At 38.5% G+C, this 144,179-nt stretch overlaps 2 protein-coding genes and 1 long non-coding RNA gene across 14 annotated transcripts; 2 read left to right on the top strand and 1 right to left on the bottom strand.

The window, feature by feature from the left end:
• Window positions 1-37,035: 37,035 nt before the first annotated feature.
• SLC15A5 (solute carrier family 15 member 5) lies at window positions 37,036-70,319 on the bottom strand. 4 transcript variants are annotated; one of them, XM_071551375.1, is made up of 9 exons: window positions 69,770-70,319; window positions 67,920-68,142; window positions 63,160-63,329; window positions 59,006-59,226; window positions 56,289-56,478; window positions 51,704-51,892; window positions 47,378-47,509; window positions 39,269-39,377; window positions 37,036-37,523 (listed from the first exon to the last, which is right to left on the bottom strand). In XM_071551375.1, exons 1-9 carry the CDS (start codon window positions 70,137-70,139, stop codon window positions 37,379-37,381), a joined length of 1,749 nt encoding a protein of 582 aa, XP_071407476.1. In that variant the 5' UTR covers window positions 70,140-70,319; the 3' UTR covers window positions 37,036-37,378. The 4 variants fall into 4 exon arrangements, with proteins under 4 accessions (XP_071407476.1, XP_071407477.1, XP_071407478.1 ...); XM_071551376.1 differs by lacking the exon at window positions 47,378-47,509; XM_071551377.1 differs by lacking the exon at window positions 51,704-51,892.
• On the top strand, window positions 69,846-89,676 carry LOC139670121 (uncharacterized). 8 transcript variants are annotated; one of them, XR_011697402.1, is made up of 5 exons: window positions 69,846-70,060; window positions 73,597-73,709; window positions 81,773-81,837; window positions 84,545-85,765; window positions 85,876-89,676. It is a non-coding gene; the product is annotated as an uncharacterized lncRNA (long non-coding RNA). The 8 variants fall into 8 exon arrangements; XR_011697397.1 differs by having other exon boundaries at window positions 82,253-85,765; XR_011697401.1 differs by having other exon boundaries at window positions 81,773-84,677; window positions 85,178-85,765.
• A 14,970-nt stretch (window positions 89,677-104,646) lies between these two features.
• On the top strand, window positions 104,647-111,806 carry MGST1 (microsomal glutathione S-transferase 1). 2 transcript variants are annotated; one of them, XM_071551372.1, is made up of 4 exons: window positions 104,647-104,755; window positions 106,558-106,705; window positions 108,686-108,780; window positions 111,186-111,806. In XM_071551372.1, exons 2-4 carry the CDS (start codon window positions 106,580-106,582, stop codon window positions 111,430-111,432), a joined length of 468 nt encoding a protein of 155 aa, XP_071407473.1. In that variant the 5' UTR covers window positions 104,647-104,755; window positions 106,558-106,579; the 3' UTR covers window positions 111,433-111,806. The 2 variants fall into 2 exon arrangements, with proteins under 2 accessions (XP_071407473.1, XP_071407475.1); XM_071551374.1 differs by lacking the exon at window positions 104,647-104,755 and adding an exon at window positions 105,396-105,479.
• Window positions 111,807-144,179: the final 32,373 nt, after the last annotated feature.

Below are 144,179 nucleotides of genomic sequence, written 5' to 3'. Positions count from 1 at the left end.
CTGAAAATTGCCTTTCCCAGGTAATGATAATTCTTAGAAAAGTCTTTGCTTATACACCCACCCATAGCACTCATTAAGTCAAGCTCCTTCCTTTTGTCTGAAAAGCTGTCAATTTTATGTGACATCACCAATCATCTGCCATCTAAAAAAATCTCTAGGCTGTCTCGCTCAAGGCAGGTTTGTTCCCTCTCACCTGTAGTTCTCTGCATGGCAGCCCAGCCCACTGTTAAAAGCAATGTTGCACCAAATGAGTGTCATGAGTTTCCCAGACTTGGCACTGCTAAACAGTGAGCCATTCAAATTTGGTTGTTGGCATCTTGGGTGAAAATGGGGTCAATAAAAATAGGAGTTTGTGTTTTACATGTGAAGGGAAATTCCACAATATTCAGCACTGGAAGAGAAGGTTGACATCCCCTCCATCACATCTGGAAAGGAAAGGGAGAGGGAAGTTGCTGGATTTTCTGCATCAGAGGGCTCCTCCTGAGACAGGCATACAGGATAGGAAGGGTGGAATGAACCAGTGGTGCATGAACACAACCTAGTCTATTCCACATACTGTATTTCTTCTATTTCTTTTGCAGCAATCTGCTATTTCCAGCTCAGAATTATCACATTGCAACTGACCATGACCAGAATGTGTGTATCAATGATCCATTGTTATTGTAACCCATGATAGTAATTTTATTTATTTCCCACAGAAGGCCAAAAACACCCTGCGGTTGTGGGTGCAGAACAACAGTGCTTCGTTTCCCTCTTCCAGCCACACTGGAGCAGTCTTTGCCTTCTGCCTTCATATGAGTAATATGGAATTCCAGGGAAATCAAGAGAAAGGAAAAGCAGCATGATCATTCCCACTGAAAACATCTGTCACAGACAGAGGGAATTCAAGTGCCTGAGCATCTGAATTCAGACAAGTTTGTATCCTGGTAGTGTGTTGTGTGCCCAAAGGCACTGTTATACTTCTCTGGACACCATGGCCAATTTGTGGCATTGTTTTATGTATGGAAAGGGCCTCCATTACTGGTTTGAAAAGGAAAGAGAGTTTCTTCCATGCTGCTTTCTTGACTACAACTCCTTCCCTCACTGCCCTACAAACTGAACGTGCCATTCTGCCACATCTGTAACAGATGCATAAGGGTTGCAATCAAATTCTTGCAGTCAGAGCTCTTTCTTACTAATCTGGATGCAACTTGCTCACTCTCTCACCCTGCTGCTCATTCTTGGCTTGCACACAATGAAATAGGAGGGGCCTTAGGCACTATTTGAAAAAAAACCCAAACCAAACCCCCAAAACCCAGCCCTCAATAAATCCCCTTAAGGGCCCATTTTAATTCTGCTTATGCTCTTGATGTGCAAGTTCTTACCCTGCTATCCCCCTAGAAGCAGTTTTTATTTCTGTCTGTCAGCAGTGCCAAACTGACAAAATCCCCTTTCCCACCCACCATGTAATTGCTCTGTTGGTGCCCTTCCCACACATGCCTGTAGAAAGAAAGCTCTCGCTTTATTTGCACCGCCGAAGTGAATAGCATCTCTTTCCTCCCTCCCTCCAGGTGGCTTTCAAGTAGTCACACTATCATTAGTTATTTCTATTCTGGACGAGCTCCCCATCTGAGAAGGGAACATATTCCATGGGAAGTAAAGCAAAGGCCTGATCAGAACAGCTCTCGTGTGCCCTTAGTTCCTGGAGCTGAGGAGTTTGGGAGTTGTAAAAAATGCAGAAGCAAGGATTACAAATAAGGGACATTCAGAGAAAGGAAATAAAATAAGAAAATCCAAGGCTGCTTTTTGCTTATTGGTAGGGCTATGGGATAAAGTAGTTCCCTTTGTTCTGTGCTTGCGCAGTGCCATGTTGTTAATTTTAGATTATGACAGCAAAACTATCCTTCCAATTGGGTTATTTTTACTTGTCTGGTGCCTCTAACTCTTACTCATCTTCATATTAACTTCCATTGTTCATAGAAAGCAACAGCAGTTCTAGAATCAGTCTACAGTTATGTTTTTTCTTTGAATTTCATTTGGACTTATTTATTCATCTATTTTAAATGTGCAGCACAGATTAATTGCCCCACTTCATGCTAGGTGCTCACTGTATTATTACAAAAGACCACACCACTGCTACTAACTAAATCATCAGAAATAATTTCTTCAACTTGCCTAAGGAAACTAACCCCAAACTCTTGTTAAAAATTCAAAATTCAATGAAGCATTGTTACATGAAAATAAGAAATAAGGTTTCGGAACTACTCACCTCTAAGGCAAACAATGCTCAATAAATTTATTTCTTAATAAAATTTAAAAATATAATAACAGTCTCAGATAGAACAAATTTTTGTTTTAGACATGCTAAGTTTTTCACATAGTTTTTTTCCTATGTGGTTTGGCAATCTAAGATTGGTAAATAGCCATAGTTATATTATTAAATAATAAGAGAGCATGGCTGTAACATGTTTTGCAGTCAGCATCCTATTATATGCAGCTTCACAATTTTGCAATGTGACAACTCTCCTTGTGAAAAAATTCCCTAACAATGGTCTAAATCACACATTTGCTCTTCCCTTGAGCACCAGTGGTTGTCAAAACCTGTTGCACTCTGGTAGGGGAGCCTTTTAGACATATTCCAGGGCTGGCTTCATGCAGACAAAATGCATTAAAGGCCACTCAAATACCACATCTGAACAAGCACACAAACCTGCTTGTGCCCACTCCATCAGCAAGCAGCCCTGCACACCACATGCAGGGTCAGCTATCCTCCTCCTCTGCCGTGTGAAGCACTGCCAGGCACAGAAAACATCAGGGCCTGCTAGCAATTAATCTTTATTACTTCCCAAGCATGCGTTTAGGATATCAGAGGGGGTGGCAGCAAAAACAATGCAAATGCCAAACTTAGGGAAAAATCAGAAGAATCTCCTTTTAGTAAGGGCATAATGGACTAATATTACACCTGTCCCCCTGTGGGTGCCCAGACTTCTCTCTGTGCTACTGTTCCACTCTGCTACTCCCCTCCACTCTAATTAGTTCCTCTTCAAACAGTCTATTTTTATTAAAATTTCTGTTTATTCAGAATTAATCAGTTAATTTTAGAAGCAGCCAAAACCTATCTGTGAAGGAGCTGTATTAATTACCATTCATTTTCTGGGCTAACTCATGGAAACCTGTTCTAGAGGAGCCTTACTACACTACTGGTGATGCCCTTCTGACAGTGCTGCCATGCTGGACACTGGCTGTGCACTTTTAGACTTGTTTTTATTCCTGACAGTTCTTTCTGTCTCCAGTTCAGGTATTAGCAAGTCTTCATAGCTGCACCTGATTTCAACATATTATAAACAGCTCTAAAATCTTTCATTTAAACCACAGCAGCATGGATTTGTTAATGGCAACCTGGAAATAACAGTCTTCATCATAAAGCCCTACATTAAAATTTTATCTTTATGGAAATATTAACATTTGGGTTTGGATAAACAGAAACCAATTATGCTGTGAGTACAAATCAGTGCTCATGCTGTGAAAATTGAGGGGATGATAAAACATGAGTGAAGATGGGACGCTGCAGCATGCTCCCAAATGATCTGCAGAACCCCCCACCCCCCCCACCCCAAACCCTCTTATTTATTCCTCGATAGTGATTCCAAAGTTGAGATAAAAATGTATTCCTCAAAGTACTATTTGATTCGCTCAGAGGTGGTATTTCATCAGGGATGATTTACAGTTCTCAGCAGTCACAGTGATCCAGCCCTCCCGGGAAATCATGCCCCTCCTCTGAGTCCCCCAAAAAAGTGGAGTTTGAGAAAAGAGACACAGATGGCCTTGTGAAACTGCACAGCCTTGCCCTCTGAGCAGCCTCTGATCTCTGCTGATATTACCGAAGGAAGTGCCAGATAACATGGACAGTTTCTGCAATGCCAGCCAGAGCCAACAAAATCCCCCATGATGATAACAGCTTCTCACCTGGCTTGGACCAACAGCTGAGCTTTGCCATCCCAGTCCTGGGTGAACCCTGGCGGCCATCCCAGTACCTGGCAATGGCTACACCACCCTATCATCTAAACAGCACACTTGGAGCATCCCAAAAGGCTTCTGTGGGTGATACACAAGGGGAACTGAATGACATTCCCTCTCTGTGAATTGTGCTGGCACTGCAATACTAAGTGTTGTACAAACACGGATGGTTACTTTTCTACACTCGTTTCAGCGGGGGAGACCTCGACAATAAATATAGACTAAATAAGCTATGTGTTAAGAGTTTAAGGACCATATTCAAAGAATGGATTTAAGCAAAAAATCCCCCTGGCTTGTGTGGCTACAGCAGGATCAAGAATCTTCATGCAGCAACTCACTGGCTACATAACTCAGATTGACAGCTGCCTGGCCCTCATGTGCCTGGCAGGATGACCAGAGTGTGACAGATAGAAAATTTCCACAAAAACTTAAAGAGGAAAACTGGGTTAGCTTTTCTTTCCATCACCATCCATAGGGTTTTGCAGGCTTACAGCACTTACTGAGGTCCAGTACCTCCAGGCATGTGTCTTTTCTCACTAAAAGAGGAATTAGATCTCTGTGACCTACCCTCACCACCAAGCGAGAGCCCAGTGGTGACACTGAGCCTATATAGGTGTGTGTGGGCCCTCCTGTGTGCCCTAACACAGCCATGAGTGATGATGGGAGCTCTTTGGAAAAGCCAAGAAGCTTCTTATGGATTGGTATGGGGAGATAGGAGGAAGAAGGTGCATAAGCAAGAGGGACTACAGCCCTTCAGATCACTATTGAGAGCTTTCCTCTGATAGCAAGAGTATTTAGTCACAGTGCACACTCCTGGAAAGTGAGCTATTTTATATTATATGGATTTTACATAGATAAAACACAGAAGAAGCTGGGGCTGGGACTCAGGACTCCCTCTTTTAAACTAAATGCCAAAACTACACAGCTGGTTATGGTTTCCCACCCTCCCTCTGGACCACATCACTGCTAAATCTCTCCTGTGCCATGGCACAGCTCCCAAAGATAGGCTGGAAAATGTGGCCCCCATCCTGGTGCACACCTGAAGAGTAGAGGGAGAGGTTCAGGCAGAGGAGGAAACAGGCTCAGGGCTGCTTCTTTCTGACCAAATGCCCTAACAACAAGCCACTGACAGGATCAGAAAATCTCATCTAAAACAGAACTTAAATGCAACCAGAGACTTCCAACACATTTCATCCAATCTGGTCAGTATTCCCAAAATTTTCTTCCCAAAATTTTTCTTCTCCTCTGGGAGAAGATGATGTATGAATATATTGTTTGGAGATCTTGATCAGGTTTAGGTGTAAAGATAGCCAAAGAGCTGTTCAGCCATTTCAAGACTAGGAAGCTGCTCTCTGTGCATTGGAGTCCATTGTGAGGTTTTTGGGAAACATAGGAGAAAACCACCCATGAAAGATTATGAGCCACAAGCTGGGGGTCCAAATAAATGGTGCTTTGTAGGACTGCAGTTTAGAATATACTTAATATTTAAAGGAAATACCACTTAGGCATCCCCAGTTCATTCCCTATCTTCAGTGTTGGAGGTTGATACTGCTCCCTTTGCAGTCCTGAAACCTTGTTCCCCTGACAAGGTCACAGTTTCAGCACTGTATTTCCTCTGCCTTTGATTCCCTCCTGTTTTAAGCAGCCATACAAGGAATGAAAGACAAGCACACATTCTTAGGCAATCAGAGGCATTTAACTTTTGGCTGTGTGACACAGGATGAGAGACGTACCCAACCTCCCAATTTCTCCCCTGAACTCACGCTTCCTTCATGGCTGACATTTCTCCTTCTGCCAAGTCAAATCAAAACCATATCTCACAGCTATTCTGAAAACTGCATTTACAGCCAGTCCAAGGCTCCTCAGTCTGTGCCAGCTCTTCACACACGTCAGTGTTTGGTAGGAAGAAGAACGGCCTTATGAAACACACCTGCTTTGGTTTGCTGGGCAAGAGCCCATTCTCATTTACGAGTCAGGCATAAAGCTTGTGAAGGCAGAGGAATTACACTGTCTACAAGAGCAAAATGCATCCCCCTCTACTCATGGAAAATATAACCCCTTTCTTTTGCCTTTAGGAAAATCTACCACTGGCTCCAAACTTGCACTGCTGTGATTTAAATCACAGTTCTGTAGGGTAAAATTTGGCTCATGATGCCCTGTACTAATTTAGGAGTAAAAGAGGAGCCTTGCTCATGAAATATTTCAGGTATAATCAAGAAATTGTGGTTACAGATGCAATCCAGGAGCATTTTGGGTTGGTAACCAAGGCAACACTTCTTGCTTCAAGACACACTTTTCTGTTGATAATCTATTGTAATGCCAGTAATTGCAGCTGACAAGGCTCTGTTTGTTGTGAGAGATAATTAGCACTTGAAATAAAGTAACAGATTTAAATAAATTGGGGGGAACTGAATGGTGTGACCTGATTGCTTTAGAAACAAACAAGAGCTTTGGGGGCCTACACACTGTGTGATGTTAGTGGTGGCCTCCACAGTGACTGAACAATACTAACGTTTATTGGGAGTTGTTTAATTGGGAATTACAGTTACTTTCATGATGAAAACAATTTTTCTCTTTCTCATCCAAGTTGTATTTACATATAAAACATGTTTTAAAAAGCACACACAAACCTCTCCACCTACCTTACCAAATGAAACTGCTCATATTTTCATATGCTTGCTATTTTGCCTAGAATTTGATTTAAAAGCCAATGTTTTAAAATAAGTAAGTGTTTGAGACAATTGCACAATTTAAAGAACCCAGGGTGACTCTGCCCAAGGGTATGGAGAGAGTGTTATTCATTCAGCATGTACCAGGTATGTCCCTAAGGTCAGCTACATTTTTCTGCCAGTTTATTCAAGCCCTGTGTTCTCGGCTTGTATTGTTAACATGGTCCCTTTGTGGATGTCTGTCTTCTTGCTAGGTGGTGTTATACCTAGGGCAAACTTGGGCTGCTGCCTGATGTCACATGAAATCCTGTGGCCTGCAGAGGAAGAATGAGGTGGGAGTCAGAAGCCACAGCAATTCCCTTGGACTTCACTACAAAAGCCAGACTAGATAATATATTTTTCTTCCTGTAATTATGAGACACAATGGCTTGGCTCAACAGATAGCAGATAGAAGAGGAATACAGTCCTAATAAATTTTTCTGCTGTGAGGATTGGAAGTATTTTACATAAACTTGTAGCTGTGGAAATGAGGATGCTTCTGGGATGGAGTGACACAACCATGTGGCTGCATACAGCCAACACTAACCTAGTTATGTGATCCCCTTTTCCACAGTGCCTGAGTATCATTTCCAGTTAAAGAGAAAATGAGATTTCCTAACAATATGAAATGAGCTTGTTTACAAGACAGGAATGAAGGCTCAGGCTACAAAGCCTTGTCCAGGCTCACAGACAGACATTTGGCGGGTTTACTGTCAGAGTGGTGAGGCCCTGGCACATGTTTGTCCAGAGAAGTTGTGGATGACCCATCCCTGGAAGTGTTCAAGTCCTGGCTGGATGGGGTTTTGAGTAGCCTGGACAAGGGAAATGTGTCCATGCCCAGGGCAGAGGGGTTGAAACTAGACAATCTTTAAGGTCTATCCCAAACCAAGCCAATTCATGATTCTGTGATCAGTGAACTGAGCCCAAGTCACATAAGGTCAACAGCAGCAGCTAAACCTGGTCGTTGCATTTCTCTCCTGAAAGTCAGGCTGGTTTTGGGCTGGAATGGTTCAGCTCCTTCACAGGATGTCACCAAACCTGTGAAAGGTTCTGGCCAGGGCGCAATATCATATCCAGTGTCAAAACAGTCATTTAATCATTTAATATTGTAAGGTATTAAATGCCTAACTCTGGCTAGTAATGTCATTTCTTTCTGTAATACTTGAAAAAGACAACATCTCTTTTATCCTCAAGACAACAGACACGTTATTTCTTCAACAAACATTAATCAGAGTTCACATCAGAATCACACATCTTTTGTACATTACTATTCACAGGCCATGTAAGACAGGATAGTGATATCCTCAGGAGTCCAAAATTGCATTATTTCTTTCTACAAGTGAGTTCAGTGGCTAAGGATACCTGAACTGAGCTTCTCGCTGTTTGCTAACCTCTACTGAAGTCACAAAAGTGCCTAGCAGAGGAGACCAAACTTCATACTTCTGTAGTCAGTGGTCAGGCTCTCCCACAGCTGCTCCCCCATGCACTGCTTTCCATATAAGTTTTCCAGAAGTAATCAAAGAAAGGTGCTGCATTAAAACTACAAGCTCAGCCCATGGATTGTAATTGTCTTCTTTCTTTAGTAATTAGGAATTTAGTTCTACCAGGCAAAGTTTCTGCTCTCTAAATGCTTTGAAACATGCAAAAATGTTGCATTTATAACTTATTTAAATCCCCACAATAAATAATGATCTGCAGTAGTTCCCCAGGAATTCAAAATTGTTGCTAATTTGCAGTGCATGCAGGACCTTAACCCAAATCCCATCTCAGCCCCAGTTCTAAGTAGCTCATAAAAATGGCCTGTTTATTTTCTAAAATGATCTGCATAAAAAGATTAAGCTTATTTATTGTAAAAATTAACGTCTTGCTGAAACAGTAATGACTATATCATCGAGGAATGTTCTTCCCCTGAATGCCTCCCTCGGCAGTGCTGTGCAAGGAGACCTGCATTTATAGTCTCCTAGAATAAAGGTAATGCTCATAAGACTCTGCTCTTGTACGCCTACAGCTAAATCATGGTATCTAGCAGATGGTGTATGCGTGTTTCCTAATGCAATGCCTTGTATGTGTGTAGTTGTCATAATTAAATAATAACTCCCTACCCCATCTCATGTAACAGGAGAGCCACAGCCCTGTTTCCCACCAGAGTGGAGCTGCCAAACCCAGCTCCTGCGTAGATGAAGTAGGGCTATATGTAAACTGATACACATAGCACCCCATCACCTCCTCTCAGGGATAAAGCAAGTTCTGCTGCATGTGGCCAGCCCTTTTATAAAGCTAAATAAAAGCCTCTCTGTCCCAAAATTGTCACATAAAAGGGTCCCAACATATCTGAGGTTAAGTAATCTATTATTTTGGGAGAGGAATCTGACCTTATATATTTGGGATTTTTCCTGCTTTTCATGGTCATGATCTCAATGGAGAAATTATGGACATCTGCAGAAGTGCCTGTGAGACAAGGCAATTTACAGCTATCGTCTTCTTAATATAAATGCAACAGCTGCTTGTTATATTCCTTTATCTTTGTAAGACAGAATGATAGATATCTGCAGATATTCATTCTTTTCTTGGCTTAGGGAGAGAATTAAGTTGTTGATTGCACCCAGCAAGAAACATCACTGTTCAAAATGAGGACAAATGTAACTTATTTTAAGGGACATGAGTTTAACAATTCCAGTATTAGCCTTCACTTTTCTGTAAAAAAACCCTTTTGCCAAGGATACTATAAATGACTTGAACAGATGAAAGGCATTTAGCCTTTATTTCATACTAAAAATTAGAATGTGAAATCCAGAAAAGCATCTTTCAAATTCGAGTGTGCAAGTGAAACAGGAGCTAGTAGGAGCCATTTAACTCTTTTGTGTGGAAAAAATACAAGGAAGCTTTGGCTCCTGTTTCCTGTGGCCAGGCAGAGCTCTGTCCCTATATCAGCCTCTTCTTCCTGCCCCAGCAGGTCACAGCTCCCACTAAACAAGCTGTTTCTTGGGAGTGGAGGTTCTGTATGCAACTCCTTTATGCATCTTCCTCTTCTGTAAGAAAGCACAGCAATAATTGATCTTCCTTTCATCTCTCTCTCCTTCAGCTTCAGAGAACTGAAAATTAAAACCAGGAGTCAATTCTAAATTTTGCAAAGGGCCTCCATCTCTCAGCAACCAAATCACTCCTCCTCTACTTTCAGAATGCTTTTTTTTGGGCTTTGAAAGGGACGACATAATTGTCTAGAACATATGACTGACTAACCCAGTATTTTATTTCATACTATAATAATTTTGTTACACATGTGTGAGCAAAAAGAAAAATTTCACATCATATCCTCTAATTAAAAGTCAAGGCGAGCTCTTGCCACAGGAAGCGCACAGACAACAAACTCACTTTTTAATTTTTTTTCCAAAGTTTACATTATCATAAATATTCATGCCATATTCCCTTCATAGTGTAACTACTAGAGCACACACTGTAATCTGTTTAAGAAGAACATGAATCAGACTGATAAAAATAATTGGTTGGATTTTTCTTTTAATTTTTTTTAATGTTTTAAATAAAGCTGTCAAAGGTTCCTGTGGTAATGAAGAGCTTTGTTGTTATGACAACTGCTTATTCCTTTTCCTTTGAAGAAGTCTGCAATTTGATAGGCAAAAACATAAAAAATAATTAAAAAAAGGTAAGTGAAGAAAAACATCTGCTAGGAAAAATCCCCACCCAGAATCTTAACAATCATCTCATTAGTGAAGTGCCAAACTTCAGGTGGAGTGTCTTCACATCAGCAAGCACAGGGGTGTTCAGCAGCTGCCAGGGGTTTGTGTAACCTCATGTCATAAAACTCACCTCTTTGTAAGGTGAACACATGTTATTAATGTGATGCTTTCTCTTCCTCTCCAAAGTCTATTGCTGTCAAAAAGGGTCCTTTCAGAAATTAATTCTGCTTCTTCCAATAATTTATTCTGCTTATCCATTTCAAAAGTGGCCATCATTTGAAACACAGCCCCCAAGCAACAGGGTCCCCTCTCCCTGAAGGACAGGGAATGGTGATCTGTGGGCAAACTGGTGTGAATTAACAAGTCTGGGCAGGAATCAGGTCTTCTCTTTGGAACTGATGGTGGATGTGTAGTGAAGAAGGAGCAATGCTCCTAGCAATGGCTGGGACAGGACTGAGGGTCTTCATGGCTTTGATGACCCTTTGTATGAGCAGCTGGGTGTGCCCACGTGACAATACAAGCACGCAGCTGTGGACCTTGAGACACATCCATCCAAAGTGCACTGTCTGGAATTTCTGTTAGACACTAGGGGAAAACACACCATTGGGAACCACTGAAAGTTTGGGAAAACTTTCTCCAAAGTGATTTTCTTTCCCACATTGATATCTCATGGGCTGCCATTTGGAGGAGACATGTGACTGTCAGATTTTAGTAATTTCTTATGTATGACAATTAGTCTGCTCCTATTTAGAAACTGCGAGACTTAACCCCATAGATGTAATATGAGAGAAGGGAGACAAATCCATGCTTCTGCCTCTATAATGCTAATAAACCCAGTGTCTGGCAATAACTTATGATGATACATGCCACTCCAAGACTGGAATTGGGAGTGCCAACATTCCTGCTGTGCATCTGACTTCATGAGAAATAGGACATTGCAATAATTTCAGTTGCTTTACACGCCAGCTTGTATTGCCAGGCACACCATGGTCTCATTTTGCTGTTCTTTGTGGCACACTCTGCTTTCCATTTCTCCCATCCTCCTGGAAATAATCCAGTGCTCTCAAGCAGAAAAATTTTAACCACTGTTTTGCCTTGATGAACTGTTTGCCTGGAAGAACCTGCATTTTTCATGAAGTCCCTTCTTAATACCTCTGTTTTCCTCTTTCATTCATCCAAGATACCCCTACTGAAAGTGAAAATTTCAACCTCCCTATCAAGAGGGACTCTTGCTTACTGTCCTTTTCTATGCAGAGAGACTTCAGACACCCAAGAGAAAACAATCTTGCAAAGAAATAGCAGGATTTGGAAATAAAAATGTTATTTCAGATGCTACAGCTGTGGACTTTTATGAAAATGCTGTTGTAGTCCATGTTAGCTTAAAAAGCAACAACAAAAAATTCCCCAAGCCTGACCTTTATTTTCTTCTTTTCCATGATAATGGCTGTAATTCCAGTATCAACATCTGAATTGCCAGGCTGGACACTAGGTGGTGCTAGGACAGTGGTTTGTCAGGAAATTTAGTAGGAAAATTCTGGATGGAAGAGCACAGTAGGTTATAAATGGGTAGTTGCCAATAAAACATTTACTCTAATACAGCTAATCCATTACTATCTGTCTTTGTTAGACTAACGCACATGACTGGACACCATTCACTGGCAGTGGGAACACCTAATGCTGCCTTTTGCCAACCTTTTTTCCCACACATCTGTAAGCTGTCAGAGGTATAGTGCTCCTTTCAACAATCTGTCACTCTTCCCCTCCCTCTCCCATCCCCTCAGGGAAGAACAACAGCCTGGCTCCCTCTGGAATGCAGAGAGAAAGATGCTCAAGAAGTTTTCCTGAGCTAGCCCTGAGCTTAGCTGGGAGAGAGGCAACCAAGTGGGACTGTTACGTGGTCAACTCTGCACCTCCTGGCTCACCCCATGTCCATAAGAGTTGTTTGGGTGGTTGTGCAGCTGGCCAGGTCAGGATGCTGATTTGATTTTAAAACAACCATTTCCTACCATGTCCCAAAATTATTTTTCAGCTGGACTGGGTACCCCCAATCCAGCATGGGCTCAGCCCTACTTGCTGCAACTGTAGCACTGCTGCCACTGGCCAGGAAACCTGCAGCCAAAGTCACCCTGGCCATCATTCCTGGTAGCAAAAGTACCAGAGACCATAGAACCATAGAATAATTTGTGTTGGAAGGGATCTTTAAAAGTCATCTAGTCCAATCTGCCTGCCATGGGCAGGCACATCTTCAACTACCTCAGGTTTCTCAGAGGCACACCCAAACTGACCTTGAATGTTTCCAGGGACGGGGCAAACTTCAACAGAGAGCTGTCTGCTGGGAATGGACAGGAGGGCTCAGCTCTGCTCCCTGCTCTCCTGAGCAATCCCTCACAACAGAGAAACAAAGGTCAGAGGCTCCCAAGCTGCCCACTGCCCTGGGAGCCTTGGTTCCATCATAAGCATGGCACGCATCCTCCTGCATCTGTATTAGGGAGGTTTGGTGCTCCAAAGGTTATGGCAGCTGCCACACACTCAAATCATGACAATGTGACAAAGCCAGATTCAGGACTGCTGTGCTCCCGGAGGTGTGAGTGAGTCTGGTGACAAGAGGAATAAATAGCACTCAGAAACCAATTAGGGGGAAAGGCTTGCTTCCTCTGATCTTGTTTTGACACCCAACTAAACTGTTTCTCCTGGTGCTACCATGGGTGAGAGACCCCTCATGACACCACTCACTCATCACTCTCTCTGAGCCTCCAGGCAAACTGCACCTCCATATTTATAGACAGCAAATTAGATTAATTCCCTGGGGTCAGGTCAGTCAGATGCAAACTGGACATAACTTGGCATTTTAATAAATATATTCTGAGAAAAAGAAGAGGTTGAAAGAATAAATCATGTAGTCTTATTATGTGGCATACTCAATGAATTGGCAGAAGCTGAAAAAGTTCAAGAGCCAAACTGTTTATCACGTGTAAAGTTACTTCTGAACTACAACAATTAGGTTGACTGCTTCAGCCTAAATCCTTTTACCCAAAACGTTAGGAATAACAAAGCGAAGGGGCCCTAGAGATCCTGTACTTGATGCTTTATATTGTCAGAGAGCACTGTTTGGAAAATCAAGACCAGTTTGAGGCAAATTTAAAAAAACCAAAACCTAAACATCACCAAAAAAGCAAACCTTAAAGAATAAGATGCAATTTCAGAATAACTAACAGCACACAGCAAATACACTTTCCTGTGAGAGGTGCATTACACCTAGAGCATTACACCTGCCTGAACAGTGCACAAAGCCTATTCCCAGAAACAAGAAATGCATTGCAGTATATCGTACATAATATGAGGAGTTGGCTATTGTTGTCTTCTTTTTCTTTCTTTTACATGAAATTGCTCTGCTTCATGGCAACCAGAAAGGTTTGTGTAAGAATTCTTTGGTTTCAATATTTTTCTGGAATGAAATAACTAGTCTGGAGCAAGCAAGCAAATATTTGCAACTGCATTTCTAGGTAAGTGTCCAAGAGGTGTAAACAAAATGCTGTTCTGAACACAATTTTGAGTCAAAGCTTTTCCTCAGAATATTTTCTAAGTAGCCTACAGATGTCTTGGTTGGGTGGAAAGAGATCTGAAACTTCAGAATTGCAGAATAATGCTCTCACCCGGAAAGGACAAACACTAAATTTAGCATTTTGACATTTTGATGCCTGTGTTATGCACACCACAACATCAGTCACATCCTCATCCATCAGATACCTGCAGCAAGACAAACACCTTTCAGCAGATAGGAGAGGCATTGGGACTTGGGAGTGGGCCATGTTCATCCTGTTGCAGTTAAACAATAACTGAGTGTGTGGTGGATATTTGTAATGGCTCCCTTAGATGCAGATACTACTGAGATCCAGGTTGCTGCCTCCCAGCCAGCAATCTGTATGCAGAAAGACCTGGATTGTTTTGAAGTGAAGCTTGGGAAGTTGCGAGGAACACATACAGTTCAAATAGCAAAAAAAAATTGACTCCTTGCAACATCATAGTGTCCTCTGCACAGGTGCTTGTTTTGGGAAAGAGGTTCTTCCAATTCCTCATTTCCTAAATTAAACTAGGTAGAAAAGTATTCTTAATAGCCACGAAGCCCATTTGTACATAGGAAAATTCAAACTAGCTATTGTGATTTATATCTCTGTCTTCATTGGTCAAATTGGCTTTCATGAATAGGCAAGACTGTGATGGAACCAGGGATAGTATCACATCAAATAGCTTTACAAAGTCATTAATTACTAAAGGTCACAACAATATTACATAAATCTTAAAGCATTCTTTAATGGAATTACAGCCTATTACAGACAGCCTGTGAGCAGCTTCCTATGGATTTCTTGCCTTTCCCTACTCCCCTCTTGCTCTGTATTCAGGGATCTTTCAAGACAATAGTTAATACACATTAAAAGTGAATTAAAAAAAAAGTGCAACTGTGACTTGGTGGCTATTTTATTATCTAAATGAGCAGTTCCTGGTGACCACCCTGTTAATGCACAGTGTGAAATATATTTTCCCTACTTGGTGGATGTAAAATTAACACAGAGATTTGTGGGTTCTGGCAGTTGCTTCCTGCTCAGCAATTCTCATGCATCTTGTCAAAAATATAAAATGTAGATTTTTTTTAATAAATATATAAATATTTACAGCTTGGCAAAGTGATTAAAGACAGAGTATATCCATCTTCAACTATCCAAAGGTATAAAAATGAAAAAGGGAAAATATTAGCAATAATTCACAAGGGTCAGAAGACCTAGATATGATTATGGTTTTTAGTCTTTGGAAAAAAAAATGTGTCTAGCCTGACAAGAACTGGTCACCTGGGACTTCAGGAACATGTATTAAGGACTGTGTTCTCTCCTGGTAGTGAACCCCCTTGCTCTAAATGCACTCACAGCTGAAGGACATGAGGATGGCCGTGACCCATGGAGCAGCTGCCACCTCCCTGCTGCCCAGCCCCGTTCCACCAGCTGAGGAACAATGTGCTATGGTCCAGCAAACCAGTACTCATGAGGCTACTGCTTCTGCACAGACACCCAGATTCCAAGGGTTTGTACAAAGCCCAAAATGTTGCAGAAGTACTGATGGCTCCCCAGTGCCCTCCAGGACACTGTGCTGCAGGACTTCCCATGCCAGCAGTGCCTGGTGGAGGAAGATGAGCAACCCTTGCATACTAGTGGGGAAGCAGAACACACATTTGCTCAGCAACTGGCTGTTGATTCAGGCTGGGTGAAAGTGCTGTGAGGAGTTTTCTGCTGTATAATCCCTCAAATTAGTCCAAGAGAGAGAACAAAGATAATTACACAAAGCATTAATAAGATTCCTTTTGGTAACAAGCAGTGAAATCAATGCAACCACAGCTGATGAGCATCAATGCAGAGCTTCTAAGCAAAACTTCAAGGCATGAGACATGGATCCTGAGGCCCAAAACGAGTAACTGAAAATGGACTCACTGATGATACCAAGCCTGCTGTGTGCATTTATTGTAATTTGTGTGCTTGCAGCAGGTGACTCTGGCCTTATGGGGAGGGAAAATAGTGTCCCTGAACAACTCCTTGTACAGCCTCTCCTAAATGCGTGCAATTCCTGCTTGTTCTATGGCTTCCCTTTCAGTGAAAGAGCATAATTGTGCTGTCATTCCATGCTCCTCAGGGATATTTATTAGAAAACAGACAGGAAATCACCTTCATTATAGCAACCAAATGCAAAGACTGAAATGATGCAAAGATCTTTCAAATTTACCAGCAGCACTTTCAAAAAAGAGAAAGTGAGTATGAATTTAGTTTTGTTCTTTGCATCCTGTCATCCCTCAACATCCAAGGGCTTTAAGCTTGCTGCAGTTGGACTGTTGAGGACCCCCACAGATTAACATGGAGCCAGAAGATGGTAAGAGATGATCAGACGGCAATTGCAGAAGTAGATGCTTAAAGGATCTTTTCATTTCACCAGGTGACAGACCCAATATGCTAATTGAAATAATGTCTGTATTTGCTCATACCATTCCAAAACACTAAAGCTCCATTTTCAACACAGACATGACAAAAATAAAGTCCTCTTCAAAAGACTATCAGTGACCTCATTCAGACACACACGTTTTCATGAAAGGTAAATATGGCAGGCAAAGTAGTGATGTTAGCAGTTTGGTCCTGGGAAGTGAGGAAGGAGGGGAGGGAGGAGGAAGAAAAATAATCACATAGTTTGTCTTTCCACCAGGCTGATTTCTTTTAGCAGCCTGAATAAGCAATTGGCCACTAGCCAGCTGTGGTGAATTTGTCCCATGTTTGCAAGATCAGTCAGTGAGCAAAGCTGTTTTCAGTTAATAAATATTTGATTTACAAGGAACAGTAAGTAATAAAAAGGGAAAGGAGTTTAGCTGTTGGGAGATTTGTTTAGCACTTTAGTGGGGATAACTAACAACCAGCTTTTGGTTGTTTTTCCTCCTTCGCATGGCCAGTGGGCAACCAGCTTTATCAGTCCTGCTGCATTACACCTGGTAGTGCAGAACTAACACACGGAGCAAAACAGAGGTGGACTGGGACATACACCATGCCTTGACAGAAACACAGCTGAAGGGAACACTCTTAGATTCTCCTTTCTTCTTCTCTGCAAGTAACCTGTGATAAATATTGCATTTCTCAGTATCATTGGGAAAAATCAAAACTGTTTGATCCTTTTCATATGATATAGGTAGCTATATATGAGAGGGGGAAGGATATAAAGTAGCAGGTACAGAACAGCCAGCAGCATTGTATCAAAGGAGAAAAGACCCCAGAAGACACCAATCAGCCGACTATGCAGTCTTGGGTATTTTGGATAGAGCTGGAAAACAAAGTGGGCACAAACACACAGAGAAAGAAATGAAAAAATAAATAAAAATAGGGCTGTGTTTAAAATAACCCAAACCAACTATGATAGAAAAGATAGCATTTTTTACATTTTAATTTCTTCCTAGAGTGCTGAGCCTCCAGGTGGGGATGTGGTAATGTGGGCAAGGCAGGGAACAGAGCATCAGGAGACCTATAGTGCAGTGCTAAGCACAGGTGAGTGCGTTCTGCATGCTGAAGGAGCTGACACTTCTGTTCTCAGTCTCCGCTGCACAACAGACCTCCCGTGTGACAGTGGGCACATCACCTAGTCTTTCAGATCTCCAGTTCCCCCAACTTGTTAAAACACTGACTATCCTACCCACTGCTCAGACATATCAGGTGTTTCATGCAGGCTCTTGTAAAGGAGTTTTGAGCTGCATAGCATTAACTAAAAAAGCGCAGAATATTATTGTTATAACTGTGTCTGTTCTTTGCAGATCAAGGACTCCACCAGAAGAGTAATAGCCCTTTTCTAGAGGCTCAGAACAGCAGTAAGGATGTCCATAGAGCCTTATTAGAAATACCATGCATAGCCAAAGCTACAGATTTCTAGGATGCTGGCAGTAGTTTCTTCCCAGCAACTACCAGTAGGACAGAACAGTGTTTTCTCTGCCAAGTACAAAATTCTTCTGAGTTCTAACTCCTCAGTCTATACAACTTTCCAGTGTGCTATACTGCTTTGTATTTGACTCCAGTTATTCCAGATATTTGCCTAGTGAGATCACAAAGTCAGCCCTGGTCAGGCTGCAGGAGAGGGACACATCACAGGTCTTCCAAAACAGACTGTGGAAAATTGGCCCCTTCCCCACTCCTGCCACACTGAGCGGTTTGAGAACCGAAGAGGACAGCACAAAGCATCCCTGGATAACACCACACTGTGGTGGAGGACATAGGAGCTCCGGCAGGAGCTGAACAGCCCAGCTGGGTGACCCAGGCCCCTTCACAGACAGAGGAAGGTCCATGTTCACTTTTCTGCCAGCATAGAAAATCTGTGTTTAAATTCTGTTCCACGCTTCAGGAGAACTTCATGCCAGGAGTTTCATCAAAGCATATGCTTCTGCAAAAGAGCTTTAATGAATCAATGTTTCCTGACAAAAAATAGCTTTTGCCAGAAATCCTGTCCAGCTCCCCTATTCAGTTATCTATCTCTAAAGACCACAGTCCTCCATCTGCAAAACTAGGATAAGAATTTTACCTTCTTTTTATGAAGCACATTAGGATCTATGGGTGAGCAGCTCATAAAATAAAGAGCTATTAAAAACTGGTGCTTTCACAAACAGATCTGACAGCTGCCACACTAATATTGGACAATAGAGTTCAAAGGGGCCAGACAAAGCAGTAATTTTAGTGTGAACAAACCTCCATTACATTAATTTAAGATATGCAGTCATTCCCCTGCAGTTGGGGTCCAAGGGTAATGCCAAGTGCTTTGGGGAAAGCAGGGAGCAGGAGGAGGCTGTATTTCTTTCATATACACTTTACTTTTTAACAGCTGTTGGGATACCTGTTAAACTAAACCACAATAGCTGTTTATTGTAATAACAGCAACATTATAAAAATGAGCAGCCCCATCCTTCAGAAACAGGCTCTGCCTCTGTTTGTTTTTCTGTTGGGGAGGGACATGTTCCAGAGGATCTCCCTTTGGGGACCCTTGTCTCAGCATGAAATGAGTAACACTATTTATGTATACACTGCCAGCTTCTTTCCCTTCTTAGACAGAAAATGGCTTTATCTAGTCAGGTAATGTCACAATAAAGTAGTACAGTAGAAATTTCATCACTGAATGGCCTAAAAGAGACAGATCACCCAATCTATATTTCCACAGGCTTTCTATACAATATGCTGCACTCAAACGGCAGCAAGCAGCACAAAGAGAGGAGGGAGAAAGAAACCAAACAATCACAATACCAAACTACTGATGTTAAACCACAGATTTTAAGCCAAATATTTTCATGAGGGACTTATGTTAACATTGTCAAAGTGGGATAAACAGGGACAAGGACAATGCAATGCACTGATCAGATTTAGGGAACCTATTGGACTTGCTTTTGGTGAGCTTTTCAAAACAATTAATGATTTATCATCTATTTAACTGTGCAGGATTTGAGTGCAGAGGATGGGCTCTGACAGGGCTGACAACCCCCTGCTAACAGCATTCAGTACAATGATAATGCCTCCCCAGCACATCTGCACACATCCTATCTTTCCTCTCCAGGTCAGACTGGGGCTTGTCCCGCTGTATTTGCACATGCAGAGATGGGGATAATTAATAGCTAATTTTCTAACAAAGAGGGAAATGCATAAAATTATTTTTTCTACAATATTTCAGCTTTGTATTTTAATCACATTTTTCATAAATCAGAACCTAGTGGTGGGTACAAAGCTCTCTGCCTGGGTAACGTACAGCACTGTCACTATATTCATTGTTTGCATCTAAATTGACACATCACTCTCAGCTGCATAATTAACTAAAATACTATCCCTAATGTTTTCTTTGTTTTGAATATCCAAATCAAAAGCCTTAAAACAAACAAACAATAGCCACATTACGTACATAAAACTACTGTAACTCAGTGTCCAGAAGCACCACTCATGGTTTCAGCGTAACAGCGTTCCTCAGTTTGTGAACCACCCCAGCGGGTGCAGTTTTAAGGAAAAAAACACCACGTATGATGCAGTTGGCTTGAGCCACTTTTGGTCTGTCAAGAAAAGACCAATTAGTGTTTGGAAAATAAGTTCCTTTCAAAAAATCCAGACTTGCAGCTCATATTGGTAACTGTACCCCACCATCAGAGCCAAAGAGAGATTGGAATGCAGGAATAGGTGATGGGCTTTAGTAAACGAAGGCAAAGGAGGTGTGTCACCACCTAGTGAGATTTTTACTTATTTTCAAAGGTGCAAGTGTTTACAAGCTCCCTTCCCTCAAAAGTGAAAGCAGATCTAAAACAGAACTATGTAAGTCACTACTGTCTCAACTGACTTAGACAGCTGTTGTTGCTGATGGTATTTTTGCTTCTCGGCATTCATGAATAAATTCCTTCATCTTAAACCTTATAAACATATAAGTTCATGAAAGAATCCACATTGCTCCTTTTATTTTTAGGAGTTGGAATAAAATATTTATATCCCTCTGTGTCCCAAATATCAATTACTTCTTTCACTGAAAAAGTACATATGCAATGTGATCAAAAATTTACCCTTCTACAAAACAATATATAATTAACTCATACATTTCCAACTTTCCTTGACAGACATGGGCTGTATACATCCACATCCACCCTGTTTAAACCACACACACCATTAACTCATCCTTTCAAATTTGACAGGTAGGTAAAAAATACAGCTATTATCAGAATGCAGCCACATGATCTCCTGACAGCTCCAAGCACACACAGCAGTTACCACTGGAAGAAGTCAGCATCTACTAATATGTGTTGGATACCAGTCTGATTTTTCTAGATTATAAGATTCCAAAAGTACTTTAGCTTCAGAATTAATTTTTAGAGAAGTTTAAACAAACACAGATTGTGAAATTTTTAATTTTTTTTCAAGTTTTAAATTCCAGGCAATTATATTTGCATCTATTTTCTTCTTCCTTATGACTTCTTCCCTCTTCCAAAAAAGAATCTCCAGCAAAACCCCTTAAAACTTTATCCCAGTAAAGACTTTGTTTTTAAAAATTTTCTTCTGGAACAGAGAATAAGAAATTCAATAGCAATGCTTGCTTTGGTCACTCCAGTATACATAGAAGATATGAGGAAATTAAAATTTTACTCAGAATTAATAAATAGTAAATCCCTAGAGTAACGCACCCTCTTCAAAAAATCTTACAACAACATAGCCATGAAAATTAGTGGTATTAAAAAAATGTACAATAAAATACCTGGTGAAAAAAACCCAATCCAATCAACAAATCCAATATGAAATCAATGATCACAAAACAGAAAGAGCACTCCAAAGCTGTGTTAGTTTTTTTAACACTACATCATCTTAAAATGTTTCTTTTCAGAAACTTTTCTGAATCTCTATAAAAATTAACTTTAGTGATATGACCTCAGGATTCAAGAAAGATTGAGTAAGCAATACATGAAATGTGTACCGAAATACTGTTTATGAAGGTCAGATCCTATAGCAAAATACAACAGCTAACCAAAATTTGATTTCTGGCATAGAAAGCTAAGGGGTTATTTCAGTTTTAAATATTGAAGAGCTATGATAAAATTGAACATCAACTGGTCACAGTTAAATCAACATAAACTAATGTAGATTTTCTTCCAATATGAAAAACCCATTGAAGCAACATAAATTATTTTTGTACTATGAGGAAAGGGATCCTACCACTCTCATGTAAGATATATGGAAAGAGCTACACATTTTGTTTTAAATAAACCCTCCAAGTTCATGAAAGTAAACTTTTTCCTGTTTTTTTTTCTCTTCATCTACTTAGTGACTTCACTTTGCTAAGCAGAGCCTACATGAGAGTCCCCACACTGCTTTTGTTGCTTTTCCTCCCCTCTCAGATATAATTTTTACAGTCAGTATGGGCTCAGACCAACCTTAGAGGAACCACAGGCTTCTCAAGCACAGGGCAGAAGAAAGAACAAGAGGAGAAAAGGAAAGAACTTTTGAAAAAGAAACTCCCCAAATCTATCTGTTTACCTGCATCCCTCCAACCACATTCACCAACAGAGTGTTATGGACTTGGTTGTGGGTCTGCTGTGGCCATCATTTCCAAAATAAGGGGAAGGCCTGACCTGTTGTACACGCCCCCCTACAGTGGAGAAAATGCGCATTAAAAACTGTTGTGGCTCGGGGATGAGGCTCTAGTAGCACAACTCTACAGATATACCCAAGATCCTACTGAAGTCAGGAATAAGGAAAACTTTTCAGTTGCTCATGGAAGGTTGGTTACATTCCTCTTGTATTCAATTTTGGAAGATCACAAGGCTGTCTCCACTCCCCTATTTTTGGCTTTCTACAGCCTCTACTAATATAGAATAGAACTTCCCATCTGGATGGGTTTTCTGACAAGCAATAACAATGTACAACTCGATGATTTCCAGCAGGATCGATCACAGAAAAATGCACAGTGGAAAAATGTATCTTTCAATTCAACATTTTGGAACTTATTTTAATCCTCATTCTATGAAAAATTCATTTGTACTATTAAAAACTATTATGGCGGAAACCCAAAAATCCAAGCCAATTTCATAATGGAAGGCAATTAAGCTGATTGCTGAATGATAAACATCACATCTTTCTTCAATGGGGATACTGTTTTTGAGTAAGCAAACTGCTTTTCTGTTCATGATTTTAGAATAATGCATCATAAATCTCTCTCTTAAAAGTTCAGTGGAAAGCAAGCATTCATTAGAGTGCTCTTTAAAGTCTCAGCCAATTTAAAAGCTTATATACCAACAATGGAGGCAGAAAAAATCAAAGTTACTCTCACACAAAAATATTAGCATCAGAAAATGTACCTCTATGAATCCTGACCTATATTTTTGCTTTTCAGGTATCTATTAATTTTTAGAATGTCTTCCTCTGAAATCCGCAGATTGATTTAAGACTGGAACAAGACAGTTACTATGAATGAGGCAGTTATTGCCTTGTTTGCAGTTAAATGGCAAAGTTTATTTCTTAAGCAGGACCACAAAAATGAAACAGAAGCTTATTGATTTATTCCCCTGGTCCAGGCTAGGGGAACTGTATAGGTTAAGTTCCTTTATTGTGAAAACCAAACCAACCTGGCCAAGAACTGATCATACCAACCTAGGAGTTCATACAGAACATGAATAAAGAAATTCAGTGCTGTTCAAGCCCTGAAAAGAGAAACATAAAGTTATATCTGCAGAAGAGATCAGTTTTGACAGTAAAGTTAGGTAAGAATCAGGGGCAATAATTTGCAAATCCCTACACTTGAGCATTTTGCTTCAGCAGCAAAATTATCAGTGACACATTGCCACACTTTACTGTGGTTTGATCACAAAAATCCAAATTTAGTTCTTATCTTCTGTAAGCTATCTTCACTACTGATAAAATGTAGGAAATGTAAAAAACCCCAAATCCAACAACAACACAAAACCCTTATAGGAATTTTAGGCCTTCATAGTTGAAAACTCCCATAGGTTGTACCAGACATTCAGATTCTCACAAAAGTCAAGCCAGGCAGCAGAATGAAACCAGGTATTAAACTCTGAACATGAGTTCATTGCAGACATGATTCCTCCGATCTAGAACTGACAGTATTCAGCAACAGCTGAAATGAAACTCCAAAAACATGGAAAGATGTTATGAAATGGCATTAGCTAAAGAAAAAAAAATTGCTCAGAATACATGATATTTCTCTCTTGTTTCTCAGAATTCTGTCTTTATTGTTTCATAAGGCACCAAAAAGTTCCTGAGGTTAGAGACACTCCATCTGTTGTACTTGAACAACACACAGAGAAGGGAATGCTGATTGTAATCTGAATCCTTGGGCACACTAAAGAAATTAACAATGACACTAAAAAAGAGTGTAAATGCTTAGCCAGATGCTCCTCCCTTCAACTCTCTTCTGTACAGGTGAGGCTAAGATTTGACTGCAAATAATACATTTAAAAAAAGGCATTTTATATTTTCATTGGGAAAACACAGTGGTTTTGGTGCTTTGTTTTGTCAAGAGCATGGGAAGCTCTTTGAATTATGTCTTTAAAAGGAGATTAAATAAGAAATATTTTGTAAAGCCATAAATGTGGATGCAATGTGGAAAACAGTGAATAGGGCAAGCTACAGTCACCACTGCCAGAAAGGCTGTAGTGTACAGAAATACCGGATGATAAGGCACAGCAGATTGCAAGGAAGGTATTCCAACTCAGGAGCCCCAAAGCCAACATAAGGATATGATCATTTTTAATGCCAAACTATCTCAAAATGCTTTGTGGGAAATGCTGGCTTATAGTATGCTGACAAATTGGATCTGGGTGCTCAAGATGATATTTCATCAAAGCTCAGTTTTCACAAGGTAATTGTGACTCTTGTAGATCACACCTCTTAAAGGGCAGCCAAAATGGCCATTTTAAACTGGAAGGCACTGCTGGAGCCATAGAAGTGACCCCACACATTTCCCTGTCTTTGCAGGAGTCAACTGGCTGCAGTGCATTTGAGAACCTTCAGCAGTTCTGCACACAACACAGCCTTTGAGGTCTCTATTTCAAGAGACATACTTCAGTTGCATTTATTTTAACCAACTGCAATCCCCTCCAAGCTGCAGCTCCCTTATCAGGTTTCTATTTGAGAAAAGACTATCTTCAGCAATTTGTGAAGCTCTTAAAAGACATACACTGTCAGATAATTAAAAAAAAATTAACATGTCAGCCTGGCATGACTCAGCAGTGAAATATTTTCATTCAAAGCTACTCAGCATTAAAATTCAAACAGACTCAGGTGCCATTAGTTATGTATGGGGGAAAGAATCTCAAATAAGTGTTTCTGATTTTTTCAGAACTTCAGTTACAATGAAGCTTTTATTTCCTTTTAATTGCAAGTAAAGAACATTATTAGTACTCGAGGCAGACAAAACAGCAGTATTATCATTATTCATTTAACATTATTACTGAAAAGTACAAGAAGAAGCAACAGAAGCCCCCAACCTCAATCTCTTCCTCCACCCCTCAAGATATCCTTTCTAATCCTATAAAAGCATCTGTCTTTGATTTCAAGTGGAGTACCTGCTGTGCAGGATGCAATGCCAATCCAATTTGTGTGCAACAATACCAAATGGGTTGAAATGAACTCTGCATTTTAAAGATGTTTTTGTTTAATCATTACCATTGCTCCTCTTTAATGAATACATTAATCAAGAAAAACTTCATGCAAAAACGGAAAGGCTCATCTCAAGAAATGAAAAAACAAACAAAAAACCCACCCTATCTTCATGATATCCGCTACTACTGTCAAACACTGTTACACTTTCCTTTGGCAGAGCTTCAAATGCATATTACTGTAGGTTGTTTGGAGACATTAAGTAGAACCAGCAGTTTCCTCCAGAAAGAAGTGGAGGAGGAAACAGGTGAGCTGCCATGGAGCCTCAGCTCTGCTGCCAAGCTGACTAATGGCCTGCTACACAGGATGTACAGCCCTGAGCTTCCCTCAAATGTCCAAAATTCCATTTTAAGGAAATAATAACAGTCACTACTGCATTGTCAGCAACATGAAAAGCCATGTGCATAACATTTATTTAAATGTTTGAAATGCATTTGTTTCAAAACTCAGTATCAGTAGAAACGATTCACTATTTGGAAGATTTCCACCAGACAACAAAGGGCACAGGGCTGGCTTAAAGAGAAAACTGTTTTTTAAAACAAGTCTATGTAAATACCCATTCCTGACATAAATTCAGTTACATCCATTATTTAGCTTATGATATTTATCTATATTTTTAAAAGCAGGGATTGAAGAATAAAATACCAGCAGAGAAGAACAGAAAATGAGAGAACAGCACAGCATTTCCTGTTTTGCATTCCCACCACCTCTATGATCCAGGCAAAATTAGGTGTTGAAGTTTAACCATCATGGTGCACTGGAATAAGCCAGTTATCATTTCACAAATACAGTGGAGATAATTTAATATAACTTTCTCAGATGATAAATGCATTTTACTCAAGTGTTTTTCCTTTATAAGAGTTTTCCTTGTTGAAATTTTCATACTCTTACATCAGGGTAATATTTGAAATCCATTACTTTTCTCTTGCTTCATTTGTGCATTGTATTTTTTCCAAATGTTTAAAGCATTTTGACTGGTCACTGACACCACAGCACCACATGCAAACCCAGGGAAAAGAGTTGCTGTTCCAAAGTTGCAATGTTCCTTTGAAAGGCTTTATTACAGAGCTAGATCTGTTCCAGGAGGAATTATCCAATAGCACTCCATCAAAGGATCATAAAACTTTTAAAGACATTTTATGATTAGGCCAGTGACCTTTACTAGAATTTCTCCCATGGCTTCCACAAATTGTATCTCAATGGGGAAACAGAAAATAGCAGAGGAACAATCCTTTTTTAAAAATTAAGTTGGTATTTGTCAATAACAACAAAAAGGCAGCATTTCCAGCATCAGATGAACTAAGATAAATATAATAATACTATATAAAATGATAATAAATCAACTTTAAAAAAGAAAGAATTTAGACTTTCTCTCAACTCTCAGAGTGTTCATATTATTTTTCAATATTTCTAAACAAAACTAAGGAGCAAAGTTGGCTATGCACAGCAGATATATATTTCACTGCTCTGATACTACTAATCAGAAGATCAGGTCGTGCCATTTCTGGAGTTACTAAGTGGGCAAAGGATAACTGGCTCCTCTGCATGGTGATACCACCAGCAGCCATTAAAGAGGAGAGGGGAAGAAGCATATTCCATCCACTGTTGTAAAGGACTGGAATTCACTGTCATGCTATATTACAACAACCACAGAGCAAGTCTATTTTCATTTGTATATTTTAAAATCTGTCCTGCTCAGAATCATTCCAGAAAAAACAGTCAGTGTGGAAAACGGGAGGCTCTGCTTCCATGACGAGCAGGGACTGCCAGATTCAGAATAGGAAAGGAGATGGCTCCTCAGCCTCATTACAGACTCCACAAGAACCAAGGCACATGTGTATTATGCATGAGGCAATGTGAAAAAGTTGTATAAAAAACCTTAAAATTGTGATTATTTGCAATCACTCAAAAAACCCAAATTCTGTCACCACTAGCAGCAACATATATTTACCAGTTATTCCAGTGTTCTGCATTCAAAAGAATAGCTCATATTTTCTTTAATTTCTTCCAAATCCTCAATTTGAAAAGCAATTAAAAAATATCCCCGGATATTCACCAGAGAAAGACTCGAGTTCCTGATTTCTGTTGTTGATAGATATGAAGCAACATCACATGGGGGAAGAAAAAGAAAAAGACGAGAGAAAACAAGACATCCCAACCTTCTGTCAGGCACTTTACAGCATAATGAGTTATGATGAAAAACAAGTCAAACACGAAGAAAACAAGAAAGCTTGGAAATTTGATCTTCCTGACGGGATCGGGAGTAATTAATTATAACCCATGTGACCACTGGATGTCCCCAGTGTTCCTCGAATGCAGCGCAGACACCGAATCCATGGCAGTTACAAAACCAGAGGATCTGACAAAGAGCAAGGAGTGTGCAAGGACAAGGGTAGTGATGATTCCCACAGAAATCAAATTCCCAATGCACGCAGATGCACCTGTGGGAGCAGAATAGAGACCAGGGGAACAGCAGATCACACGCTGAGGCAGAAACACTCTTTGAATACAGTTTCCACCAAGTTCACTTGGTGTCTGCTCGATGCTTAATAATGCAACACCAAGTGAGTCTGGGTGACAGTCCTCAGAGGGAGCCAGGAAAGCAGAATTACTTCTGAGGAGATGTGAGGAAAGCTTGGATGAGAGCATGGTGTGTCACAGGGCAGATAAAAAACCCCTTGTGCCATAACAGGTGAGAGGAAAGGTGAGCAGGAGCAGGGATGCCAGCATAAGGCCACCGAGAAGCTGCCAGTCAAAAGGAAGCAAAAGAGCTGAAATAACAAGAGAACATCTGTAACACCATGGGGTGCTCTTTATATCAAAGCTTTGAGGGCACTGGTGGGATGAAAGCTGGAGAAGGCAAAAGAAAACAAAATCAAGCCCCAAAATACACCAGAAAGACTACTTCTATACATCCTTCTTTGGGGTCAGGGCATATGAGAGGTTAAAGTTCACATGAAGGTCTAGGAAGCTGAGGTGTTAGCATCAACTCATTTTTATTTATTTTCCCATGTGACAAAAAGCCAGGTCTGATTCTGCCATCAAGGAAGCCCCAAGTGCCTTGCTTACTATGATAAAAAGGAAAGAGAAGATCCTATATTAAATGGAAGGAATTTCCTACAAAGAGATTATAAAGCAAGCTTCAAATCAACCATGCACCTACTTTGTGGACTTAGAAAGCTGAAGCTCTGATAGCTTATGACTTATTTTATTCTTGTAATGAGAGGTTATGCCACAAAAAGCACCAGATTCGTCCCCACCTCCTTTCATTAGCACAGCTCCCTGATGTTAGATGCTGAACTACAAAGCTATGGAAGGGCAGCAGTGGCTCATACAAAATAATTGAAGAGTGTGCACTCTGTAAAGGTGATATGTGAGTTTATTCTCTTTCCTCCATTTGAAATCCCCCTCCTACTACCTGTAGAAGCCTGATCAGTGAAGTGCCTGGCCCACAGCTAACTTCACCTTGGACTTCAAAAAGCAAGCCATAAAAACCCCAAGAGTAAAAGCACTAGAAAGATACTAAAAACAAATATAAACTGAAAACAAGTAGCTGAATTGCACATTAAACTACAACATGCCAAACAGGCATCTAGCATTATGTTTAGTTATTATTGGTATCTGATTAGTTACAGAAGCTACTGGGACAAGCAAAAACACAGGACTAAAGGTAACTCCTTCAGCCTGGATATCTGGAAGGATTTACTGGAAGGGTTGTGTGTTTTGTCCTTCATTTTTCCCCCTCACACACCCTTAGAAGGATGAGTGGTCTGACACATTGTGGATATTCTTTGTTCAGATTTCAGATGTTCACAAAACAGAGCTGCACTGAAAAGGCAGTGTTTTATAGGGAGAGAGCCCTTGGGGAGGGAAGTGCATGAATATATTTGAATAATAAACTAATTTGAGAATTTCATGGTTTGCAATTAAATTAATTAGGCACTCTAAATTACTGGACAGTGACTCTTCAAGCTTGTTCTACTCATTTTGAAGTGACATATATACACAAATGTGCCAGAAAACCTAGATAGCTTTTGTTCCCTCCCTTAATCTCATCTGTACTTTCAGATCAGCAACTGACCATAGTACATACATTTTGTATGAAGAATAAAATGGATAAAGCAATTTGCTGAGATTTCACAATAAACAAAAAATAAAATTGCTACCTGTTAGGTTGACTTCTGGTAGTCACCACTCTCTTTTGCAGCATGTCATCTGACAGACAGAATTCATTGTGTACATCTCAGCCTTCCAAAAAGTAGAGCTACTATCATGACTCTTCATCCAAAGATGTGAGATTGCTAAAAATGTCAGGGATGCTTTATGACAGCTGTTCAAATTCTGAGCAGTTTCTTTATAGCTTTTGGCTCTAAAAGAGGATAAGTAACATATCTAATCCTGAGACCCGATTACTTTCCCAGGTTTGAAATTGAGACTGTGCACTCTCATTTTCAGACTTCTTGTTGGAGAACATGTTCTCTGGCACCTCCTCCCTCTCAAAACATTACATCTCTACTTGATTCCAAGTTGAAGTCAAGTAAGAGAGCTCTGTACTCTCCAGTGCTCAGCTTTTGTATCTAAATCAGGTGCTACAATTACACAGGCCTTAATTATGACTAACTTGTAAGATTAGGAGAAAGTAATAGAAAGCAAAGTATCAAGAAATAGTTAAAATCCCTTAAGTCAAACATTTTGGGACCCAAATTTTCAATATCCCATTCAGTCTCTTGGATTTACAGCCTGGAGAAGGAAAAATTTAACACACAATGTTAGGCTGTGATAGATAGTAAGATAGACCCTTCAGAGTCATATTACTCCAGCTTTAATATTATAGTGGTTTGAAAATTATAAGGCCTACTGTGGAGTCATTTAAATTAAATCCTTACTATTAGAGAGATGCAACTAAGCTCATTAGTGTTTACCAAGAATTATCAGACTTTAGGAATTATGTAAACAAAACAAGAACTATTGAGCCATTGCTAAGGGTCCTCCCCAGCACCTCCACAGAAAAGGTTTTGCCTATGCAAGCCAAAGACAATTGAATACACAAGTACTAAAACGTGTTCATAGAAGAAAATAAAGACTTTGGCCACATTTGCTCATACCTTTATTCTGTGTCATTTTTTCCTTATGAGTCACAAGAAAGAAAAATTTTTCCCAGAGTTGCCACATTTATTTCTGATTAAGTTTTAGCTAATTATGTGTGATACAAAATTCATGCCTGAAATGACTGCGTAGTCCAGCCTGAAACACTCACACTGCCTTGACAGAGCCCTTTAAAGATGATAAACCAGAACAAGACTACACAGTAAATCCTGTCTTGCACTAAGGGGTCTCACAAATTCAGTTTTAATTTTTATAAACAGATTGCTTCTTGAGTTGTTATTATTAGTGTGAGCTGGACAGCTTGAATTAGAGAATAATTTATTCCCTGTGCATTTCTAATTACAGGAAAGAGGTTCACTCACTGACACACTTGTCCGTCTTGTTCTTTCCTGTCTTTCAGGCATGGCTGATTGCAGTTAAATAGACAGACCAGCACAAACTGCATGAGAAACACAACTCTGTCAAAAAAGGACTGAAGTGTTACCATTAATTATTCTGGACCATGTGCTCATTTACAACAGATCTAACATGAGAAATATTCTCAGAGGTGTCAAACAGCCTCAGTTTCATAGGTGATGGTGGTAGCACTGACTAAATGTTTGAGTGACTGGTAGGATGTGACCTGCCAGAGACCCCTGAAGCTTGGGGATTTCATGTGCAATTTGTGTTTCAGCATTCAATAGATAATTTAAATTGGGCCACTCTCTCTCAGAATTTCTGAAGGACCTACATGCCTAAGCCTGTGTCAGAACTGCACAAGCATCTAGAAAAAAAACCCCACCAAACCCAATCAAACCACAAAACCAACCAAACAAAAAAAACCCAGCCAAAAATATTTATGAACATCTGTGCAAGTGATTATATGGAACTCACTGCATCTTAAAAAGGCTTGAAGAAAGTGAAATTGCCATTTACTAAAGAATATCGAAAGGTAGGTGTAACACTGGGTGCATAGGAAGAGAGCTTGAAATTGTTAATTGAGGAAAGGAACAAAACCTAGATCACCATGATTTAGTTAACCCTTGCTACAACAGGGGCTGCTGTTTTAAATAATTGAGCAGAGAATAGTTCATTTTAGCCATTAATCAGATGAACAAACTTAGCTAGAGCAAGAATCAATTGACTGGTAATTCACATTGGAACTGAAAAGAGAAGCAGCACTGGATTTACTAAGTTATACCCATCAGTTATTTAAGTCAGAACTACAAGAGTACACTTTTAAGGTCAATTGTTTTCAAATACAAGAAATAGGCACTTTAGGCGTGCCTTCACTGCTACTGTATTTAGTCTTTTTAACGTTCATGCAATCTAACAGAGAAGACCTTCATCCACCCTCACCTATTCTAATAATTTCCCACCCCAAGCAAGGAGCAGCAACCAAAAGCTGAAACAAACAAAGCATACCATAATGAAGCTACACCATTTTCAAATAGCTAATAATCACCTCCCTCCCCTCCTCGTGCAGCTTGCTGCTCTCTGTTGTTGAAACTCTTTTCGCAAGACCTGCATAATTTCTGTACTTGGATCTCTGTAATGAAGTTTCTTCCTTAACGTCACAGACGTTCCCTAACTCTTTTTCACTGAATATGTAAGGCTGCATATTATTTTTGCTTCTTAAGGTTTTACACAAGAGTCTCACTATTAAAGTTTAGTTTACAAACAGCTTAAGTTTAAAGAGTGTTTCCACTAAATGACAGCTCTTTATAAACAGTGACAAAGCTTATTGAGGGGGTTATCATCTGTCAGAATGATATTAAAATCTCTCAGGTTATTCAACTGAATATTTTAAAAAGGAACATTTTCAAGACAACAGCAAAACTCTTTTGGCTAAAAAAAGTCAAAGTAAAGAAATGCAGAATTGCATGTAATGCTGGATTCAGTTTCAAACAGCATCCTCTTGCCACCATTGCTTTTCAAGTCAACATTAGTTTTGAATTTATGTTTTTACTTAATATCAAAGATTGCTCCTCTCTGCCATCTAAATAGACAGTATCTTCATATCATATTCATTGACCATGCAAAGAAACCCCTGTGGTATCTTGCTGTGCCTTTTACTGAGTGCTACCATAACTACTACCCCCAACCTCATCAGCAATCTTGCTTCTGAAGTTTGCACGACATGACAATGAAAGCATTCGGGATGTGGTTTCAAAAGATGCCTTTTAACAGGCTACAAAGCAGGTAGGACAAACGTCAACTGCTTTAAGGTTTGTTTTTGTTTGTGTCCTCCCTCCTCCTCAGTGATTGGGGTTTTTATGTTGTTAAGTGCTTCAGCTTTCAAAACAGTTCTTCTGATCTGAAAGGAAAAAGAATATATATATTTAAATAATAAAAGGAGAATCCAGAAAATATGCACACTTGCATTCAGTTCCATCCAGTCAGCACACTCTGCTGGGAATACAGGACTTGGTTTCAAAACCTCTGTTCAAAACTAAGCTATTTCAGATGTGATAGTGCAACCACTTCAATAGGAGTTTCTCATATTAACAGGAAAGAAGCCTAACACTCAAAAATGTAAAGTTGATATCTGCAGTATTTTCTAGACTTACGTGACTTCTCAGAAGTCAGTTAGAGAATAGGAGCAAGAATATTTTGGCTCTGCATAAAATCCTGATATTTGGAAAGGTGACTACTCCCCAGTCAAATGTAGATATATATACTCCAGTTTCATTACTTAATCTGGAGGGAAAGAATCAAACAAAAAACCCCAAACAAACTAACCCACAAACAAAACAAACAACTCCCCACCACCAAACAAACAAAACCCCTCAAAGCTGGAAAAGATGCTGGTCATACAACATTTTAGAAAAAGTTTCTGCCAATTTTATTTTTGAGAGCATGTAACCCCTAACAAAACATGCAGATTGTATTTAAAATTTGGCAGTCTTAGGGTGCAAGATCCAGTATTGTGTAGAGATTAAATATCTTCAAAACACTGAAAAATCATTGTCAAAGCAGTTCCTTACACTGTTATTACCACTGAGTATTATAACTGATTAATTAACTTTAAAGAGTCAGAACCAGTACTTGTAGACTGCACGAGGTTCAGATGTCAACCTTCTCTTAATCCAAGAAATCTATATTTAAAATTACAGAGACAGTACCAGACCAACAGAATATGACTTCTATGATGAGACTTCCTGGAGACCAGGTAGAATGGAAAAGGTAATTTTCATTCTATTCACAACAGAGAACACATGAGGAGACTTCTGAAGTTTTTAATTTTTTTTCTTAAAATTACAATGAAATAAAAGCAAACCTTCAAAACACCCTCCAGAAGGTGGTTACATTTGCCCTTGCCAAGACAAATCTAGTACATGTCAGAGCAAACAGACACCAAGATTAAGTCTAAAGCTTTAGCTCTCTGCTGCTTTGCTCTGGAGCCACAAGAAGGGCATCTTCCTACCCCATCTTTCCAACTCAGAGTTCCCACAGGAACTAAGTAAGACTGATTTTGATAACTAGTTGGTCATGCACCTCTTCCTTCCATCAATGGCAGAAAGCAAACGTTTCTAGAAAATTTACAAGAACTTTCAACTAAAAGAAGGGGAAAGATATCTAGCACAGACCTAGACAGCTCAGTTTAAAATTACTTCCAGGGTGCTTTAACCAGACACTCTCAGGGTTCTTTACCAAAAAACCTAATTCTGAATGTTATTCTTCCTTTCATATCTAGGGAATCTGAGTGAAACCAATTAAATAGCTTGCACGAGGACACTCAAATGTAATGTCTGATCTGGGTTCTACCTTCTGATTACCACAGCCGAGTCTTAATAACTCCCTCTTTCCTCCACAAAGCTGCAGGCTTCAGCAAACAAAGCATTCCTTATAGCTAATTGGTATTACATGGAAACTCAACTGCTCTTATTTACAAAACTACGGATTTATGTCAAGCAAAGCCAATTATGCTTAATGTTTAAACTATTGCAGGTGCTCAATGACATTGTTGCTAGGCAGTAGAAGTGAAATTGCTCTTTTAATGCATCTTGTTCCAACTGGGAGCACGTGTTTTATCATCAGTGCAAACTTAACAGATGGAGATCTTAATCCTCTCTGGTGAGTTTTCTTCACTCTCCTCTCCTGTACTCAAAATGGTGTCCCATGCTTTTAGACTTAATTGAGGTGCTCAATAAACTGTCTGGGACAGAACTTGCATTTTTTGTATATGTGTACAAGAATACAGTATAAAAGACACATTTAACCACATTAAAAAGAAACCCCAAAACTGTACCAGTAGAAACTAGCAGTGCATTTGGCTATTCAAGGTTAGTAATGACCTCTGCTGAGCACAGCACCTACTGGAACAGTCACAACCAGAGCTGCACAAAAGCAACTTCTTCCAAAGTCAAGACTGACTTTAGAGTCCTTTATACTAATTTCACTCTGTGCTGAGAGATTTAGAAAATTTAAGCAGTATTCAAATAGAAAACTCAACTCAGATATTTCTTGTCACTCCTAACCTCACTTAGGAGGCCACTTTTTCCACAATACATCCCTTTATAGTGGGATTTTGCCAGCTCAACCCAAGACAGCTGCCCAACCGGTTCCTTCATTGCTGAAAGCCTTTCTTGCATGACTACATGCCAGAGAAGTCCTATGCAGGGAGTTAACTAATCCTCTTTTTCTTGCAGGATGATCTTCATCAAACAACTCAGTTGCAATAGCTGCATTCTATTATCTGCTGTCATCTCTTCTCAAATTTCAAACTCTGTGGGGAAAAAAAAGAAACAACCCTGTCTTAGGAAGTTTGAGGGCATTCAGCCTGAGAATGCAGCAGTGGAAAACACTTTATCTTAAAATCAGGTTAGATTTCTTGTTCTCCTGTTCCTAATATAAACGGCTCCAAACTATTGTTATTGTTGCACTTAAAAATTTATAAAATTATCATCAGGTGTTAAAAGCATTTTGTAGACCAATTAAACTCACTGGCCCAAATCTTAGATTTTATTCTTTTATTACATAATTGTTCTCCTTTTGTGTATAACTCTCAAATGCATTGACAGCAACCACATACCTCCTGTCAGCAGACTCCAGCCAGCGTTTTTGTAGCTTTTCTGTGCCAAAACAAAGGCCAAGTCAAGTATTCAAGAAACTGGGATTTTTGGGTTTATTGCAATACAAATACATTTTAGAAAATAGTACCTTATGAGCAAAGAACTGTCAGGTGCGATGGATAAATTTACTCAAATATGTGGAAATTAGTCTGTCTCCCACTTTGCTGTGGCCTCAGATAAAGATCCTTCAGCCTCTTGGTGTCTCTCCTCTCACAGCCCCAGCTCCAGCCCAGCTTTTGGAAAGTCTGTACCTTGCTGGCAAGAGCCAGGGTAAGGCAAGCAGGCAACCTTTATTCCCCTACACCACTTCTTACAGGACAAACAGAGTTGTACACTCAGCTCTGCCATCAAGGCATGACATCCCCCACTAGTCAGAAAGCAGATCTTTGACATGATGAACATTTCAGATAAAACTTGTAGAAAGATATACTTACTTCTTCCATCTCCACTGGGGCTTCCCAGAATTCTTTTATACCATGAAGATATTAAACAAGTTCCACAAAAACCTCACTTCCAGATGGGTACCTTCTCCTTTCTACAATATCTGTTGCCATCTGGTTTTTAATGGGCCCCTCAGCCACCTTGTAGCTCTCCCACTGACCCTGATCTCCATCTTCACAAGTTATTTCCCATGAGACATATATCAAATGTTTACTGAGATCAATGTAGATCATCTCTACTGTGTTTTGTTTAGAAAATGAATTCTCATTATGCAGACATTAAGGTAGTCTTGCAACTCTACCTCTGATATATTTATATTGCATTTGATTCAATTTTCTGTTCTTTTTTAATCTCATTACTTTAAATATTTTTTTAAATTATTAAATAGTAGTGAGATCAAACTAACAGCTTCTTCCTGCTTTCCTTCCGGATTCTTAGGTGTATTTACTACATTTTCATCCCTATTCCACAACACCTAACCCAAAGTTACAGCATTAAATATGGTTAAACAGTGATTTCCTTTACCAGCTCTTTCACAGTTTCAGCTCACAAACTACCCTGTGTCATTTCAGTGCATTGTCCTTTTAATGTAGTTTCTCCTGTGGGAGAGCACTCCTCATATCTAGCAAGCATTTTAACTTAACTACCACTTCCATTATAAACATCTTGATATCCAAGTGCTCCTTTAGTTTTTGGGTTTGATATGTTTCCTTATCCAATTCTATCCTCATTCTTTTTAGTAATATGACTTTTAAAAAGAAATGTTAAGTGCTAGATTAACATCTCTCACACTAACAAAATCTACCAATTTTGGGAAAGCTTAAAATTGTGTAGATCTTTAAACTGGAATGTATTTCACTAAAAATATTTTCACCCCATTTCCAACTGTACCTACCCTTTCCCAAGCTTTTTCTCCCAATCCCTTTCACTCCTTGCAACTGGACAACAATAAATAATTTTAATATAAATAAATTCTCATCTTCAGTTCTCCTACCAACAATTTTCTTTATATCATCCTTTATGAATGTCAAATCTCATAGTACTTCTCTCAGATAAGACTGGATACCTCAGCATCAATTTTTCATGGCACAGTTTATGGACCAATGACTGGTATACGTTTTCTAGTATATTTTTGTTAGATTTCCAAGTAATTTGCAAGGAAAGTTCCAAAGTACAGCTCTGTCCATTTTAGTGACAATGAAACTAAGTCAAAAACTGGCAGAACCGTGAGTAGCAGATCAAGCAGCAGGTTCAAGAACAGCATGTGAGTCTCCCACCTTTGCAAGAATCAACCAGCCAATACCAGACTCCAATATTACTTGTAAATTATACTGCTGCAAAGTAATTTGCTAAACAAATGCATACATGTTTATTAATTTTGAACCATTCCTAAGTACAAATATATGTGGATATCTATCTATTTCCATACAGAGATTAAAAGCTTCTCTCCATTAACCATGCCTAGCAATGACCCCTCCTCCTCATCATGAATTACGACAGTGCAGCCTTCTACAAGGCCAAATCCCTTGACAAATGCTATTTTGTAAACTTATAAATAACATTATTATTCATCAGATAATTCACAAAATACATTGGCAGTTCCACTTAAGCACGCTAGGTAATTTATCATCAGAAAGTTGGTGGAGAACACAATCAAAATTTAGTCAAACAAGAGTGAAATTTTATCAGGTTTTCTCTATAGTAGACAAAATGGGAGAACTTTCCAGGACAGTATCATAATGCTTGATGGTTTTTTCATGCTTCAAAAGCTTTTCTCCAGGAAGGCTTCCTCTGAATTCACTGGTGTAATCCTGATGCAGATTGTTGTATCTGGGGGAGATGACAGAGAAAGAAAATACCAAAACAATCATCTTTTCAGACATTGGCTTCACCCATTGTTTGTTAGGCAACACTTTGCAAGGTACAGTGCCTTCTTAGTTCTATGCAGCCAAAAAACTTAGGCCAGTAATATGCATTTTTCTAGAACCTTTCAGAACTTCAGGATAAGTGCCAAATCGGATGCAGATGTTAATAATACCTTTACTTTATCTTTTAAACAAATTTAAAAAAACCCACACTTTTTTCCTCAGGGAAATTTTAGTGCATTTTTTCTAATTTACAGTTTTAAAACCTTGTTTCTGACCACACCTAAATCAGTGTTTATCTGAATAGTACCCACCCTGTTTTTTCTCCCCTCTGGGAGAATCTTTATTCAGCACAAAATGAAACAGTAACATTTGACCTCAAAAATCATATTTCTTGTATGGTTTTCTTACTGAAAAACGAGGTACCTTGATTCTGAAGTGAAATACTGATTTAAATGAAATTTTTAAAACTTTTTTCTTACTTTTAGGAAGATTGAAGGTTAAAAAAACCCCATACAAATACGCAAAGTTGTGGAAAAATTTTTTGTTGAGTTCAACATAATTTTATGGCAAGTTTTTGACAACTAAATCCTTTTATTTTTTGCAGTAAATGTCACAAATGAAAATTTCATTTTACAGAAGAATAAAATCTCACTTCATAAGGGGACTATAAAATACATGCAGGAGAAACATTTTTAGTTGTGACTCAGGTCACATTTAGAAGAAGAGAATCAAGCTGAAATAATGGACAAGATGCTACGGTAAACTTTGGTGCTGCAAAGTTGATGCTAAATGTAATAGAAAAAGCAATACTTTTGTCAAGAGCTCTAGAAGTGCACTGCCCTTGGAAGTTTTCTATTACTATCATCAAATTTCTGCTTCATGAAGGTTTCTGAAGGATTTCTATAGAACTGCCTCTGCAAGTCTAAGAGGGAATGCCACTTACACGTGACCCTTCCCACTCCTGGTGACACAGGTTGCTTCCCTCCCTCTTCTTGACTTCAAGTATTACTTATAATGCTAACAATAGAAAGTTAACTGCCATAAATGTTCTGGAATACAGGAGGCAGGCTGACTCTCAAGCCATGCTGGATGGAAGAGGGAATCACAGTTCTGAGTTCCCTGCATTTTACAGGCAAAATACAGAGATTAAACCTACGCTCTACAGGTGGCATAAAATTCCTTCCTTTGTGGGGGATGAGAAATTATGTTGTCTCCAGCAGAAAGTTGCTTTCATCCCATGCCCAGTAGAGTATCAGGAAACACATTGGTTTATGCTGTCAAAACCACTGCATACAACATTAATCTGTAGTGGACTGCTGCTTCCATAGCACCTTGCTGCCTGCTGCCCTATACTAAAGATGCAAGCTTGTTGAGATGACAGCATTGTTTTCTACATACTGATACAAGGCCAAGCACAGTGGAGGTCAGTTCCATGGCCAGTATATCATAGTGCTCGCATCTGAACTCCATGCCAACATATTTACACCTTTCTATATAGAATATGATGCTCTTTTTTCTTTAAGGCATTTTTATGTTAGTAAGACCCCTTAACTAAGGCTAATGACATCAGTCTTTTTTTTTCAACTTTACCACACTTATCCACATATGATCTATCACTACCAATTCTTCATTACACACTTCTTTACAGATTCTACAAGAACTTTTGTCTACAAATGAAACATCAAGCTTTCATTTTCACACACATACCTGTGTGCAATGGTCCAGAACCCCAGGGTGTTCACCATCATTAAAGAAGCCAAGAAGAAGAAGAATCTCTCCAATTTACCTTCATGCAGCAAGTGTGGAAACCAATTGCCTTGGTAAAGCAGACATTTGAAGCAAAATTAGTTTGCCTTGCAGCAAGAGATGTGGCTCATATGGAAGACATGAAGATAACTTTCTGTAAGACAACCCCAGCATGTGTTCTGAACCCCCCTATAGCTGTTTATACAGACTTCATTCTCACAGCATCCATGGTTTGTTTGAGTCTACAGTGTACATTTGCTCTTGCTTTGCAGATGCACAGTACAGACCTAAATAAACTAAAGAACCTTTCTAATAAATCTGAAGTGTACTGGAAAACCTAATTCTGCACAGCAACTCACGTAATGATTGGGCCACCTTTCCTCTGTATTATCCTGTGCACACAGCTAAATGAATGTTAAATGTGAAGGTTTTACAAAGAGCTGGAATTAAGGTGTCCGGTAGAAATCCTTGTTCATACCTCTCATACTTTTGATAGATTCTTCTTAATGAAAAACATTAAAAAAATTTAAAAACCCAAAAACATTAGAAGCCTCAGTGCCATGGATAGTGCTCCATTACCAAGATGTCACCTGATATTTTACTTTACCTTTCTTTATAGTTACCTTTAGCAACACGTCTTTCTTGTACCAAGTGTTTATTTGGAAGAATCAGACATTTTTCTACCAAGGCTTTTGGCAATAGTGTCTGGGACATTTTGGCAGCCTAAACTCCATTCAGCAGAGCACAGAACCACTTGTGTGCACACAGAGGCTTCCCTGCCTGTATTCCTGTGTGCTTCAGTTTGCAAGTGTATTGCTTTCAATGTTCATTGCAACAGGTCTGCAAACAAGCTCAGGTGGTAAATAACTATGGAAATCAAGACGCTTAAAAAGAAAGCCAGCCCCAGTCAGTGTGCAACTGAATACAGTAAATACCTGACGTACTATAATCAACTACAGCAAAACCATAAAACCAAGGTGAAAAACAAGTCACAGTAGAAACTGAAGTTACAGAATATCAGAGACCTATACAGTGCTGTAATGACCATGTAGATAACTTGGAAATACAGGATATTTATTGCCTTTAAAGAAGGCAGATAGACTGTCTTCATTAGCAATTAATGAAGAAATATAGAATGTGAAGCAGCTGGTGCTGAAAATGTGATGTCCACACTTTCAGGGGTGTTCACATCAAACCACTTCCCACAGATAGCTGGAACATATCAGACATGAGCACCCTTTTTTTTCATTAGCTCCATCCAAATGGAGTGCAGTTGTTTTTATGCCTCAAGATCATTCCGCAATGCAAATCAGAGATGATCAGGAGATTCAGATTAAAAACACATTCCAGAACTGCACTAAAATACCAGCATCAATGTGCCCAAAGTCACCTTTCTTTGCTACCTCAATGTCTGGTATCAAATCCTGCCCATAGAAATACTGTGGCTATTCCCCGTGAATGACGTAAAGGGGAAAGAAGGAAAACCAGACTTCTTGCCACAGCTGTGCTGTACAAACCTGACAGTCTTCACCAATCTTTTTGGCCACTAATGCCATCTTTAGCCATCTAAAGCCATCCTTAAGTTGTCAATATTTTTCTAATTAGAGAAAAGAGCAGTTCCACAGCATAGAGCAGAGACAGCAGTCAAAGAATTACAAGCCTCCCCAAACACACAGTCATGTATTCACATTTTTCTTTTCCCTCCACATCTTAGAGTTGTAAACACATTTCTTTTCAAAGCTGTTGCCTTTAGCTCTCCTGGGATTAACAGAGAAGAACTGCCATCAGTGCAGCAGTTTTTCAAACCCCTCTGCAGTTCTCTCCATGCCACATTACCTTCCTGCCTGTCTCAGAGCAGCACCAGTTCACCACAGCCTGCACCCCTCCTTTTGTAGCGTTAGCTCAGAGCAAGTTTCAAAAGTTATCAATTAACATTGTAAGTTGACTGAGCTCCTAGGTGCTATAACTTCATTTTAGCAGCTTATAAACTTTTACTGTCATAATTCACAATCAGGTAGTTTTTCATTTTGCATCCCCTGGTGGCCAGTAGAAGTCAGGGAGAGAGCGCATCGAGCTGATGAAAGAGAAAGCACACTTGGGGTTCGGTGCTACAGCTTGTCAAAGCAGAGTTCACAGTGTCTGGTAGGTTACTCACATTGGCTAGGCTAACTGTATGAGCAGCAGGAGCTTCATAATGGAATGATATTTACAATGGAACCTGAACAGAAAGCATGTACTTAAAAATAGCACTGAGTGATAAAAACAAATAAGTAAATAAAAATAATTTAGCAGCTTCAAAGAGAATGGAGTAAAATGGATCTTAGAAACTGTCTTACCCCTAGTGAAGGCACCAGATGGAAGGACTGAAAGTTGGAATTGTTTGTTCTGTGAGGGTAGGAGGGCAGCCTGGCAAGCAGATCTGGGTTCTACTCTGACTTGACCACCAGCCTCCTCCATGTCCCAAGTCAAAGATCATTGCTCTAGCTTCTCCCTGCTTCTTTTACTAATTGCCAGTGTTTAAACAGTGAGGCCAGGATAACGACACAGAGGTTTTGAAAAACCCTGTATTGTAAATGGGCAACAGCATAGGCAGGCACAAAATTGTATTGGGCGTGGTAAGGCTTCAGCTGCCATAGCACACGGGTTTTCTCTCTCTAGTTTTCTGCTCTGTCCAAAACAAGAGGTAGGAGCAAGGCATTCTATTCCTTTCAGAGAGGGGCAACAAGGTTTGTCAGGGGTGTCTTTCTCTACAGAGGAACAAGGATGGCAGCAGTCCTAGGATATCCAGACTGTAATCCTACTGCCAATACACATTTTCCTTGGTGGATGCAGGAAAGATTATTGTAACCATTGCCTATTTTCAGCTAAACATATTTATTTCTCAATCTTTTTTCTTCCATTTTCCTTTTTAAATACAAATTTTTCCACAAAAGAGGGGATAAACCTGGACTACATTTACTTCTACTTACACTCACTTTACAGAAAATACTCTTCTCTGCTGTCAGGAAGCCTTGGGAGAACAGCTGTCAGTGCTAAAACATCACCTGTGTGTTTCAGGCACTAAAACTGTCTTTAGACGCTTTCACCCCTTACCACTAACCTTCCACAAGCTGTCTGCAGACTCCAGCACCCTCACTGACTGGGTTTGGGGTTCACACTTTCGGTATCTTACTCTTAGCCATGCACATCGGGAACTTGGTGGGCCAGCTTGTTTGTTTCTGCCAGAGTAAAGCACTCTGGGCATTGCTGTGTTTGAGGAGTCCAGCACTTTCTCATCCTTGAATCAGCATGCAATATGCTAATGATTCACTTTCCCCCAAAAGAACTGCCTTTGGGTTCTATCAATCCTTTACTTTTCTATGGAGATTGCCAACAGAAGTGTCAATTACAAGGTTGGTTTGTCATATGGATAATTGCTCGCTGGGAATTAACTTTCTGCAACAAGCTTCTGATTTCCATTTTTACTCCAACAAAGGAAATGCTTTGTATCATGAATCACCACAAATAATCAGAAGTTTCCTTTAGTTGCATATATTTTAAAGAGACTTTTCTTATTGGTTGTAGGTGAATTGGTTTTGTATTTTAGAACCAATTAAAGGATTAAGCCTTGGCAGAGTCAGTTCCTCAAGTCTGCTGTACCATCATGGAAATAAAGTACATGGTAAGCTTTCACTGACATGTTTCAGTCCTATCAATTTTGCATCAAAATAAGTCAGTACAAGAAAAACGAATATTATACAACAACAAAACACCTGATCCTACCAAAACAGGCAGAGGTGTAGGTGAAGCAGTGATTAAACATGGACAAAAGCTTTTCTGGGCTGCTTCTGGTGGATGACTTACAGTGATGAGCTGCTGACAGTATTAGCCATCAAAGAAAAGGTTGTAAACCAGTCTTCAACACATACTAGCACACACAACATACCTGTTACTAAGATGGCACCCTTGGAGAGCTCAAGGAAAAGCCCAAAGTTGCACAGGAAGGCATTCAGGTTTTTCTTTTTCTTTTTTTTTTTTTTTTCACTGAATAACACTATCATATTTTATTACAGAGAAAACACAAGACTAAGCAAAATAGTCACATGTCAGAAGTTAGTCTATTCAGTACCACTCTTGCATTTTTGCATCTATCTTGCATCCTAGATATGATCACAGAAAAATATTAATTCATATTTTTGAAAAGGTTTGTACTGCCTTCTATCATTTCATCAACTTAGTGGGCATGTATTTAGTGTTTAATCATACCCAAATTAAAGTCTCAGTCTGCCTCTAATCCTTATTAGCTAAGTAGGTACCAGTGGACACCACCATCTGGACTGCAATAAATATCCTTTAGCTTTATCATCTTTGGTATTTAGAATCACACAAGGCTCCAAATGAAAAAAAAACCAACAAAACACAAACAACCAACAAACCAAACTGAAACCAAAAAGCCTCAAAAGAAAACAACCAAAAAATGAACAAACTCAAACCACAGCAACCCCCTCCATGGTTCTCCAAATACTGCATCTGGGGCAGTTTCCTTCCTCTGACCTTTTTCATTTTTATTTCTTTTCTACATATTTATGTTAATATTTTTAGAGAAATGTATTCTGAAATGATTGGCATAGGAGGACAGGTTTTGTCTTGCATCTTCTTCCGTTAAAATGTTAGGAGAGGTAAGAGATCCAAAAGAAAGCAGTTTCCCAGCTTGTACTGAAAATATCACTGTCACCCATCATCTGTTTGCACTCGTCAGATTTTAAAAAAAGTCTTATTTTATCATATTCACACCATCCTCCATAGATGCGTTAAAAGTGATTAATGCAGCTTTGACTGACTGATATCTGATCAACTTTGCCAATAAAAACCCAAATAAAATTCTAAACTAGTGACATGAAATAGGATATAAAAAAGTTTAAATTTTTTCAACACCCTCTGTGCTTCAACACTTCAAAATACACACTGGAGGATCTACTTCGCTGTGGAAATATGGCAAGCATGGTCTCATTGCTTAGAGATGGGAGAACCAGAAATAGTCTTGGCTCAGGTTTTAGTGAACCAAGAATCATGAGACAAGACAAAAGCATTCATAGCTCAAGAGTCACACACTAAACCTTGCTAAAATCTTACAAAACTATTGCACGAACACTATTTTCTCTTTCAGAAAATTAGAAAGAACATCCAGTATAAATAAATTAATTGAGCATTTTTAGGAAGAAAAAAATAAGGTTCTGGTTGTTTTGCTTTAATCCCAGTTTCATAAATTGTCCAGATACTGAATATTTTACACTCTCTTTAAACAGAGCTGAAAAACTCCCCCGCATATCAGTAATGAGAGCTTAATTTGTGTAATTTTACTGTAATTTGACCTAAGAGAGGTCACAATTTTATTCCCTAAATCACTGCCATCTTTAGAAAGTTCAATAGGTAACAATTAAACTGTATAAATTTTACAATTATTATTTTTCTGATCTTTAGTTTTTCATCACAATGGAAGAGTTTGGAAAAAATACAGATGTAATGAAAGAATTTTGTTTATAACATTTCCTACCAAACTGGGAGAAAAACAAAACCAGGCCCAAAATGCTCCTTTGGTTTCGTTATAGTCTATATCCAGCTACAGAAGTCTGATCCCAAATCTACTTTGATTTAGGATTCAGCAGGAAAAAAGTCTATCTGGGATGAGTAGAGGAACACTCTAAGTCTTCAGTCTGAAGCATTATAACACAAATGAGGATACAGGAATATCTCCATCTTTTACAGACTTGAATTGCATGAATTGTGGCAGTTTGGAATAATTTATCTTATTCAAGCAAGGAACATTGGAAAAGAGATAACCAGTGAGATTCCACTTATTTTTAAAAGTAAAAAGTGAGAGCCCAATATGTTGTTTACATACTAATAAGGAAAGTAATCTCTAACACTCCTGTAACTGGAGCAACAGAGCAAACATTAAATAATTTTCACTTTATTTTTTCTAAAGCCTTTCAAGTTTTCAGAGAACATTTTCTATTTAGGGGTTTATTCAGTCCCATTACAGCACCTTAATCTGAATACAGACTCTTACTGCATTGCTTGGACATTACAGAGTGCCTTTAGCTCAGGATAATGATGGGGTCAATTCCACCTCCCCTCCCTCCCCAAATCTACAAAGAGAAGTTTGCTATCCAAATGCATAAGAGTGAGCACTATTTTAGCCAGGACACTTCTCAGTTTGCTCAAAAATCTTGAGCCAGAGGGGTGAGAACATGGCAACTGCAGCCTATGAAGAATTTGGACAGTTCAGCCTCCAGCCAGGATAAGAATTTGAATTCTCAGTTAAAACAGTATTTCTGGCAAGGAACGAACATTTTCTTTTTTTGAATCAATTTAATGATTTTACAGAGACTTACAGAAAAAGAAAAAATCACCTTGATAGAAAAGTAGACAAAAAAATCTACTCAATTGCAAACCAAATGCAAAAATTCCTCTATCACTTTGTATAAAAATATTCTATAACTAATTAATTACATAACAGTGAAACAACATAGGCAAAATATTTTGGTGGTGACATGATGCTTAATTATTTTATAATTATTTAATTATGCCCAAAGAAAAACTGCAGTAAAATATGTCAGTTTTACAAAATATTTCAAACTTATAAAAATTAATAATTTCCATGCTTCGGGTGAGGGGAATAAAGAAGTCAGCAACACAGTCCTCCTTAAAATGTTTGTGCCATTGGACCCCTATTACAGTGAAACCACATTGCACAATGAAAATAATCTGTTCCACTGGGGGAACAAGGAGTTTGCCTCTCCACACTGGATACCTTGGTACTTAGCAGTTCTTTGCCTGACTCATTTGTATAAACATTCCTGTTTTTTATCTATCTCTAGGTGATGTTTTTATACCTCGTTATAAAATTTTAATTGAATTTTTAACTTAAAACAAGTACTGCATGTCAAAGCATGATTTGTTTGTTCAGATCTTGCAAGTAGGAATAAAATCTTCTTGTCATTCTTTCAAAACACCCATTTTTCCTTGTTTTTAAGATACATGATTCTTTACATAGGAGAGAGTAGAACCCAAAACTTAACCCTGAACAGTTACAAAATTCTGCAGCAGCAGTAATTGCAATGGTTTAATGCATTAGGCCAGGACTTGTGCTCTCTATGAGAACAGTTCTCTGCAACACTGGACCAAAAGAGCTCATCAGTGGAAAGCATCTTTAGAAGTACTGGTTCAGGAAGTGGAACTATTTCAGATATGTGAATGAAGGAATCCTTGTCCCTCAGTTCAAGAGCTCAAATGCTTTACTTTTTAAATTTACTTATGAAACAAATCTTTTCTGTATTAAACAAAGATTCCTCAGCAAAGGAAAAATGAGTAAGAAAATTGCGGCTTATCTTAAAAGTCAGCAACCCATAAAAAACTCCAGTTAAGGGCTTATACTAAATACACCTCAACAGTTTGAATCTGAAATAACTCCTTTTGAAACACAAAGTTCTCTGGGAATTGCAGTATTCATCTGCAAAAGGGTAAAACCACATTGAGATCGTATAGTCACTGTCACTGAATCTGGTTCTTCCATTAGCTAGGCAAACAGAAAGGTGTGAAGAAAGCAAAAGAGAAGTAGTGGGTCCAGGGGAAAAAGTTCCCTAGGCAGTCTTCAAACACTCAAGCCAAACTTCTTTCCCTGACAACACTGTGGAACAGACAGGAATGCATGTTCTCCATTCTTTAAAGCACAGATCTTGCTCTCATGGTCAGAGGCTTCCACATAAGTGTGAATAACATGAACATAGGAACATAAAAAGGTGCTTCCTAGCCAATTTATTTTCTTGTCTCCCAGAACAGAAGTATAGAGATTGAATGGGAGGAATTCCTGCAAGATGCCACCCTCTAATTACTCCAACTATCAAAACTAAGATGACTCATTAAAATTGGATGAATACAGTTGGAAGGCTATTTCCTATCTTAATTCTATCTTAATTGTGAGAGCAAATCAATAAAACTTTGGCATCTCCTTTAATTCTGCTGCCTAATTCTCCAAATCAATAATATTAGAAAACAGCTCAGGAACACCAGTCATGAACATACTCTTACCTTCAGTGCCTGCGTGGGCTGTCTGGACAAAGAAAGCTCCCATAAAGCAGCCAGCTCCATTAAAGAGAGCTAAAAAATGCATGGAAATCCCTCTAATTCTTTCAGGCACAAGCCAGAACGAAAGTAAGGCACCTTAGAAAGGAAGGAGATACAGTTGTAGGTTAAAAAAAGAAGAAAAATAAAAGGAAATAAAAAGAAGTAAATGATATCAGAAGATAGATAAGACAGAAAAAAATTTCAAAGCATCTATAATAGAGGATTTCCATATTTTATACAGAGAATATACTTACTGCAGAGGAGCAATCAGACATGTTAGCATCTACCTTATTACCAAAGCATTATCTAAACTGTTCAAATGAATCCATAATAAACCATCACATACAACTATCAGTATTCCACAAGTACACAAAAATCATTCATTCAGACAGTTGCTTTCACCTTTTAAAGCCTCAGGAATAAAGACCAGACAAACATCACCATGATCAGTAAGCAAGAAGAAAACAGATATGACATTTAACTGCAGAACAGAAGGACCTCCTATGCCAGAGCCAATGCCATGCTGCCACTGGTAAATACTTCTGAATGCTAGAGCTCTACATTAACTTGGACAGGTACTTTACTTTACCTTAAAGCTGGACAATGCTCCTCTTCCCCAGAATGCAACCCCCAGACTCCTTGGTACTGACAGGAAGCTGTAGCATTCTGTTGTAGCATGGATGACTATAAATAATCCCACCAGTTGTAATTTGGCTGAAGTAGGTTGCAGTAACAGCAAGACTTTATGATAGCTGTTGTTTTTGAGTAATTTTCACTATGAATAACTTTTGTTTCTTAATTTCATACCTTGAGTCCTCATCCACACTGGTTTTCCAAGCCCCAGTGCCTCCCAAACTGCTTTATTAACTGAGTTTACATGACCTCCAGCTTGAAAAACATGCTGCAGAGGATCCTATTTGGCTGCTGAGTTGCCTGAAGCACTTCTGAACACGAATGACACTCTGCATCACCACCTTTCACCCTTTTTAATCTGGATGTCCAAATGAGAGCCTTGGAAACATATTTTAAAGAAAAAATACCATGGGCAGGGTTTTCTTCTCCATTCACAAAAAGAACAAAAAGCCTGAGGGCAAGAGAAAGCAGCTGAGCCTAGCTGTAGATGCAACAACACAGTCTGAAACATTATACAGCATTCTAGCTAATTTAAATCACCAAGACTAAAAAGGTTTTGGTTATTCCTCTCTTCTAAAAGGAAGAGTGCAAAATATGCATCTTGGCCAATTCAGCTTGGGCAATTGCATCCTCCTTACATAAATTACCCCTGCTGTTTCAGTTGCATACTCTAGTCTTCCCTGCTCCCACTGTGCTCTGGGGAACTATTAAAGAGCTGCTGCTTTTCACCCTGGATTTTATTGTATGTCATTGGTGGGCAAAGCATTCCCAAATATAGCCTTGAACTATCAGTGCTGTTGGCTAAAAAGCAAACACTTCTAAGTGTTTTGAGACACAATGATGATATTCTTGCAACACCTCAGCAAACACTGATTTCTATTAAACCATTGGACTTCAAAGCGTAGTTTCCTAGTTAGAAATTCAGCCTGGCAAAGGTTTGTGAGATCTTACATTCTAACACTGTGAAGGAGAGCAATATCATTGATTTATTTTATTTTTAAAGACCTTGGTGGTATTAAATGCTGATACTATTCTAAGAGATGCTCATGCCACCTGAAGCAAATGGTTATACAAAACTCCTATCCATAGGATAATTAAATTTATTGTATAAACAAAACTCTAAGCATCAGGGACCAAGTCATAGCATGGCTTGACTTGAAAGGAACCTTAAAGATCATCTAGTTGCAATACTTCTGCCATGGGGAAGGACACCTACCTGTTTAGAGCCCTGTCCAACCTGGCCTTTACCACTTCCAGGGATGGGGCAGGCACAACTTCTCTGGGCATTCTGTGCCAGTGCCTCACCATCCCCACAGGAAAGAATTTCTTCCCAACACCTAATCTAACCTGCCCTCAGTCTGAAGACATTTCCCCTTGCCCTGTCACTACATCCCCTTGAAAATAGTCTCTCTCCATCTTTCTTTTAGGATCCCTTCAAATACTGGAATGACACAATTAGGTAACCCTAAAGCCTTCTCTTTTCCAGGTTGAAGAGTCCCAGTAAGAGAGGTGGTAATGAAGATAAAGAGTTCAATGTACCGATTCTAACTTCTCCCAGCAAGGACGTCAGAAATGAGATAACTCCTTTCTTCCCTCTGATTACAAGTGTGAACATTTCTGTCTTCAACTTGGATCATGTACTTTCAGATCAAGTAAATTATTATGATAATTGAATTTGACCTTCTGCATAAGAAAGGCAGTAAAATGTCAGGAAAGGTGAAAAAACTATTTAAGTGTCTAAGCTGTCACTAACATCCACAGAGATCCACTGAATGGTTCCTGAACAGCAATTCAGTTAAAATTGAAGTAGAAACGTGGAGCTCAGTTTAGAAGCCTCAATACAGAGGCTTAGTACTGCCAGATGTGCTTCAGTGAACCTCAGCCATCTGCACAGGGCTGTCTGATACTGTGCAAGACCTGTGGGAAAACCATGCTCTTCTCCAGCAGCAGCTGGGGGCACAGAGAGTGCAAGGAGCCTGCTTGTCCCCATGCAAGGCACTCTACAAATGGGGCCAGACACCTGTGTGTGGGCAAGGGAATGGAGGCCAGTGTCCCCGTCAACTACCCAATAACCTATTTAAGGCACCTACCTTTAGTTATTTCTATATGCAAGTCTCAAGTCTGACTTAGCCCCATTTACTGGAGTTCTTAAATCACACCTCTAACCACAGCTCATAGCAAGACCCTTACTTAATGGGGTAAAGGTGTCTTTTCTTCCTAGGAAATTCTAATCACAACCCTTTAGAGATCTCTTAAAAAAAAAAAGCAAACCTCAAGCAATATGCAGTTTTATTCCTTTTCTAAAGGCTAATGTCATCTTCCACTCACTGGACTTCAGCTGTGTCCCAGTGTGCTAGATTAGAAAGCCTTATTCTATCAGCAATATTCTTCTGATGCTTTTGCATGAGAAGACTGTAAGCAAGTCACCTCCTAACCTTTTTTTTTGTCAAGCTAAACAGAGAAGGTCACAGTTTTCAGTTACACTTAGCCTGTAACCTAGAAACCAAATTACCTGCCTAGAAACCTGTCTCAGTTAAGTACTTCAGAGCTATCAGATGAAGAGGCATTATGAAAGTGCTAAGTATTTAAAAATAGGGAAAATTACCTTTTTAGTGACAGACTGTGACCCACATCTCTCAGTAGTCTTAGAGTATAAGAATGAACCTGAGACACTGAAGTTATTTCCTGCTCTTAAATGAAAAGCTGAACATTTCTGGGGTTGTACTGGAACAAGTGACACTCAACCCATCGAATTAAATGTCTGTAGAGATCAGCTAGTGAATTACTTTTCCTGTGTCTCTAAGTGAATGTTGCTTAGATTAATTTTATAATACTAATTTTTTTTTAAGCTCTGCAAGGTAAAACACTGGTAAGCACTCTGCATGCTTCTCAGAAGAAAATAAACCTTAGACATGCAAAAGTAAATAATGGAAGGTAGAGAAGGTTCAGACTCACAATCAAAAGTATGACTACATACTGTGCTCTGAAAAACCAGAAATACTTATCTCTGGCTCCATGTCACAAGTTAAAGTGTGATGATCTGTGGAGGCATATTCTGATGACTCCTGATTGGAGCACTAACAAGTCTTGCTTTTGCCTACAACAATCTCTAGGTTAGCCTGTCAGTTGAATAGTGTTACCTGCCCAGATGTGCTCTGTGAAAAATATGTAATAATTCTATTTACTGGGTCCAGAAATGAAAAGTGTTGAGCTAAATTGCTTCACCTTCCTTTGACTGTGGCCTTTAAGGTGGTCACAGACTACAACCACAGCTCAGCTATCATGCATTTGCATCCTGTCTCAATAAAATCATCACAGAAGAGTTCAGGTCAGAAGGGACCTCAGGAGCTCATCCAGTCCAGCCCCTGCCTGAAGCGGGTCCAGCTTCAAGGCTAAACAATGGATTGCACACCCCAGGGACTTGACTAGGCTGTGCTACCTTCCAGTTAATCTGGAACAACATCATTGCTCGTCCTGAGTTACAACCAGCAAGAAAAATTATGCTTCTCTGAAACAGGTAAAGCACAGATCTGCTCATTAAGCCCATGGAAGAGAGCCAGGGATAAAATATCAGATGACAGTAACTATTTTTAGGAAGCTGATATAATATTCTGTGAATTAGGACACTCTTGCTTTAGCCTATTAGATTTTACTTACAGGAGGGAGTTACCAAGGCTTCAGCCACTCCAAGGAGGATGTATTGAGGGGCTAAGTGGAAGCAAGGCATGGAGGAGACCAGGAGAACCTCCTCAGAAAGCATCTGCTCCAGCTGAGGGAACTGCTTTCGGTGTATTTCAGAGAAGCCAGCAACCATCACGGAAAGTGCAGCAGATAACTGACCTACAACTGGGTACAGAGCACACAGAGCATTCACCAAGGCTGTCCTTACAGGATTGTCACATGTTCATAATGAAGCAAAGTCCTAAGAAATGCAAAAGTAGCTTCCTGCCCCCACTCCAAAACATTCTTTCTCAACACCTAAACATGAATAAAGAGTTCTTGCCATGTATATACAGCAAAGGAATTCAGCTCAGCATAGAAAGAATGAGAGAGGAAAAACTTTTCTGAAGACCAAAGTCACAAAGAAGAACTTTTTACTTCCTTTAAAGGCTGAGGGAGGTAAGAAAGGAGGAGAGAAAGAAAAGGCCAATGTCCTTCCAGATACCACAAGAGAATGGGTAGGAAAGACTAGCACACATCAGGAAATTCTCTTACTTAAGCAGCAACAAGGTTTTGAAATATACATTTATACTGTAAACTTTAACCATTTGTTTTCTATTTAAAAAGCAGTAGTGCAGGCAGTAGAAATACTAGATTTCTAAGACTGAAGGCCATGGCAGATAGGATAGGAAAAAAGTCAGTTGTGCATATCACACCTTAGGAGATCAAGGATTCCTACATTCTACTCTTTTCCTCCACTAGAGAGTTTCCTTGAACTACTCTCGAAAATTTGTTTGTAGTGCATTTGCTGGACTGTTTAACATTTCAGGATGAGATCAAGTCCCCGACTGGGAAAGTCAATCTTCAGCTTCCTAAGTGTTTATACATAAACTGTGGGATTACAGTTGCCTCCTGTCTTTCTCAGTTTTCTGGAAGCAGTATCACCACATGATCCATAATACACTGGATCACCAACACATTCCAATATCCCACTGCACATCCAGCTCATGGAGTCTCATTGATTTTGACCAAATTTCTGATTTGTCAGCATTTTTAAGTCGTAATGTAAGGACAATTTGGTTTCTTTTAACAGTTTTGGCTCAAATACTTGGACTATGTTTTCCTTTTAAAACTTCCTCTGACTTCATGACTGATACTTGTTACACTTACTGGATTTGGCTTCAACAGTCAAAAGCTTTTGTTCCATACTATAAATACAGCATATATAAACTTTGTGGTTTTGGCTATCAGTACATAAGAGATTGAAAACTCATATAGCTCAGCGGCCTTAGCCTTGTTATGTTTTTGCATGCCTCTGTGTTTCTTCTCTCAGCACCAAACTCTCAGACCCTCCCCCTAGCACAGTTTTTCTGCATTTTCACAGCTTTAAATATCCTCCCCAATGCCTAACCTGAGCCTTGGAAGCCGTTTCACTTTTAAGGCTCCTCTAGTGCTTAACAAGAGCATCAATGAATTATTGCTTGAAAATTGATGACAGGAGGGAATTCAATAGCATTTTCTAGCCAATGTAGCTTGTCAAAGCCAGGTATAAAGCCCTCAAGGAGCTTCTTGTAATCTTCCAAAGCAAGAGTTCTCCTATTGAAAAATTATGTTGATACTAAAGAAACCTAAAGCAGTTCAGTATTACTACACAGTTCTATACTTGAAGCATTTTCCTTACAAAAAGCCAATACATTTCAGAAGAAATACCCTCTGAATGACCAACAATTTTAATTTTTCTTTATATATCAGAGGAAGAAACCAAGACAATTGGAGGCCTGGTTTTCCTAATTCTCTCTTCGGTTCTCTTTAAAACAAACAGCTCAGAATGACCATCTGAGCTTTGGTTTTGTAGTTTTAGTAATATTTTGGGGGTGATTCTAGGACAGGGTTCTTTATATTATCTAAAAACTAAGGTTGTATGGGAATTTCGTGAGTTCTGATGTCACATCCTGGATAATACAGTTTAAAAAGCTTTCCTAGAATTAATACTCATTCAGACTAGAATGCCTTTAGGGAGAATTGGTCATTACTAACTTTCAAATCACCCCAAATAGACATTGGGCTGCAGGCTTGATTTTGTGTACTGTATGGAGAGCTGTACTCCAAACCACTTGTGGATGGAGTAAATCCAAGACTAAGACAATTTTTCAGTATAGTCACGCATTAAGAATATTACAGAAAGAACTTCTATGGCTCAGGTATTTTATCTAGAACCTCGACAGGAGAAACACAATTTTAGTTCGCTACTGAATCTTCTACATTATTGACCAAATGAAGCAGCATAAAATGTAAAACACAAACAACCTTACCTCAACAAACAAAAACTCCACAAACAACCATAAAACCAGAATAACTCTAAGTCTACCAACTACTCATTGTTTCATAAAGAGGTTCAGATACTTAACATATTTGGAACACAATCTGAATTTGTGTTGAGATTTTACTGGTTTTTAGGTTGTACCTAATTTATGAATAAACCAACAATTAGAGAGAAAGTAACAGATTACAGTTTTCATATAGACCGTTCATACAGAACAATCAGTCCAACATTGTCCATGTGGTTCATCCTTGAAAACTGTTATTTTTAACATACATAAAATTTCCAGAAAACTGTTGAAATTTCTTCCACTTTCAAGAGTTGAATTAAAATATAGTTATAGGCTGGCACAACACCAATTGCCTATTTATACTTCCAATTTTGTTCTTGAAAATAATTGTGAACCTAATTAACTGTTGGCAAAAATATTGGCACTTAGAGGTCTACCATACTGGCAGGTGCAGCCATATACTTGAACATCTAAATCCATTGCCTGTACCTTGCAGGTATTTTTATGCCTCAGGTAATTTATTATCTCTAACAGGAGGCTATTTTAATAAATGAAGCAATTAGGAATAAACCACTGCATATATCCTACTGCTGTTCAACATAACAGGACAGAACATTAATACCAACTTGAAATTTCCATAGTTTAAAGGAAAATGATTATCTGAATGTGCTTTTGGTGTTTTAATGCAGACATTATTTTAAAAACTAGGGTAATTGCAACCTGCTGTGTTATATGCTTCTGGTTTGTATAAAACTTAATAACACTCTTAATTAGGCTAATTTAGTCAGATTAATACCTCTGTGTGTGTCAGTACTCACTGTGCTGCCTGCCATGGGGCACTGAATTAATAGCAGCACACTGAGAAAATAGTGGTTTATAAATATTTTCATCTGAGGTTTGTAATGCAAGCTGGAAGATAAAAATGCAGGCAGTTTAATGAGAGTATCTATGAAAGAGAATAGTTTTAAGTGAATACAGAACAGAAGCTACTTTTCTGGTGGTACTACACGTAGCTGACATCAGAAAAGGGTCAGAGAGGATTCCTCCAAATCACTTATGTTCCCTAGAACCTCTTATGTAACATAAGAGGTTTCGGGGTAATTAAAAGCAAAATCAATTAAAAAATCGCATTGGTGTCTACAGAAGGAAGCCCAACCCTCATTAAAGTCACCATCGCTACCAGACTATGAATTTCTCTGAAACAAGGACCAAACTACAACCCTGAAGTTACAATGGTTACTGCTGAAAGCACTGGGACTCCCAAGAGAGAAGACTTCTTTTTACCTCTGTGAGGAAGAGATAACACTTCACCTTTGGAGATGGGTATCTAATAAGGCATGTTTCAGCTAAGGATTTTAATAAGGAAACTTCTAAACACCTGAAAAATTATCCCATACTAGATATTTTAATGAAAATTCTAGTACTGGAGAGGAAAGTTGTACCTCTCCAAGTAACCTTCCACCTGTGAAATGTTCAGCGTTTTCAATGGGAACAGCAGTCTAGTGCTACGCACCTATTTATTTTACATAGCTGTCTGCATGTTTTCTTTTGCTCATCAGTTCTAAAACCAGCTATTGCAGATAGAGAATTAGACTGGATACTTTTATTTCACTTGTGATACAAAAGCAGAGTCTAGAAGAAACCATAGTAATGATAATACGATTTCCCTCTTATGAGCTGCAGTCCTAACAACAGTGCAGTTATAGCATAAAAATACCAGAAAAACAAAACCTTTGTTTGTAACAGAGTTACCAAAATCCAAACTCACCATTTTGAGTAACACACATGTCTTCAATATCAAAAAAAAACCCTAGCTGAAGGATTTTTTCTTTTTCAAAAAAAGACTTTCAATGTGAATTAACTTTCCAAAAGTTAATGGATAAACAAACATATAGAAGATAACCAAGTCAATGTAATTCTCAGGACTAAACAGTTAATACCACTTCTCTCCAATGCTAAGATGACTCCTAGTTATTTGTGAGTCCTCAAAATTTTTTATTGGTCAGAGGCATCTGTCTCTGTCCTACACAAAAGCTATGCATTTTTTTCTTGATTTCTAGTATGTGTTTTCAGGACTTTCTTTTCAATAGTTCCTTTGAACAATATCTACTTCTGAGCATCATCCCCAAATGAGTCCTTCTTAATATTTAGAGCCAGAAATAATTGCATAGGATCATCCATCATACTGAAGTTTCTCTTACAGAAACAGAAAACATACTAAAACTGTAAACACACATGTATTTCATACATACCAATATAAACTGTTGGAGAATATCCAGTGTCCTTGGAACTAAAGAGACACGAGGAGTTAATGCATTCCAATATAGGAACAAGAATCAGTAGGGGCACAATGCTTATCACATTCATTGCTGCAACTGGCAAGACAAATCCACTGAAGTGCAAGTTGGAATTCATGGTTTGGAGATAGTATCCTGAAGGAATCTGTATTGAAGGGTAAAATTCCACTCCATTAGTATACCAGTTATCTTTCATGGATAAGATTTTTACTATATTTGGAGATGTCTCTGACTTTTCCTTCCGAAGTTGTTACATTAAACCAAATAGCTGCAGGCCAAAAGGAATGACCATTCATGAAGAAAGCTTTTCAGGAAGTGGCAATATTGTTCTCTGCCAGAATGAAACATTTTCCTTCTACGACATTTTCTTCTGAGTTTAACAATTCTAAGCAACAGTTGCTGAATTTATTTGATCACCCCTGGTTAAAGCTATTCACCAATATACTAAATGGTTCTGCCTAATCATTTAAGTCACTTTACCCAGGCAGTGTTTAGCAGAACAGAATCTTAAAATAGCAAGATGCAGAGGGATTTAATCCTGGAATAGCAAGGCATAGTGATTTTGAACTTCTGATTGTTTGCTCAAGGTGGGAGTTTTTCTTATGACACTCTTGCCAGCAACTTGTTTTAAAAGCTACGGGGAATGAAAATTTGGCCACAGCATTAGAAACACTTTAATGCAACTGACAGCCATAGTAGATATATAGAGGACTTCCTTTTAATCCTGGGAATTGAAAACCGAAACCAAAAAGAAGGGAATGAGAAACCAACCAATGGCAGTCATCAAGGTATGAGCAATTAAGTAGATTTGTAAGACTCCTTCACTACAAAAGCAAATAATTCCTTCTGCTTTTGTGAGGCTCTACAGAAGATCTGTTGCGTTTATTAAAAAAATAAAAATCCCAATGGCTTCTACCAGCAGATTTTTCAGTGTTTTTGATTGAGGTTTTTTCAATTTCATGTGCAGCAGGAACCCATAATCCACTCTATTAAGGGAAACTCCAGCTTGAGCAACTCACAGAGTACTGTCGTGACAGAGATTGATATAGAACTGGTTTCTTTACTCTGTGTTTTTAGGGACTTCTGGATTCCTGCAGCATTCTGCACAGCTCTTCAATATGACTGGTAATTTCAAACCCAGGTAGACTATTACTGCTTTATAGCTGTCTGAAAATGAATGTATAGTTAGTAACTGAGCTCATGTAGGGTTTCTCATCAATGGTTATAGTTAACCCTACTCACCAGGAGTCAATTCAGTGCTAAAGAATTATTTAAATGCTAGATCTTAATAAAAATATGAAAACACCTACATTCCACCTCCAAAAGAAGATATAAATTGTAAAAGGGAGAATAAATAGTAACAGAACTATACAAGTTTAGAACTGAGCCAAATGTTGTTGGTTTCTTTTTTTCCAATGTCTATTGCTAGTAAGAACTGACTGCTTAATAGAAATTAAAATATCATCAACATGAATCACAGGCACTGAAAGCTGTTAATAATATGAAGAAAATGCTATTAATCTTAACAAAAAAGATACCGATCTATCACTTAGTCTGAGAAAAAGACTTAAATTTATAGGAAATTCTGATAAAGGAGTAAGTAGATTCTTTCAGCAGTGGAAATACTTCTATATTTTCTAGATAAATACCTAATTATTATAAACGTGATTAATGATAACTGGTTAATTTTCATCTGGTCACTAATGCATAACTTCTGTCATACATGTGTGTTTGTTGTTTTGGTAGGGTTCTTTTGTTTGGTTGGGGTTTTGTTGGGGTTTTTTGGTTTTGTTTGCTTGGGATTTTTTGAGACTTTGTAGTGAGTGGGGAGGGAAGAGGAGAAAGGATGAGGTAGATGGATGGGAATGCAGGATGATGGCAAGAGCAAGTGTCAGTAAAGCAGTAAATGCTACATATTTGTAAGCATTTCCTTACGCAGCATTTTAACAGCAATAAGTTAAAGTGAATTTCTGAGCCAGCTCATAAACTTGTTATTCCAATTGCCAAAGGGTAAGCTACCTCAAACTCCTGCTTAGCCAGGATCATCCAGACAGAAATGAATCTGAAGGAATCATGTCAGCTTAAGTAGCTTCTTGACACATTTACATTTATATAACATACACACACACAGAAGTGAAAAGAACCACATAGCCTGACCAAGGGGCTGTGAAAGGATTGCTTCTTTCCACAAATGGAAAACCACCCACTTCCACTGTAGCTACAACAGCCACATAATCCTGTCAAAACAGTAGAAGAAATATGCAACCAAACCAGAAAATAAAATACTCTGCCTCTTCCCAAAAGTGAGTGAACATTGAAAAAGTGGGAAAATTACATTTTTCAAAAATAATACCAAGCATGAGTCTGTGTTCATAACTGCAACATGGCAGCATGAGAGCACAGGACTCTAGCACAAGATATTTCAATCAGTAGAGGTTCATAAAATGGAATAACAAGCAGTCATACAAGCTCCTTAATGAGTCTTGATCAAGTAAATTTTCATTATTTGATAAGACTAGAGGTTATAAGAAGGTAATTCTTAGGTAATTAAAACTATTCTGCGAGGTTGGTCAGCTAATAAAGCAAGACTTAGGAAAAACACGCCTAGAGAAATCGCAGCAAACACATGTCACAGCCTATTTCAAGACTTTTGCTTAAAGTTGTGTACCCACCTGCATAATGCATGTTCTGTAGAGAATTTGGAAAGTGAACAATGGGAAGAGCCTGGCAAGTGACTTTGTGCTTTCCACCTGAATCTCACTGTACTGACCACCATGGTTTTCCTTGGCATGATCCAGCCAGTTTGTCACACCTTCGCTGAAGTAGCGATATCGCACACAGCACGTTTTCAGTGCACTAGTAATTACACCAAAGGTCGTCAGCAGGGAACTGTCTGCAAACAATCAGAGACAATAGATGTTGGTATGGTTTTATCTGCTGCCAAAAGAAACAAGACAAGACAAAACACATCTGGAGGAAAATACAACCTGATATATTCACCTTTATGTTTTTTTAGAGAGGAGATAGGTAGTATGAGTCTGGATTTGTTTCAAAACATTCTTTTTTGGACCCAGTTGGTTCACAAACTAATTGTTACAAAAGCAATCCTGTCAAACATCCACAGAGAAGAGTGCCTTTTGCTACCAGTTATCTAGCACACCACAATTTGTTACTCATTGAGCAAGCAAAGCATTAATTTCCTTTGTTTTTTCTTTCAATTTATTGAATGTTATTAGTTTTCATTTCAAGACAGTAATGTAATATTGCATATCTGCTGAAGTCCAGCAGCATTGAGAGGGCAGTAGTGAATTGAGAAGGAAAAGTATTTCAAAGAACAGTTGATGAAATAAGAGAATTCTCACGGATGACTTTCAAAGCCAGAAATATTATCTCAGGACTTCCATGTAGCATGCTGGGACAGAAGAGAAGCTTCCAATTCAGTACTTGGCATATTAAAAACTTGCTCACTTGGTTACTGGCTTTCAGAATTGCTATCTTGTTTGTCATACTCAGAGGAAATAGAAGTAAAATGAGGACAAACATGTTAGCTTCAGGCTTGGGAGTGCAGATTAATTTACCTTTGGCAAGTTGCCATACATGCAAATAAGGGTTATGGCACTTCTCTACTTTTCTGAGTGCTGCAGCACTACAATAAGTTGGGTATCTATAACTAAATACTTTCCAAAAGTTATGGCGAACTAAAATTGCAGAGAGAAAATGTCTCCTTGCTATCTCTGATACAGAAATTATTTTCTAGAAATATCCATTGACACCTACTGGAAGCACTTGCTCTAGAGAACTAAAGGCATCTTATTAGATGAATTAATATGTAAAACTCCCTGGCTGTTTAGTATTAACTTGTAGACTGTAGCGACTATGGAATAAGAACTGAAATAGCGCATCAAAGCCTGCAAACACAGAGAGTTGGTACCACTTTTATTGTTCTGTATGACTGTACTAGGCCACTATTCTTATCACTCACTGTAAACCATGTTTAAGATCTTGGACTATTTTAAGACATAATCTGAAGATAACAAGAAAAAAATCTGCAGACATCAGAGTTACTTGACTAAGAAGCAAATCAGAAAACAAGTGGGACTTTGGGCTCTTCTCAAAGCAGAGTTAGTTCCAGAAGCAAATAAAAGATAATAGAAAACTTTATATCAGCTCAGTTCATTGACAGAGCTTGCAATTAAAGGTTTTAGGTCAGAGAAATGATAATATTTTGCTTTGCCCTACACTAGAGTGTAGACATTCACAAAAAAAAAAGAAATAAAAAGCAATAAGGTGGTGTTACTGCTCCACCAGAGTTTGAGTCCAGTCAGGTTTGAAATGAGTACATGTAAAGAATAACCCACGACAAGACCAGCAAACAGTTCAACAAAGAAGCAAGGCTGTGTCCTGGTTCATCTGACCTAGTCTTGAAGGTGATTGTGGCCATCTCCTGTTCTTTGGAATGAAAAGTGCTGGGCAGACTTTTCTTTCTTGCTCTCACTAAAAAAAAGAGACTAACATAGACAAGAAAATCTGACATTTCCCTGCCTTTCCAAATGGATCACCTGGGGCCCCCCTTAGCCTATTTTCAGTCAACTATCTCAGAAACATTATTTTGTATGAGACAAAACAGACAAATACATTATTTAGCTGTGTTTCTCTGCATGAAATTCCAGCAGACTGTAAGAGCTAGTAAACGAGGAAGATAAAGCTGCTTGAAGTTGTAGTTCAAAAAGCAACTTCAATGGTACATAAATGTAATTATTATCATTAGGATTTTGTCAATGATATAGTCAAAATAAGGATGTCATCCCTTCTTTATCAGAAAATAAGTAAATCCCACAGAACTCCATAGTGGTGAATTCTGCAGATCAAAAATCTGATCGGCTTGTAGGATACATGTTTAAAAGCATAAATATTTATCTCATAGTGTATATTGTACATTGTGCACATTGTGTAGCTAAACATCATACAGTCCATGCTTTTATTTTAAAGTTTTCCACCTGTATAGATATTAAATTGCAACTTTCAGAAAATTATTTACCTTCTCCTTTATACTTCAGCCCTTCAATCTTATACTCTTACTTTCACCTTAATCTAATTATGTATATCTGTGCAACTTCAATTCAATAAAAAGCCCACATTGCACCCTAGATGGTAGACAGATTTTTTTTCCTCATCTCTGTTCACCTACCAGTCCTCAAAATTATATCAGTGGGAAGAAATGCAAACAAAGTCCATGCTTGATAGCTAAACATAACTGAATGCAGGATCCATTTGAAGAATTACCTTAAGATAAAAACAGCAGCAAATATAAAAATCATTTAAGGTCACTTATAGATTTGGATTACAGTTATAAAAAGTTTCCAATTTCATCACCTCACTGGACAATACAAATCTTTTATTTTGAGTATGGAGATAAAAAATTTTGCAGATATTAGTGTAGAGATTGTCATTCTGCAAAAACTTGGAAGATATATGATCATTCAAACAACAGCAATTTATGTTATTTCTCTTTGTAGAATTAAACTTCACCCTTCATGGCTAGGCTTCACAAATGAAGATTGGGGAAGGGCTCTACCCATGTGGGTGTGTCCTTTGAGCCTGCACAATGGATTTTTTTTGTTTTTTTTTTTTTCCAGGTGAGGCACAGCATGTATGAAACTGGCCCCACCCTTTGCACCTAGGGTTCATCTACCACGGCCTAATTAAATGATAAATTACAGATTTAGTCCATATTAAATTGCTCAGTTTAGGACTGCACTAAATGTTTTTACCCTCTCAGGTTGTAAAACTGTAGTGAGCCTCAGTCTCTCCCTAACAAGCTAGCTAATTTGGTGGTAGTTATTGCTTACTTCAGCTGCATATTATCACAAGGGTTTGGGAATGCATTTCTTTAGCTCAATTTGTTTAGAATAAACCTCTCTAGTGTTGTCCTCACTATGATATTCCCAAACACTTTATGCATTCATTCTCTCACTGCTAATATATTTTAGATTATACTTAACAAAAACACTGAAGTAATAACTTGCTTTCATTTTCTGGCTTCTTCTGGAAGAAGAACAAGAAAGTGTAGCCATTTACAGCCTTTCTCAAGTTACCTGGGCTCCTCTTATGTTTCTGGGCTTGATCAATTGAGAGGGACAGTGTCTATCAATGGATTTTGTAGAGCTCAGGTATCAACTGGTGAGGCCACAGAAGTGTAAGAACTTCTTCTGTATTAAAATATGTGCACAGTTTGTACAAGAACCATTTAAAACTATTCAATATTTCTAATTACTTTCAAATGAGTAAAATCCTTGAAGTTGTATAAGCAAGCATGTTGAAATAACAATAAGTACTAGAAGTTCTTCAAGATGGACATTATAAAATTACTTTGCTACTACTACATCTTCCTGTTTAGCTGACTAACCACACTGTTTGATTGCCCAGCTGAGAGGTCAGGAGCAGCAACAGAACACATTTAGCATAGGAACCAACTCTGCTTCACCTGACCAAAACACACTTGGGCACAGGCTGAACCAAACATGACAAAATCAATTCCACCAGCAGCATGGATACAACATTTCTTCCTGCACAGGCAAATTCTTCGACACGTGCCTTGACATGCCAGAACACATACATAAGTTTACCACAGACTGCTCCCCACTATTAAAGCTCAACCAGAATCTCCAGGTCTATTTTTACAGATAATAGATATTTTTCACTTTACAAAAAGATGTTGTAGACCTAAACCTCAAGAACCTCCAATCCAACAAAGGAGTGTTACGGAAGAACTCATTTAGATATGCAAGTTGAATAATTCTGAGATATTTCCTAAGTTACCTCTTACCTGTTTTGGGTTTGTAAATCATTTCACCTCGCACCATGTGAATTGTGATCATAGCCATAAGCCCAGACACAAATGGGATAAGGAAACCAAGGTTCCGGGCCACAGACTGCTGGATGTAAGAAATGCTGACAAAGACAACTGCTGAATTTAAGTTAACCAGCCAATAAAACCTAGTACACAGACACAAGAGAGAGAAGAGTAGAGAGGCTGAATAATATAAGGCCTTTACAGAAGATTAAAACATCAAATTGAAGGCATGGTTAAGTGTAGTAAGCATGGACAACATCAGTACCAGGGACATACTGACACAGCAATTAAAACAGAATTTCACTTGAATGTCTCAGCTCCAAGAGGCATATGATTACAGTAAGGCAGTAGAGCTGAACAAATTATCAGTCTAGTACTGCAAATATTCTTGTGGGTGACACTAATTAAATACATCAACATTTAACATTTACACATTGAATATCTGGTAGCATAAGTTTCGTGTATGAAATATCATCAAATCATATGCTTTAAGCTAAGAGAGAAATGTCTTAATGCCATCACCCTTTGGTTAAAAAAATATTAAATGTTAAGAAATATTAAAATTTGATTTATCAGTCATTAGTTTCAAGGCTCAGCTTGAGCTTCTGTTGGCTTCTGAAAATATCTTAAGGAGGTTCCCCATTACAGTTTTCTATGAGACTGTCTTTGGCAGTAAAGGTGCTTCCCAAGCAAGTGCTGAACCTCTCCTAACCACAGAACATATTAAAAAAAAATCACACACTTTTGGAAGCAGATGGCATACAACTAGTGATAGGCCTACTGCAGTTCAGAACCCCTGAAAATAGCACAATAAAATTCTTTAAGGAATTAGGAGGGTAGCAAAAAAAATTCAGTCATTCAGCAATTTTTACTTTAAACTTAACTTTAGCTTGAAGACTTAACCTTTGAAATTTTAATTTCAGAATTTTAACTTTGACTGAACATTCAAATTCCAAGTTATCCATGAAGATGTGTATTGTTCTTGTGTGGCAAGCAGGCAGACAACCAGGCTGGCTTCTGAGAGAGGCTATCAGAAGATTTCCCTATGTCCAACAGAGCCAATGCCAGACAGTTCCAAGATGGACATGCCACTGGCCAAGGCTGAGCTCATCAGCATTTTATTTTCTCTCCCCTGCCCAGCTAGAGGAGGGGAGCAATAGAGCAGCATTAGTGGGCACCTGGCATCCATCCAGGGTCAACCCACCACAAGATGACAACTTCATTTTAAACAAAGAAAAGGGATCAATAGTGGAGTAGCACTGCCTCCATATAGCAAAGATTACAGTTTGTAAGCAACTGCAGGAAGAAATTCCTTTACCTTTCCTGGAACCTTAGCAAAATGGTTTCACTTAAAGGTGAAATATAGACAGATACATAATCATACAGCTTATTACATATTGCTTGAGGAAGCAAAGCTTGGTTTCTGATTCAGCACTGCTTCTGCCTCATACATGCTATTTGAACTTGAGTCTTTATGTTTCCTAATTCATCTAGAATTATCTTCTCAATGATTTAAGAAAAAGCACTTTGGAATTATATTACTCTATGATGATGATATGGAGTCATTTTTTACATAACCATGTTGACTCCTGTTCAACTAAAGCTTTAAAAAGATAGTTACACAACTGGTTCAGTTAGAACTTGTACAGACATCTTGAATCAATTCCTAACTGACATTTTTAAAGTTATAAGTTTCAGTGGCTGTTTTTCAAACTTTCTGAAGAAGTGGGCCTGAGCTACCGGAAGTCCTCACACTCCTCATGACTCTAAAATTGTTTGACTGGAAGTAGAAGCGTCCAAAGAAAACCCTTGAGTACAGGAGAGCACTTTTGTCCTTTACCACTGTAAGACTGAAGCACAAAGTTCCTGTCCCCTCACAGAAATGAGAAACAAAAAAAAAAAACCAACCCAGTGTGTTTAGCAATCCCTACGGCCCAAACAACAAACTAACCTCAACACACATACCAGAATTTTGGGATGTGCTCATATAATACAGACAGCAGCAGATGGAACCTACACAAACAGAACACACATCTGGCTAGTTCTTGTATCACAGCTATCCAATACTGCAATATTTGGGCCTGCATTACATAAAGTGTCTCAGAGATCCCACTAGGACATAGTGGGTTTAGTTAGATACATCAAACTAAATTTGATGTCCAGCTCTGTAGGGAACAGCTCCTTCCTGGAGCTTTAGCATTCTGAGGTCTCCTCACATGAGAGCCAAATGCCAGCTGGGAGGTTCATGTCAATAATGGAGTCCAGACACAAACCTAAATGTTATTGTGACAAGCCACATAAACCTAACAATCTTGTTATAACACTTTACAGAAGTGTATTCATTGTAATAACTTTAAAGTAGCAGCATCCAGGTGACTCTTATTGAAAAGTATTGTTTATGTTTATACAGGATTAAAAATGTTTTTACTTAATGTAACAATTGAGATGAAATGGCTGAATGAAACAAGCTGAGATCATGAGAAATACATGAAAATATTTTAAAATGAACCACTCAGATTAATTCTGAAGACTCAGTAAATTTCTCATCACCTGAAATATTATTTGCTTTTATTTTTTGGGCCTGCATAACTCTCACAAATTAATTTTTAATTCATTCAAACTCAGGCCCAGATATCCCACGTATAGACCAGAATCCAAGCTATATTTTTCTGTACTACAGCTTTTTACGAGGAGGTCAATTTTTCAGAATCATTACACAATTCTTTGCAAAAATAAGATGGAGGAAAAAATCCCAGAGGGGTAGAACAACATTTTAAGAAGTCAAACTAAAGTGTGTTCAGGATAATGTCTGAAACTGATCTGCAATATATGGAATGAAAAAGAAAGACAGAAGGTGGAAAATACTACTGGGTCACGTTCTCTGCATTTGTTTTTACAGCAGATCTGTATGACAAAATACAACTTTGCTAACTCTCACCCCGAGTCTAGATTGTACTCTTTGCTGTCATTCTCTGCTCCCATAGAGAGAACGTATTTCTTCTGCTGCAAAAATATTACTAGTCCATAACCTTGACCTTAGAAATGCAGAAGGCTTTAGGGAAATTTAGGCCAGGTCCTTTCTTCACTTAGCATTGGTATATTCTGTTTATTTAGAAAGTCAGAGCCATGGTACATACTAGGGGTTAGAACCAGGTCCTAGACTGGCAAACCACCTACCAAGAGAAAAAAGCCTACCGAGAAAAAGTGATGATATTCTGAGACAATTAATGAGATTAAGAATGAAACCCCCATTTTTAAAAACTTAATATTGCACTCCAACAGCCTCTCCTTGCATGCCCCTGCAAAAATTATTAAATTTTTTTTTAATTGCACATGTTCCTTTCTTGATATTTCCAAAGTTCCAAGAACTGGCCCGCTTAGATTCCCCCAAGGAACTTTTTGTTCACATTATATCTCCTTTGTAATCAACACTGAAAAATGTCACTTTGATTAAACACAATTCTGAATAGCTAAGACCACAGTACAATAAATTCTCCAGAGCTATTCTTCAGAACAACTGATTGCTCTCCAGTTTTAATCCCCCAGAGTCTTATTTAATCAAAATGATGTTGCTAATTAAGGATTAAAACTCAGAATAGAGTAAAAAGGAAGGATTTTTTTTTCTCTTCTCTCCTATGGGCAGGTCAAGGAGGGAGAATCTGCTCTAAGGAACTAAACGGTCTCATCCATCTTTGGTAAAGCTACCTTATTCACTGAAGTTTGGATTTAATTCAAAACTCTTTGATACTAACATAATTGGAGGAAAAAAGAATAGCCAGAAAAGCCATTCCCAAAGGAAGAGAGATCTGATTCACTGAGATCTTCATTGATTCTTCAGCATTGCATTGTTAATATGGAAATGTGCTCAGTTTTTATTTTAATAACCATGCATGTAAAGTAGAGGAAAGGTGGCAGTTTAGGGCTTTTTTTTTACCCTGCCTTAAAGTGGGGAGATGGAGGTTCCCACTGCAACTTTCTCACTAGACAATTGAACCAGAAAGTATAGGACTCTGTATAGGGCTACACAAGTAGTAAAGAAAGGCAAACAAATCGCCAAAAATTACCTCCCTGATCCACTGACAAAGAAATAGTTAATGTGAAAATAAACAAACACCACCATTAAGAGCAATTTTTCTTAAAGAATTAATATTAAAACCAAACGACAAATGCCAAGGGGTTTACCTGATGCCAGAACTTCCCAGCGACAGAGCTGAAACAACACAGCAGCTCCCTAGCACTGAGCTTAGCAATTACAGACTACCAGCAACCCCTACTTTCAGCAAGCCAGCAGGCTCTACTGCTGCCTCTCATGGCTAACAATCTAGTCTGATATAAATTGGAACATATAATTGAATTTTGCCACTGTTAGTTAGGCAGCAACAGCAAAACATCCTACAGGGATAGCCACATTAAAGGCAGAAAACCAAATGGAATGTATTGTTCCAACTAAACTATTAAGTCTTTCAGTATTTGGGCAAATCATTTAATCCTGAATATTCTGACCACATATTTATGTAAGAGGCCAAAATAGACTATCATCTAGTAGCAAAAGAAAGAAGTTATGAAAAGTTTTAACTGAAACACTCAAACTCTTCCAAAATCTAAAAGTTTTCAAGTTAAAAACAAAGCATGAAACCCACTATCCATAAAATCTATCTTGTAGGTCACCAGTGAATTTCAAGGCAATGCTCTATCATTCCCAACAGATATTTAGCCAACATTACATTACCAACCAGTTGAAAAATGAAAGAAGTTCCTTTGGTCCACAGTCCTCAAGGCTGTATGCACTTAGTGGACAAACTATAGCTCTTATGCCTCCTATTCCCAGGCTAGCTGTGAGTAGTGCAAAGTAGAAGACAATTTTCTGCTCCCTTTTGGTTAGTGTGTTCAAAATATGTCGTCTGTCGATGTAAATGTCTTCAAAGGGGAATGACACAACTGGTAATAGTGCTGTGCCTGGAATGGAAAGAAAATTGTTGTTTGAAATGAATTAAAATCAGATGAATCAGACACATACTTTTTAAGCAGGTATGTTGAAAAGACAGATGGAAAAATCAGAGATACACAACAGAAGAGTGCAAAGAGGGAGAGTCATAATTCTGTAGACAGGAGGAACCTTTCTGGATATTGCCATATAAAGTAACGTAAGACCACCGTGGGCCTCCAAAAACCCAAACTTTCTCTGAAATGCTTATAAGGATTCAGATTCTTCTATGAATTGAACCATTAGTTAACAAAAAAAAAAAAAACACAAAAAAACCAAACCCAAACCACTCCATGGTGGAGTGCAGTCTTTTGTACTATAAACCTCAGAACTGTAAAGGCAATCATAATTTAACATATATATTCTCAAAACTTTTGCAGAAATTTTTCTTTTCATTTTTTCTGCTGCATCTTCATAGAAAACACATGATTTTAGAAACTTTACCTATAGGACCACTGCCATGAATTGCATTTGCCACCTCTAGTCTGTAAAGCAAGTTTTTCTGATTTAATCAGCTACAGATTTTTCAAGTTGTAATGGGACACCAAACTTAAAATATATTGATGTGTCAACAACATCAACATTAGCCACTACTAAGACTGCTCATCAAACTGTAACCCATCAGGAATGTCTCATGATCTACATCCAACAAAAAATTGTTCTGTCTAAAACAACATCCAAATGCATCAAATTCTGTTTGTGCCACTGGTCTTCTACTTCAAGATATGGACTGCAAGGACATGTGGCAGAAGGAAATTTAAACCAGAATCCCAGGGAGAAACAGTGGAACATTATAGTAATCATTTTCCCAGGCTGCTTGCATACTGGTTTTGCAATCAGCTTAAGAACATTTCAGGAATTACCCTTTTTTTTTTACTTGTTTTGTTGCATGTCTAAATCACAACAGGGCTGGCTAATGTAGAAATCAGGCTTGCCTATGCTCAGCAACTTGGTTTAAGTTGGCAGAGTAACCACCTGCTGTGATATGCACTTAATTTGAACAGTGTTTTAAGATAAAAGATCTCTAGGATGATACACAGGGAGGATTCAGAATGTGCTAATAGAAAGCAGGCCCTGGGTGCAGGTATTACAATACGGCTCTGTACTTAAGGCAAAGTTTGTTTATACTGGTATGTGCTTAAATACTTTTCCTCTTGTCCAAATACAACAGTCACATACCATTACATACAATCTTACTACCAGCAGTTGGGAAACAGTTTCCAAACTCTCTCTCCTACTAAAGCCTTGCATTTGTACCAAACACTAATAACTTCAGACACTTGTTAAAGGACCAATTTTAAGAGTTGAACATCTGTGTTCCAAATAACTAACCCACTTTAGAGGAGTCAAGTTTGTGCCTCAGCTGTACTCGAGATACACATACAAATGTTCCTTAGTCTTGTTCAAAGCACTGACTCACAAAACTGCAGAGGAAAAAATACTGCAGTGCATTTTGTAGAGGAGGAACTAAGTAATTAGCTGTTAGATAAGGTGGCCACAAAGCTGGAGAAAATGGTTAGATTTCAAACATAATGCTCGAGAATGCATTTCTGTAAGACAATCGGTAAAACATGAAATAGTCACCAGGGTGTCACCTACCTAGGAAGTGCAGAAACATGCAGATGCACACAAGCTTGATCCTGCCCACAAGGCATTCTGCAAGCCAACCCACCAGCACTGGCGTCAGCATGGACGTGCCTACAAAGCTCATATTGACAATGGCTGCCTGGTAGTTGCGATAGCCAAGCTTGACAGTGCAGAAAAGGATCATGTTGCACACGATGCCAAAGAACGTGAATCTCTCACACAGCTCCACCAGCAGTACACAAATGGCCTCTTGGAGTTTCTTCTCAGGCTGAGACAGTTTTCCATCATGGTTTCTTCTCCCAGGTAAGGGTCTTTGCTCCTTGTCAGCCATGTGGTTCAAAAATCCCTTCTCTTGCACATCTCTTCTGTCTGCATGAGGCATGCTTGTCTTTTTGTGAGTATGGCTGAGTAGAGCAGCTTATGTTACAGGTACACTTCTGTGCTCCTCCAATGTAATTAACAAACTGGTAAGACTCTTGCTTTGAATTCCACACTTCCCTACTACAATTTCTTAGGGAACCTGTCACTTTTGAGATATTACATATAGGATCAAAGAGTATTAAAGAAACCTCTAAAACAAAAAATATCAAGGAACTATATGAACATTTCAGCTTCTGATTTTAGCAACACTCAGGAAGATAATTAGTGTACTTAATTAGTTCACTTGGAGGTGAACAAGATTTTTTTTCCCCAAAATTATATTACCTATTAAATTATGTGAATCCAATACTGCATGTGCAACTCCATCAGTATGTTAAAGATAAGAGTTTAAATACACATGAAAGCTAACATTTTCAGCAGAATTCAAACAACAGATTGAGAAAACAATTTGGATTAAATGATCTAATACTTTAACTAGGCAACTAGTGAAAAACTGCAAGTAGATAAAGACAGGATTTTTTTTTAAGGTTAACATTATCCAATCATTATAATGTTTCTTGTTCTTTTTGGCTGGAATTCAGATAAAGATAATTATAAAAATAAGTAATGCTACTACATTTAAGTTATAAAAACAAATTTTAAAAGAAAGTAAGTTGAATTTATTAGCAGAAGAAAAAAGGAATCTAGAAGCAACCTAAACCAAAATTCTGCCTCTAGGCAGATATTGCACTGTAGCTAGAATGCATCAGAGGGGGAGGGACACAGGGGATGTGTTCTCTCATGTCAAACAGAAGTAATTACAACCTTGAAAGAAAATTAGGAAGAGCCAAACTTACAGTGCTTTATAATGCTCCTGCTACTTTATCCACAAAGAAGTTTGCTGATTTTCCTCATCAGTTTCCTCATTTTGTGGAGCTCATTATTATCACTAACACCCGTTCAAAATACTTTCAACTACAAGTGAGAAGCATTCATCATTTATTTTGTAGAAATGTAAATACATACTTATGTTACAAGGCAGCAGTAAATCAGATCAGTTTCCCTAAATACAACTTTCAATGTCTCTGAAAGCATTTTTTGAGACATAGGCTCTGGTGGTTTTTTTCCACCTGTGCTTATAACTACTCACATTTTACCTCTTCAGATCTCTTTAGAATATAAGAACTTCTACATCATAAAAGAGAAGAACAATAGTATGGAACCAGCATGGGTAAAGACAGATTTCAAGATTAATAAAGAAACTTTGATTCAACCACAAAGCCTAGAAACTCTGAAGCTCAAATGGAAGTAGTAATAGATTATTCCCTACAACAAGTCTGGAAAACACACTTTTAAATTTAGTACAAATCTAAAGCAAGAACTCAGACAGTAAAGAACCTATAGTTTTCAGAGATGATCAGTTGAGCATGAAAACAGCTGCAACTTGTAGCATTCCAGGAACTATTTCTGTCTTCTGATTCATGATAGTAAAGTGATTCTTATCTGGACAAACTAACCAGAGAAATCCAAAGTAGAAACCACTTATAACTCAGCTTAGTTTCTCCATCAAAGCCTAAGGAAGCCAATCCTAAGTCCAAATAGGACAGACAAAAGTATTTTAACTCAGAGGTGCATACATCTTCTGTTGCATGAAGCTACTCTTATATAACTGTTCACAAAAGTAATGATATTTTTCTTTTTCTTTTTAAAGGAAATACAACTGCATTTTTAGCATTAGATAGAAAACATAAGGAGACATACACTCTTTCCCCCATAGAAATTTCAGTGTAAAATAGTCTGCCTTCCTTTAGAATACAGTTTACCTGTTCTCATAGGTGCTAGCAGTTCACAGTGAATTATATAATGGGAACCACTACATAGAGCAGGGCTACTGGCTGGGACTCATGTGGCTTCATTTAGCTTAATTTTGGGTTACAAGCTGGGGAAAAGAAGTAATTGACTAAGCCTTATAAATGCCTTACAGAGGAGGAAGTGGGTGATTGTCATTGTTACCTTAAATTGCCTTTTCGTGTGACTAATGCAGATGTGGTGGTGATGATAGTCATATGTCAGTATGTGAATTAATGTTCTCAGAGAATATACAACTTCCTATAACAATGTGATCTTTATTGATTTATTTTTTTAAATCACTTTTGCAGCAATTATAGTCAATTTATTTGCTTGACATGATTTTAGCTGAATTCTGGTTGAAGCAGCTGGCATTCAGTTGGCCTAATCTTACAAAAGGTAATAGGACTGCATAATGCCTGATGAAAAACTCTGCTATTTGCATTAACATATGCAGAGCTTTATACATGCTGAAGCTCCTATAAACCAGATGCACAAACTAACTGATATTTCAAGATCCAGCCCTTCTGGCAGTACCTCTGTCTTCCAGTAAGGATTTTGTAAATTTTTTACAACAAATCTTCAAATGAGAGCTCTGAAAATGTAACAGTCAAATCTTGGAGAGAGATTTATAAAAATGCTTGTTCTCATGTGGCAATGTCAGCTCACTAGAGGTCTGGCCATTAATAAACAAGTTACTATTTGGCGTCCTATCACCCAAGGTAAAAGATTACTTCTTGCCATACTAGAACCTATTAGCCATTAGGCTAAGTTTTTAATTTGAACAGGTTGGAACTGAATTTTTTTACTAATTCTCTCTGACAAGTGATAGATGTCTGTGCTTTTATTATAGGGGTAGTTTACTGAAATTGAGGAGGCAGAACTGGGCAGTGTCCAGCACAACAGGTCTTCTGGCTAAAAGGTAGTAGAGCCTTTAAACCTCTGTTTATGTTCCAGAAGAGTCAGTTTCTCTAATGTTTTAGGAAATTTAATTCAGTTTTACTCTTTTAAAGAACATGTGAGATTTGCTACCTACCCTTCATCATACAGTGACCGTGGTTCCTGTTAAATATCTGGGGTGGAAATATAATTAACATGGACAAGACTGACAATGTAGCACAAGAATTTTGACACTGCAGATAAAAAATTACATGGGTCAAATCTTTCTGGTTAGCTTCAGGATTCTGATTAACTTGCAAGGGTTGAGAAGCTGACTCAATGACCACTGACCTGACGACTGCAATTTCAAAGACAGAAGAAACGCAGAGCAAAAGCTCTGTGCGAGAGCATTGCCAAACAGGGGAAACATGCCTAGGGTTTGCTGCCTGATGGTGTAAACACAGGTCAAAGGTGGTAGCCTGAACAGGCAGCCACATTAAAGAAACACAGCTCAAAGCAGGGTGTCAAAAAGAGAGAAAGCAGGAAAACGCTGCAAAGACAAGTTTGGAGGAATGCTTCTGGCACCAAGTGTCTTGCTCCAGGTGACTGTTTAGAAGTTACAAGCTTAGTGATAGAAGAAACAGATGTGGTACCAGCACAGGCTAACACCAGACTTTATGCTTTTAAAAATCACTGCTTTATTTACTTCTCTTCTGTGTATGAGAGATGCTCAATGTAGCACATAATTGCAGTTCCAAGACGAAGCCGACCCCTGTGGGATGCTCCATAGCTGGGACACTGCTCTCTGAAGAACTGCTTGTACTGCTTTCATCCAGCAGGGAAAGGTTCGGGCACTCTGTGTAAGGTATATCCTCTCATTTTTTTTCCTTCATATAGTTAGGGAAAAAAATCAACAAATGCAAATTACAAGTCCTTCAAGACATAAAAAATACTAAAAGCTGTGGTCTTGCACATGTTGGAGATGACCTGCCACAGCACTTTAAAATATCGACAAGGACAGAGTTTAATTGGAGTAAAAAAAACCCGGTTCATAGTTAAAAAAAATTATAAAAATTTTGCTTCCACTATGAATTTTATCTTTTTCTGTTAACTTTTTGGTTCTTTCTTTGTCCCCTTTTTTTCATTTTTAGGTGTGACTTTGGGCAATGTGTTATTTTGTATGCCCCATATCCTATTTCACAGGTGAATAATGGAACTTCTATTTAAAATGTTACCTCAAACAACCATTTTAGTGATTTCTGCACTGCATGTCACTGTGGTCTCAGAATACTCTGGTTTGAAACAGTACTGGGACAGAATATAGCAGTGTTTCTTTTGGAGTTCACGGCATTTCAAACCCCTTGGTAATGCTTCTGAAAAACTTCAACATCAGTAAAAATGCTGGCTAATGTTTTTCTGACTACACACAGAAGAACAAATGCATGCAAAACCCAAACGCTTTGTGAATCATGTAAAAGGTCAATTAAGAATCTCAAATGTAGTCATTGTGAGTTTGAGAAGGCTAATTTGTGCAATCTGTTATGTTACTAAATCTACTAAAATAAAATTTCATAAAGATGTATTAAATGTTTTAAAAGGCCACTTTGAAGGCTGAAAAATAGTATATGAAATAAGCAGTTATCAGAATTACTGATTACATGAGAAATTCACTGGGAAATTCTGGGATTATGGTATCACGTGACCTTTGAATACTTTTATTCTCCCTTTGATAAGTATTCTTGCAAATTTTTCAGCACTTTAGCCAGAGGTAACTGGGAAACTTACCTGCTTCTGCATTGCTGCAGGAGGCATGTAATGCCTGTCTTATTCCATTGCAGCTTTTGTCTTTGAAAGTAAATGACCATGGTGAGACTTTTAATTTAGGGGAAAGCTATATTTTAAGAAGCATATTTATTTTTTCCTTGTGTGATCATAATTAAAAATAATTTGGGAAAGCCATTTTGTCAGGGGAGGTTTAGACTGGATACTAGAGAAAGGTTCTTCACCCAGAGGGTGGTTGGGCACTAGAAGTGGTCACAACACAAAGCCTGACAGACCACAAGAAGTCTTTGGACAATACTCTTGGGCACATGGTGTGACTCTTGGGGATGGTCCTGTGCAGGGCCAGGATTTGGACTCAATGATCTTTGTGAGTCACTTCCAACTCAGCATATTCTATGATTCTGTGATTCTTCATTTTCTCAAGAATGCCCCAGAGATCCTGATGGAGAGTGCAGATAGGACCTCTTCTAAATGCTTTCTTTTCTCTGCATGTCCTACAAAAGACTAACTTCTTGCTGAGTTCAACATTTTCCACTGTTTAATTTTTTTTCTATTTCTCTTACTTAAGCACAAAGTGTGGCAAAAGCAAGAATTGACAGGAAGCAAAAATTCTGTACCTTTTTCCACAGTACCTAATCCAGTACAAGAAAGTATAAGACATGAACATACTGGGTGACTCCAGTGAAATGCCATGAAAATGATGAGGGGACTGAAGCACCTCACATGTGACCAGAGGCTGAGAGAGCTGGGACTGTTCAGCCTGGAGAAAAGAAGGCTCAGGCGGATCTTATTAATGTATGAAAATACTTGAAAGGAGGGTGGAAAGAGGACAGAGCCAGGCTCTCTTCAGTGGTGCCTGGTAACATGACAAGAGGCAATGGGCACCAAATAGAACACAGGTAGCACAATTTAAGTAAAAACTTCTGAGGTTGTCAAACATGAAAAGAGGTTGCTCAGAGTGGATGGAGTGGAGTCTTCATTCTTGGAGATATTAAAAGCCTGACTGGAAAAGTGCTGAGCAACCTGCTGGTGACTGCTTTGAGTAGGTGGGGTAGACTAGACAGTTGTCAGAGGTGCCTTCCAGCCTCAACCATTCTGTGATTCTGAGCAGCTGCAGAAAATACTTTGGCAAATCAGAATCTAAGCAAAATGACAGAGTTAAAAAACCCCACCAGTTTCTTGCCCAATTGCTAGGCATGCCCTCTATGAATGAGAAATTTACTTTACACTCTATGAGAGCTAGTTTTCTTTGATAATTTTTTTTCAGGGAGATGGTTTTAAAATTGCTGATTCTCAAACCTTTACTATAAATGAGAACTATTTTGGCATGATTACTCTGTTCCTTCAAACTGCACATGTTTTATTTTGGGGATTTTGTGAAAGCATATATAATTATCTATGCTAAGCAGTTTATCATATGTTCTAAGGCTTTTGTCTTTATTGCACCTAGCTGACATTTTTATAATTCAGTAGTAATTGAATCACAATTATTTTTCATAATGCATAGCATGGTTTTATATCATGTTGTTGGCCAATATTCTCTATGATGTCATTTGGTCTAATGGGAAAATTAGAAGTAGCTCGATCATATAGAAAGATGGCTTTTTTGTGCCATGTTATAGTTTGTAGGTGACACTCAGGATATTTTCTTTTGACATATAGATTTTTAGGTAGAGGCTGAAATGAGATTCTAAAGCTGGTTTCACAGTTGAGACAATATTATCTGTACATCCAAGATGATTTCAACTATTCTCCCATAGTGACAGTTCATTTATACTCAAGTCCATTTAATAGACTATGAATAGTATTCTAAAATCCATATAGAAGTACTATGTGGTGGTGGAATTTCTGCTCTAAATTCATCCCTGATCCAACATAACGAGTTTCAGAGAAGCCAGAAAAAGGTGTCAGCATCGTTTTGAGAAGTGAGTATTCATCAAAGTGGGGGACTGACAGCAGATCTGCCACCTCATAGAAGAGCTTTCCAACCACTGCAGTGTGCAGATCGTCTCTTAAGCTCTCCTACTGGAGCTGTAACACATCATATAAAGCTTTGTGAGGTGTACAGAAGCTGACTTTATAACCTAGAGATTAGGGCTGCTCTCCTGGAATTTGAGAAGAGGCAAATGCAAGGCTCCATGTCAATAAATAGTTAATTATGTCTACATAGGAGATGGCCTTCAACAGACAGGAGAGAGAACACACTATGTGAGAAAAGAACAGTTTGGCCCATTGGATGTAGGACAGTGGTAGAAAATGAGAGCTGAACGCTGGAGCCAGCAGAGCATCCTTTTACAAAGGAAAAAGTAATACTTTAAAGTTTTCAATTTTGCCCACAGCATAATATCTGGAATCTCGCAAATTTTCATGGGATGGGCCAATGATCATGAGAAACCCATGTCTGTCTATATAAAATTCTCATATACAGTTGATCACATAAAAGTTATGTCAGGAAGTTTCAGATAGTAATCTTAAACCCGTCTTTATTTCCCTCATCTATTCATACATATTTTTGCCCTGTAAACTGGTACAGGAAATAGTGTAACATAATTTTATTTATTCAGCTTCAAACTGGAATGTACACAAGCTGAAAACTGTGTAGGTTATGACAGACCCTGTTTACAGTCCCTTGTTGTGGCATGACTGAAGGAGAAACTGGCAGAATTGAAAGATGTCAGCATGGCCAGCAGGTTAAGGGAGGTGATCTTCCACACAATTGTTTCAAAATTAACTCTTATTGTTGCAATAAAGACAGGCAGGTTTAAAATTTGTATTCAAACATGATTATTTTCCCCTTTGCTAAGGTCTTCAGGATGTATCTTCTAGATGTGGGTCTGAACTGAAACTGTGAGTCTGAACAAGTCTGGCCAAGTTCGGATCCTGGTGTGATCACACCAGATCTTCCAAGTGCAAGCACTCCTTTAGCTTTCCTTTATGTTTGACATTTAATGTGGAAGTCACATCTTTCTTCTGAAGTGAGAAGCCACATGTTGCTCCTTTTTACCTCTGGCACTAAACTATATTAGGCGCTCTGTGTCACCTGCATCTAACTATTGTAAAGGTGTCCCAGAACAACAAATTACCAAGATATCAATTTTACAAAATGCTATAGCTAGGATATAATCCAGTACAAGGAAGAGTAATTATGTAGCTGCAGTTGTACTTTTAATTATGGAAATAAGAAACCAAAGGTCTCTTGGGATACTACAGACAAGACAATCCAGGTTGAGCTCTTAATTTATTTTCGCTGAACTTTTGAAACCTTTATGAAGAAAAGTAAACATGAATAAGGATACCAGATTTAAAATCCCTCTGAATGAATAAAATCCCTCATCCCTAATTTGAAAAAGGTATGTCATTAGGAGTTTCTCTGCTGCTGAGAAGGATTTTATCATGTTACTTTGATGCATTTAGATGTAGATATATATGCATCCAAGTAACCAGCCTTGTTTCTGCTTATCTTCTCTCTTTGTGGCATAGCAGGGCCATAAAGTGGCTAAAGGCCATCCTCATTACAGAGCTGTTTGAAACATAATGGTCTGCAGCCACACGTGTACACAATTTGTTCCAATCAGCTCTTCTGAATTCTGATTTCAAATGTAGATGACAAACAATCACTATTTTAGTAATAATTCTGTGGAATTCCATGCACAGCTTCAGGAAGAACAGTCTGCATGAAGCAACAGGTGAAATAAATGGCTTTATTTAGATTCCAAGGACAGCAGCCAGTGCTTGGGAAAGCATAAATTTTTCAGTCAGTAGCATGGGCCAAATACCCTCCATCTTCTCTTCCTTGTTTGTTTTTTCAGTATTTCTGGAACCAGAGGTTTGAGAAAGAGGCTTATATCTCACTGTATCTAAGACTTTTACAGCCTCCAAATGTTAGTCCAGTAGCACATAGGAATCTCAGCAAAAGGCAGAATCCTTGGTCCAGATACGAGTCTCAATGCAAGAATGACTTGTCTAACCAAAAGTGTTCAGCATATCCAGTCTTCACAACCTATCAATCCTCAAAAGCTATGGCTGCCTGGGGCCTAAGGAAAGGCATGGGGTGTAGTACCCAGACACCAATCTTCTGGCACTGATATCTCTAGATTTCAAGATAACCCAACTCCTTAAATGATTGTTTATGAGTTTCGCTAATGCTGTCCTAAAATACTGTTACTGAATACAAACTAGTGTTTTCTTCCTACAGTCCTTGAAAGAGCTGCAATGGAGATGCTGAGTACACTGTACATAGGCAGAAAGAGAAGGAAGCCTTGGATTTGCTCATTTTCTCTCTTTCATTAGTTAGCTGGAATAAAACACAATATAAACCCCTGTGCAGCTTATCATAAAGTACCCTGAGTTGTCTCTAAGTATGATAAGGTAGCATACATCCTACTGATTTATTACTGGAGACAAGACAGATTAGTGTCTGTTACATATTGTCATTTCAAGGAAAGTATGCTTTTTATTAAAAGCAGTTCAGTTCCTTGTTTTAAAACCATCAACACACAGAAAAAGTAGAGGAACACCAGATACCAGCTTAGTAGAGAATAAAATCAGTGTGCTGCTATAAAAAAGTATTTTTGACAACATGGCTAAGGAATCATTATTGCAGAAGCATGATTTTAAAGGGCCACTGACACTGTCAATAGAGGGTGCTCAGCTCCATCAAGAAGGTGCTTTTGAAAATCAATAAACATTACCAGGCTCAGGGGGTGTTCACTGGATTGCCCTAATGACATGTGAGAGCAAGGGAATATATTTTGGCAACATGTAAGTGTGGGTGGCATCTATATTGAATTTCTCTGGATGTCTTGCCATTGAACATGGCAGCTGAAAAACCCTCTCATAATTAACTTCAACTTAAATACACCAGATCAACATTTTCAACTTCAATTATTGTTTAACCTGGTTGATTTTGGCTGAAAGAGTTGAAAGAATGCTCAGATAATCCTTTCCACTGAGGAAATGGGTGGATGCTGTGATGTCTGTCCCAGGGTAGTTATGCCTTCAGCTGCAAAGGTTTATGAAGGGAAGGTTTGCCCATGCCTCAAATATTGATAACAATTCATCATGTACTTCTGGACCTCTGCTATTTGATGATGTGAACGCACTTTTCCCTGGCTACTTATGGCTCTTTAAAGACATCCTGAATTTCCAAAAGTGCAGTTACTCTCACCTAGATTTCAGTCTGTGAGATGTGAATTTATATTTGGAAATACAGTTTTCAATTTCCACTTAAAAAACACACTACAACCACTAGTGGCTGTTCCACCTGCTACTCAGTGCTCAAGCAGAACGCTTGTCATGTTCAGTACAAGAGTTGACTGCAACATCTGTCTGTGTAGTCTTCAAAGCACAAAAGCAATTTAAGAGAATGAAAACTAGAATAATTACTATAAGTCTTGTTTATATTTGCTATATCTTTAAGATTAGGAGTTGTTGGTTTTTTAAACACTGGACTTTAAATTTCAATCTTAACTACTGGTGTGTGGATTTCAGGATAGAAATACAATTGCTTACATGGATTACACCATGTTTAAAAATAATCCTCCTCCATTTTGAGACATGCAATAGACTACATTTTGAAAAATTCATTTTTTTCAGAGAGGTGCACTTGAATGTGTGATTCCAAAACAATATAATCAGACCAAATAGCTTTATCAAAGATAGCAATTCAAAGCTTTTAGTGCAAATGCATCACAAATGCTTGCACTTAGAAATTCTCTTTCTAAGGTCGTGTTTACAGACTCTGCCACAATAGGTAAAAGAACAAAAATATCTTTGATGGTTTAGCAGAGAAAAGGGTAGCACTGAAAAAGAGATGACAAAGAATGAGATGCAAGACACTACTGAAAAATAATTGATACTGTTGCAGGAAGAAAAGCCAAACAAAAATAAAATACAGAAAGGGAATAATAGAGATATAAATTTGGTATTAAGTTTTCACATTTTACAATTAGACACAGAAGTGTTTGTACATCAGTAAAGTTTTGTCACATTCCTAGTACCCATTGACCTAAAACCATGTTTGAGTTTCTCAGCTTTCCTCTTTATTGCTTTCTCCTGGACAAACTTTTTGAAGATCTTAGATAGGAATATGAGGCAAGACTTACATCAAGCAATTATATTTATGGCAGAAGATATGGAGGTGAAGGAATGCAAACCAGGCTTTGGCTGTAACTCTAGCATCAGACAGAAAAAGAAAAGAACACAAGAACACCCTAATTTCTTCACCAGCTTCTCTGGCCGAGTTGGAATGGTGAAGAAGAAGCACAAGGTGATGTGTAAGGGGACCACAGAAGCTGCGCTGCTTGACAGTGATACATCAAAATGTTTGCCTTTCTCCATGTGTAACAGTGGGCAGCAATTTCAGAGGAAAGACCTCCAGTTGTGACAGACAAAAGTCTGGAAGTGGCCCAAGAGATCTGTCCACACACATGTAAAAGAAACTGATACCTCAGCACCTGGCAGAGCTTTAGTAAAGATCATATTTAGTTTTTTACTAGCATGGTACCTCTCTGTCTGCTGTACACAATTACCTTCAGTTCCTTTCCCAAAGAAACACCACAGACATTCTAGATAGAACAGTAAATTTTAAGACAAATACTTTAAAAATAGAAAGTGTTAAACTTTGAATGACCTGTTCAAATCTGTTCAGTCTTTTTTTTTTCTCTTGAATTGTGAATAGTCTTTAACTAAAAAATAAAATTTGCTAATAATCTCAAAGCACAAGATGGAATTACTCAGGGGATAATTCTGTGAAATGAGTGTTTCTCTAAAACTCTGCTTTAATTTTTGCTGTGTGTGGAAGTGTGGAGGGGATGAAGTAGAGGGGTAGGACTACAGACTACCACTAATCCTAAACTAAGCTGAGGAAATCAGGTTGGCTTCCACTTTTTCCTTACAGACTCTACCTTTTTTTTTTTTGCTATAACTTCTACCCCATCCTCTTTGTCACTCTGCCCATCTGTTATTTTTACTTATCTCCAAATTAACCTGGTCTTTATTTACATTTTTCCCCATCCCTGCAGTCTCATATTATTCCTCCACAGAGAGCAGCCAGAACTGAAATCTCTGTATCATTGTTCCTCTTCAGTTTGCTTCCAGGCTTCTTTCTGTTATCACTACCCTTTTCTTCATTCTCCCTTTCTACAGTTTTGCTGCCTTTTCTCTGAGGAGGATGAAGAGGTAAAGGAAAACATAAAAACCCCCAGAAGCTGGTGAGAATTTATTTTTCTTAGAAAATGCCAGTTCTTTAAAAATTTAACTATTACCCTATGTGGGTAGAAATTAACAAAAATCCAGCAGATTCAGGCTTGTTAGGCCAGATTTAGACAAGATTTTCCTGTCTTGCTGTGTGCCAATGCCATGGATGCCTGCTGACTGGACCACCTTCCAGTCAGGAGTAGCAGGTGTTCCACAGCCTAATCTCTTTATTCAGTTAAAGCCCTGGGATCCTCATGCCAACAGCTAGAATGTGGAACAGATGGAACACACCAGCATGGCCGTTTCCATTGATTTGAGGTTAAAAAATTTGGTGTCTCCTTCCAAAATTGCCACAAACACAATCGTGAAATACTGACTAAGTTTATGAAGTTGTATTTTTATTATTTTTCAATCCTCTTCACATTGCAGACTATCTGGGAGAGTTGGGAAATGGAGTTTTCCTTCTTCATGTTTTAGTGCCCAAAGCCTCAGTGGCTTCTGATGACCAGAAGCACTAAACCCAGCAACAACAGATGTACTTGCTGTCCACAGTTTGGCACACACTTACGAGCAAGGAGAAGCTGGAGTATGCTCTGGGCAAAGGGACTCTTCTGAAGATGCAAGTGCTGCAAACTCAACAATCCTTGCAGGGCACACAAAGGAGAGACTTCAGATGAATGTATTGTTGCTAAAAACAGCTACTTATTTAGCATGTTTGGCAAGTGTTTCAGAGGATGAGGAAGGCATCTTAGGTTCCAGTGTCTTTTCATAATTTGAAGTTCACATTCTATGGAAGACTTGGAATGGGTTTATGTCTCTCAGATTACCACACAGTACTACATGAAAATAAACACTGAATTCAGATCAGTTCTCACATTTACTTATGGATGATAGAGCACATAAATTGGTCTGGCTCCTTCCAAGAGAAAAGAATCATGCTTCCTGCTAAAAAAAAATGGCAGGGAGATGTTTAATATGATTGCAACTAACTGTTAAAATTCAGGCAGCTGTCAGAGGAAAAAAATAGCATAGTTATATTGTCCCACTGCAGAAATGTTACATTTATAAAATAATCTCCAACACAGTGCTTGCAGGTCATGTTTGTTCACATAGTTCAGAGGAATGTTTTCTAATCAGCTGAAGAAGTTTACAGTGTTGTGTCGAGTTAACACCAGTTGAAATCAGGTCAGCAAGCAAGAGATCCATCATGAAACAGCTGTAGAGTACCTGTGTGTGCTCTGCAAGTGGCTGCTGCTTCCAGTTTGGTGATGAAACCACAATATATAATTTTCACAGTAAAAGATTTTGACAGTCACATAAGCACATTTTTGTGGAGTTGCAAAATCCTGAGCAGATCTAAGCTCGAATCTGATGTTTTAAAATTCTTTCTTCTCATAGTCCATAGTGTGTTTCACTTCTGGATTTTGTAGGTTACCCTCAGTGGGATGGGCAGAATTTGTCCTTCTCTGTGAGACGAAGTGGAATACATCAACCAAGAGTTGGTAGGATTTCAAGTCTTTGGCACTGAATAAGAGAAAGAGGTTTCAGAATATGTGTACGAAAGTAGCCATTAACACATTTGCTATTATATGTAGCACTGTGCTTAAAATGCATCTTATCAGCTCACCAACTGTTTTTCAACAACTTATTTGTGAATTTCCAATGTGAATGTGTATCCAGAGGCTCAACCTGAGTCGTCAAGAGCGTCAATTTTCACAGAATGTCTCTAACTAGTCACTTCTGAAAACATAGTCTGTTGCTAATTAAGTCTGGCACGTTTCTGTCAGATAGGCAGGGAATGTTATTTGCCATGCTAGAGATGGGTCAATTATGCTACAGAGAAATTGTGGCTCCCTTGCAAATTAACAGCAGGGCCAAATATAGAAATGAAGAAACCTAAATAAGATCAGAGGAAAAATTAAATATCTTAAATAATGACTCACACAAGGATGACTCAAAGCCATTACAAATTTTACATGGGTGGGGAGAAAAAAAAGAAGTATTTTCAAAATATTCAACAGTGTGACAGTCAGAGCACGGCTTGATGTGTGGGGCACACCATTTAAAGCCTTTCTGTCACTGATACTGAACATTATGTTGATGTTTGTCTTGTTGGGAGAATAACTTCTATCCTGAACCCACAGAAGTTTTCCAGCCAGATGTTCTCTAAATTGCTCCGCCTTGCAAAAAGTCAATTAATTTAAGTGAATCTGTTTTTTTGAAATCAGACATTAAAATAAGCCTTAGCCAGCTGCAGTCCTTATTGGAATCTTTTGGCAAGAATAGTTTTTCACTGCTTATTTGAAATCAGCAAATACTGCACTCCAAGTATTGCCAGATAAGTAGCAATTTTTTACAATGGTACAGACTTCAGTTCTCAGGAGTGACATCATAATAGGGTGACAATGTGACTTCTCATAGAAAACATGAAATGGTCTTACTCTGTGCAAGAGTTGGATACTAAGAAATTAGTGGTAAGCTCAGTGGTAAGGTTGCTGATGCTACTGCCAGAAACTTTGTATTTTCCTGTCATAGTGAAATGTTTTTGCCTCTTGTAATCGTTAATGATAATTAATGAAGCCTACAATCTGCGACCATTATCCCTGGCCACAGGAAAATGGGGTTTGTACCTGAAAGTTCTCACAATCTTTCTGATTTAGACCTTATCTGCACTCAAGAGCTTTTCCAGCATAATATTTTGGTTGCCTTTTTTTCTTTTAGATGTTACTGTAACACCAATAAAAACTTCAGTGTGCAATGCAAGACAAAATCACCACAGATACGCTTCCCTCGCTACACAGGCACAACTACATGACTGAGTGATGTTTTACAGGGTTGTAACAACAAGCAACAGGTTGTATTACTTTAATTACAGCGGTATATTTAAAGTGGCACAATTTTGGAGCACAGACAAAGCCTTATTTACCACTTGAGGTTATAACAACTGCATAAAAAATTATACTCCATGGATAAATCATCCCATGATGGTGGCAAAATACTGCATTTAGCAACTCTGTGTGCCAGTAAGAGTTTCAACAAAGATTCAGACACTTACTAATGGAAAATAGAGAGGGTGATTATTTTTAGTACCTTTGGAGTTTTTGTGATACTATGCTTTGCATGTGTCAGAAATTACTGATTTTATTTCCCCTGTGGAAATTCAAACTTTCCTGAAAAAACAAAGAAAAAGAATTTCCAGTGTTTTCCTGATTTTTTCAACAATCTGTGATACTCAGCTTCTGTATCCCCTAACCCAAACCTGTGCTGACTGCATCTCAGAAGAGTTTAATCTGGGAAAAATTGAGCTACATGTTCCTCACTCCGTGTGCAATTTTTTTTTTTTTTTTGCCACAGAGAGACAGGTTACTTGCCACCTGGCTGCTGATCCCTGAATGTCAGGTAGGCACCATATGCAGTCAGGTTCCCAAAGTAAATGGAAACCTCCTAATACCGTGATAGTGTCTGTCATTTGGGAACAGCTCGAGTATAAAAGGGTTTCTTAATTTTCCTTCTTTTTTTTCCCCCAAAACTTTAAAGGGGATTTTGGGGCTTCCTGGAGATTTAGTTTTCTTCTATCAGTCAAAGCAGACAAGGCTTAAGAAAATACTGCCCAAGCATCATTTTGTTTATTGAAAGCAGTTAATACTATATCCTGGTTTTCACAACACAGACAAGTGAGATGCAATCATGTGACACATTGGAAAACATAACTATACTTCCTCTTTTTTTAACTCCTTATATCTTCAGGCTATTCAGTACCTTTTTGTAAGCACACAGTTTTTGTGTGAGAAGAAATAATGGGATCAAATTCACATTGCTGCTACTTATCAAATTTCAGCATGGCAGGACTCCATAGCAGGCAAGTTCATGGCAGTGTCATGAATTCCTACTGGCTGTGAACACCTTTTGTACAACTCACACAACGTTACCAAACCAGCGGAGGTAATTTTTATTATTATTTTTTTAAAATTTCTGATACATTCAATGTTGCATCCAGGTCATAATCATTCTACTGATATTCCACTGAAAAGTTTCATGTTTCCGCTAATCAGGAGTTTGCCACATGCACGTTGTCCCCTTCTGTATCTGGCTGGGAATGGCTGGGCCGCTGAGGAGACCAACATGTTACTGAGTCCCACACCCTTTCCAACGAGGCAGTGTGCCCAGAAGCTAGCACAACATGGGAGCTTCCTACGAGTACAAAGCATCAAGGTGAGATTTACCTTCAGGAAGTGAGGCTAATAAACAGAATTACTTTAAGTGTTTTTAGAGCTTTGTTAAAGTTTTAATTCACTTTCCTTTTCTACTCAGCTGATTCATTCTACTTCAGGTGATAGCAAGGATCTAGTGCAACTCTAGCCTTGAGACAGAAAGATTCCAACTGGAAAGTGAAAAGCTATCAGCCCCAGCAAGCCTGCAGATACTATGGTTCACTGCCTAAATTGCATTCATGCAGCTCTCATCATAAGAAATATGCTGGGCAAGTTCAGGGGCAGGTTAACCTGCCACTGGTGTATAAACTTTCTAATTTGTTGTTGTTTTGCATGTAACAGATTCTAGAAAAGGGTCTGATTTTATTTTTAAAGCAGTTCTGAAGAAAGCTAGATATCAATGAAAACTGTCAGATACTCAAAAATGGGATTCTTTTAATATTTTGTTCTTTTTAATGTCAAAGAAACAAGACCTCAAATAAATCCTCATTTGGTGTTTTTAAATGCTGGTCAGGACAAGACTTCTACAGCAGTTTAAATTCCTGTAGTCCATTCAGCTTTCTGCCTCTTGGCTGCAGCTGCCAACAAAGGGTTATTTACTGAGTGCCAGTTGTGACAGGACATTTTGCAATGCTGAAGGACCAAAGGGCACAGCACAACTTGCACTGAGAAAAATGCCTCATCTTAATCAAGGGCCTTGTGAAGCAAAAAAAAACCCCCCAAACCAAACCACACCCCCCCCCCCCCCACCTGGTATTGAGGATCTTCTGCCTGATGAAAACTGAAAAATATTTTAAACCTCATTAGAAAATAAAGTTTGCCTATTTCTCCTGTTTCATACATTGTGCAGGAAAGGAACATATATGCTGTCACATTCATATTTTACGGGCTCTTTTTTTCCCCCAAACCTTCGTACCTCAGATTTGAACTTTAAACTTGTGACAGTGTTATGTTCATTAGAATAAAAATCACTTGCTATTTCCATTGCAAAGCTCCCCCGCAGAGGTTATCTTAGCTGTTTTATAAATCATATCAGGAGGAAATCTGGCATAAAGGTTGACAGCTTACTCTAGATAATCACTTTCCCTTCTCTTAAGTGACTTTAAGGAGAAAGGAGCATGTATCTTGCCAGTTCAGTTTTTAGTGGTCAAGCATCCACATCTAACCACCACCAACACACTGACTAAATTAGCTTTTAAGTATTTTACTGAAAAGCAGGAAAATCACAATCCTGTTCAGAAGGAGACTGAATCTCAAACACTCATCAGCTATATTTTCTCTGTCCTTCAGGGCAGAGCTCATTACATGGAATGATATGAACTCCAAAGCCTTTTGACATAGGGACCTTGAACGGAGGCTGGGGTTCAGATTACTGTTCATTTATCAGCTTCCTCAAGAGTTGGACTGATTAGACTAATGGTTTGTAGGGGATATGATTTCAGCATTAATGTCCTGTATCGTGGAGTGTCCTAGTTCAGCAGGAGGGACCAGCTAACCCTGTGTGGGGGTGATCAAAGCTGTGTATTCTACCCCCTCTATTCATTCCCCAAGGTCAATGGGCCATTAGCAGCAGCTGCCCAGGGAGTCATTATCACCTTCACACCCAGCCTGAGGGGGGCGGAGCTGCTAATGGGCCATCAACAGCTCAACACCCCCTGGCTCCCAGAGTTAATCACCCATTGTGTGAGCCGCCCAGGGGGAGGGACTGAGTGCTCCCTGAGGGTACATAAGTGGTGGGTAAGAAGACCTCGGGAACCTCTCGTCGGATCCAGAGCAGCAGCAGGACCTTGACAGGAGGAGATCCCCACTCTCGCCCATACCACAGCCCTCGCCTGCACCAACAGGTTTTTCTTTTCCTTTTGCTCTGGACTTGGGGGAACCACAGGGGTCTCAGCACAAGGGCAAACAAACCCCCTTGGGTTTGTGCCCCAGGACACTGGGTTATACTGCTGGGGTTTTGTGAGTTGAAAGCAATTTCCCTTTTGTGTCAGTGTTGTTATTGTAATATTATTATTAAATTTTAGGTCTGACTTATAATCTCTCTCGTGGTGAGTTCATTTCCCCTGCTGGTTCACCTTTAAACCAGCACATGGAGGCAGACAAATAAAGCAAGTTAGATCTTGTAGTCAACAGAACCTACAACTCAGGGCAACAGCCTATTAAGTAAAAACTTGAAGGCACCAAAAGAATCCTGGGTTTAGGAGAAACCTTGCATATTATACTTTTTCTACATACAATAATAAAACTAAATCCTGGGCAGAGAAACTGAACAATCTGGAAATGGTGTCAAATCACAGGCTGAAGGGGGGGAAAAAGAAAGCAAGCTATCCCTTCAAATGGCACTTCCCCATGACCTGATTACAGACATTTTTCAATCAATAGGAATCTTTCACTGTTTCTATTTGACTTTGGAGCTAGTGTGGTTGCAAGGGAAGGGTTCCCTATAGCAGGTAAGGTGAGGGATTACAGGCAGCAGATGGAAAGCCTTTCTTGGAAGTTGATTGTGAAAGTAGCAAATATTATGGAGGAAAAAACCTGCTTAAAACATAAGTGTGATGCACCTGCTAATCACTGCAACCAACCCTGAAATTCTTGTCTATTAGTTAAACAAGGATAATAAGACTGTCCTTTATAAATGGAAAATCCTTAAAGTGTGTATCAGTAACTAAGATATAGGAATCTTATTTTCTCACTGTCTCTTAATGCAGAATCAGAAGACAAATTCAGCTCAATGGCACTAGGAAGGAGAAAATCCAGCACTGAAAAAACAATATTTTTTTACTCAACTTATAATTGGACTTTGATACAAATTTCTCTTGGAAGCCAAGAACTTGATAGATACCAAAAGGGACTGGAATGAAAATTATCTATACAATTACTAATTTTGAGTAAAAAATGTTGGGAAAAGACACTTAATTTTATACTTCAGATATTTGACAGCTGTAAATTGAGCAGTCTAAACTGAGTAAGACAATGAATAGTTTAATTTGGTTGTTCACAACTAAATGGTTAACTGTAGTGGTGTGGAAATTATGAAACTTCTGAAAGTAGAAAAAAATCTGAGTCTTTGGCAATAACTTGCACAAAATAGTTCCAGTTAAAGAGATATGGCACAAGACACTACACATTGCATTGTTACCAATTCTCAGTCTTGCTATTAAGCTGACCTTAGCCTGTAAAACACCCCCAGGAATGAGATGAACCTTATATTTAGTACATACTGGTAGTTTCAAAACTTGGCAGCCTTTTTATGTTGATGAAAGACATTAAGTTTACACAGTTATTTATACACATAAATCTTAAAAAGACAAAGGATTACATGAGACACTACTCAAAAAAGTGGGTCAGAGTCAAAGGCGTGTTTGCAGGTAGTCAAGTATGTTTCATTACCAGATCCTTGCTACATGGTAATGGGTCTTTATTTTCCAGACCTATCAGTTCTCTCAAGTCCAGGAGATGTTGTAAAATGCACTGATTGCTATTGTGGTGCAAAACCACTGATTTTTGACATGAGGAATTCGCATAGCAGAGCTGGGCGTGCACTTGCTGTTAAGCAAATACTGTGCCTAGTTTTTATCTGTCACTGGTTCATTGCTGAGAAACAGAACTGGTAAGCAACTAAAAAATCAGTATTGTCTTTTCTCTAAAGGAAGTGAAGAGGAAAGGAACTTCTGAACCAAAGCCTCTGTATTGTGTCTTCTGCCAAACTTCATGCTTCCTCAATGCAAATTCTACTACATGAAACATGGGAACCAATAAAAAAGGCAATGATTAGTGGGAAGAAGAACATATTTGATTTCTAGTGAAACTATCTTAAGAAGGGAAGTAGTTAGTACTAGCTTCATTTTTCCTGTAGCCATTTACTTCATTAATGAGAATGTAGTGGAACAAAGATGCAGCTATTCCAGAGCCTGAACGAGCACTCTTACTGCAGTGACAACCAAGGTGTATTTTTAACTTTGCAGCTTATGATGAAAGAAAGTTGTTGCATCAGTGGGAGTTCCTGGTAATACTTGGATTCCCAGAGATGAGCTTGCCTTTGGTAATCTCACAGAAAAAGAAACAGTGCAATGTGGCTTGGTGCCTAGGTCAGTGAGAAGCTTAGGACACAGAATAGGAATCAATTGCATCCATTGTCTTCAGGAGCACAAGTGGCATAAAGCATCTTTCAAGAAGCCAGCAATATCCTTCCCCACTGGGAAACCAGATTCTCCCTATTTTGCTGCAAATTTTATCTTTGGTCAGAGATGTGAAAAGGCCTGGGGTGGTACTCACTCCTCCCATGCACCTCCCTGGCCGTTTCTGAGGGCATAGATTAATTTCAGCATGTACACTTTGAGAGACAGAAAGGCCATTCATGGTACTAGCAATTCTTTGGGAAAAGAAATGCCTGGGACACAACCAGTTGGGAGGCAGAGGGTGTCTGCTTCAACAAGAACTAAGTATCAATGCATCTAGAAGGCTGTGTCCATTTTGCCTTTGATTTGGACACTGGGAGATCATCTTACTCTTATAAAGGTGTCGTTTCTCCAGAATGCTTTCTGAAAGCATTAACATGTGCTATGGGATGAAGATATTGCCTTGTTTACTCCAGACTTACCTTAAATCCCGATCATACAGTATTTTTCATTTTGTTGATATAGATGCCAAGCCATTTGTATGCTTACCCTGTTGTACTAACCTGAAATTATTAAATTAAATGTTCATGAATTTGGCTGTATTTCATTGCTTCTTGAATGTGGACAGTTCAGTACAATTTCTAACCTGCACATGTTTGCTGCCTGAGGGCTGTGACTCATGTTTGCTTTAAAAGAGGCAGCACTCATAGACTGTCACTCACCTGGGTTATTAGAAGCAGCACTTTAAGGATTACTCTGCCACCTCCTCACCTCTAAATATAGCTAGTGTGTGTGGGTCTTAAGCAATTTAGCTCATATGAGGAAAGGTCTCATTCCAAATAATCAATTAAAAATCCATCATTTTAAGAACTATGTGAGCCTCAGGCCAAATGCATCTTGGATGTAATACCTTTGACTGGTTAATGCTGATATTAATTATTTGTATTACAGCTCCAGATCCTCAGAATGGAATTTCTTTGCACTAGCAAGTTACAAGTCCTGTTCCAAAGAGTGAACTATTTAAGTAGGCATGATGGACAAAGAGCAGCAGCAGAAAATCATCATTATTCCCTGCTTCACACATGGGAAACTGAAAGACAGATTCAATGACCTGCCAAGGGTCACATAGGAAAAAGAGTAATTCATAAATCCCAGTACAAGGTCTTAAGCCATGAGACTTCCTCTCATTCTTTAATCAATAATAAAACACCACAGATGTCTAAGAATCTAATATCTGCAAAACTGCTCCAAGGTCTATAGGCACTATACAATTAATTTCCATTAAGAGCAATGTGATGTGAGGGCACTCTGTTCTGAGCAGAAAAGTAGGCCTTGCAGTCTTTGCATTTTTTAAATACTGTTTTAACAGAGAATCAGAGATGTTCTAATTAAAATAAAAACAAGGGGACACAGTTGGCAGACCTTTGACCCAAGCTAAAACCAAAGGAACTGATTCAGGAAGTACACCAGTGTTTTAAAGAAAAATCAGGCCTAGAAAAAGCAAAGTCTGCAAGTGAAAATGCTTCTAATGGATTTTCCCTTTTTGAATGAAGTTATGTTTCTCTGTGTTATGTGTATTGTTGGCTTGACCTTTAGGGCTGTACTTGGCCACATTTTTTAGCTCCCTCCTCCCCTACTAGCACAAAGGATTATCAAAAGAAATTCTCACAGATTCATGTGCCTGAAGGACTTGGATTTCAGGAAAAACATCAAGTATCAACTTGCAACATGATCACAAGAATCAGCCATGATGAGTTGAGTAAGACAACACATGCAGGTTGCAAGAAGTAGATAAGCAGTGTGGGAAAAGTTGAACTCACCCAGCGCCCATAAGGCCAACACAGGTAGTTTCCATAAATACCTGAATTCCTACTACTCAAATCTCTCTGTAGTTCCTTTCACGTATTTCCACAAAGGTAACAGGAATCATCACTAGGTTGTGCAGTACATAATCAGACCTCGGCATGTACAACATTTGAATCTTTCCATCACCATTTCTTGTTCTTGCTTGTTAAACTACTAGAAAAAAAATTCCTGCTCCAATAAGCCGGAATGCTGCAATGAATTATGGCCATGTCTAAATTTTTCACAATATACACATTATTGGCATAAATGCAATTGCTGAGTTAAACATGTATATCCACTTCTAGGTGCTGTGACAGCTTTCACTTTTATTTTGTGCTTTTGAAATGTGTAGGTAAACTGGAACACATAGCTACTGCTCCAGTTAAAACATCAAATAACAATACTAATGTTATTTTTGATAAAGCATGCTACATTTATAGCATTGGTACCACGAAAAAAGCAGAGAAATTAAACCACATCTTTTACAACCTCTCTTAATCCTCCAACATTCCCAATATGTAAATCAAACTGAGAAAAGGCTCTAAGAAAACCTCTGGCTAATACATTTTTTTGCACCACTCATTCTGCAGAAAGACATTACAATGCAATACTGTTTTCCTTTCTTCCAGTGTTACACAATGAACTTTGATTGTGCAAGAAATTTACACAGGCAGCCACCCAGTATTCTTTGTTAAAACTACTGCACAAAAGTGCAGAAGTCAAAAATGGAGTTTGCTGCTTTATCAGAGATGCCAAAATTACTAGTTGGCACCAACTTCCTAGAGGGAAACTTTGTCCCATCAGTGTTTATTCTGGTAAGTTATCGCTAACTATTTTAGGGTAAAGTTCTTAGACAATATATGCCATTGCTATCACACACTCCTGAGAGGTAAGCTGTAGACAGGCCCTACTCATTCAACACCCACTCTAAGAATCTTCTTTTTCATTGGAAAAACTCAGATTTAAAGGAGGTGCCACTACCTGTGAGATGATGACTGGACTTTTTTCAACAGTATAAAAATAACTGAAATCCTTGTGAGCCACTCAAGCTAAGTGTGAGCCATATCTCTCAAGTCAGAGAAAAAAATCTGTTGGCCTCGATAGGATTTGGATCAGATGTATTGTAGTGGAAGAAACAAATCAACTACTCTTATTTCTGCAAGAATGATAGTCAAAAGACTTGAATTCAAGTGATTATCAGCCCACTAAGCCATAGTTATATTTTATGTGTTTCTGAGCATTTCATAAAAGGTCATGTGTCAGAGGAGACCAATGGGACGAGGAGTTTATTAGATGGCAGCAATATTATAAAAGATGGATTGATGAGGATGCGGAGATTTGGGAACCTGCCACTCTCAAACAAGAAACCTTGCAGCAGTTTCATAAAGATTTTGATGGTTTTAGGAGTTACATTGATGTTTTCCCTGTTTAGATGTTATGTATCTAATATGTCTACCCTATTCATTTTTCCCTTAGTCATTCCTATCCAAGTTTCTTCATCCCACAAACCCCCAGGGCATTTTCCCACCAACCCATTCCTGACTGGCCCCAGTTTGGTGCAGTGCACCATATTTCTTATATGGTCATGTTTGAATCATGTGCCCCCACTGGCTCCTCTTTCACTCCTCCCCTTAATTTGCACATTGCCCAATGGGGTGCTTTGCTCCTCCCCTTCCCTGCCCATTACTCCGCCTATGTTCTAGAAGATTCTGTAGTACCCTTTATAAGGCCGGGCATACCAATAAAGTTGCTTCTCTTTATGGATTCCCAAGCTGTGTGGATCTCTTTCCTCGGGGGACTGATGCCGGTGAGGGAGTGTGACGAGCTGTCCCAGGCTTCGAAGGGGCTTGATCCAAAGGATCTTTTATCACTGCTCCTTAAGCCCTGCCCCTTGAAGAGGGAAACCTGTACCACTGTATCAGTGGACTTTAATCATCTGCTGATAGTCATAAAACTTTTCAGGTGGCTTGTTTATTCAATAAAATTTAGTAAAGAAAGTGAACTTGCTCTGATGTTCATGGAATTAATGAAATGTCCACAGGGTTTAACAAGATCTGCTGTGGAAGGCCAGTAGCAGAAAGACTGCATTCAGGAAAATGAGGCCACTGTAATGTGTCCTTGACCTCCCTTATGTAGCATTAATATCAATTTATCTGCCTTGTCACAGGAAGAGTAGGGGGAATACTGAGTGGTAAGAAGGAGTGATAAGAGTCCCTGAACTAGATTCTAAAGCAGAGTGGGCACAATCTCAGAGAGGTTTTTCAGAGGCTAAAAATTTGATGGTGCACCTGAAAATTCAGAATTAAATGACTGAAGTAACTTCATGAAAGATTAAAAGAAAATGTGAACGAAGAGTAACATGGGGCTAGAATCTGCCCTTGCCTTAGAAGGTCAGATAGACCTTAGAAGGGCAGATAAAAGCATTCACTTGTGCTGCTGAACAGCAGTTTGCTTTGACTGCTGTAGACTGGGAAGGCATCATGTAGCGCAGTGCAGTGCTAAGAGCTGAAAAAAAAAAGATAAAAGAAAAAAACTATACCCCCAAACCACGGATAGTCACTTAACTCTGTCATGCTATGAAGTTAAGGGAAAATCCTGCAGTTTTGTCTACAAGCAACAGTTTCAGCACAAGAAAGGACAGAACTTGGGTTCAATCCTAGAGTATGCACAACATCTGAAGCTTCCTCTTCAAAGGCTGCCCAACAGCAAGGGTGGATTGTTACAATAGATATTTGTGATATAAAGCACTCTGTGAACACCTGGACACGGTAGTCAGCAGCATCAGGTTTCAACAGAGCTCCTGAGGTGAGATAATTGTTGGTTTCTGTCACTGAAGTCCAGGCAACATGGAGCTAGAAGGACCTTGTGTGATTCATGGATTTGAATTCTTTTGATCCTAGATACAGAATTTTCTGGAGAAAGATACTGAACATTTACTGAACAGAAGGTCTAAAGTAGTTGGTCTTTTCACTGAGATTAGCTCAGTTGGTTCAAGCATGGTGCTAGGAATGCCAAGGTTGTGGGTTTGATCCCCGTGTGGGCCATTCACTTAGGAGTTGGACTTGAGATGATCCTTATGGGTCCCTTCCAACTCAGAGTATTCTGTGATTCTGACTTTGGCAGACTTTATATCACAATCCGAAAGATCAAAAGCTTCTGCAAACAGTGACAGTTATGAAGACCACCAGGTAGAAGTAGAACATCATGATGTCAGAATGGCTAGTGACCAAAAGTCAACATCTGACAATTAATTGTTCAGTTGGCTGTTGAAATAAATTCAGGATCTTAGTTCACTTCACAGCATATGACAGTATGTGACTGTCACAACAATATCTTTGTCAGGCTTCAAAGAGGCATCCAAGAACTGAGATGATGTCATTGACTGCTTATTCTCTCACCTCTTCCTGAGTGTAGTTCACTCATGTCATTGTTGAGGTGGATATAACAAGATTTTCTAGTCCTGTCCTTGAAATAAGGAGGAAGTAAGCAATATACTAAGTAGTATCTGCCCTTTTAGAAACATTGTTGTTTGCCTGCCCCACCTTAGATTTAGTATTGCAGATTGAACTTGGGCAATACGGACCATATTTTTATTATTGGATCAACTTGTTTGTAAAGTTGAATTGCTGCATAAGTGGCTTTAGTGTGACTGTTGTACAGTGCTCCATACTGTGCACAGCTGAGCAAGATCATTATTTTTCACGATCCCTCAATGAGTCTGAACAGTACAGCACAAAACATAAAAATATATACAGGCACAAAGTCCCTTAAAAGGGTTAAATAAGGCTTTGAAAAATTTCTGTTGGAGATCTGTTTCCTAGGTATTTTCTCTTAGCTCAAAGGGGCTATAAAGTTTCAGGAAGAAAATATGTAAAAAGCTTGAATTATTCTGTTGAATAACTTTTTGACAATTGTTGCCAATAAGATAATCTGATGAAAGAGAAACAAATTAATTTCTCAGACAAGGCAGTATATGATTGAATCTGCACAGGTGGCTATTTATTGTTACTTAAAGCACCATTGTCAAACATACTGCCACAAACATTAATACTGCGAGCACACATACAGAATCTTGAGGCGCTGAGGTTAAATACACAACAAAATAAACAATCATTCTAAAAGAAGCAGTTAGGATGGAATGAAAACTCACCAAAGCAAATGAACTAATTCTGAAATCAGTATGCATTAGGACCCGGGTCTCTACTGGATTGCAGTGCCCAAATAAATATCCTTCCAAACATGGTTTATGTGATAGCAGTCATCCAATCTCACTAGAAGGACTGAAGTAACATTACTACAATTTTCCTTTCTCTTAACATAGATCCCATTCCTTATCTGACTGCATTCTAATCCAGGATTTTTGTAAGGCAAATTACATTTAAAGGACACGAATCTCTACAATTCATTTAACTTTTTGTGTTGCATACTCTCTCACAAAATACAGAACTTCTGTTTGTAGCTTCTTGCAGCGTCATTACTTCACTAGGGCTAAAAGTCTCTGTCATGATCTGAATACTCTGGGACATTTTTGCCAGGGCAATAGGACATGGTCTAGGAGGTGGACATATGTCAGGTACGTTTGTTTTGTTCTCTTCTTAGGATACAAACAACCACATTTCTCCAACTCTCTTTAACATACAATCCCATGAAAATACCTTACTCAATTTCACAAGAAAGTAATTTTCTTGTACAAAGATGGTGCTACCATTAGAGGCCAATATTGCCTTTCGCAAATAGGCTCCTGTGTGGAAATTAGGATGGGGTGAAAAGCAGCAAAAGCTCAATTCCTAATAGTCTTGATGCAGCTGCCACAGTGAGAAGCCAATCTTCCACAAAAAGGGTCAAAATCCTGCTGTCCTCAAGGTGGGAAGATGAGTGTTTTTGTTTTAGGAACACTTCCTCATTCTCTCTTGCTGCACAGCTCCTACACTCATTCTATACATATATTGATGATTCACTACAGCTACTGTCAAGGACACATTTTTCCCTCAGCTTCAATACACCCAAATATATAGTAAAATGCCTTTGCCAGTATGATAGGGGCTCATTCCTGCTGAAAGACGGCAAGGTTACTGCTTTGCCACCCCTCCCATGTAAGGAGGCACACACATGACTTTTCATGGCTCAGAAAAGCAGCATGTTTTGCTCTGTGAGGAGTTCAGGTCATCATTGTGATGACTTCTCTCCCACTCTGATTTCAACACTCCTGGTCAGAGTGCTGGAGATGGGAAAAGAGGTGAATTCAAGGTCTTTCCCTGCTGCACAGCAGAAAAAGGCTCTGTTCCTCCTGCTTGCCTTCACCCCAGGCAAGGCCTGTGGATCCCTTCTCTGCAAAAACGCACAGTGGAGTATTTCAGAGCTCCTGTGTACACTGCACACAGGTGAGAAAAACCTGGCCTAAATGTGAAAAGACAGATTATAGAGAAGAAAAAACAACAACACAACAAAAGCTTGCACAGCTACTAGACTTATGTTACTGAAGGCACTATTTGTCATCTGCTGTATAATAGAGCATACATTTTGAAACAGGCTGGCAATTCCATTTCATTCAGTCTTCTCTTTCCTATTCCACAAGTGTCATTGAAGGTAAGCAGCAAAGTCACCCTCTTCATGAATTTCTCAAACTGAAATGCTCTCCTGAGGATTGTTATCCTGCTGCTATGTGATCTAGTCAGGAAGCCTGCATGTACCAAATTAAAGAGAACTCTATGAATCAAAGCTGAGAGACTTGGTATTGAGATATATAATGAGCACAAGAGCACATAAGGCCCAGTTCTGCTACCACACAAATGAGCAGCAAGGGTCTGATTCTGGTTTTGCTGATCCAGCTATAAATCAAGAGCAACTTCACTGAAGCACATATCAGTAAAAAGTGAACAAGCACTCTTTCAGCCACTAAATTCCCAATATATCATGCACTGTATTCAGTACAAAACACTGTCTCAGCCTGACTTTGCTGCATAGTCGTTCTGGGAGAAAATGGTGAGGAAATGTTCAAAGAGTGTCTTAAGAGAAAAGTAGTTATGATACAGCAAAGGAGTGGGTTAGCAGAGCCTATTGAGCCCCCACCAACTGCCCAGATAAAGAAAAAACAAACAGGAAACCTTTTCAGAGTCTAAACTAAGCAACAGTACTTCTCTCCCCCTGCTGTGTTGTCAGATCCTCCTGAGTTGGAGGAGAGATTTGATGACCAGATTCCATTAAATTTTATGTGTTTATGAGCACTCTTTATTCAAGCTAAATACACAGTGGAGCTGAATATTCCTTTGTATTGTGAGACTTAAAACAACATAGAGCCTCAATGTGTTATATCAGGTGAAAGATTTTCACCAGGACTAGTTAGAATTGCAATGGCAAGTAAATGAATTAGTTGCAACAGTGTTACAGAAACACTGATTATCATGGCTTGGACGTGAAATAAAAAGCAATGATATTTTTGTTAAGACATATTACTCATCAAAATGGCAAGACTGAAGTTATGAGAAAGAAAATTGCACATATTTACCAGAGGAGTGTATAGTTTTGTGATGTTCTTTGTAAATAGAATTGCACCAAAGAACATCATCACCACTGGAGAGAATAATTGCATCCCTATCATCTCAGCTCTTTATCTTTTTAACGAGAATTGCCTGGCAAAGCACCATATACTGGGTCACAACTCTGCCCAAAGAGGATTTGTGTTTGAGTAGTGCCCGAATATGGATTTGTAGCCCATTATTACTGGGTGTTATACGGACCACTAAATGAAAAATAGTCCCTGTCCCAATTAACTTTTAAATAAATGACACAACTCCTTTTTTTACAAGCTAAAAGACAGAGTAAGATGCAGACTCTTGTCTTGCTGCTGTGGTTTGTTTGTTTTCATTTCCCATCTCAGGGCTTTAGGGAGTGAGTCTCTGTTAAGTATTTCTGCAGCTGTTCAAAAGCAATCTTATTGCACAATACAGTATCTGAATAATTGTCTCAGGTGACTATTAAAGTCTACTACTGCACCATAAAACCACAAGGAATACTCTTGCACCACAGCAGAAAATATCCAACAACCAACCCTGCAGAGTGTCATTCCTGTTAGGAGAGAGCTACTGCAACTGAGTTAAGATTCAGGAAGACAGAGAGAGCACAGGGAAGGCTCTGGACCTTAAATTGTTTCTTTCCTTGCCAGCTAAGCAAAAGCTGTTGATAGATACGGAATTGTCTGTGCTCATCCCTGGCCAACTGAAGTCAATAGACATACATTGAGGAAGACTTTAACCTGTTACATGTGAAATGTTTGTCTTCTTTCCCTCTCTGTTGCTTCTTACGGCCTTTATATACATCAGTAAAAGAACCTTTTTAAAGCCTAAAGTATGGTAATGCAGTTTAACTGTGGTTGGTTGGTCTGTTGGGGATAAAATGTACCAGTTCCAAGTAATTTTGCTTACTCTAAACTTGGCTATGTATAGAGAGCTGGAGGAGGGGAGATTACTAACAAAAACAGCTGTGCTACCTGGGGAAGCTGCGCATACTACAAAGGTACTGTTGGAATAGGCCCTATAATTGCAGATAATTGATTTTTTAAAACAATGACATTTGCCTCACACTGAGTACACAGTCTGCCTCCTAACCCTTACATAAGAACAACTCATACACAAATGTAACTCCCAGACAAGCATACATAGGGCACCCTTTCCTCACTTACCAGAATATGCTCATTTTGTATTCATTACACAACTCCTTTCAATCTGTGAGTTGGGGACAGATGAATTGTTGAAGGTAAAAATCTCCTGCCTTCATTTCCTGCAAGACAAAAACACTTCCAGGAGCGGGGGGAGCCTGTTTCTTCTCCCCACATCCTCTGATGCAATCCTTCTACTGAATCCCATGCACAGTCCTTCCACCAGATTGGTGATACATGCCTGTTTGGTAGGACATGTGATTTCTACTGATCAATATCGTGCTTACAAGAAACACTAAAGTTTATTCTTTCAGATGGTTACTCCTCAAAAATAACCATCTAGGCAGGAGTTCTCCTCTCTTTCTCTGCCTTCAGCTCTGCCAGGCAGAAGCTGTTCTATTAGTTAACATGGGTCACATTCCATTAGTGACATGAATACACAAAGTGTTAAGAAACTCTAATTTTAGACGACTAATAATGCGCACCAGGACCATTTCATTTAGACTATGGACATGCGAGTGTGATATTAATCCAGTCAAGATTAACAGTAACCAAAGATCCTGGTGTGGTTTAGTACCCACACAGAAAAATGAGATTGCTTCAGTCCACAGGGCCTACTCTTTCACTGCATTACATAATACCTACATTACACGAGTATAAAGGCTCCCAGTATGATTTGGGAGAACTTAAAAAAAGAACTTTATAACTTTTTGTCTTTGTCTACAGACATATCAACTCTGTCTGTTATCTCTTGTCTGCAGAGATAACTTGGTCACTTCTTGCTAGATAACATTTATCATCTCTGTCCTCTCAGTAACTCACTCCAACTGATAAGCCTTCTGTGTGCCTTCCTTGTGTTTCTAGAGCAGAGCAGTAGTACAAGAAAAACCTACTGGACTCTTATCATCTCACATTAATGATCAAAACCTCAACATCCTAAAAATTATTTTGCTCTCAACACTTTGTCTATTCAATCTGTAAAATGAAACTTGAAAAGCATTCTACTTTTATAGTGAGTACTTTCTCTTGGTACTTCAATGTTATTTTAAAAGATCAGATTTTGTTCTATGAGCTGTATGTAATAATGCTCAACAAATAACTCTTCTTGCTGGATTAGATTAAAAGTAACTTACTATGGCTTCTGCAAAATCTGTTTGATGTGCTCATCTGAGCATTATAATAATATCAACTCTCTTGTGGCCTTTAATGATATTAATATCTTGCTTTCCTAGTAAAAACAATTGTGTCACAAAAGCTCAGTAAAGCTTTTCCCTTCAGTTCAGCATGGGACTTTAAAGACCTTAGCACACATACAATACTGTCAGAGCCAAAGGTGGATCTATGCTGCAGACGTATTTTCAGAAGCAAGGCTGTTGTTACAGTGTTCATATGCAGTGAAAAAGGAATGAAGGCAAAAAGAGGTCCATGATGGGCTTGTATACAGACCTACTGAAAGGTCTGCCTCTATGTATGCCAATCCCTTTCTGTGTTGTTCCTCAACTGGGACATCAAGCTGGTACGGCAACAGAAAATAATATTCCTGTGTTGCATGTGACTTTTGATCTGGAAGACTATGGATAATCTTACACCTTTTCTCATTAAATTAGCAGTAAATAAGCTTTGTGGGGTTTCTGCATAATGTATAAATGATGTATAACTGGGCATATAATCAGTAGATATGATCACTCTTGTGTTTTGTGGAGATTGTGTCCTTTTCTCTCACTGCTTGTTGGTCACCACACACTGTGACTGGTCACTTAAATCACAAACTATTGTTTCTGTCTTACAAGTGAGCATCTGCCACTCTGAAAAAAATGCCAAAATGTGATACTGAGAACTGGTTTCCTCTAAGCAGTGGCATGAATAAAAGAGGTAAATGGATGAACACTGCTCTTTTGGAGTTAGAAGCTCAACTGAAAGGCAGCTTACACAGGAGAAGCCATCACTGAGCTATACCCAGCAGAGAGCCTTTCTGACTGAAGAAAGATACTTTCTTGCTGTTTTTGAAGCAGTTCCCCAGAGAAACCAGGCAGCAGCTTGCGATCTTCTGAAGCAGAAGTGTGTGAATCACAGAGAAATTACACAGGTGCCAACATTTGATATAGCCCAAGTTCTCCATAACCAGAATCTGTAGGTTTTAACGGAGTAGCGCAAAATCTGACTCTGGTCCGTTATACTTGACATTTTTGTAACACTTTCCATTTGGCATTTAAGCAGTACTTTAGATTTTGAGATAAAATATGGACTGAATCTTAGTGTTCATGATCTGTTTTTTTCTGTAAAGCATTAGTTTATTTCATGCAGGAGGCATAATTTGTCCATTTTACTTGAAGAAACTACTAATTTATATTATCAAGGGAATTGTGAACAAAAACCTGAGATATGGTGAAAATGTACTGTTGGTATCTTCTTTACCACTCTTAATTATGGTCAATAAATGGAGCTAGAGAAGGAGACAGGACGGAACAAGGCTGATCAATATATGCCTCTCCCTTGCCCTTCTTGCAGTTAAAAAAAATGATTGCACTTATCTGGACTTTTGAGGTGTATCTATTCCTTGCTGGAGGTTAAATGAAAAACTCTTTTCTTCCTACTTTTATGCTGACCCTAAACTTGTGTCTCAATTCTACTGTCTCTGGCTAGATGGATAGTTCTTCAAGTCGATGGGAAAATTGTAATGAAAAAGGGTTGCTCACATGAATGAGGTTTACAAGATCAAGCCCTTCATGATCAGTATAACCCTGGGCATTGGGCTGATATGGCATCCCTGATTTAGAAGAGTAATCCTATTAATATCCAAGGGACAATTCACATGAGTAAGGACTGCGAGAATGGGCCCCTCAGGAGCAACTATCACCACAGTTATGTATCCAGCTTCACTTAGATCACAGCAGTTTTCAAATGTTCTACAGGCACTTTATGCTGCTACTGAACTTCGAGAAGCAAATAGACCTTAAGCATAAGTCAATTTCTGCTTTACTGACTATGACCCCACTTTTGCACTGTTCTTAGACTCTTCCCTTGAAGGGGAACGTGAAACCTGTTCAAAGTGGCTCAATGTCTGCAAGAAATCTTGGTTTCTCTTTTTGTTTCTTTTTTCTTCCCCTCTCCCTCATATTTTTTTTATTATTTCTGTCTTTCCTTTTAAAATTTTCTTTTCTTTCTCCTTTTTTCTTTTTAGGTTTATCTAATTTTCTCTGGTGTTACTTCCTTTTCTCTTTTTTTCCCATATTTTTTTCTTGTTTTATTCTTCTTTTATTCTCTTAGTTTTATCCTTTCTTTTCATCCCTTCTCTTATCTTCCTTAGCCTCCCCCTTCCTCTTCTTCTCTTTCTTTTCTTTCCTTTTATATTTGTCTCTTTTCTATTTTTTCTATTTTTCTTTTTTTTCCCATATTTTCCTTTCTCTTTCCTCCTTCCCTCCTCTTTCGCCCTCATCCCTTCCTGTCTTCCTTCCTTCCTCATATCTTCTTACCTGTACCTTCCTCACAATTAGGTGAATTCAAAGATAGTAGGAAAAAATTAACAAGATGTTGGCCTTAAAATTCAAAGACTGGAAGAACAGCAGCTTTCCCAACTCCAGAAGTGTTTTTAAAATCACATAAATCAATCTGAATTTCCAGAATCTGTAAAACTGGAACATGAAATCCAAAGGAAAGCACGAAATTTGTAGAATTTCTAGTTGCATTTCTGCTTCTTTTTATATCCTACCTACAGCTAATGAAAATGACCTTCTCCTGGTTTTCTAGTGTTTCCAGGTGTAGTTCTGAGAACTGTGTACAAATCAATTAACAGATTTTCTTCTCAGGTATAATAATGTGTGTTTAGTTTAACTGTTAACTTAATAGGTTTACCTGGCTTTTAAAATGACTTTGAATATGGATTAGAATGTCAAACAAACAAAAGGGTGGTAATAGAAAATAATTATAGTTTTCTTTCAATAGCTCTAATCACACCATGTGATTCTGATATATGCTAGGTGTTGTAAAAAAATTTATGAAGATAACAATTCCTGCCTTGAAGTAAGTTATAAGCTGCAGAAGTGCTTAAATGCTTTTTGAAATGGAAATCCACACCCTGGGATGGACCCGTGCTCATATGAATTGTTTTGTTGCCTTCAGCAGAAATACTATTTGCTGTGTCCTTAGCGAGAACAAAGGCTGTTCAACCCAACTTCCACCAACATTCAAAACCAGATTTGACACTACAGTTCCTGCTCAAACAAGTTTTGTTGTGCTTTATAAGATGAGTCATGCAGGTGTTTTAACATCATATGAAGCACAGAAGTAACAGCAATGAATGCTGAATAGATGCACTTAAGACTAGTTTTTTCGCCATAAGGATTCAGCTTTAAAAATTGTCTCCCTTTCTGCCTCTGTACACATCCTTAGAAATATTTCTGAAACCTTTACTGGACACTTGAGTACATTTGTGTATCTCTTCTTCAGTCTAGTTTCTCATGAGCTGCTTAGTCACAAGCGTTGCTCCAGTTATGAGTGGTGTGGGAATACGTAAGAACCAAAATAGGATTCTGAAGACGCAGAGAGCAGCTCAGACAGCAGGTTTCCTCCTGTCACCACAATTCTAGCACACGTGGCCAGCTGTGAAGTTCCCTGATTTTGTTACACTTCGCAAAGCACCACGGTGCAACTGAACAGCGCCGATGGCTTGCCAGTGCAAGTATTTTTACATTTTTTTCCCCTGGGAAAAGGGTTAGAGCCACCCGAAAAACGCCGGGGCCCGAGTGCTGATGTTTCAGGTGCTTTACACGGTTCTTAGGCGGAGTTCGCACAATCAATCGCTGCACATGGCGTGTGGCTGCCCAGGCCCGGCTGTGCCGGTCTTTGGCTCTCCCCCTCTCTACGTCCAACGGCGTTCGCACAGGAGGGCTTTTCAGTCCTTGCTTTCCCGGGGTTGTCTTCTCTTTCTCCCGGGCACTGCTGGCAGTGCTCTGGCCCTGCCCTGCCCTTTGGCCGGCCCAGGGCCCAGCGGTTGCGGCGGGACCGCCCCCGTGCCCGGCGGGGCGAGGCGGGGCCGGGCCGGGGCGGTGGCAGCGGCGGAGTCCGGCGGGAGCAGCGGGGTCGGATAGCCGCCGGCTCGGCACAGGTGCGTGGGTGGCTTCGCACCCGGTTCCCATCGCCGCCCGCCGGCGCGAACCCGTCGGCGGGGCCGGGAGCGCGGCCGGGCTTTCCGTGGGGAGCAGTGGGGGGACGGCGGGAGCATCTTCCCTGGGGTCATCTCCCATTGGGAGCAGGGCCTGGAGGGCGGCGCGTGGAGAGGCCGCGTTTTGCACACACAGACACGGGGCCGTGCTCCTGTCGCTGCCCGCAGGACACGCGCTCGGCTCAGGGGGCTGTGCTTCCCCCTCGGCCCAGGGGGTGTGCTCATCGCTCGGCCCAGGGGTCCGTGCTCTCCCCCCGCTCGGCCCAGGGGTCCGTGCTCTCCCCCCGCTCGGCCCAGGGGTCCGTGCGCTCCCCCCGCTCGGCCCAGGGGTCCGTGCTCTCCCCCCGCTCGGCCCAGGGGTCCGTGCGCTCCCCCCGCTCGGCCCAGGGGTCCGTGCTCTCCCCCCGCTCGGCTCAGGGGTCCGTGCTCTCCCCTCGCTCGGCTCAGGGGTCCGTGCTCCCCCCTCTGCTCCGACCCACCGCACACAGACTGGGCATGTGCGCTATGCGGGTTTTGCAGCGCGCTGTTAGTATTATCCATGTCGATCGAGATGTTTGTAATCTTACTGAGCATATCGCCTAAACCTCTGTGCTGTGGGGTTTATTTCTGCAATTCTGCCGGTGTTGAAATCGCGAGTTCTCCGGTTTGCTTTCACTTTGTAGCGGAGGCAAGTCCTGGGCATTGGGAGCTTGAGAGCCCTGCAGCCAGGGAAAATGGGTAACTGTAGTGTAGTTCCAGAGATGCTGGTGTCAGAACTGTAATCAAGTTAATATTAACCTTTTTATTCCTATTGTTAAAATTATATCACAGGAAAGAAGTTAACTATAACAAAAAGTTAATATATTTTGGTCTCCAGTGAATCTAAGACATACTAGTTTTATAGATTACTAGTCACTAAGTGCATGGTTGAAGCACTTGGTGAGGCAGAAGCCTCATTTCATGCAGAAAAAAAAAATCAGTGCGAAAGGGGTCATGCTTTTTGTTTTATGTGCATTCAATCGGCATCATGTCTTACCTTTACGATGTTGATAAAAGGTACTGCTTCCATAGGATTGTGGGTTTGGTATGGTCTCGTTGGAAAGAGACTTCATTAGCTTGAACCTCCCATGATAAAAGCAGAAATAGTTCTCTCCTTCTTGTCATTACAACTTAATCTTTGCCCGTGAATCGTGCTAAAAGCAATTTTTAAAAATAAGGTCTCAAAGGAGAAAAATGCGTGTTTAACTCAGTTTGATCACAAGTTCTTGATAGGTAGGAAGTTACTGGTTAGTTTGAAAGCTTAAGTGCAATTATAATTGTGACATTTTGCAAGAGAAAAAAAAAGATTAGACAATACTAATTTTCCTCTTCACATACTCATAGTATTGTCACACACTCTATCCTAGTAACTGCTTAGGAAAATTTACTAGTTCAAATGAATTGGTATAAATTGTTCTAACTCCTTGTGTTATTTCAAAACATACTAATTTCTGTGACTTAAATGTTGTTTCTGCAATTGCATTAAATATTTTGGTGGTTTGTACTTTGACAGTTTACTAAGCAGGAAAATATTATAATATGCCATCTTAAAGTATTATGCCACTGTGAAAATAAACAGGGGAAAATTTGTTTGAAAATAAATTTTCCACAGTAGCAAAACTGTGCTGCCATTGCAGTGATGGTGAAAAACAGGGTTATTCTGACAATGTTGTTGGCAGAACTTTGGATTGCAATGATCTTAGCCTGACTTTAATGTTTTTTTAAAGGTCGTCAGTGAGAAGTGGAAAAATGGCTAAATCGACCCAGTTAATTGACAATGAAGTCTTCCAGGCTTATGCCACTTACACAGCTATTGTTCTTCTGAAAATGATGCTAATGAGTCTTGTAACAGCATACTTCAGGATTACAAGAAAGGTAGGAATTTGGGAGTACTGTCTGGTAGAATAGATTGAAATTGGTGTTAAAAAACAGAAATATCACTTTTGTTTCTTCTTAGCTTTCAAAACTGCTGCTGTTCATTTTCTTTCTCCTCCCTCTTCTAAAGGTATTCTGAGTTTGGCATGCTGGTGCTCTGTAGTCTCAAATGGATAACATCTTTAACCTAATTATGAGATAATTATGAGACTGTGTCTAATAGTTGCATTTGACTTACTCTATCCTTGTAAATAATTCTGTTATTTTTACATAAGAGTTTTCTGTAATTTCCACCGTCTTCTGCAGAAAGCTTGTGTCCAGGGTACCCAATTTATAAAGCAAATAAAATGCAGTATGGAGCCATATTACATGAATAACCAACTAGTGGGGTCAGAAGAGAGGTTAGATTTTTATGCATTTTTAATCCTTTAATCATGAAATTCTAAAGCTTTCTACACTTCCTAATTTTTTTAGCCTTCCCATTTCAGGTAGGTCATCTAAAAAACCTGAAATTATTTATAGGGTGAGAGGCAGGCTGAAAATTTCCATGGATTGATGTGTAGGTTAGAGAAGAATATGAAAGATCCACTGGGGTTCACTAAATATTGCAGAAGACAGTGCTTATGGGAAGTGTTATGTTGTCTTTGCTGTGTTCCTGGTCTGCTCATGGCCACTGTTGGAAACATTGCTCCTGGACTGAAAGAGGTCTGAGTTTGCCTCACATGGCTGTTGTTGTGACATCACCTTCTGCAAGATGTGTGCTTCAAGGATTTTGTTGCAGTCCTTTTATTGAAATGCTGCTTTTTGGTACTGCTGGTTGCAAGAAAAACCAGCTGAACTGCTCTGTTGTTCACAAGTTCCTAATAGCACGTTTGAGCTACTGCTGGTTTCCAGTGATTCTTAAACTCCTTGGTGCAGGTGGAGATTTAGTAGAGCACACTATGTTCAAAATAGGACTCAGATGTTTGTGTCATAACCTTGCTTCCTTTACTGTTCTAGGAACATACCAGCTGCAGTGGACCTAAGTGTATATCCACTGGGGTCCTGTATTAATGCTCATACTGTATTATGATCCATGTGTATGCAGGTTACAGTAGCATATTCATTTATTTGGAATGCTTGGTTTTCTTTTGACAGTAATATTGCAAACAAAAATTTTGTAATTTTAATTTTCTATTTACTATACATGAGAAAAAATGGAGGAAAGCAATTAGTGGAGCAAGAGAGGCTAAAATGTGGTTGATACTGTTAATGTGTCCCTAGAATTTTAAGGCTGAGGATATTTCACAGATAGGAATCAAGGCTGCCCTAGAAAGCAATCATGTAGCTTTCCTAAAATTAGAAGACTTCCTTGACTTACATATGCATAGCCTGAATAGTCTGCAGAATCTGTGTTACTACATGTGGCAGCAAGAAGAGATCTACTACAGTCTGTTCTACCTGGATTAAATGTTATTTTCAAGTAGTGTCTTGCAGTATTGGGGCATAAAAATGGGCCATATAAGGGGAAGAATTTGTACCTAAGAGGAAAGAGAGGAACTTACTTGGTCATAAATGAGGATAGGAGTAAGACTCTGGATGCTATTGCTGTGTAGACTTCTGAAGAAGGAAGGGATCCAAAAGGGCTTTCAGATAGTTTGTCAAGAGTAATGAAAAAGAGACTTGGGTAGTACAGACCTTCTACTTTCCAGGTCTGTATGTTCCTTCAGCCCACTGGCCTTACTTCAGGCTTGTTCGTCTTGCAAGAAGGCTTTATCTACTTCCATAAATTACATTATATTAATTTGTCAAAATGCAAGCTACGTAGAAGCTGAGCTTAAGAAAACATTAATGCAGTGAACATTGTGTTATTCCCTGTGAAGGTAAGTTATGTGAGGTTATGGAGGCATTGGTGAAAAGAGTGGCCTTTATAGCAAGCTACCTTGACTGGATAAAACATTTTGCCTTCTGGTGTCTCTTGTGTGCTTTTGTTTGAAACAGGCATTTGCAAACCCAGAAGATACAGCATCATTTGGAAAAGGCGACAGTGCTAAGAAATACGTGAGGACTGATCCAGATGTTGAACGTGTACGCAGGTAAGGCATAGGAACCTTTAAAAATTATTGTAAGAAACAGAATAATACTATACCAAGGAACTAATTTTACCCCGTTTTCTCTGGCAAGCACGTGGGTGTTTTGTGTTAGTTTATGTAGTAATCTAATACTTTAATTAGTTCAAATGAATAAACCATTCCACATTCAAATGGTCAGCATGCATACTAAAAATGATAAGCCATTGTCTGGTTATAATAGGTAACTCTTGGGTATTGTCCTGTATGCATGGAGGAAGGGGTGAGAAGGTTGTAAAATATGACCATATGTTGATTTTGTATGAAACAGTGACCATTCAGTGTAAATCAACTTTCTATGTAATTTGAACACTGGTTGCAATAATTGCACTTTTCCTAAAGTGGAAAGGAAATAATGGGGAAAGAGGAGTAAAATTATGTTAAAGTCATGGAACTCCAGAGTTGTAATGAGAGCATTAATCTGGCAAATTGTACAGAAAGGGAGTCCGAGCCTGTGCTCTTTCTGCCAGACTGAAGCGTGGTTACTAACTCAGTTGCACAGCAGAGTTGACCAGCCTTCTACTCTCAGTAGGATGGCAGTGTGCAACCTGTGGTGTATTTTCTTTTGCAAGATCTGTGGCTGAATGTAAACTGTAGTTTAGTGTGTTAAATATTGCAGCTTATTTAATTTTATTTAGCTGATGGCAAAGTTTTCTGTTGCTAAAACCTCAACTTTTGAGATGCTATTTGATACACCTGTGCTAACAAGGAAATGGGATACTTTCCATATGATAATTCCTTAATGAAGCTAAGTTTATTTTTATACCAAAAACTTGAATGTGAATGAACTCTTCTCATTTAAACAACTAATAGGGAAGATCTTGAAAATATGTACCAGCTCTGATTTAAGAGCACTGCATCTTTGCAAATGATGACTGTGGTTTCATGAAGTACATTTCTGTATGTCTCTTACAGATTAAAATCTCTGCAAGAAGAGTCTAATCACAGTGGGCTCTAAAAATGCTCTGCTCTTTTCTGCCCCTCAGTAGTTCAGAGAGTTATTGCTTAATTTGCTGGATGTTACATACAAATGGAACTTTTTCGTGAGGGGTAATCCCTGCCTATTTGTAAATTGAGAGAGGCCAATTAAGTTGAGACTAACTTGATGATCAGATGCCCATTTAACTCAGGATGTTATATTAGAGAAGTGACAACTGCCTCAGTCATTTACGCAGATTAGATTTGTAAAACTCTGTACTATCAAATCGTGTGTTACTATTTTGCAGAGTCTTTCAGACATCCTCAGACCTAGTAAGTCAGCTTGGTTCTAGTTACTCCATTGGTCTTGTAGCATCCATGTTTTCCACCCAACAGTGGTTCATAATGGAAGTTTGTTGTGTTTTCTTTTGCAAGCTTCATGGCAACAGGCAATGCTGCATAGATTTAGCATGTCTTCTCTTCTGTATAAGTGACTGGAATGTGTTCTGTTTATGAGTATAAAAGAAAGATTACTTTCTTCAGAGTACTTCTTAGGGGAACAAGAATAAAAAAGCTGGAGGGCTATGTTTCCATGTAATGATAAATACATTTAAAAAGCAGCTGCAAGACAGCACCATGTTCTGATTCCAGTTGGCTGTGAAATATGACATAATTAGTAAGGCTTAGAGATTGTTTCAAGCAGTAAATTTGGCTGGAAGTGCAGTTTATGTAAAGAAGTGAAGGAAGACGGGAAGGTTTAGAAAGGGGTGTGAAAGAATACTTCAAGATAGGGAGTTCAGTCTCAACACATTTTTTGAAAATTATATTATGATTTCAAAATTTCAAACATTTTTTCAGCCATTTTAATGCTTAGAGTGAAGAAAATGAACGGAAAGCATAACTGACACACCTGTTAGATGTTCAAAAATAACCTCCTTCAAGATGATTGAACTTCATGATGATTTGATAGAATGGTTCATTTGTGGGGTGTTTCATATTTGCTTTACAGAGAGACCACAAACCCAGTTTATGGGATTGGAATAGACCATCAGGCCATGAAGTCTAGTGATTTTAGTCACAGTCATGCAGTAATTGATGTGCAGTTGAGAGAGGCTACAAGAAAATAACAGCTATCTTTGTTCTTCTCTGTCTGCATTCTTGCACATCCAGGTGCACTCATATATCTCATGTAAGTCCCTAATATCCCAAATATCCAGGGGGAAAACTTAAGACCTTCCATAGAGAAAATCAAATTCGAGAGAGACCAGAGTGATACCAGGTGAATATGCCAAAATCATTTCAGTAGCTGAATCAAGTCCCCGCTGCAGAGGAAGCCAAAGTTGTGTTAGGGCCTGAACAGTAGCATGCTCTGAAGATGCTGAAAGATAGTGAGACTTGAAGTGGTTTATTCAACAAAATGTAACACTGTAAAATAACTTTGCTTCTTTCTCCAGAGGCCACCTGAATGACCTTGAAAATATTGTACCCTTTGTTGGCATTGGACTGCTGTATGCCCTTAGTGGCCCTGACCTGTCCACAGCCTTGCTGCATTTCAGGATCTTCGCAGGGGCTCGGATCCTTCACACTTTTGCATACTTGATCCCTCTTCCTCAGCCTAGCAGAGGTTTGTCCTGGTCGGTTGGCTATGCAGTGACCTTCTCGATGGCATACAAAGTGCTGAAGACTGTGTTGCTCCTGTAGCAGAGTTGTAGCTTCTGTGTACGCTTCGACATTCCACATAAAGTTTCCAGCAGTGTACTTTGATGTTTTTGAGTGAGCCAATATGAGTCTTCCGTGGTGACTAGAATTCTTTTCTTTAACAGAAGCTTTCCATTTCTGTTTAGAAATGTTTCTTTTTTGGAGAAAAAAAAGAATCCCTCTTCCTTTATTTCCTGATCATGGGTTGCATTGCCAAATACTAGATTGTATGTTCCCTTTGCAATTTGTCAGGTGCTTACAATTCTAAACATGTGATGATGCTGTATTGATAGAATGTGTGATAATTTTCTACAGATGCTCTATTTTTGGCTGTAGCTCTGAAGTCTAAATCAATAAAGACAAGATTTTAAAAAAAACTGTTTGTATTTTCATTTTCATTTTGACTCTTCTCACTGCAGTCAGCAAATAATATGTCACTGTGTATCAGGAAGAGATTCCAATCATGCAGTTCTTTGAAGAATGCTTACCTTAATAATAAGATAAAGCCAGTATTGCTAGGCTTGTTGTAAAAAGTCTTTGATGAAAATGTTGTTTGTATAATCCACTTTGGGATTAAAAAACCTAAACCGTTGCAGCTCCATTTCTTCCAGTTGAATAGATTAAAAAGAAAGAAAATACTTGGGCTAAGTTCTGTTTGGAGATACTGGTGAAAATTTGAAGTAATTATTTTTGTTGAAGTTATTGCAGACATAGTTTTTCTGACTGGACAAAGTGTATACCCTTTGTAGAAGTTGGTTTTTGTTTTTGAATAAATTCAGCATAAAATAAATGACACTTGTAGTTATCAAATAATTCCAATGTGCATATGTAGTTAGTTTTTTGTGTTGTACTGTCATAAACATGTTGCTGATAGGCAGGTTTGTTCTTTACTTGCATCTTTCTATGATATATTTATTTGAAATATTTTCTTTAAAGACTTTTCCTGTTGTTTTTTCTTGGTCTGTTTCTTTTTGTTTGTTTTGGGGTTTTTTGTTTGTTTTTGGATTTTGGTTTTTTGTTTGTTTGGGTTTTTTTGATAGCTGGTTCTAAAGTTATAGCACAGATTTCAAGGAAAAGAAGTGACCTGGGAGAGTCTCTATATCCAGTGAGGTGGTCACTGGTAAGTTTTAAATGGCAGAAGTTGGAACACAACCTATCTGATTTACTTTTCTACAGCAGAAGCTGTGCCACTAAGGGGTGGCCCAAAGAGGAGCTGGAGGGTTCTCTCTATTGCCTCCATGTGCCAAAGACTGTTTTGCTTTTTGTATGAAAGTAGTTGTACTGCAAGAAAGAATACTGGAGGGCTCACCTATCTAGCCACAGTTTTGAGGTGGAAGTTGATGGATGCAGTGTTGTATGAGACTGCAGCTTGGAAAGGTAGCAGGAGGAGCCAGGAAGGGTGCAGAGGGATTGATTTAATCCAAGGGAGGATTTTGTTTACAATTCAAGTCATGTCTACTAAAGAAAAGAGTATGGGACTTGAAATCAGGAAGTTAACACTGATTTACCAAAAGTTAAATCTAACTCAAGTAATATAATGAAGAGTGCATCCTCTATGAGGAGAATGCTTAAGAGAGGAGGATTAAAGGTAGAAAATTGTGGAACTTTTACTCCTGACATGGCAGAGTAAGCACATGTCAGCACCTCTGGGTTAGCAGAGGCTCCAAGGGAAAATGAGCTTTTGTGTTTCTTCTAATATCTTTTCCCACTATTTCTACCTGTGCTATTTTCCACCTGTTCATTCTTCCTCTGCTAGCTTTTAATTGGATCTTGACACCAGCTATCTCGGATAGTATCATTGTAAGAAAGGCCATCAGCTGTTGCAGCTTGAGAAGGACTAGTGATGGAGGGTGAAGGAGTGAGGCTACAGCCTTGAACTGCAGCCCAAACCAGTTGTGGTCAACCTTCCAACTCAGATTGATCAGTCTGTGGCTACTCTTGCTTCCTTGTGTCACGGTAACAGCATCTAAAGCTGTATTTCCCTCACTACTTTGTCACTTGCCTCTTTTTCCAAAGGTGTGTGTCTTTCTATCCATCAAAACAAAGGGAAAGTAGCAGAGGGATCCATTTGAAATTCAGCAATAGAGTTAGTCCTCTCCTTTAGCATCGAAAAGGCTCTTTGACAAGCCTACTCGCCATTGCCAGACATAGGCAGGAACAGCATTTTTAACTCCTTTTTGCATAAATTTCTGTATAGAAGTCTCATTCTGAAGAGAAATACCTGGCGCTTGTCTTTGTTTCTGTGATCTTACATTTGAAACAAAACTAGTTTTAAATCCCTTCCATTTGCTCAGTGGTTTCAAAGCCCTGAACATATACTCACTATATGCTGAGAACTAGAAAAGATATATGGAAACCTTTAGAAATACCTAGAGTGATTCAATATTATTCTGTGTTTCTCTTGCATTTATTTTAAACCTATATTTTATTTTCATTTGCTCCCACAAATACCATCTGTGTATCTGGGTGGGGTACGTGCTCAATCTGGGAAATGTGCCTTACCAGATTCAATCAAACTCTGAGTGCCAGCTCCACATAAGTGTGTTGGAGTGGTCCTTGTCAAACAGCTCTTACATTTCTCCAGTCCATGCCCTGTTGTACAGCTGTAAATTTTAAAAGGTTAGCATATTTCAGAAGAATTAGCAGGGGAAAAAGAGCCTATTAGTTGACTTTATTACTGAGCTAAACTGAATTTTTCAGCTTTCGAAACATGCATATGTGGATTTCAGACTGCTATTGTCAGGGTCTGTTAAAAAATCATTAAATGAAATAATCTGTAGCTGATGAAGCAACTGGCTGTTATCAGCAGGTGTGCTGCCTTTGACCTGGTGAAAGTACAGCAATGGCTAATCCCATGGGAGACATATAAAAAGAGGTCAAACTATTATCATTTGTGCATCATTTCTGTTTGTTATGCCTATTATTCCCACCTAATCTAGGTGTCTGGAGAAGCCACAGGGTTTCTTCTCTCTGCTCTTAATTCCTGGCATTTTGTGTTTTTCTCCCAAGTACTTTATTTTTGAAGTGGCTCTAATAGTTGACCATGAGGCACTTCAAAATGCCGGCTGATACAACTTGACTTGGTTAGCTGACTTCATCTCTTGAGTGAATTCCATGCGATGCTTTGTTTTCAGAAGTCTAGACGGGAGCAATTCCTCAATTTAGTTTTTGTTTTTATGGGTAAATTTTTATGTGTCTTTGGCCAAAATTACTTTGTCCTGGTTTTCATGGCTGTAGACAGATGCACTGAAGACAGTGAATTGTTGAGAGAGCTGGTGACTGGCAAAGAGCTCTGAGCTAGGACTTGCCATTTAAGCATGACTTTTTCTCCTGTCACAATAAATTGTTTAAAACTATAAATGATACATTAAATGTTTCCTTGAATTTCTGGAAACAAGTGTATATCTAAACTTCACTGTCTTCAAGGTATTTATTTCAGGAAGTTGGGTCAGTGTTTCTGAAAATGATGGAATTGCATATCACCAAAATACAGGAAAAGAAAAACCTGGGCTCTAAATTGAAATCACTTGGGGATTTTGAAAAATTCTAGTTACTTGAAGACCATTGTGGTCATATATGCCATACTTAGCTGTGTTTCTTCCTAGTTATTTACAGAAACAGATTCAATCTAGATTTTAGGTAGAAAATGCTTGTAATGTATGCCCTTTTGTAAAAGCAAAAAATAAAAAGCAAAACTTTCAAAATACCCTCTTTAAAGTAACTAGAATGTTGACTGTTATTATTCAAGCTCATGGAGTTTTCATTTCAAGGCTGAAGTTTAGGAAGAACTTTTTTCCAAATGTCCTGCCGACTGAGATGGCATCTCAAATGCTCTGTGAAAGATTGTATTGATACGTGTTAAAATGCTCTCATGATTATATATCTCCGGCTGTTGGACACTTAGAGGTCTAATACCTCTTTGTGGTTCACTTTAAGTGATATTCAGACTTCCAGATCTTGATTAGTAACTTCACTCATAGATTTTGAAGGCTAATATAGATCATTAGCTCCTTCAGCCTGACCTCTAGTGGAAAAGATGCCATGTAGTGGCTGCCCTTCTCCTGAGGTTTAGTTTAATCATAGCATGAGTTCCTGAAAGGTGTGTGATCCTCATTCAGAGACTTTGGGAGGTAGCTATTGGTTCGCTCTTTTCTCTGACGTTGTTTTTCTCTGGAACAGTGGAATATATGCATGCTAAACTTAGGCTTTAAAAAAGTCATAGGTAATTTTTGTTACTATGTTTTTTAATTGAAGCAGTTGTTACTGCAGTGCAAGGAGGAATATAAAATAATCAGGAGCTTTCCTCCTACAAAGTACTCTGCTCTTTACTCCTGTACACTGTTGGAAAAAGAAAAATTTAGAGCCTTTCTCCACAAGTTAAAACATACCACTCTTCTGCTTTAAAAGTAGGTGTGAGAAATGCAAGGTATAACATCTGACCTTTTTTGTGTATAGGGATGATAACAGAATTCTTAGGAGTATGTGTTGTGGTGAATATGCACACAGTGGACTCTGTTTTGCACAAATGCTTGTATGAAGTTGTAACCACAATCATATGTGATAAATTTTGTAAGTAGTACTGCAGTGATGAGGGGCATCCCTTGGCAGCCTGGAGGGAAGCATCCTGAGGTGGATGCTTAAAATAAGAGTGGAATATGACATCTCCAGCATGCTTTCTACAAAGCCTACTAAGCTGTAACGTGGGCAAGGGAATGGTGATTGACTTCTGTTAAATAGTCAGCTCCATTCCTTAACACAGCGTTTCCAAGTACTGACCTGGACGCCAGGTGGCTGCATTTGCCATGGAAACATTTAAAAGTAATTTATTTTTATACATTAAAGGACATTAATATAGCAGTAGCCATATAATCTCCACAACTGGATGCCTTTATACCTAGTTCTTTGCTAGTGGACTCAAATGTGGATCACCACTGACAGCATCTTTCTTGTATTCTACCCCTCATGTGTGCTGGTGGACTTGGAGAAAGCTTAAGAAGATGAAATTCTGGGAAACCTGTCTTTTATGACACCACCACCAACAAACAAAACAAACAAAACCCCCCTCCAAAATAAAAAAAAGCCGTGGGTACTGCTTGTCCAGTGAGGGGAAATAAATTCAGAAAGTAGTGTCAGTATAAAGCTTTCTGCTTTATAAAACTGCTTTACTGTAAATTTTTTAAACTATGTTTCTCCTTGTGAAACCAGTCATTAAGTATCTGCAAAGAGGATTGTAAATGCCTCAAATCAGGATGGAAAAAACCCATGGGCTGGGTAGCCAACTGTGTTTAGTCATTTGCCTCTTCAAGCACATGAGGCACATGCAGTGGTAGGTGGGAGTTGACACTGTGTGACTACAAAAATGGCCTATTAAACTACCCCCAAATGGCATCACACTAACAACATGGAGAGAATTATTATTTTTTTTGTATAGGAAGTCATATATGACTCTTGTTTTCAAAACTTTAGAAAAGGGCCCTTTTTCACTGCAATATATTCATGGAAACCAAAGGGACCTTCAGAAGGGTGAGTTTTGGAGCTGGGCTGAAAGGGCTCAGCTCTGTAGGTTGCCCCACACTTCTTGGAAGAAGTTCTGAGCTTCATCTCTTTAACTCTCACTGTGGAAGCTGTAGGGATTAGTGTATGTGGAACTGCAGAGAAGCAGGTAGGCAGTAGTAGTGGTAGCTCAAGGTAGGTTTAGATTCTTAATCTCTAGGTGTCTAAGAGACCTATATAATTGCTATAAAGATAGAATTTCATCTGCTTCCTCTTTTGGTAGAAAGTGACATTAAAAAGTCAGTTTTCCTTAAAGAGCCTGCAGTTATGTTGTAATGTGGATGACTGCCTCCTGTTTTTAATACTGGGTGTCTGCACAAGACGAAGTTTACTGTGGGATTTAGACATCAAACCTGTGAGCAGATGTGGTCCATTTTGCAGGCTGCATTTCTCAGAGAGCAGGGCTGGCAACTTCCTGTGGATGTCGCTTCTATATTCTTAAAGGGATGTTTTCGTAAGAGACTCAGTTTGCTGCTAGTACTCTGGTACTAAGGTTAACTGGGACCATGTAGCTCGTGCCACTCAGCTCTTCAGTTGTCTCTCCAACAATTTGGCATTTGCTGTTGGTCTTACCTTTAGCTGGGAGAAGGGTCCAGTGCTGCTGATTTGCCTTGTTAGCTGACAGATGGCTTATTCCACTAATTTTTCATAAGTACTGCAGGATGATTATAATGAAACAGTCGCTGGTAATATAAGTGATAAGCACTAAATCTTACAGTTTGCTCATTGGATGAGTGTTCAGAGGTTTTGTCAAACTGGAATTTCAATTCAGTTGATGCTCATCCCTTGGCTGAAGTTTGATATACCTATGTCCTTTCAAGGTAAAATAAATGAGTTCTGGAGGTCCTCTTGGTTTTCCTCAAGATTGTTTTGCAAGTGAAAGCTGGGATGCAATTTCCTTCTTTGTCACCATTGATTATGGCACTTTCATTTAAATTCATTTTGAGGATCTGGCATCCTTCAAAGAAATCAGACTCATTAGAAGAATGACTGTTAACTCTCCTTTTGTTTGGTTTCTGCTTTGACCAAATGCATTTTAGTGTTATTCCATTTGTAAGTGGCAATGTATTAGAAAAGAATAAAATGGTCAGATTTTTCCTTCCTGTAATTTTAGTCTTCACTTCAACCTTTCTTCATTCCTGATGAGAAGCCAGCAGTTCTCCCAGATCCATGGGCATGGCAGTAGGTTTTTCCTCCCTCTGCTCAGTCTTAATTTCGTGCATGGTACCACTAGATGTCCCTCTTTGGCTTTTTTTATTATATTTCAGGACTGGACCTGTGAAAAATAAAAGTAGCTGTGTTCTGCATCTCTGGTAGATTAAGTTGTAAGGGGAAAATATTTTGCTAGATTTAAAGAAGACATTTATGATGGATATTAAGGCAAAAGATTGTCTCTCTACAGTAAACCTGTGCTAAAAAAAACTTTATGGAAAAAGTGACCTTTGTGAAACCAGAGTATGTAACCTGTGGCTGAAGCATTACAATGTTTTTTTTTGTTTTGTTTTGCTTTTCTAAATTAATAAGGCACCAAGTAACTGCAATGTCTGAATTCTTCCACCGAGGTTCTTAGAGAATTATGTAATTCATATTTTAATTGCCTCCTATTGTTTTCATATGTAAACACATTTTATGATTTGTACTTAGCAGTAGAGTAAACTGAATGGGACTGAGGCTATTCAAAAACTTGAAGTTAGTAAAGAGGCAGAAATAAAACTCAGAAGCTGTGTTTGTCTGCCACAATAGCCAAAGGAGACAGTGCAAATAGTTTACTTGAAATTATCACAATAGTTACAAAATTCAACTTGGGAATTTAAAGGTGCTATAAAAAATGTTGCTTGTTTTTGTGCAAAACTGGGATGCTCTATAAAGCAATGTGCGCACAGCAGATTTACTTGTCACACAAAATGCCAGGGAAGTGGTGGGGGGCAACTTTGAGTGATCCACTTGGCACAGAGGTGGAGTACAGTGTCAGCATAATGAATAGGAGCTTGCTTGGTGGATGGAAAATATTTTAAATTGAGTTTTTATTTAATGGATTTGAACTTTTCATGCCCAATTACCTTTTTGCTGAGAGAGAACAATAATAATAATAATAATAAAGTGCAAAGGTTTAGTTTCATTCTAGAAATGGGGAAATGTGCTTGGAGACCTGTCAAAGGCACAGCCAGATCTCAGAGCATGGAACAAGGTAGCTAATGCTTTGGAGTGAGTGTCCATCAGCATCTTTTGTGGCTTTATATGTCCTTGTCAATGGTAATGTGACAGAATGGGATGAGTTATGTACAGGGACGGGTGGCAACAAAGACTTGGTTAAGGTCAGAAAAAGTAACGTCCTTACAAGTGGGTTTATATGATTTTGTTAATTTCTCCAGTTACGTTTTACAGGTGCATGTATTATGGAGAAATCCTACAAAAGAAGCTATTGGGATTTAGGGAAACTCTTACAAGATATACATAAGCAAATCCTTCCCACTGAAAGCTTAATCCATCCTATAGCAGGAACGTAAGAAGGACAAGTAAAGCAACAAACCCCATGAAATTCTATGGGTCTTTTCCTTCTGAAGTAATATCTTGTTCTATGTGAACTTCCATTGTAGGAATTTTTAACTCCAGCCACATGTACATCAATGAAGAGAAGGTTGGTCCTGATGTGTTGAACTGTATTAAATATAAGTGTACTTTTAGGAGTGTATGTATTGACAGAGGACACATCTGTATTTTGTTTAGTTCTGATTGCTATGATATCTGCATTACAATGTATTGACTATACACCTAATTCAGCAACCAGTGAATTGAATGGAGCTGTTCCCACTGACTTTCACGGGCTCTGTGTATAGACAAATAGCCTCTATCATATTCCAATCATTTAATTAAGTATGTGCAGAATACAGTCTGCACTAAAATATTTACTGCAAGCAACAGTGCCTGGATATAATACTGTACTTTGTAAAATTTCAGAGAAAAAAACTGTCAGGTAGATGCCACCTTACTTCAGCTTTAACTCTGCTGTATCTACCCCTAGAAGTGGCTGGTCCATTGTTTACATATGCCTGATCACAGCACAAGCTTTATTGATGGTTGGCCTTTGACTTGGCGTTACTGATGCCTCATATGGTGCAATCCTCAGCAGGGGACATAAGAGAGCACCACTTTAAAATGGATCCTGCTGGCCATGTGGTGTTGTTTTGTTCTGTACACTGCTAAAAGGGCCACTGTCAACTTGAAATCTGGTCAATTAAAAACAAACAGGCTAATAGGAGCTCTGTGTCCCCAAGTCCTTTTGCCAGTTTCTGTGGGATTGCTATCAAGAGTATCATGGTTTTAACCATGTTTTTCTCATTCTTCTTCATGGCTTTTTAGGTGTGTGTGTATGAAAGTATAAACTGTGCTAAAGGAGGCACTGGCTACTTCACTGACATGGAAATGAAAGAGTGAATATGACTAAACTCAAAGCACACAAAGTAAATAATCCATATTTGCTTTGCATATTCCAGAAAGTGGGAATAAAAGGTATTTTTCCTTTAACTCTTTCAGCTACTAAAAGTCTGGTCTGAAAATTTGCGTGGAATGAACTTAGCAGTAGAATAGACAAATAGAGTGGGTTTTATAGCTATCTCTGGAAATAGTAATTTTAGAAGTTGAATAGTTTGTTAGATCTGAATAAACATTTTAAACATTTTGAAAGAAATCTTAAATAATAATATTTCTTCAATTGGATAAATAAAAATACTTTGTTCTATAAAACACAACATGTATTTTTTTTTACAATGGACACAGTGAATTTTCTTTGCACTTAACCTGCAGATAGCATTTAATTAAGTTTTTATAAACTTTCTTTTCTCTAGGACCACTCCATCCGAATTAATCATTCCAACAGTTCTTAAAATTGGAGTCTTAAGCTGCTGCTTGGTCTCTGGTCACACAGAGGGCTGTGTACTGGGGAATGCCACGGAGGCCAGATGGGGCTCATCATTAAGGGACTGATTCTAGAGACGTTGAAGATTATCGGTTTCCGTGGGCAGTGGGCAAATTGATGGCATTCAGTACTTTAGTTTGAGTGTGGTTCTGTCAAAACTAGTGATTGGGAATACTGAACTCCTGGGCTATTTTCTGCACAGAGCACCAGTGGCAAAAACAACACAGCCTGTGGACAGCACATATATCCGCTGAAGACCAGGGACTAACTGACCGCAGAGAGATAATACAGAAGATACCAACTACTCAGTCATATATTGAGAGGCCCATCACAGAACTGAAATTGTTTTTCTACTGCTAATATAACTGCTGTTTCTCTTCAAGTTTGATCATGAATTTTTGCCCTCTTCTGTTTTGAAGCATTCAAGAGAGGCTAGCAGACATACCAGAGAATCTGAGATCCTCATATTCTCCAAGGTGTGGGCAGTAGAAAGTCCACTGCAGTCCTGGCAGAGTCAGTTGATGGAGTGGTTAATGATGCAACACTTTTTTTAGTAATACGTCTCATTTGGACACCACAGCACATCCTGTTTGTATTTCATCTGCTTTTGCTGGTACTTTATCTATGTCTGCTACTCTCGAGTTTTGACCCAAGGGACTTTTATTTTAATCATTTGCTCTTCCTACCTGAACTTTCTTCTACATACTTAATATGACTTGGAACCTCAACACATGGAACACGTATTTTTAATTCTTGCAGTTAACACTTGACTGCTTAAAAGATATATTTTTCTACTTTCAGAGAAAGCATTTAAAATCCCATATATATTTTCACTTGCTACCCAGAACGATGTTTAGCGCTGCCCAGGAATACATACAAAGTGAAACTTGTTTGATATTTTTTTCCCCCCTAGCAGGACAACAACTAACTTTAGTGAATGAAGAAGCCTTATCTAGTGGGGTCTTGAAGCTTCTTTGCAGGTATGTAGGATAACTGGGCCCACTTCTGGATCTAGATATATTGAGTAGGTACCAAATTCTGGCAGAGAGCTTTTATTAGCATGACTTTGACACGGTGAGAATCAGGTTACAGATAGCTCTGACTAAAAGTAGCAATTACTTGCTTCTGCTCATAAAAACTAATAGTTTTATAACTGGAGCACCAAAAGACCTGTACTCTACCCCAATTTTATTTTTGTCCAAGTCAGGTAATACCTCTGTGCTTCTCTTTCCAGTTTCAAAACTCCTATTAATAAAAGAATTGAAGCTTGAACAAATGCTAACTACTGAAATTGCCTGTATACAGTTTGGCCCAGCTGTATGTCACAGACACACTCTCACAGTCAGGAGTAAATGTTCAGCTGTAAGGTAAGAGAAGAAGAGACAGAAAGGCAAAGTGCCAAAGAGAAAAGTAAAGCAATGTGGTATCTTGGACTTAGAATTAGGAAACTTGTTTACTTTTGACACATGGCATGAGCTGGGCCACTTCTTTTTGCTTTGATTTTGTTTCTGTCACCTTTATTTTTTCCAATTTGAGCAAATGACTGTATCTTTGTACAGAACCCACTGTAACAGGATCGCATTTCTGATGGAAGCTGCAATTTTAATTTGTTGCTATAGGTGGTACTGTAATATTAATATATAATATAAAAGAATAATACATAATTTTAAAGGAAGAAGAGAAAACAATAAAAAGGAGAGAACAATCAATAAAACAAATTGTAGCAAATTCTGTTGACTCTTACTGTCTAAGGACAGTTCAGCTGAGTTGATTTTTAAGCTTGAAGAGGACATAGTGATGCTCTCATGGTGGCTCTTGAACTGAGTAATGCAAATCTATTAGATACAGATTCAGGTCTCTTCCACCAAAACTCACAGAGCCATGGCTAGTTCACACCCTGCTCCTTTTTCCTCACCTGTGACAAAACCCTGAACACTTGAAAAAGCTGTTGTTCCAAGATGACCAGGAAATCTTGAGATAAGACATGAAAGTTAGACGATACTTTTTGAAATGAAGGTTCTTGATATAGGGAGCCAAATAAAGTTTGAATGAGGTCTCATCCATATGGTTTAATATCCACAATCCTCTCCATCTTCACCTTAAACAGGTTTTGCTCTCACTTAGCTTTTATAGACTATGTTTTTTTTAGTTCCAGAGAAGTACTAAGTTTTTTTTTCATTTTATAGTATTGCTGTTTTAAAGTCTATGCAGTGGTTAGAGAGTCCAGAGAGGAACTGAAATATAGTAAGCCTTGTGACAAAATCCTTTCTGAGAGAGTTCTGTAGGTCTCTCACTTCAAATTATTCTTTCTGATACATGTTGCTTTGGCCAGAAGTGTGAATGTCACTATCAAGCTCTCCAGCTTTTCCTAGGTTACTAAATTTGGGAATGCAGTACCATAAATCAGTATTCAAGGCAGCTGGATTTTCTCAAAGCTTCTATTCTGACAGGATAATGCTTACTGATCTTCTATAGTGGCACCCGTAATAACACATTCTCAAAGAACAGTTACTGTACAATAAAGGTGATTCTTAAGGCTGTTGAGGTCAGCATGGGTCTCCTGCCTTGTCCTACAACCTGAATGTTTAGAGTTCTCACATACTGAACGGGCTTTGAGTTGCAAGATAAGTTGTGTCAGCCAGATCAAGGCCTTGTCCAGCCACTCTTGAATGGATCCAAGGATGGAGTCTTCACACTTTCATTGATAACCAGAAAGATTGGTTTCTGAAATCTTGCAATCAAAAGTTAGTTAGCAAAGTTGTGAAAAAGAGTATAACCACTTGTAGTGGAGATGATGAAAATGTAGAGGCACTGCTTTGTGTGTATGAAGGAGGGGGCAGAAGGTAGTAGGGAGAATGGTCAATGAATTTTTTGAGGCTGAAGGCCCTGTCTTGTACATTGGAGAGGTACTGCTGTAAGACGGAGAGTTAAATTCCTTGTAATCCCTCTTGGGTGCCACACCATAGAACTACAGGAGCTCCTGTAGGGGAGGCCTGTTGAGAGAGGTCCAAAGGACCCTGATGAGTTTGTGCTAAGCCATGTGTAGGGAAGACAAGGATGTAAGGTTCAGGTCCCAGCTGAACTGCAGCCTTCTGTTCCCTTAGACCAGTAATTTGGGACCTCATCTGGAAACCATCAGTTATTTGGAGATTCCCTACTTAATTGAAGCCTGCATTTAATCTTTGCACCTCATTCCTATTTGGTAAAACACACATGGTGAAACCTTTATAAGTTTTGCTTATCTGTATCACAGGATCTTTGGGACAGATACTATTGCTAATTATACAGTAGTTCCCCTGAATGCTACCATAACATTAACGATGATAATAGTAACCATCTTTCAGTATGTGATTATGCATTTTGTTATAAACAAAATGCTATAGAGAAGATATTCCACAGTGTAAAATATTTATTGTAAAATCTGAAAAGTCTGTCTTTGTGTGGCATGTGAGGTTTTTCACCAGTAGTTATGTTTACTTGGTACTGCCTATAAAATACATTTTAACCTTCCCCCTCAAAATATATTCCACTGCATCACTGTAATACCCTTGTGAAACAAACATTTGGATTTTTTTAACAATCAAACCCATCATTTCACAAGGCTTTATACAAACGGGAAACATAGTTAAGATTTATTTATTATGTAAAATGGCAGGGATTATTATGTTCATTACTTTTAAATTGCACAATGCTTTTACATTAGGATCAATTTTAGAACACAGGATTAGCTACTATAACTACTGGCAGTTTAGGTGCCTTATTATCTTCTATTATATTCTGAAGTAATTTTCATTTATTTAATTTAAACTTCTGTCATTCTCCTTTTTTAAACCTTAATGTCTCAGCTTCTAAAAATCCAGTTGGTGGTTTCTATCTCCAGTGCTAAAGAAGAGCTGTTATTAAGTGATTCGATGGCTTGTTTAGTCCCTTGACTATTCCAAGGCTCGCTTTGCTTAATTTAACTACTGCACTTGCCTGCTCCTTCTCTCCTGCCCCCCGCCCCTTTTTTGTTCTTAATTGTTTTCAGAGTACTCAACTTCCTGTGGGGAATCAGTCAGCAAGCCAGACTTCAAAGCACTTGTTACAGTAGACCAATTTGGCAATATGCTAATTTAAGCCTATTTTTATATCTTTCTACGTTGTTTCTACGCAAACAAAGACCATTTTGGACATCACTGAAAGAGTGAGGTCTTTGGAGGCTTTTTATTGCCTCGGGTCTTATTGGGGGGGAAAGGGAGTGACTCTTAGCTGTTGGAGATGGAAAATACCTGTAGGGTCTCATTTAATACATCATTCTCTTAATTACATACTCCATTTTATTTGCTTTGCATAATCCAGTCCTGATACTTCAAGTGAATCCACATTGCATGTGGATTGGCTTTAAATCAGGGTAGCTGGAGTACAGCTCTTAAGGTATGGCTGTGAGATGTGGGACTGAGTGGCCTCACCTGTGGTAATCATTATTGGTTCACAAAATGAAAATATATGAAAACAAAGGAATGTTGAATTAGATATTTTGGACCTCTGAAATTTGCAGTAACAGTGAAACAGGCTGAATCTGTGAAGCTTTTAAGTATGCTGGACAAAACCATTGCATCTATAATTACATGCACATTTACTGACACTACAAATTAAGCTATCAGGCACCTGACAGGTGAATTTAGGAGATGCATATGAAAATTAAGTACAAATCTACCCACACACACAGTTGCATGTCTGAGTTGTTTAGAAGAATCATTGATTCATGTTCTTTCATGGATAAAGTTACAGAATCTCACAAGACCTAGGAAAGCTTGTGTTTCCTTCTTGTTAACTGGTGGAGACATAGTTGCTATCTTGTTGACCATGTCCAGAAGCATATGATGATTCACTCTGCTGGTTTTTTTCCAAGAATTAATGTCATGTGCAGGTCCCTCGACCTTGCTTATTTTATGACCAAACTAGTCTTCAGAAGAATTTCAAGTACTCATTTTCCCTTCTCAAACACTTCTGACTTGTCACCCACTCAATTATGTCATTGATGTATTGTAGATGTTCAGGGCCTTCACTGTTTTCCAGTAGAGTTTGGATTAGTCCATGACTAAGGATAGGGCTTCCCCATCCAGTACAATTGATTCTAAGTGTATTGGACACCCCTACACATGAAAGCAAACTGTGTCGTGCACTCTGCTGCCAAAGGAATTTGAAAAATAATGAAAGCATTGGCTATGTCAGTTGCTGCATCCCACTTGTCTGCCATTCATTGGAGCTCTAACATGCCTGCTACAGCAACACTCAGTGGTGGCATCACTTTGTTCAGGCCACAATAGTCTACTGTCAACCTCCCCCCTCTGTCAAACTCTTGCAGTGGCCATATGGGACTATTTAAAGGTCAATGGGTCTTGGGGCACCAAAAAGGACTGTGGTGGTTTGACTCTGGCTGGAAATCAGATGCCCACCAAATATAGTGAAATGCTCATTGGGTCGAAATTAGGGCAGGGAGAGATCAGACACGAAGTTACTGTCATGGACAAAACAGAGTCAACTTTGGGAAATGAGCTTAATTTATTACCAATTTAATCAGAGTAGTATGAGAAATAAAACCAAATGTTAAAAAACACTTTCCCCCCAACCTGCCCTTCTTTCTGGACTTAACTACTCCCAATTTCTCTACCTCCTCCCTGGCTGTGGCATAGGTGGACAGGGAATGGGGGCTGCATTCAGTTCATCTCATGTTGTCTCTGCTGCTCCTTCCTCCTCAGGGGGATGACCCCTCACATTCTTTCTCTGCTCCAGTGTGGGGTCCCTCCCACAAGAGACAGTCCTGCACAAACTTCTCCAGAGAGAGTCCTTCCCATTGCCTGCAGTTATTCATGAACTGCTCCAGCGTGGGACCCTTCTATGGGATGCAGTCCTTCAGGAACAGGCCTGCCAGCAAATCTGCTCCAGCATGGGCTCCTCCCTCTGTGGGGCTGGGAGCCTGCACAGGCTTCCCATGCAGTCACAGCCTCTTCAGGCCTCCACCTGGTCCAGCACAGAGTTTTCCAGGAGCTGCAGATGGATCTCTGCTCCACTGTGGACCTCCATATGCTGCAGGGGCACAGCTGTCTCGCCATGGTCTTCACCACAGACTTGGGGGAATCTGCTGCAGAGCCTGGAGCATGTCCTGCCTCTCTTGCCTTGCTGACCCTGGTGTCTGCAGAGTTGTTGCTCTCACATATTCTCACTCCTCTTTCCATGAACAGTTGCAGTTGTGTGGATTTTTTCCCTCTTAAATCTGTTATCCTAGAGATGCTGTCATCATCATTGATGGGCTTAGGCGTGGCCAGCAGCAGGTCCATCTTGGAGCTGGTTGGCATTGGCTCTGTTGGACATGGGGGAAGAAGCTTATGGCATCTTCTAACAGAAGCCATTCCTGTACTCCTCCCACTACCAAAACTTTGCCACACAAACCCAATACAGAATGATTTGAACATCATCCAAATAAGATTTTTTGCGTTTTAATTTAACCTCACACATAATCTCAGTGAAGGCAACAAGGTAATAGATCCAGCTTCATCTGTATGGGCTGTGCACAGCTTTGAATTGTTTATCTTTAAAGAGTGCTATTTTTGATAAAATAACGAGAGCTACCAGGCAAGTGCTTCATGCTGGTTGTGGGGTAAAGGACAGATAATCTGGCAGGAAATATACTGGAATGATTTTTTTGAATGTATTTTAACTGGCAAGACAAGTTCATTTTGGGTCCAGAGAACACAGGATTTTTGTTATGGTATTAGAGGCCAGTGTCAAGTAGAACCATGATCTTGGATTTATCACCTGCTTTTGGTTAGAGAAGTTTAGCTTTTCAGTGGGACTTTTTGATGATAGAAAGGGAAATCCTGGCCAGATTTTGTAAGTCTTCAGTAGCATCAGAATCTTGTTCAAGGCTGTTATTAGCTTAGTGTTTAGTAATCAATGCATTTGCAGTTCTTGATTATGTTAATTTCGTTAGTCATACTCTTCCAAAATGGCGTGGATTGATTTTTGCAAGTTGACTCTTGTATACAGGAATTCTTTTATTCTTATATTTGTTTTTCATCATCAAACTGAAGAATGCATTTTCAAAATGCTCTCTCCATTTAAGAAGGCACTTCTGTGCTGGAGGACTTCAGACGTGAATGGAGGGGCTATTGTGTCAGCAGAGGCTGATGGCAGAGGCTGTGTGCTACAAAGGGCACAGATGGATCATATTATGAAGAGTTATCAGGAATCTCTTACGTGTAGCATATAATTTTTGAGAAAGTGGTGAGCATAAACTCAGTGTAGAGTGCTGGCACAAGGACTCCTTTGGGAAGGCTGCAAAGCAAATTATTGCATTGCCTTCTTTCTGCAGAGGGAGCACTGTGCAATTCCTGAAAAGCCAGTGTGAAGACTACATTGGAAGATTGTCCAGCTACTAGCTGAATAATTATCTTGATCTTGTGGCCTGAGATCATATTAAGTTCTTAGAGACTTCCATAAAATAAGTCTGAGGTCTAGCCCTTTGAAGAGTCTGATCTATTGCTGTGATTAGTAATGCTGCCATTTTGGATGGTTGTGATTTAAAGGTGGTCTTTTGGTTCACAATGTCAGTTGACAAATGGAAATAAATGTTGGTTAATTACCAAAGGGAATTTTATTTGGGCTTCCCTACTGTAAAGAAAAAATCAAAGAGACATGTAACCTTTCTTTTTTTCAACGGAATTTAGCTCCTTCAGTTCTTATAATAAAAGTTGGTGGATTTTAAAGTGAAAATATAAATTGTAAACAATAGGTTGAAAAATTTTAAAACAAAGTATTTTTTAACTTTTCCAGGTTATTTTAAAATTATTTTCCTATATCCAAAACTGTTATCTGAGTTCTGTCTTTCTGTTAAAGAGTTTCAGGCTCTCTGAAATGGTATTTCGCAGTGGTTATACCATTTGGTATTTATATGCATTGCTCCAGTACAGTGTTTCTTTTAGAAATGGTTTCTTATACATTTAGCCACATCTATAAGGTGGAGCGATGCCTGCATATGCAAAAGATCAAACTATAATAATGTCTTTGGAAATGGATGATAGCAGACTCTCTGGTAGCTCTCATTAGTGGAATTATATAGTTAGAGCTAAGAAAATTATTATCTGAATACTACAGATGGTTCAATGGCTTCTTAGTGCAGGGACAGAGTGAAAAAAATCATAAGAAAACATGCTGGGAATGACTAAATGGAAAATGAGAAAATTTTTTTCTGACTCTTAGTAGAAATGGCTCCAAGTCAAAATGTCAGATTCAGATAGCTGCAGACCTTCAGGCTAATGAGATCTGGATCTGTATTTTGTAGCTTGCATCCATAGTTTAAAGTGATTTTGAGATCTAAATTTATATGTGTGATGGAGTTTAATATCATTTGAGTTGCTGGTTCTGGTTTGAAAGATCTCTTAAACAGTGATGGCAATGGAATGCATACATCACATTTTGCATGAGTCTTTAAAATAAAATGTAATTTTCTTTATAAACACAAATGTACAAAAGAAGTGTCTGTATTGTATAAGCATAGGAAAGTAAAACAACTTCTTTCATACTGAAAGTTTAGGTCTTGTTCAGTAGATGTTTGTTGTTATTTATTGAATTTTGCTGTATTGATTTCTGTAACTCTGACTATTTATCTTTCTACTGCAACACACATTTCAGTAAAAACTCTATTCGGGGCAAAAGGCCAGGTTGAAGTCTTTGCATGTCTTATCTCTAAAGTACGAAGTGAGAGACTCAGAAGTTGCACCTACAAAAAACAGTGGGGCATCTTTGATGTCTCTCTTAATGTGCTGGGTTTGGATTACTTTGTGAGTACAAAAAGGGTGAAAGGTTTGAGGTTACTTTCAACTAGCTCTTAGAATCCTGATTTGTCCATGGGGTGGTTTTTAATAGAGCAGATACAAGAGGATGGGCTATCAGATGCAGTGTCTTGAGGCTAAAATCTGGCCTCTGTCCACAGAAAACTCTGATGACCAAAGATCCATGACATTTTCAATGTCATAGTTCTTTCAAGGGCAAAAAAAATGGCCACAGCATGGGATATTTTTTTCTCAAGTTTTCCAGCCCTCTCATGCTATTGTCTATAACTAAGAGCACATGATCCTTACTTGTAATTTTTTGTTAATTATGCAGATGACTTCACGACGGCTTAATGTACAACATGTAGTACCACAATGTCATAAGAGCAGTCTTCATGATGCAGACTTATCAGGTACTACTCAGTCCTGTGATATTGAAGTATGTTTAGAAGATTTCCTGGCAATCAGCTGGTTGTTCTTTTTTCTCCATCTCCTATTATCCATAAGTTTTTGCTGAAATAAAGAGCTTTGTAATAATAAGAATTTTAAGGCTCCACCCAGGTCTTACATTTTTAAAAGGGTTACTGTTTTCAGCTGAGCCTGATCATTCTAGTTTGGATCAAATTTGTCCAGTAAGAAAATGTGAAGTAATGTGACAATGTTTAAATTTCAGAGAGGGAATTTTAAGGTAAATAATAATTATCTGAGTTTTGCACAGGTCAAGAACAAGCAAATTCACAACTATTTTGAGTCAGCTCATTCATGCTCCCAGCAATAATGTAATTTGGAGTTAAGCTTTACAGGGAGCCCAGATTCTGTCTCTTCATGTTCTTCCACTCATTTAGGGCAAATGGATATGGTGTCAATAGGCCCCCATTCTTCTGAATCCTAACTAAACCCACAAGAGTTTCTAATAAATTGCCAATCCTGTTGCATATTTATTTTTGCAATAGTGCCAGTTGTATTCTTTGCTGTTAGATATTCCCTAAAGGCAATAAATGATGTTGTTACACTACTGTAATGTCACTGGCCTTGGCTGATTAAGACCTGGTTTAGGTGCACTGTTTTTAGTTATGACCTAAGGCTTTCTATTCATAGGTAATTGCTTTAAACATTCTGTTAAGATGATGTTACTGCAGGATTCTTGACAAGTGAAGAGGTAAATTGAGGTAAGCAAATAAAAATTTTCATGAAAAATGATCCTTTTGGAGACAATGCTGGTAGGAAGCCTAAAGCTCTCATCAAAACTTTCTTTACAGAAAATCTGAAGTAACAATTAAAATCGGTCTATCCCAGATATATAGCTACACAGCCTGCATCAGAACCAAGCTAGGAATATTCCACTGCTTTCTCCACTCTGCTTACATAGGGAATTGATATTTTCTGCTATTCTTTTTCAAATAGAAATGTTACATTTTAACTCTTTGAATAAATGGCTTAAGGATTTGTCAGGACAATTTTGCAGCTTTCTTTCAAGAAACTTTAAAAATGTCATATTGCTTTTATGCTTTAAAATATCTTGAAGAACTACCTAGAGAAGGGATGCACGTTTCCTATATATCTTGACTTCAAATATTTAAATCTACTAATTACTGGAAGAAAAAGACAGCTGTGGGTTTTGAAGGACTTAAAAAAATCAAAGAAAATTTACAGGTTAGGAATCTGTTAGTGTGGTGACAATGAGCCCCAGATAATTATAGACTAATTCATGAGCTAATTATATAGGCTGAATATTCTGCCTTTTAGGATTATTCTGGACAGATCTGTCTATATATGAATCTTCTGTTATGTACTCATATCTCTCTTGTTTGTCACTGTGCTCTTCCCTATGTTAGGAGAAGTAGGGGAGAACAGACTTTTTCCTTTCAGCATTTCCAGGATTGTTTTACGTGCTGGAACAAACAGGGCAGCACTGTCCCAGTCCTCTTCCCCAAAGGGATGTATGTGCCTCTCCCAGCAGAGAAGCTGCAGGGGATATGGGCATCTTCCTGACCTGAAAATATGTGAGGGACACAGAAGGATTGCCATTCCCTACATTGCCACTGTCAAACGGAATTTTTTCCCCCTAAATGCAATGCTGCCATTTTCTTTAAATTTTCCAGAATTCTCCTAAAGTGTCCACCATATTCAACTGACAATTTGAATATGGATTGTTCCATAATCGAAGCAAAGCTAGGACACTAATTAATCCCTTTCCTGCAGTTCTGTAATGAGTTGGCTGGCTTACAAGTACCACTGACCTCTAATGGATGGAAGCAGAACTGTTCCGTCATTTGTCATGTCTTATAGGGCACAACTCATGCCGCATCTGCTTTAAGTTAAATAGTAAGGGCTTGTGCTTTTTGGGTCAGGAGAATCTAATTTCAAGCACAGCTGCTGCCAGGAATTTCTGAGTGGTTGTGGTCTCCAGCTCAAGAGTAGGGTGTCATTGCAAGCCCAAACGAGTGAGGAGTTACTCACAGGAATGAGTTAATACTTTACTCGCCACTGTAACAAAGTTTAAAGTCTGTCCACGGTAACAAATGCAAAGCTGTAGGTGGTAAGGAATTTGTTATACTATATAAACAGAACATTTCAGAGCTATTATAACACTCTAGATTTTTAGTGAACAGAGCTCTTTATTATGTCTTTGTTCATTGTAGTCTAGCTAGCAGTGATTCATGGAATATTACTGTACATCTGATTTTAGTAGTTACCCATTACATCATGTTAACATATTTGAGTAAGTGATCAATTCAGTTTTTGGTATGCTTCTTTAATTCAGGTTTCATTCCTTGCCTAGTATTTATTTTTGGAGGTATGTTGTCCATCTTCGTCTGAGATCATACTGCCCTCTTTGCAGTAAACATTTTAGGATAAAATGCTTAATAAGATTTGCATTTAAAAAATGAACTAAAAGAACTGGACCCCCTCCAGCGAGAAATAAGTAATTATATCATTTGTATTGCAAAACAGGAGCAGCTATAAAACATCAGTGTACTTTTTAAGATTGATATTCTCAAGAAACACTACATTATGCATAAAATTACAGGCCAGACGGGAGGTGAGAAGCCATTTCCAGTGTAAGTAACCCTCAGACTCAAATGCAGAGATATGGGCTTTATTCTAGATTCCGCTTAATGAAGAATTCCAAATTTACTACTTCTAGTTTTTGCCTTTTACTTCCACCATACCATGGTTGTGAAAGCTACTGAGGGATGTTATTACTTTGTTGTGATCAGAAGACTTTTTTGGTAGATTTGTCCCAGAATCTCATCCATGTGTTGCATAACACATTCAAAGTCTTTTGTCTGGGTAGTTAATTTTAGATTTCCTCTATACACTTCTGCCAAAATATGAGCCACTGAAAGTTTTGTTTGCACTGCTGTGCAAAAACTGGTACAACTAAGGTGTATTTTGCACTGTTGGTTAGTATGGTAAGAGATACTTTATGTAGCAAAGATGCTTCTGGCTTTAAGACCTCTTGTTCCAAGTAAAAGTGCAGGAATTGTTATTCCTCTCTGTTTGGATGACTAAACTTGTTTAAATAGTCTTCAGGCAAAGCACTGTTTGTGCTCAAACCTGTGGAATGTTTTGTGAATCTCAAATAGAAATTCTCATCAATTTCCCAAGTGCCTGTGAATAATATGTAATCTCATGAACCATAATCATGTGTGTTTGGCATTTTATTAATGAAAATATTTCCAAATCAGAGTCTGTTAGCTTGTTTAAATATTCAAATTCTACCCTGAATACAGACCATTTGTAAAAAGCTGTTAGGTTAGTATTAATAAATGTTAGGTGAGTATTAATAAATTAATATGTTAATTAAATTTGCATCCGTTTACAGACTTTATTACTGTTTCCTTTGAATTTTTGTACAGCTTTTTGAGCTTTTATTTTTGTGTGTTGCAAACTTTACATTCGACTTGGTCAGTCTATTCTCATATTGTCAGAAGGGGATTTTCATTGATCGTTTTCTCTGTATTTGCCTTTTTTCCTTCTTCTCTAAACCCTAGTGCTGTAATACAGAAGATTTATTGTCAATGATTTATTAAAATGTAATTCTAAGGTGACTTCTTATCATGAAAGTAATCTGCAGGCTACCTTTGTTTAAACTTGCAACCCGCTTTGTCAAAGAAAACAGCCTATGAAATTTTCATTATAATAGACAGGTTTTTATAATGAACTGGGAAAAAGCTATAATGACCAAGAAGCAAATTGGTAGGAAACTTATGCATTGAAACAATATGCTCATTAATTGTCATTTTTTTGGGAGGGTGAACAATTCTGTTTAATGGTTACATTTTTCAGGCTTATAAATTAATTTGAATTACCCAATATCACTTAATTTTTCCCTAGGAAAGCTTCTGCTTGCCCGAGCAATATTATAACTGCTAATTCAATTACACTGAAATTGTTTAATAGAAAATATAATTGCTTATTCATACAGAATACCCATTAAAGAAGTGCAAAGGCCTATACCCTAGGGTTACTACATATTAGTACTTTGGGAATTCAGATGGGATTGCTGGGTAGGGAAGGTGCTGACTGATCTTTAATTGTTCATCACCTGCCTCCAAAATAATATGAATGGACCCAAACTAAATGACCACTCATTACAAGTTTCAATTTAGGAGCTTGGCTGAGGTCAGCAGATTGCTTATGCTGATCGCAATGATTTGAAGTTGTGATTACCATAAGCAATTTAAATTTTATTGATCTACCCTTCTGAAAGTTGTAATTGAGCATAGATGTTGGACCCGTAGCTCTCCAAACTAAATTGTACTCTGAAGCCCTTGCTGGATTACTGCAAGAATCAATAAGCAGTCAGTCACATTAACAATGAAATAGCTCCATTAACATACAGTGCTACTCGTGAAACTTTATTTAGGAGGGGTGTTAGTTCACTTCATTGTTTTATCAATGAATTTTGGTTGTGCGGGGGAAGGTATTGTAGTGTACACCTAATGAGCTTGCATAACGATAATCCTATATGCTTTAACTATGAGACTTTTTATGGGAAAGAAAGATTGTTTTTTTTCCTGTGACAGATTTGCTTTATTATGAGCAAAGGAACCATGGAACTGGAATTACAATTTGTTAACTGTGATGCACTGAAATAACTTGGGCACCAGAGTTTTCTGCTGTGACATATGTTCACTATTAGTGGGTTTCAGTCAAAAGGTCATGTCTCAAACAAGTACACAGACACATAGTGAGTTTGTAATTTATATCTGTTTGGAACTTCCAAGTGGAGTTTAGCGATCAGGCTCCTAAACACCTTCCCTGCCTCCAAGTTTTCGGCACCTCTCTGGCATTGCTGAAGAGATTTGAACAGTGACCAGAGAAAGGCTGGTTGTTCTTATGTAAAGTAGACAGTGAAAGAAAGCAACACAAGAGGGGTTAGTGAGATGGATATAGACCTGTCTGGATTGTCTGAAACATTTTTTTCCTGTGAATGAAAATTTTGGAGAGAGGGTACACGAACTGATCTGTTTGAAGGATGGCATGCCCAAAAACACAGAAATATCTCTGAGTAAATTTCTTATGTATCCCCTTGTGCTTTATCTCTGCTTTTACTGTATCTACTGTCTTACTTAGTTTGTCATGACTTTAAATCTTTTCAAAATCTTCTTTACTCTAGTACCTTGAACCTCTTACTGCAGTACAGCCTGTCTCCCTTCCCTCCATACTAAGTTTTAAATGAACTCATTAAATGACTTATTTGGCAGTGGCATTGTGCTAATTCAGTAGTTTTAGTTGAGTAAACTTGGATTTGGGAAATTTCTAGGTTTGTATTCATCAAAATGAGAAGATCCATTTTATGTTGAGAAAGTATTTATATTGATATATCTTTATTACTTAAGGTACTGCTGATTTCTTATACTATCCCAGACAATTCTACTGGCAACTCATTCATGCAGAAATGAAACCCACTAGCAGCATACTGAGCCTAGTTTAGACACTGGTGAAAACAATTGTAGTTACTTTTCAGGGCAAAAGCTCTCTCTCTTTGTGGAAGGATTCACATGCCTCTGAAGAGGGGTAATGCCATCAGCTCTGGCCATGATGTTACATAGCAGCATTGAGAGCAGCAGCACTGGGTTACCAACCATTGCACAGTCCTTGACTTGAATAACCCTTATAGAACACAAATGATAATTTCAGCACCTCAGTACTACAGAATTTGTGATCTTGTAAACACTCCACAGTCAAAATACCTGACCTATATCTATGCAGACCTGTCACAACTATGTTTGCAATGAAGGCTCATTCCTTAAAATTTAGCAATAGGTTGACTTTTGTAGTCTAGGACATACATTTCAGATCAGGCATCCTGAGACCAGGCATCCTGAAGGCTGTAGACATCCCACGGTCAAGGGTATACACAACCCTTTCCTAGAAATCTGCTTATGCTCTTGAATTTTTATATCAGCTGGTTTTGAGTGTAGGAAAGTTCAACCAGTTGTTTGCAGCTATAACAACAAAACTAAATAATTTTGTCTGTTCTACAGGTGTAAAAGTGCTTCATAGTATTTTTGCTGCCTTCTCAGGGACTTATTTTCTTCAGGATTTCTGCCATATTCTCACTGAGATGGTAAACTGTTTTTTCCCTAGATCTTGGTTTCTCAAGGATTCAAAGTAATGCATATGTGATATGATTTAGTGGGCATGGTGTTACTCATTTGAAGGTTGGACTTGATGATCATGGAGGTCTTTTCCGACTCTAATAATTCTATGATTCTATGTCTACCGTGATCCAGCTCTTGTAATTTCTCTCTCATTCAGCAATTCAACTGGTATGGTTTCTGTAAGTACCTTACAGAGGCCCACATCTACTTTATGAAACTCATGCAGAAGATGAACCAAAACCCACATAAATTCTTTCTCATTCCTTCAGCTGAGACACTGCTGTTATCCTGGGGAAATCATGTGGAACAAAAGTTTGTGCAACTTACATATAATTTCTATACCAGCTTCTGACACAGAGTAGACACAGAGCAATGTATGATATGGCATTGATTCTTTAAAGGCTTAATGTGAATGGTCACTTCCAAGTACAGCAACATGTTTCAAACTCTCAAATGCCCTAACAAAGGACATAGTTTATCTTTATATAGGAAACATCAGCAAGAAAAATGTTCAGTAAAAACTGTTCTGTGGAAATTACAGTCCTTCAGATAAGAAATTATACTAATTAGAAGAGGACTTAGGTATTTTATAAACTGTAATTGATAATCAGATACATACTCAGTTTTCCAAAGGCGTTTTGTATATGTTGTTCTACTGCTAATATATTTATTGCAGAAAATCTGAGAAAAACATATCTGATCTATATCCTATATTAAATGTCATGCATCAAGAAAATTTCAGATGTATTGTCTAAGTGTTATATTGAAGAGATGATAGCCCAATGATGAGATATTCTGTATTAAATTAACCTTGAGTAAAGAAAATTCTCTTTTAATGCTTGAGATTCTGATCTCTTTTTCATCTCTTTTATGTTAAAGAGGTTTTCAGGTCATTTCTGATAGGATCTCTAACCAACAGAATAAAATACAATTTCCTTTAATTGAGAGTCCTTTGCACACAAAAAACAATTAAATTTTGAGATCCATTTAATTTTTACTTATTTTAAGCACCATCATGAACATCTGCCACCTGGCATAGAAATTGGTTCATATGGCAGGTGGGAAGATGAGATTTATTTAAAAGTTCTTTGTCTTTGATACTTTTCCCGGCTGTATTTTCCAGTGGAGTAATTTGAAACTGATGGCATTTAAATAACCATTTATTGCCATAATAGAGGGATACCGTTAAAATATGTAGAGTAATTGCTGCCATTCCAAGATAAGAATACAGCAGTAGGTGTAATGGAGCAAGCCATCTTCAGTCTAGTTTGGCCTCCTGCCATAACATTAGCCAACACTTAGATAATTCAGAAGAAAACAGAATTCCTTCAACCTCTATTCCACGCATATATGTAATGCATATATTGATTAATTTATTAACCTGGACAAAAAAAAGGTTTTCCCCTCTGTAGGTAGTACTGGAAGCCTCAGATCTGGGTCTTTAACTCATCCACAAAATCAAAGTAAGTTTTGTGTCTTTCTCTGAAAAGCACAATGTATCCATGGAATCTCCTTCCCATGAGTTGCAACCTGTGCTCCCTCCCTTATAGACTCCTTGTGTATTTTTTTAATATGACATGAATTCCAAATCAATTTGTAAAGATTAACCCTTTCCTTTGAGAATTTGAGGCAGTGTTACATAGTGGGCATAAGAAGTGGGAATAGAAATAAAAGGGAAGACAAGTTCTTCTTATCTTTTTCCTGCCTTGGCTTATTTCACATAATTGCATACTTTTTTTGGCATTTTAGGGACAGAAAAAGAAGGTATTTCCTGTTGTTTTTCTAATGAGACTTTTGACCTCTGTAATGGAATCATCTCATAAGATCCTGTGTTCCTGCAAAATTTGAAACATCATGAGCAAATGACCTCATTTGAATAGTTCAACCTGCAGAATTCTTGCCGACTCTATTAGGTCCATATGAGCTTAATGCAGAACTAAGACCATACAAATACAGTGAAGAAAATTTAGAAAAAGCTCTGAGTGCACCATTAGCAACTATAAAACTATCAAACATTGCTTTAAATGCAGTCATAACACTTGATTCTTAAGCTAGTAATTTTCCACAGCTGAGTATGACTGCAAAACAGTATTTTATATCTAATACATTTTGATCAGTCTTACATTCCAAGTGGGCCTAAAAGCTCCTCGAAGTATTGAGAGGAGGAGGGAGGGTGAAGAGGCTGATGTATGCATTGTAATCCTCTAATTTTCTGATAGCTTGCTTATCTTCCTCCAAATTCTTAATTAAGTGCTTTTAAACGTTACGCCATCTATACTGCCATTCAATATATATACCTCTGATTCTCTTTGTTGACCAGAAATTTCATGGAAACAGCAAAATGTGGGTATATAATGGAAAACATTCTTGAACAGCAAATTTAAGGTTGATGACATAAATATTTTCAGCAAAGATCTGGTCTTTGAGTTCTCTGACATCTCATTTTGATTGCACATAACATACTCATTGTGACTAATCTAGAGATCAAGATTTGCCAGAGTTATTGGGAAAATAATTTTGAGCGAGAAATAACTCTGAGGAAAAGAGAAATAATGTTTAAAGGAAGGATTAGTTTTATGTTCAGCTACCTTGCTTTGTTCTATTCTAGTCTTCTTCCAACTCTCTGACAAAACCAAAACTGAATATGTCATAGTCTTCTATTAGTGTTAAAGATTCTTGATTGCTCTTTATTTTTATCTGCTGAGGGAACTGGGCATGTATACTCATTATGGCATTCAAATCAATTCCCCAGCATCTTCCTCAGAGGTTTCAATAACATCCATTGTCCTAAGCTCGCATTCATGGACCATCAGTGTGTGACCCTAGATTCATTTTGGCCAGGAACCGTAAGCTTGCCAAGCTTCATCTCCTCTTCTCTTCCCCTTCAGAGTCAGAACTGAAATTTCCCACAACTAACAATCATTTTAAATTGAACCACTGTCAAATTTAACTACTTTCATGATTTTTTCATTTGAGTCATTAGTAAATAGCAGAGGTAGACCAGGCAAAAGCTGAGTTCCATCCTTGTTTTGGAGAAAGGTAAGGTGCAGGCTTTTGTATATAGTCTGTTGGACATTCAGGTTTAGTTCCCTCTTGTGCTACTATTTTATTAAGGAGAGTAATCACTTAAGGCTACAGTTACAATGTTCAAATTTAACCACTGCAATGGCAATTAAGCTACTAGACTGATTTTGAAAATTCCCATAAACAGTCATGGACTACATCCCTTTGGCCCATATTTTCAGATGTTTTAAGTGTTTGGTTCCTATTGATCTCAGTTAACCTTTAAGCCTCAGTCACTTGCTTTTTGTTTCAAGGATGTGTTGCAAGTTTGAAGCCAGATAAGAATTATTTTCTTTTATCATGATAGTGAGAACAAAATTATAGATCTAAATAATGCAGAGCAGTGGTTGTGAATATGGAGTGATCAAGCATGGATACACTGAATTTTGCACAGTAGGTTTATTTTTATTATTCATCTTAGTATAACCTGTAGACCCTTCTCTCATTTATTGACCAAAGCATTATCATGTAAATTCCTTTTTTTTTGTCTCAGAATTTAATGGGTTGAAATAATCAGAGGTCAGAGTGTTTCTTTCTTGCTATTAGAAATACATAATAACATTTTTTAAAAATTTTGTTTTAGCTGCAATGACTTAAATATCATTAGGATAAATATTTCTGAGAGCAGAAATATCCATTCTTTTATTGATTGGTGGTTTGTTTTTCTTTTTCCAACCAGGTAGAAGTTTAAAAATATACATATATGATCTTGTTGCATCATTTTCTCTTATAATGCCACATAGTGTCTGGTTTATACAAGGAAATATTAAAATGTTATTGCTAAAGTATTGTTTTGTGTGGCAAAACAATCTTGTGCCTGTATGAGATTAACTGTGAATAACCTTATGGAAAAGCACTTAATAATTTGTTAGATAAAAAACAGTATATGAGATATTAGATAATTTTAATATATATTTAAAGTTTAAAATTCTGAACTTGAAAGTCTGAGCCTGTTCTAAACAATCCAACTTTCAACTAGTGTAGATTTTTATAGGTGTTTTTATTTCTGAATAATTTCTCCATATAGCTCAAGATCAATATTTTGACACTTTCTGTTCAGTAGAAGGCTGCGGAACCCAGTGAAAGCATTTGCAAAGTGCTGTGAGGGTGACTTCCCACTTGTGTGTTCATCCTCCAGTGCTGAAGCATCTGGTTTGCTCAGCAGCTGCTCAAGTTTCCTTGGATATATGGCTCAACCTTAACCTCTGAGTTTAAGAAACCATGGTGGGTATCTGTTCTGAAGGTGAATGTGCCAGCATTAGTGGGGTCTTTATGTAATTTCCTCCTGTCTTTTAGTCACTATAGTGTACCCTAAGATAGACCTCAGGGCAGCAAGAAAGATTAGGAGGATGGAAAACAAATGAGCCAAGCAAACTTTGGAGAGTAGTTGATTGGAGAGGATATGACAATGTCTACAGGAAAGACAAAGAGGATGATGAAGTAGAATGAAAACACAATTTCTTCCATAGTGCAGATCATATCTCAGTAGAGATATTAGTTATGATTTTCCACTGACTTTAAGTGGTATAACTGGTGTACACACTGTGACGGATTTTGCTTGGAATTGTGATAATTTCTGCCCTTTGACGATATGAAACATAATTTTGGGGTCCATGAAATAGGCCTAATAACCTATTTGCTGTCCTTTTGTATAACAGCAGTCCTTTGAAGAGTAAAATTTGTGACTCTTGTCTTAGCTGCTTTTTAAGATCTTTTTCTGATTCAGTTCTTCAACAGCTTTTGAAACAGCTGGAAATATCCAGAAAAGGGTAAATGCTTTCTCCAAGTTCACTCTGAAGCACCATTTTGGCAATAGTTGCCAGAACATTGTACTGATTATTGCAAATACAGAAGTCCTGTTTCATGGGCTCTGTTAATTCTCCTAAGCACAAGGCTGTCCTTCTATGACAAGTTTTACCATATCTACTTTAATTACTTTCACTCTTTACGTTTCGCAGTCCTGAAACAACTATTTTGTACTCATCTCCCTTCCATTTGCTGAGTTCTTGTTCTGTTTTTATATGTATAAAAAATACTAATTCACAATGTTATTTTAGATAGTAAATACACAGTTTGTATTGAAGCTAATTGTAGCAAGTCAGAAATCTGAAATAGATCTTGATGACTTACATAATTAGATAGCTGTAAACGAAGGGTAATTCATTATTATAGTATTCTAACAACCTGCCAGTCGGGAGAACAAGAAAAGAAGATCCTGGAAAGCTCAGATTTGAAATAATAAGTAAACCTGAGAATTTTCTCAATGGGAAGTTTCTAAATTAAAATTTTCTCTTACAAACTCAGGAGAATGAAACAAGATCTTCCTCTAAATATTAAACATGTTGTTTTCTTTTTGTTAGGGGAATTTCTGAGAAATTAATATAATTACTTTTTTTCAGTCTAGCCTCCGAGATACTCATTTGTATGAAGAGGTACCTCTCCTCAGTTGTCTTCTGTGATGCTTAAGTAGCTTTGTGATTGTTGCATCTTGTAACACAGAACAAAGTTAGTTCCACCCATGGAAGTCCTAATAAAGCACTTTCTTATGAAAACAGATGGTGTCAGTTGTTCCTGTAAGACAAAAGATTGAAAGAAGATGTCTGTCTGAGTTAGATTACATTCTGAAGATCTGACCCAACTGTACATAGGCAATCTCTGCAACAAGGTTGTCAGAATGACTGTGACCCAAAATCACATTATACTTCAGTAGCAGGATCCTCCAAGAGATACCTTTTGAAATAGAGCATTGTGTTGGACCAGATGGTTGGCCTGAATTTCCATTGTTCTTCTTGGCTTTCTAGTGATATGCAGATTTTTGTATAGCTTTATAGTTTCTCACAACATTGCCCAGAATTTACATTCAGATAACTATGATGAATAAAATTTAAGAGCCAAACATAAAGAAGCTACAGAACATGTTTGTCTCTGAAATGTGTGCGTGCATTAAAGATGATATTAAAGGTGTTCCAAATAGGTTTTAATCTTGTTTTCTTTTTTCCTATTTTTTTTTTTATTTTGCATGGAAGCTGGCATGATTGGGATAAGAGTGCAATGAACATAGTATGATAAATGATGAAGTGCTCCTGGGAGAAAAAGCGTTGCTAATCAAGCAGTGCAGCCAGCTAATGCAGTTTAAGAGCAAGCACCTCAAAAAGGTTCTAAATTTGAAAAATTGAAGACTGGCATTTAGTTTGAGTAGCTTCTGGTTTAAGACAAAACTGCTGTAGTAGGGGAATCACAATAGCAAAATGAAACCTCAGAAGAAGCAGGGGGCTGATGGTTTTCATTAAAGGACCAATAAAGTCAAAGGGAAAAAGTCAAATTTGCTACTTGGTGTGTACTGACAAGAGTTTGGGAAGTGAATAAAATTAGAGACTGGCAATAATAAAATCTGTCCCACTTAGGTTCGTAGTGTGTGAGTCTTGCTGTCCACCAAACTGACCAAGGATCTGCATTGTTACTGCTGTATCCTTGATGGGCACTTGTGATTGCCTTTGAGAAGTTTGATATCCCAGGTGCCTGAAGGACTTTGGTCTGGCACTGTAAAGCAGGCAGCATGCATTGCTTTTACAGAGAGCAGGATATGTTCCACTTAGGAATTTCATCTGCCACCCACTCTTCAGGAGTGAAACACTGTCCACACTTTTTGCCTGAATGACTTGAAAAATATATTTTTATTTCCAACTGTTACTCAAAGTTGGAACTATCCAAGCTATGATGGGTCAGGAAAATCATGCAGAAGGGCTTCTTTCTTTAAAAACAGCATGAAAAGTACTTCTGGCATGAGTAAATTGTACATAACTCTAGACTGTGTTTTGGGTAAGGATTAGGGAAGGATTTGACAGTGTTTATCTAAAAAACTTTGTAGTTATTGTATGTGTTTGTCAATGTTTACAAAATTACCTGTAAAAAGCTGCAAATGTGACTGTAAATCCATCTTTTCTTCAGAAAATGTTTTCATTTTACCTGATATTTATTCAACCTCACCGAATCTTGTGAATCAGCTGTTTCATAACTCCAGGAATGATAGGTGTTCTTCCTTGTGTCTTATCTGGTCCTACTGTGTGACATGGAAAGAAACAGAATTGCAAGCAGTAATTAAGACGTGGTTGCATGGGGTCTAAATTATGGTGTTTTCCATTTTAATCTGTACTCCTTTCTCAGAGAAGTGTTTGCTCCTTTTAATATTTTCTAGCATCTTCTAATGACGTCCTAGTGCATTATAGTGCTAACAATCTTGGGAGAGCAGTATAGTATGGTCATCTGAATTGTTAGACCCTCTTTCTTCCCTCTACTTGGACTCACCTTGCGTGACAGCTGGTCATGAGGTAGAATTTCCCTTAGTTACATGGTTGAGGCAGCTTTAAAGCCTCTTTTTACATTTCTGAAGCAAACTAGTCAGAATCTTTTGCAGATGGAGTTATAGTCCAGTTTGTATAGACATTTTGCACTGAAAAAGTATTAAATTCAGTTTTGTTGGAATCAAGTTTGAAGAAGAATTTTTTACTAGAAAATAGATAATTTTGTATCAGGTTTTATTGTGGACACTTAAAAGGAGAGAAAAACTAGAGACATTGTAATAATAAATTTTTGTTAACTGTTTTGTGTACCAAAGCGAACAATAGAAGTAGCATATTTTTAATTTCAAGATTTATTTTTGCAGTTTTTAATGGAGTTAATGCAAAGTTGCTCTAGTAGATGAGCTGTAGACCTGGGCACACTTAATAAAAATATTGTTCCTTCTAACCTTTTTATCATTAAAATCTTCTAAAATATTTCCTATTAACGTGA

Source organism: Pithys albifrons, chromosome 3 (assembly GCF_047495875.1).
Source record: "Pithys albifrons albifrons isolate INPA30051 chromosome 3, PitAlb_v1, whole genome shotgun sequence".
Lineage (NCBI taxonomy): Eukaryota > Metazoa > Chordata > Aves > Passeriformes > Thamnophilidae > Pithys > Pithys albifrons.
Note: the sequence above shows the minus strand (reverse complement) of the source record. Positions and strands in the feature narration are given on the sequence as shown.

Bases quoted from the DNA above. Each gene is read 5' to 3' on its own strand.
- SLC15A5 (XM_071551375.1), bottom strand. From the start codon at position 70,139: ATGCCTCATGCAGACAGAAGAGATGTGCAAGAGAAGGGATTTTTGAAC. The intron at 59,227-63,159 runs GTAAGAGGTAAC...GATTGTTTGCAG, and splicing joins GATTTACAAACCCAAAACAG to ACAGTTCCCTGCTGACGACC. The intron at 51,893-56,288 runs GTATGTATGAAA...CTCTGTACCCAG, and splicing joins TTCTCCAACAGTTTATATTG to TTGTAGGTCAGTTATCTGCT.
- MGST1 (XM_071551372.1), top strand. From the start codon at position 106,580: ATGGCTAAATCGACCCAGTTAATTGACAATGAAGTCTTCCAGGCTTAT. The intron at 106,706-108,685 runs GTAGGAATTTGG...TGTTTGAAACAG, and splicing joins ACTTCAGGATTACAAGAAAG to GCATTTGCAAACCCAGAAGA. The intron at 108,781-111,185 runs GTAAGGCATAGG...TTCTTTCTCCAG, and splicing joins GATGTTGAACGTGTACGCAG to AGGCCACCTGAATGACCTTG.